The following is a 121,896-nucleotide window of genomic DNA, read 5'->3' on the forward strand; positions in this document are numbered from 1 at the left end:
TTAGAGAAGGGAATTTTACACTGGATTGTAAAGAGAAGAGCTCAACTGGGAGACCTGGAGACACGCTGCGATGTTTCCGAGGACTTGTCACTGACAATCATGAATGATGCGTTGTGTGGCCCCAGGACAGAGCCATTCCAATGAGTGAACACCACTGTGGAGATGGGGCCCTTCTGTCCTGGGAGAAATGGCCAGCTTTATTTTTACTTTTCTTATGTAAAAATAAAAATCTGCTTCATCGGGGATTATTCCACCCACGTCGAGCATGGTTGGGAAGTTGAATGGCATGGATAAAGTGATTCTTTTAAAATGCAAGCAACAGCTTCATCACTGCCCAGCTCAAATCGCTCCCCTGGAAAGGTAGACAGGAGGGAGGAGAGAGGAGAGAGTGTCGGGTTGAGGGCGGAACCAAGGGCAAGGTTTTATAGTCAGAGCTCCGGGGGAGGACCGAGAACACTTCTTGAGAAAGGTAAATATAAGGACATTTGTGTGAAATAAAAATCTAGTTAAAGAAAAAAACAAACAAAAACTGACCCACGTCACCGGCTATTTCATCTCAGAGAAAAAGCAGTTCTTGAGTAGGCCAACCAGGCGCCCATCGTCACTGAAGCTGCTCTCCGTTCCCCTTCTCCCTCCTGCTCCCCACGTGCAGACACGGGCTCCCGGCTGCTCCTCGAACCCAGCAGGCACATTCCCACAGCTCTCCTAGACGTGGGTGCCTGCTCCCCCGCCTCCTTCACACCTGTGCTCCACGTCACCCTCTCATGAGACCTACCTGAGCTCCCTATTTAAAATCCCACATACAGGCCCTATCCCCTTCCACACTTTATTTTTCTCTACAGCACTCAACATCTAACATACTACACATATTACTTATTTTGTTTATTTCCTGGCTCTCTTGATAAAATATAAGTGCAGAGGCATCGAATTCTGTCCATTATGTTCATTGCCATATTCTGGTGCCTAGAACAGTGCCTAGCACCTAGTAGGTCCCCAATACATATCCGTTAGGAAGGAAGGAAGGAAGGAAGGAAGGAAGGAAGGAGGAAGGAAGGAAGGAGGAAGGAAGGGAGGGAGGGAGGGAGGGAGGGAAGAAGGGAAGGAGGAAGGAGGGTAGGAGGAGGGAGGGACGGAGGGGAGGGGAGGAGAGTTTTTCATAGTTCTTTGCACTAAGCCTCCAGTAATTTTTTTTTTACTAGATATGAAAAATGAAGCCTAGAAATAATAAAATGCCTTGATCAAGGGCCACAGAAAGTTTTTGATAGGACCAGTGCTGGGCACCAATTCCCCTGCTTATAGTATGTAGTTAAAATAAATTTAACAAACTAAAAAGGAAGGAAAAAAAGTTTTGACTTCCTCTTATATACTTGGCACACTCACATTTAATCTGTGTATTCGTTCTTGAAGGTGAGGATATTATTTTTATTTTAATCCTCAGAACACTGATGCTCAGAGAAGTCAAGTGACTTCCCAAGGTCACACAACAGGAAAGTGTGTGAATCAGGATTCATACCCAGGACTCTAATTTGAATCTTTCTTTAATAATGCAGAAAAAGGGTGTGGCAAAAGGTGCCAACAGCTTGGAATGAAATCCATCACACACAGGCCCAAATTCAAACCTCCCCTCATTTAGCCCCGGGCAGGTTTTCATCTCTGCCTTGACCTTGAGAGAAGCCTGCTGACACTGGCGTCTGCCTTTGAAAGTCAGCTGCCTGTTTTTCAGACTCATAAATTGCCTGTAAGAAGTGTTTCATTATTCTATCCAGGCAACATCAAATATCTGGGCTGTATTTCATGAAAGTTTTCCTTCAGGCCCAGGCCACAGGGCAGGTAGCATTTCTGTCTCCAGGAAACCCCTGAAACCACCTTCTGGATTATTCCATTGGAGACAAATTAGAAGTGAAAGCGGCTGCCTGCGCTCTTTCATGTTCACGGGGAGACGGGTGGGTGAGGGCTACCAGACACCAAAGAATTCTTTCTTCTTCCATCACAGCGGAAATTGAGGAAAGAAAGTCAACACGGTGCCTTCCCCCGTACATCAGTCATGGGGCACTAGATGGGAGGGAGCCCAGAAGGTGTCACTCCAAGGCAGAAAGCCATCAGAAGGGCCAGGACTCTCTCACCCAGAGCCAGGCCTGGTCGAAAACAGCGATTTGATAGAGGCAAGTGGTGTGTTCCATGCTGGGACGGTCGGGAGGCCTCCGTTTAGAACCCTGCTCGGCCGCCACAGGCTGTATGTCCTCCCACGAGCCACTGCCCCCCTGCGCTGCAAGGTGATCCAGGAGCCCTCACTCATCCTGCCGTTCTGTGATTTGCGTATTGATCATTCTGTGATTTGCGTATTGATCGACACAGCTGAGTCTCCTGAACCAGTAACATGTTTACTATATAAATGAAAAATGAGTGAACGCACAACCAAGTTGATCAAGTCCATCAGCCAATTGTTCATTTTGACACCAAATCCTTCTTGATCCCTGCGACAGGTCAAGCGCACACCGTTCTCCCCACGGTTCCATGTTCTGGTTCCCTTCCCTGAGGAGGTGTGAAAGCCGACGGCCAGAGGACATGGGGGAAGCAGCTGGGTGCTGCCCAGCGGAGCTGGCAATGGCGAGGAGGGAGGGATGCTCACTTTCATTGGGCTCGTCGCTCTGCCAGGCACACGTGGTATCTCATGAACTCCTCGGACACCCCAGACAGGTGGGTATTATTACTCCTATCTAAAGTAAGGAAACTGGGCCCCGAGATCATCAGCCGTTAAATAAGGATGCTGGGATTCAAATTCAGTCCTGCGTTTCTCCAGCCTGACTTTGTTTCACGCTTTGCCAGGCCTCCTGGAATACCGGCTGGAAAGCCACAAGTACAAAAGAGTGTATTTACTCCCAGCTGAGGGACTCTGGGAAACCTTCCTGGAGGAGGAGGCATTTTCAAATTGAGCCTGAGGCCAGTCAGAATTTGGTCATTTTTTCTATCTCACAGTTATACTCAGTCATACTCATACTTCTCTCTCTCTCTCTCTCTCTCACTCTCTTTCTCCCCCCGCCCCACCCCCCCCACCCCACCCCCCGCATGAATCCAGGGTAGCCCTCAGCCACTGACCAGGCTGGAAGATGTGTGTACACACTAAAAAGAAAGTTGTTGATTTAGTGCTGGCGACCCTCCAGCCATGGAAGTGGGGGGTCCCAGCACAGTTATTATTTCTTTTTCCGCCAGCAGAAAACATCTGTCCCGTGAAAATTATATTCACTAAGAGACCACAGCATACCTGCTGAGAGCCCCCCAGCCCTCCCCTCCAACCCTTCCTGCAGGCAGAGGCTACAGCTTGTACTCTGGTGGGACTGACAGTGGACCCCCAAAGGCTCTCGGCACCCTGAGCTAACAGGAAGGAGAGAGAGTGTCCTCTGACAGGGGTGTCCCTAAGAACCTCTAAAATGGAATTCGTGACTTTTGTGGACAGAACTTTGATTCCACCTAAATTAACTGTCTCTAAATCTCTTAACTGGCATTTATAAGTCACCTAAACAGAATTCATTTAACAGAATCCAAAACGCGATATGAGGAAAGAAGGGTAAAGAAGACCCTAAGATGTCCCAAAGGCCCTAAGATGCCCCGGCACTGTGCAAGGCTCGCTCTCCCTCCTTCCCTCTCCCCAGCAGACTGTGACCTTCTTCATACCCTTCTACCATTTGGGGGAAACCATGGGAGATCGGAGAGGTGGCATGTTGTCCTGGAAACAGCTTAGGTTTTGGAGTAATGAGTCCAAGATCACACAGGTAAGCAGGTAAGACTGACATGGGATACAGGTGTGGGGGTAAGGTCTGTGTCCCTTATACCTCCCCCTGCTACTTCCTGCAGCGGGCAGTCTCGGTAGACTGTGATGTCAAGAACATTGATGTGTGCAGTGGAAAAATAAGCAGCACCTAGATTGTGAACGGTCTTGAAAGCCAAGAGGAGGGGTTTGAACTTAATTCAGAAGGCACTGGGGAGCCACTGAAGGTTCTTGAGAGGGAGGGGGAGTTTATTAGGCTTTCACTTTGGAGATCCAGGTATGACCCGTTACCAAAGATACTCACATGGACTCTACAATTCATACAATCATTTTCCCGCTCTGGATACCGCACGCATGCTAGCTTACAGAGGGGTCCGCAGAGACCACCCCGATCAGCAGACACTGTCAATCACCTTTGCGAGGGCTGTGAAGAAGCAGCATCCAGCCCGAGGTGCCGCTGAAGGAAGAGAAAGGACTGAGGCACATGAATTCGGGGCTCTGCCAATGCCGGGCCCATCTCAGAAGAAGGGTATATTTCTAGCCCCGGAATGTTTATCTCCAAGACAAGGGGAAATGTGCCCGGGCTCTAGAATGGCCATGTCACGTGACTTGGGATGCCTTGTTTCCCCTCTGGGACCTGCTTCGCTCCTGGGTGGCCCGGTGGTCTGAAGATCGTAACGGTTCATTTGTTCATTGTGTGAATAGTGGGTGCTGAGCCCCTTTGGAGCCAAGGAACGTGCTCTGCGCCTCTCTCGTTACTGCTGTCACAGACGGGGCTCTCGTGAGCAGGAGCTTCATGGCCTCGATACATCAGCCGTGGTCTCTGCAGCCGGACTCCGAGTCCACGTCCAAGCTCCACCACTCACCAGCCGTGTGACTCTGGCAAGTTATTTTGCATCATAGTCCCTCACATTTTTAATCTATAAAGTAGTATAATAATCACCCACCTTGGCAAGTGCATGTGAACCACAAAGTTAATCCTTAAAGCCCTAGGGTAGTGTGGGGACTGGCACATGGTCACAGCTGTTACCTGTCTGTAAGGTGATTTAGAGCTACGCGTCGGCAGAGCTGCACCAGAGGCCTGGAGGAGGGCCGTGCGGACCGGAGGAGGGAGAGAGGGAGAGAGGAAGGGTCAGGACTGTCCTACAGGAGATGTGGCCCTTGATCCAGCTCGGCGTGCAGGCTACACGGAGGCGAAGCCCAGGGAAGACTGACAGGACAATGGAGGGGTTCGTGGTGGACAGACGGCACCAGGTGTTAACCTCGGTTCTGCAACCTCAGTTCTTGAGTCCTGGCTAAGAGAAGAATTCAGAACCAAGACTCAAATTATAAGAGAACGTTTAACCCTGGCCGGTTTGGCTCAGAGATTAGAGTGCCAGCCTGTGGTCCAGAGAGACCCGGGTTCGGTTCCCGCTAAGGGCACGTACCTCTGTTGCAGTTTGTCCCCGGCCCTGGTTGGTCGTGCGGGTGGCAGCCACTCGATGTGTCCCTTCACATCGATGTTTCTCTCTCTCTCTCCCTTCCTCTCTCTCCCTCCCACTCTATCTGTACAAAACATGCGAAAATGTCCTCCGGTGAGGATTGAAAAAAAAGAGAGAGAGAGAATGTTTCTTTAGAAAGTCACGGAGGTAGAAGAAGTGAGCCATAGGTGAGCCATAGAAGAAACCGGCTCAGGAAACAAGAAGAGCCCTTGGGGCTTGGGGGTGGGGGCGGGGGGGAGATTCAGGTGTTTAGGGCCTGGGGGGTGCGCCCTGGGGAAAGAAGCTGGTGGGGAAAGGTGTGTTCTCCCTCCCGAGGGCTTTAATCTGGAGGTCCCAGGGAGGATCTCAGTAGAATAGTCCTCTGCCTTCCTTGGTGTATCTTCTCAGGGTCCTCGGCCAGTGTCAGCACAGGGTCATTAGTCATTGCAGCTGGTCCTGATGTCAGCCATGGTGTTACTCTGTCTGATTTTGCTGCTCCTCTGGGCCTGGAGCTGAAACACAGCTGAGGCCTAGATGTCATCTTCCAGAGGTTAATGCTCAGGGAGTCATGCGGCGGCCTACAGTTTGCCCATTGCTGGGCACCTGGAGCTCTCCACCCTGGTGACCCTCTGCCTGCCCTGTGCCCAACTCTGCTCAAGCCTAACTGCCTACTGCAGAGGCAGATGGGTGACAGGTGGCCAGTAAAGGTACATGGGTCCCAGATTGTGGATGAGGATCTAGACTTCACCCACAGATAGTGGGGATCCACCAAAGCATAGGGACTTGAAAGCACGGACTGGCCTGATGAGATGTAGAGGAGACTCTGACTGTCGGAAGAGAATGGGTTAGAGGGACAGCCTCAGAGAGGCCGGACCCCCAGGAGAAAGCAAGTGAGGCTGGATGGGGCAGTGGTGGAGAGAGGCAAGGAGTGGCCAGGAGCCTGCCAGAGGGCTTCACAAGGGTTCTTGCAGCCCCCTTCAGCTCCGACTTTCCAGGGCTGTGGGATGTCTCCCAGACCCTCCCTGGGACTACAGCTGGGCAGTGCACACTTCCGGGAGATGCTCAGTTCCTTGGGGCTCAGAAGGCAAGAAGCTCTGAGTGGGGAGGGGGAAGCTTTGCATCGGCTGTGCTGTCTCCTGCCATCCTGCTCCTAAGAGTCAGTGGGATTACGGAGCAGAGCTGGGCCCGGCCAGGGAGGCATAAGGGTCAGGGCCGTCCTTTAAATCTGCGGGGATCTGCTTATCCACAGGGACAGCTCTGTTCTCCCAGCTTCCATCAGTCACCCCAGTGCAGCTGTCTCTGCTGTGGACACTCTGCTACTCCAAGAGGTTTGTCATACTTGGAGAGGCTCTGCCACAGAGCGCGCTGGGACCTTGATGAGGGCGAACGGAGGGGAAGATGAGGGAGGAGGGACTATGCAGCCTGGGGCCTGGGCTTGGAGATGCTGTTCCTACTGGGGAAGGCAACCAAAGGAGTCAAGCAGAGGGAGCTCACATGTAATGAGAGCTTTCTCCCGGTCAAGTGCTTTGTCAGCGTGCTCTCAACTCATCACCCAAACAACACAGCAAGGGAGCTTCTGTCACCGTCTTGTTACCAAGGGTAACACTGAGAATTAGAATGTTTAATGACTGCCTGAATTTATACAGCTACTAAAAGGCAGGCATGGATTCAGACCCAAACTCATCAGCCTCTGGAACCTATTCATTCATGTATTTATTCATTGATTTATTTACTCAATGAAGATGTATTGAGGGCCTGCTCTGTGCCAGGCACGGTACCAGATAGCAGAGCTACAAGTCAGACACATTTCCTACCCTCTAGTGGGAGAGACCAACAATATCGAGTTCATAAATGCACAAGATAATTTCAGATGGTGATAAATAATGAAGCAAATAAAACAGGGTGATTGATGGTCTAGAGCAGAAGTTACTAAAATACAGCCAGAGGCTCATCTCACCCACAGTGTGTCTTGGCGTGGAACTGCAAGCTGAGAGCAGTTTATACATTCATAAAGGGTTATAAAGAACACAAAGGAGAATATGCAACAGAGATGGCTTGTGTCCCACAAAGCCTAATATATTTACAATGCAGCCTTGTGCAGACACAGTTTGCCCACCCCTGGTTGAGAGAGAGCCTGGAGGGGCATCATTGGTAGTGGTCAAAGAAAGCCTCTCTGTGGCAGTAACTTAGAACCGAGACCCCGTAATGGGAAAAAAACACCAGGTAAAGGGACCCAGGCAGAGCAAACAGCAAGTAAGTGCAAAGGCACTGGGGTAGAAATAAGCTTAGCAGGTTCAAGAAACAAAAAGAAGGCCAATGTATCTCAAGTGCAGGCACTGAGAGGGAAAGTGGTACTGGGTGAGCTCAGGGAGGCAAGCAGGGAGCAGATCATGGAGGCCTTTCTGGGCCAAAGCTAAGAGCGTGCTGTCCATTCCGCCCTGCCTGTGGTGTGGCAAGATCAAAACTGAATCTAGCAGGTGTCAGGATGGGCAGGGTCCCACCTAGAGGTCCAAGCACAGTAATAAGACTCCAGATACAAGGGACACTTGAGCTTGCCACCTGGTAGCAGCGACTCTCAGGTGAAGTCATCACCCCACAGACAGAGGGTCCCAGGGAGGTGACCCAGGATGGACAGGGCTGCAGAAGCTCGGCAGGCTGTGAGGACTCTTACCAAACAAGCTGGGACTCAAAGAAGCCTTGAGCGCCAACAGGAAACACAGGGATAAATACAAAGAACCAAGAATGAGTGATGATGTGCTGAGGGTGATGGTAAAATCAGTGACTTCTCGGAGCATTTGGCTCCCCAGGCCCCACTACTACACATTAAAAATTGGGATCATGGCCACATGACTTACACTGGCCCCCACCCACGCTTGTCCTCCCTAGCCTAGTCGGACAAGGTTCAAGAAATGGGCAGGGCCAACCCAGAATGAGGAGAGCAGCAGGGACTCCGTGTGGAAGGAGCTGGAGACGTGGATGCGGGCTGGGCCATGCAGAAGGTGCGTGTGCTCGCTTCCCGGCTGCTGAACGCGCGGTGGAGCCGTGCACGCATGCCGCGGGGCTTAACCACACTCGGGGAGGTTCCGGCCCTGGGAGCCACAGCAGGGAATTGGCGCCGTGGGTCGCCTCTAACACTTTGTACTTTGGCGACTGCTTAGTTTAAAATGACTGCACTCCTGAGCGTGTCCCCAGGCAACATGTGTTCTGTAATTTGATTTCTAAAAAACAACCTTACTGGAGGCTTTTTCTCACGATAAAAGTCATGTTCCTTTCAGAAATTACAGAGATACCAAAAAAAAGAAGAAGAAAAAATACTCACCATCCACTCAGAGACACTCACTGTTAATACCTCGATGGCTATTCTCCCAGGCTCTTCTGTGTGCAGGTATAGTTTCCTAAACAAGTATCCTCCAGTCTCACCCGGTGCGGGGCTCCACGGAGGTATGTTGAATGGTTATACCCTGACTTGATAGCTTCTCCCTGACTGTCACCAGGCTCCTAGCTCCCTTTTTAAGGTTCCTTCTCCCAATACCCCTGGACATCTTTGGGGGTGGAAGGTCCCACACACACTCCCAAGACAGTTCAAGTGTTTACCCGTGCCTCTGTCGCTGCTCACCAGCTGCTGCCTGGCTGCGCCTCGGCTCAGCTGCCAGCTGGCCCCCTCCTCCGGCTGCCTGTGGGCTCTGCCGGGACCACCCTGCTCCCCGAGGGCAATCCTGGTTTGTCACTCTGAGTCTCAACCACTGCCATTTCCCTGGGCCACATGGATGTTCCTGCCTCATAGGAGAAATACCTTCTCCATCTCTGCTCTTCCAGATGGGTCCCCCAGGATTGAAATGCACCGTCCTTCCCACCCCTGGGATAAAGAAATCCTCCAGTAGCTGGGTCAGCCACGAATAGGAGACCTATCCTGTATCTGGAACCATTAATCTGCTCCTAATCTGAGAATGACCCTCAGGTCCCCTCCCCCAGGATGGGGCATCTCCCAGGGACTTTAGAGCCTCCTCTGAATCTCCCACTCTTCCCATCCAAGCCCCACCCTTGGCTGACTGCTCCAGACATGCTCTGTGCATCAAGTCACCTGAAGGGGAGGAAGAGATGGAGTCGCCTACTTTTACCCACCACCAGGTTCCTCAACACTGTCGCACATCAAAAAGGATATAACATACTTGTAATTCTCATAACCTCCTTTTATACTTGTCAGTAGATAGTGGACATACTATTTAATCAATAAGTGTGTTTCAACACCATATTTAATGATTGCATAGTATTCCATGACATATGTTTAGTTTAATATATGTAAGCAAACCCTATTAGACAACTAGATTGTGGCCCACATTTTCTATTACAAATAAAATCAAGCAGTCTTATTTTTAAATGAAAAGTGTCCATTGGTAGCAACTCCTTATCAATCCTTGAACTCTGGAGGACATTTTCCTAGTCATCGATTGAATTCAGTTGGGATGAAGCACCGGCTTACCGTGACATGCATGACGGTGTGCTCTACACCGAACCGCCTTGAGGGGGACGCCAAGATTAAGTTTACGTTGTCTGTGTCCTGAAAGAGCTCACAGTCCAATGAGAGGCACGGAGGCAACGATCCTGGTGGGAGGCAGGTGTGCTCGCTGTCACAGGCTGGCCCCGGGGCGTGTGCTTGGGAACACCATGGCGGGGCCGTCCTTCTGCTTTGGCTTCAAGGAGGAGGCAGCATTCCACATGGGTCTGAAGGATGACTGGGATTTTATTCAGGAGGGAGGAGAAAGACAAACGGGCTGGGAGGGTGATCAGGGCCAAGGTGGGGGAGCAGGGAGGGGCCTGGCTGTAGAACCAAGAGCAGGGAAAGACAGAGTAACGGAGATCAGTCTAGAAAAATACCCTGGAACCAGGCCACAAAGCAATGCAGCGCCACTGACGATGTCAAGGTCAGATGTCAAGGGGCAAAATGAGAAACTAGAGAAGAAACGTCAATTTTGAGGGTATTGTTCTTAAATAATTGTTCCTGAAATAAGTTTTCTATTTCTTTATCCTTATGCCAAATATTATCATCATATGAGCATAGACTATTACACTAAATACATTTTTATGATTCTAAATCTGACTATGTTGATTTAAAGCTACTATGAGTACTAAAAACTGAAATTCTATACTTTCTACCTACCCGATATTTCAGTGATTGTTTTTTCTCATAGTAGAAAAGCCATGAATATTCCATGTCTATGTACACTGACCTTCCTTGTTACCCTTGCACCTCAGGGCCTTTGCACCTGCTATTCCCTAAATGTAGAATTGTTTTTCCTTTTCCCTTTCACCTATATAACCCCCATGCATTTTTCAGATTTTATTTCAAACTCATTTTCTCCAAGCCTCCATATCTGGGTTAGGTCTCCCTATTCTATGTTCTTAGGGTAGTCAGTCTTTCTGTTTACACTTATCATAATTAAAATTAAATAATTTAAGGGTGCACTCATGCACATGTGTTTAAACTCAGGAAGTCAAAGCCTACATCACCTACTTGAATGAGGGTAGGAACTGTGTCCAAAGTATCTTTGCACATGGAAGGTTATCATTAGGTATTTCTCAAGTAAATGAATATCACTCACAATCCAATTATAGTTCCAAAAATTTTTTGATAATTCCAAGATTTAAAAAAAAAAAAAAAAAGGAAAAGAAAAGTACTTTTTCAGAATAACTATCAGGTAAAATTTTATAACAACCATCTCTTTTATTTGTATTTGTTTTTTCATAGCCCACCTACTTGTACAAAGGATTTAAAGGAAATTTGCATAAAAGACCATACACTTGAGAAGATATTAAAACTTAAGTGGGCCCGTACTTGATTGACAAAGCCATTTAAATCAGCGGTCTCATCATTGTCTCAAAATCATGTGGGATATTTGTGGAGGAGGAATTATCCTCCCTAATCAGATGAGGAAACAGGCCCAGAAAAGTGAATGAACTTGCCCAACTCACAACACCAAGAAGTGGAACAAAATTGAGCTTTTCTGGCAAATGAAGACTAACCATCTGGTTTCCTGCTGTCTGCTGCCTCCTGTTGGTGTGGCGAGGACAGAGCGAGACTCTCTGGGTTGGCTGAGGCAAAGAGCGTGTCTTCCTGCAGTGGGTCAGGGTCACCCAGCAACCTGACAAGCCCCCCTTCCGCCCCCACCTGGCCACATTCTCAGGATGCCTGTTTCAGGTTACAAATGATTAACAGAATTCAGGAATCAGAGTGATGGCCTTCCGGGCCGCAGGTTCCAGACTGGCTGGCTGGTCTGCGTGGCCTCCTCTTTTCAGCGGGCGCCTGGTCATCTGTCCGCTGAAGCTTTAGGTGCAGCCTTGGGCGAGGACCGGAGACCAGCAGAGCTCTGGCATCTACCGGCTATGTACTTTCGCATTAGGGCTTCACTCCTTTGGCCTCGGTTCCCTTCTCTTCAGTAGAATTAGGATGTTTGTGGCTTTCCTAGGACATTGTGAATTGAAACAAGACTTGGAGTTAGGCACTTAAAAAAAATGTCCGCTTCCGCCCTGGCCAGTTTGGCTCAGCAGTTAGAGTGCCGGCCCAAGGACCTAAGGGTCTCGGGTTCAATTCCTGGTCAAGGGCACGTACCTGGATTGCAGGTTCAATCCCCCGCCCTGGTCGGGACGTGCGGGAGACAACCAACCAATGTGTCTTTCTCACATCGATATTTCTCTCTCTCTCTCCCTCCCTTCCTCCCACTCAATCTAAAAAATCAATGGAAAAATATCCTTGGGTGAGGATTAACAAAAAAAAGAAGAAGAAGAAGGAGAAAATGTCCACGTCGCTTGCTTCCCTTTCAGTTCCTGTTGGCAGCTGCAGCAAGGACTGGAATATTGATTGCTCTCCTGCACTGTGCTTTGGCCAGGGCCTCGGGGCTGATTTCCCAGTAGTGAAGTCATTGTGTGCTGAGCCAGGAGGATGAGTAACCACCTCCCTCTCCAGTTGAACTTTGTTTTATTCAGGTGTCTGGGGTGAGGTAGTCCAGGTTCCTCTGCCCAATCCCAAATCAGACCATTACACCCGGCACGTGCTATGAGCTAACAAAGCAACCACTGCCAATCATGGCTATAAATCCAGGGTGTTTATGTAGTCTTGGTGCACCTCAAACTCCAATAACCCCAAGTCCCATGAGAGTAGAGGAAACGAGCTGCAATTGTTGTTTACTCATCAAAAACGCATTCTGCAGAGGACTGAGGAGCCAGGGCACAGATGTCACTCAGTAAATCATCCAGCAGCAACTGGGGGACGATTGCAATGGTGGAAAAATCTGATCAAATGATGGGATAAAGGGAAAAGCAAGGCTTGACACGAAGAAATCGGCCTGGACCGGGCTGAAACCCAGAAGATTCCTTCCCCCTGTGCCATTTGCAAATGTGTTTCCTTGGGGTGGACATTCAGAGTGATTCACCTTAAAGTTTCATAGAGAGGAGGCCAGGGCTTCATTAACTCGGGTCTAGAAGGTTATTAAAGTATATTATCTGTTCAAATCTATGGGATGAATTTTTCTTTCTGTGAAGACAACTCAAAGATGGAGCCAACATGTCAAAGATAGAAGCGGGCTGGGGTTCAGAGAGCTCACCCCAGGCACCTGCTGGCCCGACAGCAAGGACAGGGCCTCCTCTGACTAGACGCAGGCAGTCCTATTGGCCCTGCCCAGGCTTCACTCAGGGCCAGAACGAGCGAAATTCTTGCTGGCTGGGATTGGGGTGTCAGAGGGGAAGGGCACTTTGAGAGGGCATCTGGTGACAAGATCAACCCCTTCACTTTAGGAAAGAATAAATCGAGGCCAAGAGCGGAGAAGAGTGTTGGTCAGTCTAGACATTCATTTGACTGCATTATTCGTGCTGAAAATACAAAGCATGGCCTCTTGAATTTCAGTGCGGTGCCATTTATCCTGAGCTACTTACTCATAAGAATAGAAGAGTTGTAAGGGCCCTATCTAAGCCTGCGGCAGAGAAAGGGTGGCCTGTCTGATGCCAATCTGCCCCCCTTGCATATAGCTGGTATTAGTATCTAGCTACAGGGTGTATTCCACCCAAATGGCTTTCCCAGCCCCTTCTGCTGAGAACTCCTTAGGTTTTTTTGTGGGTTTTTTTTTTTTGGTTTTTTGAAAGAAAGAATGCACATCCCCATTCTGAAAGGTCGAGGTGTCGCTGTTAATCACAGTGCTCCACCCCCTAGCACAAGACTGAGGGCAAGTGACACAGGACTAGCCAATCAAAACACCCCGTCTCCTGGCCACACTGACTGATTTGAATGTGGATGAACTACCCAAACCTAGCCAATCAGAAATCACCCAGGACCTGTCTACCAAAGTAAACCGAACAGATGGTCTGTTTCCCTGGAGCTGGGAGTCTGGGACTGCCAGTAATCATATTGCCCACCCAATAAAAAGGGCCTATATGGAAACTGAAGCCCACCAAAGTCAGACAGAGCCAAGGGATGGAGCAAGAAGACCCCCTAACAACATCATGTGTGCCCTTGGCTCTAGCTATACCTAAGGCAGTTCTTCCTGCAGGCACCCCTGCTAATGAGCCACTGCATTCTCTTTTTTTATATTTGTTCCATTTAGATTTCTGTCACTTCTGCTCTAACGTTGCTAATCACTCACAAAGCTCTTTATTGTTGAGCCCAGACAGTTTCATACTTCTCAACATGATGCTTCGTGTACTTGACATGTTTACGTGATGAAATCAATTGGCCTTCTCAGATTCTAATCCAATGCTTTCATTTGGCAAATGAGGAGACAGAGGTCCAGAGAAAGAAAAGGCTTTGCTCATGGTCATGTCCAGCTAATAATAGAACCTAGTTCACGCCCTAGCGGCCATTTGGTATTCCTTGATCAACCGTTCTGCAGCTGAATTCCTGCTGCCAACAGTTGAATGAGAGCTTATGGAAAGTTCTGCATCTTCTGTCAGGATTTAGAGTCCCCCCAACCACATATTTCCCTACCCCCTCAGCTATTGCCTACATAGCCTTGAAGCTGTCCAAGATTTCAGTGTGATGTTTCATGTGCCCTCTCAGAATGTAGTTCTGAAGCGGGCTCTGGAGAAGGCTGTCAGTGTTGGCACTGAAGGAGAAAAGAGAAACCATTTCACTTCCACTTCCTCTGGTCAACCGGACTGATCCTATGAAAGATCCTTTTCTAGTACACACTCATCTGGTTCCCTCACACCTCGTGGTCGCGGAGCGGAATCTGTGATTCCAGAGGTCCTCTGACCAGAGGAAAATCTGTTCCTTCTTTAATTCAGATACTGTACTTCTTTTAATACAATCTGAGCTCTCCTTAGCTTTTGGGGACAACCACATGATTGACTTCAAAAAAATCGAAAAGCAAAGAGAAAATAAGCAATTGAAAGAAGAATTTTTAGCTTGGAAATGAAACTATTCAGAGAAAGCACATTATTTTCATATTTTTAAAAGACTGTCATGGCTCAGAAAAATTAAATTTTTGTAAGATTACAAAGAGAAGAATGGGATGAATGGGTACAACCTATAAGAAGATAGATCTATAGATTCAGAAGCTGAGGGTAAGAGAGGTTAAGTTACTAACCTGCACCCACACAGCACACTGTTTTACCAAATAAGAATGTCAGCTAAGACTTCGAAATATCTAACAGCCTGAGACAATTGAGTGAGACAAATCCTGGTTCAAATCCAGTTTCCACCATTTCCTCTCTTGGACAAGGAGCCCCATAATATCTCTGAACTTCCTCATTTATAAGTAGGGGTTCAAACGGTTGATGTTCCAAGAATCAGATGATAGAATGTGGATGATGCAACTTACCATGGGACTCAGTCCATATTGGCACTCAACAAACCTTACTTTTCCCACCTGTCTTCTTTTACCTCACCACATCACCTCTTCTTTTCCTATAATTTGAAAATTGGGGGGTCCACTTTAATCCAATGTCCAGAGTGGAATTTTCTTGCTTTAATCAAAGGCCAGTTCCACTGGGGTCAACCATTTCCTGGTCCCACCAGAGAATAAAGTCACAATCATGTACATGAGAGAATTAGTGCCCAGAAAGAATCTGCCACAACTGTAGTATGTGAAAGATGGTGCTTCTGCTACACCTGCACCTTGCTGGCTCCTTCCCTGAGCCCCACATCCATCACCTCTCCAGCAGAAGCAACTGTCTGCTCCCCTTTGCTTGCCAAAGCTGGTGCTCCCTTTGGCCTTGGCCCAGTCAAACTGAGTTCCCAGAATCCACTTTGCCAGGTCCAACTTCCAAGTCTTTGCCTATGCTGTTCCCTCTGCCTGGAATTTTCTCTCTCTATTTTTTCTCATCTATTGTTCAAAATGTAGATGATTACACATCATCTTCTTCAGAAAGCCTTCCTTGGCCCCAGGGCTGTTTGTCTTAGTTTCACATTGCTGGGCACAAACGTGTCAATAAAATCTACATTTTATCATCATTGCCAGCAGCAGCATCACTGGCGAGGGTGTAGTCTGCCTTTGGGAATAACTGGAAAGGGGACTGAAGGAGTGAGCACAGCTTGGTTCTCTCACTCTTAAAGTGATCAAGTCACTGACAGGGAAGGAAGACTGACCAGCCCAGAAGGCCTCACATAGGGGTTTCCATCCCCTTGGTGAATGTTCCAATATGTGGGGGAAGACCTATGTTGACCAAGCCCATGAGACTGATGTAGAAATCCTAATAACCTTGAACTTGTTGCAATGGAGATGGAACTGCTGAGGAGTAGAGAGCCCTGTTCACTCGCTCTCATCTACTTCCAGAATAATGCCTGATGAAGAGAAAATCAGAACCCCAGAAACAGAAGCTGTATGATGCCATTGTTCCCTGTTATCAGTCTTCCCCTAGAGAAATAGTCCCCTCAAAGGTCAAACAGGCCATGCTCTTGAGCAGTTGATTACTACTGTCTTAGTCCAGTCAGGCTGCCATAAGAGAATATCATAGATTGTGTGGCTGAAACAACAGGAATTTATTGCCCACAGATCTGGAAGCTAGGAGATCCAAGATCAAGATGCTGGCTGATTCTTTCTCATGATAAGGACTCTCTTACTGGCTTGCAGACAGCCTCATTCTTATGTCCTCATGTGGTGGAGAGAGAGGGAGGGAACTCTCTGGTGTCTCTTCTTATAAGGATATTAAACCCATCATGAGGGCCCCATCCTCATGCTCATGACCTCATCCAAACCCTACTTATTTTCCAAAGGCCCATCTCCAAGTGTCATCACATTGTGGGTTAGGGCTTCAGCATATGTACTGCGGGAAACATAATTCAGTCTATAGCACCTATTATTCACCAAGAAGCCATCTGGTTCCATCTCCTTTAGAGACTGGGTATATTACATTCAGATATCTGTCTTCCTTTGCTCTGAATTTAGATTGAAACATTAAATAATATTAGCTCCTATAGTAGCAAATTAAAATAATACAAAGAGAAAAATTCATAAAAATTCAAATGTCTAACCCTGATGTAACCTTTTCCCCCAGAGTGCTGTGTTCCTAAAGCCCTTCCTCCTGTGCCATTCCCACTGCCAACTTAGCTTTTCAGCATGGCACACGATTGGGAGTTAGAGTTACCAAACAGATGGCGAAGGAGAACCATGGTGGACAGTGGGAACTGTGAGCCTGCCTACTTTAGAAGGCTGTTCCCACGCAATGGGAAACCAGACATTCTGGTGCACAGGTGAACATTCCAGCCTTGCGCTGTGGTTCTATTTTTGAGGTCAAAGTAAGTCATTTCTCAACTTCATCCCATCAGTGCTGTGGTCAGGGAGAATTCCTCCCAGAGACCTGCAAATTACTCATGGAAGTCATTCCTTCCAGCCTGTTGCAACGTTAAATCTTATTGTGTGTTTGGGAGTATTTCTACGGAAAAGACGGGTGGTTAAATCAGGCGCTGTTGGAAAGCCACTATCATAACCCCAAAACCCCTAATTCTTAACCATTAAAAATGCTACTGAGCCTTTCCTTGGTTTTAATCCAACATGGATGTGGCATGTTTCTGGTCAGCTTGATGTCAAAAGCTCTTACAGGAAGTCTTGTTTTTTATTTTGCCACCAACATTCTTCCAACCCAGATATATGAGGCGTGACTGGTGAGGCTTTTCCTGGTCATGAGACTTCTCCAGAGAAATCCATTCATTCAGCAAACCTCAGTGAAAACCTGCCATGTTGCAGGCCTTGGGCTGGCACTGTGATTCACAGACAATTAACTACAACCATACAACCATCCACATTTCTCCTGATGCCTTGGAAGCCTTATCTTGTTTATGGCCTGTCTTAGTCTGTCTTCTAATAATGAACACCTGGCCAGCATCATCTATGTGATAATTCATCATTCCTTTCTTTTTTGCACAAAAGTCTGTCTCTAGATGATCCTCAAGGACAGATCTACTGGGATTCAGTCCAATATCCACATGTGTGCATACATTTAGGAGGGTCACTGGACCTCTGGAACCAAACTTGCTTTAACTTGATTCAACTACAGAAACCTTTCTCAGGCCCTGCTGAAGTTTAATATTGCCTTCCTGGGCCTCGTCTGTTCTCCAGTGCCTCTTATCTTAGGTTCTTCCAAGCCACCTGCTGCAGCTGACTCTGTTTCACTACCACAGAACTAGAGAGTCATTTCCTGTTTCAAGTATTGAAAGAGATTTTAATAAGATGATACAGAGCAGCTGTTTTCTGAAGCCACAGAAGGTAGAACAAAAGGAAGAGTGCTGGCCTGGAATGAAGAGACTGGGTTCTCATCCACCCAGTCCTCCAACTGCTGAGTGGCAACTGGAAGTTTCTTCAGTCCGAACCCAGCTGGCTCTGTGATCTCCTTCTGAACCTCACTCTTGCCTTCCACCTACCTCACTCCTTCCCCTTTCCAAGAGCGTCTTTTCCAAGGTCTTAACCAAGTCTTACGAAGGCTCGTGGGAGCTCATTTGCACTGAAATGCTGCTTTCTGAGCTTGTGAGCCATTATTAGAAACCAGTGGCGCTGGGGCAGACTTGAACAGACACCCGTTCACACCTTCTTGCACCGACAGCACTTCCCCTTTCCGAAACCCTTATTCTGACACAGGCGCTTTGCAGGGGGTTGGGCAAAGACTATATAAAGTTATGACACATATCAGAGGGAGCCCTGGGAGTTCCCAGGCAAGCCTAACTCATCCTGAGGGGACACGGGAAGCTTCCTGAGTAAGAGCGTGGCCTTCACTGGCTCTGGAGGGAAGAGCATCGGTTAACCAGAGGGAAGGGGAGATAGACGCCCAAGCATGAGGAACCATGAGCAATTGCACTGAGGTGTGAAGTAGCACAGTGTAACTAGGCACCTACCAGAAGTGTGAAGTTACTAGAAGAAAAATCAAAGCTGGAACAGGCAGATGAGGGTGGAAAGGGGAGAAAGAAACAAGTCCCAAAAGTCCTCGCAAGCCAAGAATGAGATCACTCCTCAGTTTACAACCTTTCAGTGGCTTCCTCTGCACCCAAATTAAGATCCAAATCCCAACAAAGAATGCATGCACTGGACCGACTCTCCAAAAGGGCCACTGCCTACATTTGTTTCCTTTGTCAGATTTCTAGAGATTCTTTAAAGAAGTGCAACATGTTCTAACTGTGGAAAGAGAAGATTTATTTTTCTGGTTTGTTTTTTTTTTCATCCTCACCCAAGAATATTTTTCCATTGATTTTTTTTTTTTTTTCAGATAGAGTGGGAGGAAGGGAGGGAAAGAGAGAGAGAGAAACATCGATATGAGTAAGACACATCAATTGGTTGCCTTCCGCACTATGGATCGAACCTGCAACCAAGGCATGTGCCCTTGACCAGGAATCAAACCCGAGACTCTTTGGTCCTCAGGCCGTTGCTCTAACTGCTGAGCCCAACAGGCCTGGGCTATTTTTTCTGTTTTAAAGCATACGGAAATGACAGACAAGTACATCATCATCATTATTATTTTTATTTCAGGGATATAAAAAGTGTCAAAACAGTATAACAAACATCTGCACACTCCTCCCTTATATTGACAATTAAGACCACAGATACAGTTAATGTCACTCTCCTAGCCTCATTCTCTTCCCTGCACCCCAAAGGAAACCACTGTCCTGACATTTGTATGTTATTCCCTTTCAGACTTCAACACTTCTGTCGCATATATACCTATAAAACAATAATACTATTTTTGCATGTTTTAAAGCTTTGATAAGTTGCACTGATTCTTCTAAAACTTGCTTCTGTCACTCAACGTAGCTTTTTTTTTTTTTTTATCCTCACCCAAGGACATTTTTCCATTTTTTGTTCAGGTAGAGTATGAGGGAGAGAGAAGAACAGAGAGAGAGAGAGAGAGAGAGAGAGAGAAACATCGATGTGAAAGGAACACATCGAGTGGCTGCCACCCGCACAACCAACCAGGGTCGGGGACAAACTGCAACCAAGGTACATGCCCTTAGCGGGAACCGAACCCGGGTCTCTCAGGACCACAGGCCGACGCTCTAACCGCTGAGCCAAACCGGCCAGGGCTCAACGTAGTTTTTGAGATTTATCCATATTGACACATGTAATGCAATTTTATTCATTTAACACTATAGTATTCCATTGTATGAATATACAGAAATACCCCACAATTTATTTTTTCTGCCCTCCCGATGATGGGTATTTGTTTCCAGTGATTTGCTATTCCCAAAAAGGCTGCCATGACCACATTTCTACATGTCTCCTTTGCACCTGTGCAAGAGTTTCTCTGGAAAATAAACCTTAGAGTGCATTTTTGGTCATAGGGTATACACACCTTCAACTTTATGATCGATTGCCAAGTTTATCTCCAAATTGATTTCACCCATTTAAATTCACCTATGTATGAGAATTCCTGAGACTATATTCTCACAAATGCTTGGCTTTTACACTTTTACCAATTCTATCTGGTAGGCATAAAATATTTCATTGTGGTCTTAACTTGCATTTTTTTGATTACTAATGAAGTTGAGCAGCTTTTCATTTTTATTTAATATTTTGTGAACTGCATGTTTAACATTCTTTGCCCATTTTCCTTTCAGTTCTCTTAGTAATTTATTGAAGTTATATATATCTCATGGATAAAAACCCCTTTGCATTACACATGTTACAAAGAGTATCAGGAAATGGTGTCAAAGACTAGAAAGAGGTACACAAAAAAAAAGTCCTGGTGTCCTTTCGATTGAATTTTGAGCATTGTTCAAGGATGATCAGAATCTATATGCCTTTGATTGTTTTTGATTGACTAAGCTATTTTACAACTCCCTGGGGGATAAAACTTAACTTCACCAAAACTAACAGTAATGCACATGTTTCCTCTTCGTGACAATGCAAATAGTCCCTGCTCATAGGCATCAAAAGGGATTTTGTATGAAAGAAAATATAAATCTCTGTAAGTCAAATTGTCTTATAAACTCTTATTAGTTCCTTCATCAATTATAAAATTAAGTAGAAATCTTTACACCTATTTATATTTGTACGAGGGTAGAGATTTTACCAGGGTTAAAATTACATTGTAGCAAGTCAGAAGACTGAGGGCCTGAGGACATCCTACCGTGAGTGACTGGTTCTGAGGCCCAGAAAGCTGAGTCTGAATGAAAGTAGATGGAGATGAGCCCTAAGAGGCACCAGGAGGCTGTGTGGCTGGTTTGCAGCCCAGCCCCCCCCCCCCCATTTTTTTCTCTGGGTGATTTGGACAATGTATTTAACCTTTCTGCGCCTCAGCCTCCTCATCTGAACAACTGAAATAATAAAATTTTACCTCAAGGCCTCCCCTGAGAAGTAAATAAAATAATACACATGAACCACTTACTGTATGATATGAGAATATTGTTATAGCAGTAATAATAATAGCAGCTAACATTTACTGGAAATTTATCGGAGTAGGTAAAAAACTACCAGTGAGAAAACTGAGGCGTAGACATTCCAAAGCCCAGGCTTGTAACCAGGGAGCTAACTGGTGGCTACTGCGACTATCCTAGCGGAGCAAACAGTTGTTAGGCAGCCAGAGCCCAGTTCAAGAGCAGACTCCGCTTCCAGCAGCCTTGGGACCCCATGCACTTCACACCCTGCTCTGAGCCACAGCCATTCATTCACTCACTCACTCCTTTGATAAACCCCCTACCTCTGCCGAGCCCTATACTAAACTGTTGGTGTGGAGAAATGAGGGAGTTTAGGGGTTCCCATTTCTAGACATTTAAAACAGAGATGAAATAGCTACTCATTGAATACCTCATTCATGTCCTAGGGCTGCCATAACAAAGTACTTAGAACAACAGGAATTTATTGTCTCTCAGTTCTAGCAGTTAAAAGTCCAAAATCAAAGAATGTAAGCACCCTGCTCTCTCTGAGACCTGTGGGGGAGAACCCTTCCTTGCCTCTTCCTGGCTCGTTGCAGCACCCGTCTCTGCCTCTGTTGTCACCTAGTGTTCTCTTCACACTGTCCTTGTGTAAGGACACCAGTCACATTATATTAAGGGCCTACCCTAGTTAACCTCATCTTAACTAATTACATCTGCAAAGACCTTATTTCCAAATAAGATCATAGTCTGAGATGCTTGAGGTTAGGACTTCAACATATCTTTTTTTTTTTTTTTTTAATCCTCACCCAAGGACATTGTGTGTGTGTGTGTGTTTGTGTGTGGTACGTGACTCTGGCGGAAACCGAACCCAGGACTCTTTGGTCCACAGGCCGACGCTCAACCGCTGAGCCAAGCTGGCCAGGGCATCCCAAGGACATTTTTGCACTCATCTTCAGGTAGAGTGGGAGGGAGGAAGGGAGGAAGAGAGAGAGAGAGAAACATCAATGTGAGAGAGACACATCAACACAACCCGCTCCGGGGCCGGGGACAAACTACAACCGAGGTACTTGCCTTTAGCGGGAACCGAACCCGGGACTCTCTGGTCCGTGGGCCGACGCTCTAACCGCTGAGCCAAACCGGCCAGGGCAACATATCTTTTCTTAGAGGCACAATTCCAGCCATAACTGCCCTAGATGGGAACCCTGAGCAGCACAGGCCTCCGGGGCCAGGGCGAGCTGGCAGGATCTTCCATGGCAGCCCTGGGCTCCGGCCTTCCGGCTCCAGGGAAAACATGCCCAGACCCTCGGAGAGGGCAGTCACATTTCCCAGCCAGTTTCCTTTGTTGCAGCCTCATGAATTAAGTCCAGCTAGCAAGGGGGTGGCTTTGATCAAATGAAGGGGGAGGAAACCACTCCACTCTTTCATCCTGAAAGATTAGGTAATCAAAGTGTCAAGAGTGTTATGCTAAAAGAGTGCTCCCTATTCAGCAATACGGCCCAGTTCTAGAAAACATAATAAGCAATGATATTTCTCTTAAAAAAAAAAAAAAAAAGTTTTCTAGGTTACAGAAAGAGAAGTGAGCCAGCATTTTTATTTACAGCCCCTTCTGTGCCAAGCCATATGGGAAATGGTTTACAAACATTATCCCTTTCCATCCTCATAATGATTCTTTGATTATTACCTCCCTTGACAGATACGGAAGCAGGTTAAAGGAAGTTAACTGAGTTTTTTCCAAGTCCTACTGCGAAAAAGGTGATAGTGTTAGCGTTTAGACCAGGTTTGTCTGACAATCAAGAGTATAATCCCTCCACAGTGTTAAGTTGTCTCGTTATTTTATATCAGATAACATATGTGAAAGCTGAAGCATTATACCTGGCAGACAGAGAGCAGTCAATATGCACTTATAGCCTTCCTCCAGGGAATGTTTCTGGAGTGAACGAATGAATGACAATGGGTGAGAACACAGTACCCTCTGATTTCTTGTCTTCCTGTGAACTCTCCCTCCTTTTTTGCACACATGGATTTTTAAATAAATGTGTCCCAGAGAGAAAGGTAGGAAGAAATAAAAAAGAAGTGTATTTTCAAGATCACCCTCTGTTCTTTACACGCAAACAAAAGGGTTTAAAGTCCAATTATTAAAGCTTTTGTTAACTAGAGAACCCTGTTTATTAGGTTCCTAACATGTGCCAGGCCCAGTAGTTGATGTACTGTATATGGTCTCCCTGCTGACGCTGGCAGCAGCCCAGGCAGGACATTCACTCTCACCACCTTAGAAATGTGAAGACCAGAGAAGCCAAGTACCCTGCCCAAAGTCACACAGCGAATAAGTGGCTGATCAGTATCTGAACACAGATCTATCTGATTCCAAAGTCACACTCTTTGATTCCACAGTTCTGTTATGAAATACCTATAATGTTTCCAGTTAGGGCTACATCCATGGAGAATAGTAAGATAAACCAGATACAGACTTTCTGTTTGCTAGGTAATATCAAGTTTTTTTCTATGGAAAATAAAGGGATGGAAGGGTCTCAGACTTAGAGTCCGAACACAGGGGTTGCTCTTCCTCTAACCACCTCTGCATCCTTTTGCACAATTCTAAACCCCTCTGGGCTTCATTTTCCTTATCTATAAAATAGGAGCAGTACCCATTTCCCAGAGTCACGAGGAAGTTTGAGATCAGGTGTTAAGATGATGTGTAAACTCTGACGCACTGGACGAAAGTTAACATTGCTGTAGGACATGCTAGAAGTCTTGCTCGTGTTGTGTAAATGTTTCATTAATGTCCATGAAGACAGTGAGCCAAGCACCTTCGCTTCCCTGGAGATAAAGGGAAGTGAGCTGGCATCCCCTGATGAAATCCCAGAAGTTCATGTGCCTGAGCCCTGGACCTTCCTCCAAGCCAATGGCAAATGGCAGATGCTAACAGCTTCGTGGCTCTCTGCAAGCACACTGTTGGCAACGACAACCCTTTATGTGTGGGTGGCATTTGGGGTTTTACAGAGTAGTTTCACAGCCATAAATTCTTTGAGCCATCTTGGAACCAGCAAGGTGCGCAGGGCAATTTGCATATTAGGTAACTGAGGTGCTGAGGTCCCGGGACTTATAGTTATTAACAGGCAAGGTCCATACCACCCACATCTCAGGCCTGTATCTGGATCTAAAGTTCCTTCCATTTCTCTGTTGCACACCACCTGCAACAGAGTCAAATATACTCGTCTGGGGCCCAGGTTACAAAGCATAGTGCTGAGAGCTATTCATTCAGTCAGTAAACAGTCCCGGAGGATCTGCTCTGCCCAGTCCTGTGCTGGGCCCTGCAGAGGCCGAGGGACCAGATGCAGAGCCTGCTCTCCAGGACTCAGCCTGCTGCACCCAGGGCCACGCAGTGAGGCTCTGCTACATCGGGCCGTTTACCTAAGCAGTCTCTCATTCTGACGACAGCACGGCAAACTGTAAGTTCTCCCCCAAATTATATAATGGCAACGCAGGCTCAGAGACACTGAGTGATTTGTTCAACATCACTCAGCCAATAAGTGGCAGAGGTGGAACTAGATTGCAAATCTGCTGGGTGCCAAAGCTCAAGGCTCTTGTTCCAAAATACACAGGACTCCTCAAAGTCTCTTCCATATAGAAGGTCCAGGACAGAGTTCTAAGTGCCACTGCACGCTTTGGGTTTACTTACATGACATCAGGTGACATATTCAAATAATTTATTTCTTCTTTTGACTTCTAGGTCGGTAACTTTATACAGTCATAGACTGTGAGAGGGGAAAAGGACCGTCTAGTTAAACCTTCCCATTGTGCAGAGGAGGGAGCTGAAGACCAGAATGCCCGTCTTGCCCATGAATCACACAGAGATTCAATATCCGAGCCGGAATTCAAGCTTCCATGTGTCTGAATGTCAAGCCCAGTTACTTCCACCTCATCATGTCCGGGCCGCCAGCCAGGGCCCTGGCACTGCTTCTGCATTCTTCTTTACGTAGACAACGCCACCTGTTTGAGGCAGGGAGCCGTCATCGTTCAGCTTTGTGTCTCCAGTGCCTGGCACGTGGGACAGTGCCCTCCGTGAGCGTGTGTTGCTTGAATAATAAATGACACAACAATACTTATCCCCATTGTACGGATGAAGAAACTGAAGTTCAAAGAACGTAGAATATCTGTCCAAGGTTACGTGGTGGCCGAGTCGAGAGGCAAACCTGGTCTTTCTGGCTCTGGCAGCCATACCCGCTGCTGGCGGGGGGAGTGTGTGGACCCCAACCTCACAGCCCCTGGCACGAGGTGCAGCACCCGATCTCAAACCAGGCCCTGACCTGCTTCCTCTTAGTGTTGGAAAGAGCCCTGGGGGTCGGGGTCCTACAGGAGGACCAGGTCCGTGGCCTCAGCTGGAAGTCGTGACAAGTGTGCAGGGTGGAGAAAGACACATCCTCGCAAGGCCCCCTCGCAGAGGGGCCTCGGGCTCAGATGGCCAAAGCAATCGCACATGTTTGGAAGTCAGTGGAGAGCCTTGCTGGGGGCCAGGAGAATATCTGTTCTGGGGGTTCTGCCAGGCCTGGAGATGAGGCTGCCAGAGGGAGGTCAGGACAGGGGGAGGACAGATGTGTCTGAGGCCCTGCCAGAGGCCATGCTGGCCCCTGCATCAGCCCTCTAACCAGAGCCATAACTCGAGTCCAAGCTCGAAACGTTCCGGTTCCCAGATTAGACCATGGAAAAGTGATTCCATGTGGACGTTTCAGCTTGGTCTTTGCTCGGCCCCCACCCTACCCCACCTCCAGCCCCGAATCACAGGCGGCCACTTCCTGTCAACATGAGGATGCTGCTCTTCATTTTCTTCTCTCTCGAGCACATACAAATAACTCTGCCAGGCCCAGATAGCCATGTGAGCTCTCGAGAAGCCGGGCTGAAACATGTTTGCACGTCAGGTCCAAAGCAATCCCACATGTGGCTGCTGGGATAGAGTCCTCTACGTGGCGGTGGCTGCCTCCTCCAACCTCAGGGATGCTAATGGAAGGAGGAGAGAGCACGTACGCACCCCTCCCTGTGCTCTTTAAACGGGTCTGCTCGTTTAATTTATCATCGTAATTTTGCAGATGAAAAACGTAAGGCTCAGAGTAATGTGAATAGTTCAGTCATTCGTTCACTCAACAAACGTTTATCATGTCCACCAATGTTCTTAGTATGGATTATGCTAGAGAAAAGCCTTTTTTTTTCTGCCATATAAAAGGATTCACTAATGGATTCCCTTGTATTTTCCATGCAGAGTTTCCAAAGTGCATAAGGTAAAAGACTAAGTCTATTAGGGCATAATATGCATTTGGGGAAAATGAGTTATATACACAAATTAACCTGGAAATCACTGATTAGACAACAGTTACTTAGGAAACCACTGATTAAAGAAACTAAACAATGAAAGATTTTTCAAAGCTTTTAATTAGCCAAAGTATATTTGACTCCCCCAGCAGAGGATAGAGTAAGCAGGATTTTCCCAAACTTATGAGCTGAAGTGCTAAGAAAAAATGTTTTCAAGTGCTTCCCCAATATTGAATCATATAATATTGCCAGCATTCAACTCTTTTTCAATCTACGAAACAGCAATTCCACATGGTTCAATAGAATTTGTGCAATAGGGGTTTTCACAGGTTTCATGACTCCTTTATCATATTTCATAATGTGATGTGGCTAATAGGCCCTGAACTCCTGAAGGCAAACTTACTGTCTAGCCGTCTATGTGCTCGCTGTTGGGGCCGGAAATAGCCGTCGAGTGGGAGGGCGCAGATGGCTACTCTCTGCCAAAACCCGTGCTTGTCCTTCCATGCCATAGTGTGGGTTGTCCTGGGAAGCAGCTGCCTGACCAGAGCCTATGTTGTCCAGTCCCCTTACATCAGGTGGCTGTGGGGGGCCAGTGTCCGCTATGGAGTAAACTAGTGATACATGTCACGACTACGCAAGGGCAGGTAAGAATCACGTGTGTCTTCTCCACTGTCTCCTTTGCCCATCTTCCAGCTGAATACAGAGGACTTCATGGCCCCAGAGGTTGGAGGATCCACAGACTGAAAAGGAATCACTCCTGATTCACCACCTGGTGGGAAGCTACTCAAATCAGGAATGCCCACATTGAACTATTAGGTGAGGGAGAAAGAAACTGATTACCTCAAGCCACCAAAGTTTGGGTAGGGTGTCAGGGGAGGGTTGCTGTTGTCATCACGGGGGAAAGTATTATCCTAACTAACACAGTAAAGTTGGGAGCAGATGACAAGATTAGCCATCCAGCACCCTGAGGCGGTGGCAGAGCAGAGCAAAGGAATACCCACGTCAGCAGGGCCCACATAACAAAGGAATCGTTGGTCAGGATGGCTAGACCGGGCTCACATGCTTTGAAGCTGTCCTAGCCAAATCAAGACACTATAACAAAATGTCATAGACAGAGTGGCTTATACACAACAGAAATTTATTTCTCACAGTTCCAGGGGCTGGGAAGTTCAAGATTAAGGCACCAGGAAGATTTGGTGTCTAGTAAGAGCCCATCTTGATTCATGGATGGTTTTTCGCTGAGTCCTCACATGATAGAAGGGACGCGGGATCTCTCTGGGCTCTCTTTTTTGTTATCCTCACCCGAGGACATTTTTCCATTTTTTGTTCAGGTAGAGTGGGAGGGAGAGAGATAAAGAAACATTGATGTGAAAGAGACACATCGAGTGGCTGCCACCCACACGACCAACCAGGGCTGGGGACAAACTGCAACCAAGGTACGCGCCCTTAGCGGAACCGAACTTGGGTCTCTCTGGACCGCAGGCTGATGCTCTAACCGCTGAGCCAAACTGGCCAGGGCTCTGGGCTCTCTTTTATAAGGGCACTAAGTGCTTTCATGACCTAATTACCTCTCAAAGGCCCCATCTTCAAATACCATCACATTGAGGATTGGGTTTTAACATATGAATTGGGGGGTGGGGGTGGACTTGAACATTGGGTCTATAGCAAAAACCAATCCAATTTGTAGGAAGTACAATATGAATGAAGACCTGTGCTGATTATAAGGGCTAATCAGTTGGGTGAGGTGTCCTTGTGTCCTTTCTCCTAATCACACCTTCCATATGCAATCAGTTCTCACCAAATCCTGTTGATTCTGTATCCTCTGTCCCATGAACCTATCTCCTCAGCCAGAGAACTGGACCAGTGAATCCCCAACTTCTGAGCTGGGCTAACTGACTAGAGTGAGAAGAGCGTGAATTTTGAAGACAGACTACTCTGGGTTTGAGCCTTGACTTCACCACCTCCTACCTGCATGGCCATACACATGGACCTCATACATTTGATCTTCCATTCCTTCACCAACATAATGGAACAGCACTCGATGCCTTGCATCCAGAATGTGCTTGTGTTAATCACCTTTCATCTTTTCACATGAGTGAAAAGGTCAGAACCAAGGGCACTGGACGTGGAGGTAGGAAGCCTGACTCTTCTTCCAAGCTGACCACTAGCATGGTACTCAGCACAGAGTGGGTGCCCCATGCATGTATGCCTGCCAGATGGGGCAGTCCTAGCATCTGGCTCCCAGTCTTCCCAAGCAGCCTTCTGCTCTTATTGCCATACCTGGGTTCAGTTCCTGGCATGAGAATGTGGTTGTTCCCAGACAGTGTGCTACATTTTGCTCTCTCTGCCACATAGAATGAGGGCCAAGATCTAGAGAGCAAAAGAGACACTTCCCCTACCTTACCAGGTGTCCCCAAAAGAAACATCTGTACCTATCAGAGAAGGAGATGGGGTAGAAATGGGCATGCTACCCCTGGGGCCTGCCAGCAAATGAGCCTCTAAATCAAACAGGCAAGATTTTACATCCTTTCTGCTGATCTTTAAAAGTTAGGCAGGAGAAAAAAAAAACATTCATTTCCCACCTCCTTCAAAGCAAACATCTGCTTTTCAGTTTCTGAGGATGAGCCCACAGAGAGAGTTCTCCCTCCATGAAGGCTCCCAGGAGACACCAACCATGTATGGGACACTTTCCCATGAAGGAAAAGCCAAGTTCTCAGAAATGTCCCTAGGTCACTCCACCCTCAAGGATACTCCCAAGACCCTCTTTACCCACTTGCTCTTCCTTCTATGGGTCTGGGACAAATCCTGTCTTTAAGGTGGCTCATCTAATTGTTGCTCTCATTTTATGAAATGAGTATCATTTTATTCATTTCAGTCTCTGGGTTCTGAGAGTGTGTTATAGTCACCCCTTTATTCTACCTGGATTCTTAAGCTAAAATAAACTATATGACAAAGGCAAGAATTGGTTCTCATACTCGTACAAAACCCTCACAAGAATGGTGGTCGTTATATAAGAGCAGAACAAATCCTGATACACCATGTGTTGGCAAATTGCAGAATTATGACATTTCAAAATTCAAAGTAACCATATTTAGCTTGAGCTTCTCCCATGTAACTCAACAAACTTCCTAGGTCTTTGTGAGAATTAAACAAATGAGATATCTCAGATGACCCACTAGAGACCACATTAAAAGATAATTAGCCAACTAATAATTTATCATGTATAATAGAAACTATTGTTTGACTATCCAATAGACATTTCCTTCCCACATTTTTTATGGTGACATCAACAGATACACACTCACACACAGATTCGTGATTTCCTAGACTTCCTTACAACTAGGAGTGGCCACGTGACATAGTTCAGCTCAGTGATATATATGGAGGAATTTACGAGAGGCTTTCTGGGGAAGGATGTGTCTCCTGATGGAGGGATGCCACTCTGGCTTCCATTGGCTTCCTGCCTTTGAAAATAGCCGCTGGGGACTGATGCTAAGGTAGCTCTGTTTAACTCACAAAGCAACGAGCCTGAAGACAAAAACTAGTGTGCTGAGGAAAGAGGACCTAAGAGGTGGAAAGAGGCTGGTTTGGTTTGGTTTTTCTGAACCACTGAACCAGCCCAGAACTGCCTACTTCTTTCTTTTTGTTTTATTTTTTGCATCACCATTTATCCCCTCTGCACCCTCTTCCACCTCCCTCTTCCCCTCAATCACCACACTGTTATCCAGGATCATGAGTTCTCTCTTTTTTTTCTTTTTTTTTGCTCAATCCCTACACCCCTTCAACATCCCCACCACCAGCACCACCACCACCACCGAAGCTGTCTGCTGCTCTCTATCTCTAACTATGAGTACGTTTCTACTTGCCTGATTGGAACTGCCTGCTTCTTCAGCCATTGTTAGTCAGCTGTGCTATGACTTGCATTCAAAGTATCTTAACTGAGACGTCATACATTATCCACCTGTAGTATAACATCTTGGGACACGAAGGGGTCCCATGGAGAATAGATGGTTCTGGGGTTAAAAGTAGAAAATAATCCTTTAGAAAAACTGGAAAATATATACGTGAATATTTAATATGATCAATAGATCCCCATGGGAACGCCTTTGTTCGTAAAACAAGAATGATAATAATATACACCTCAAGGGAGTGTTCTGGGGATTAGATGAGTTAATACATGCCGAGTAAAGTTAGAAGTGCCGGGAACAGAACAAGTACTATCTAATTATAGCTATCATGTTCATCAGTGCAGCATAACTTTCTTTAATAAAGAATCCGAGTCTGGGCAGGACACAGGATTTGAAACTTTAAAAATCTGGCTTCTGGACAGATCCTTCCCTTTGGTCACATATCCGTGTTTGTGGCTGTTTTAGGACAATTAAATCTCCGTAGAATATAGTCCCTGTGTCAAAGGGTGTTGAAAGTTTGATGAATCAGATGAATTTTGAGTTATTGCATGTTGCCAATTGAGGGATGAAATAAATGTTTCACTGGAAGTCCAAAAACGCTTCAAAATATGCCTGTAAATAAATTGGAACGTTTGGTTGTGCAACTAAGGAAGAGCCTGAAGGTTTTTAAATAATTTCACATGAGATTTGTTTTTCTTTTCTAAAACAATAGCTGGACAGTAACAAGTATGAGCGGGAAGGTGAAGCAGAAGATGGACCGGGAGCTGGCGCGGGCGAGCCAGCTGTCTCCCAGGCTAACCGGCGGGCGGACCTTTGGGCACGTTTCTCCCATCTCGGGGGCTCCTTTTCCTCACTTGTGAGTGGAGGGAAAGATCCTGGAGCTAGAGTAGGCACCGCAGGCCTTACCCCCGCTTCACTTCTCACTGTGAGACCTGAAATAAGTCACTTTCTCTGAGCTCCTTCTCTAAAATGAGGATGCAAACAACAGCACCCCCACAGGGAAGCTATGAAGGTCAAATGTTGGAACATGTAAAAAAATTCCTGGCACAGGGAAGTCCCCTAACACATGCACGGTTGGAGCATAATGCATCCCAGTTCCCACATTCTACAATCTGTGCAAAGTGCGGCCTGAAAGATGCAGAGAAACCAAAGAGAGGGTGTGTTCTTTGTCGCACCAGACCATGCCCCAGAGGGGGTGGCTTGGGCCCCACCAGGAGGCCAGGGCTCCCTTGAAAACAATCAAAAGGCTCTTGGCCAACCTTTAGCAGGAGGGACATTTATTAGATTTATGATTCAAAGAGGGTTCATAAAGACACACACACACACACACACACACACACACACACCCGGGATTCTGGTGTAAGGAATGTTGGCAATAAATATGGGAAAACTGCAAGTACTTAGAAATAGACTTCTATAGGATGTCTTGGGTGCCTGAGTATTCGTTATCAGAATTCCCACAGTTATGAGGTCAATAATATTAGGGAAGCAAAGAGTGAACATGAAAACATTCAGTAATGATCCTCAAACAACAAGAGCTGGCGAGGGTGTGGAGAAAAGGGGACTCTAGTACACTGCTGGTGCAGCCACTGTGGAAAACAATTCGGTGCTTCCTCAAGAAGTTAAAAATGGAACTACCAATGGACCCACTTCTAGGAATATATTCTAAGAAGCCTGAAACACCAATCAGAAAGAATATATGTACCCCTATGTTCATAGCAGCACTATTTACAATAGCTAAGATCTGGAAACAGCCCAAGTGCCCACCAGTAGATGAGTGGAGAAAAATGCTGTGGTACACATACACAATGGAGTACTACGCAGCTGTAAGCAAGAAAGATCTCTCACCCTTTGAGACAACATGGAGGGACTTGGAGAGTGTTATGCTAAGCGAAATAAGCCAGTCAGAGAAAGACAAGTACCATATGATCTCACTTATTTGTGGAACATAGTGAACAGAATAAGCTGTTGACCAAAAGAGACCCAGAGTCATGGGAGTAGGGAGCAGACTGACAAACCTCAGAGGGATGGGGGTGGGAGGGGTGGGAAGGGATAAACCAAAAACAAAACAAAACAAACAAACAGAGATAAACCAAAGAACTTATATGCCTAACCAATCGACATGGACACGAGGCTGGGAAAGGCAGGAGGGCGGTGGGAGCAGAAAGGAGGGGGTCAATGAGGGAAAAAGGGAGACATCTGGAATAATTTCAACAATAAAAAAAAAAAACCTTCAGTCATGTACTCACCACCTATAAAAATAACCCTCATTCAGAGCGCCACCCCCCCCACACACACGGTTTGACACTAAAGAGTCACTTCGCAGAGAAGTGGCTGCAATAGGCAGCAGGCCCCTCCTTCGCGGCCACATCTCAGAATCCGAGGGATACACCCAGCACATGGCCTACAAAGTAACGCTGCAATTTACAAACGATGGCGGATGTCATGAATTTAATGAAAAAGATGTTTAAAAACTGCATGAATCACACAGCGGAGTCAGTAATAAATGATAATCTGGCAGGTAGGCAAGTTAGTCCTCCAGACAAAAAAATCAAAAAGGATGATAATACAATTGATGCTTTGAAGGAGAGCATCTCTAATATAAATGAAACTCAAGGGAAAATTAGTAAGACCTCTATTATATTTACACCAAATGCCCTGCTTTGATAATACTGCAGAAGTCACGAGTAAGCCCAGCTGGTGTGGCTCGGTGGATTGAGTGTCATTTCATGGACTGAGAGATACTGGTTCGATTCCCGGTCAGGGCACATGCCTGGGTTTTGGGTTTGATCCCCAGTAAGGGGTGTGCAGGAGGCAGCCTATCGATATATCTCTCTCACATCGATGTTTCTATCTCTCTCTCCCCTCCTCTCTCTCTAAAGAATCAATCAATAGAAAGATAAAATAAAAAGTCATGAGTAAACAATGTATCTTGTGCTAGCACACAACGCTATCGGAAAACTAGACCAAAGAAACCAACATTTGATTCATTCTTGGTTCACTGGAAGCCATTTGCAAGTAATTACAATAACAATCTAAATTTTCTTCAATATAAGACAAAATAAGCATGAAGATCATTTTTGTTCATTTCTCAGAATAATTTCCAACCAAATCTTTTCCCTTGTTTACTGTTCACTATGAAACTACAATCCTTATTTTAAGTTTACTCATGTTAAGTGACTAATTTAAAACATTAGGCCTCTCTTGTATGGCTGGACAACAATAAGTGGCCCTACCCTGAGTGCAGCCCCGGCAGGCTCTGGGCTCTGGGCACCTGGGGCTGAGCACAGCAGCGAGGAAACCGCTGTGATGAAGGCCCGGGCAGGAAAGGCTTCGATGCCCTGGAAGATGTGAGCAATGAGTCAGAGGAAGAGGGGACAGTGTGAGAGAGCAGGGGCGGCACAGACCACCTCAGGCCGGTCCGGGTCAGGGAGTTAGAATAAAAACTGAAAGTACACGGGGAAGTGGCAAGAGCTTCGAGCAGGTGTTCTGCCCTGAGCATCTGGTCACACAAGTACCACTCCAGGAGACAGGGAGGCAGGGCAGCAGATCTGAAAGGAGAGGGTGAGTCTGTTGTCGGAGGGGCAGTCGAGATGCCTGGAGACCTGCATGTGGGCAGCCCACAGGGCCCCAGATGGAGAGGTCCCACGCGGCCAGGGAGGCGTGGCCTGAAGACAAGGGCTGGGGCATCATTAGTCTGGAGGACACAGCTGAAGCCACGCTTCCAGATGCAATTCCCCAAAGAGAACGTGTAGATGAGAAGAGAAACCCACAAAGGGAAACCCTGAAGGATCCGAGAGAGACTGCGGCCCAGACGACTCCGCTGGGAAACCGTTACCAGATCCCGGAGCCGCAACGGGAAGAAACTGTAGATGGAAAGGAGGAGTCCAAAGGGGCACTTTTAGGGCCAGGGAATATTAGTTCTATGCCCTCTCCACATCAGAAAGTTAACGTCATTAATGAACTTGGCTCCTTACATGTTGCCAACTCAGTAATGGAATAAAAACACTAACTTGATCTTCAAGGGGAAACCTGAATTGGCCAAAATAACCTTTCTCCTTGTATACAAAAGAAAGTTATCTGCTTGTGCAACTGAGTACAAGGCCAGCCAATATTAAATAAATAATTTCATGTGGAACAACCCCACACCCACTTTGGCTCTAAATTAATATATCAAATGTGAGGTGGCAGAGTTGAGTAAGAAGGAAAATAAAAGAGGTGCCAGGAGGCCCGGGACCTCACTGTTGCTCTGTCACTGATAGGTGTTGAGACCGGAGATAAATTATTTCTCCCTGCCCCTCAGTTTTATCATCTCTGAAATTAGAGAAATGACGCCTTCCGTGTCTTTCAGTGTCACAGCCCTGAAATTCTATAGACAGATAGGCTCATAGGCAACTAACTTTCACTGAACTTCTGTGAGGTCCCAGACCCCAACATCCCTTGTCTCATTCAATACACACAGCATCTCTACGAGGACGGCGCTGTTGTTGCTACTTTAGAAACAGGAAAAAGAAAGAGTGAGGGCTTTGGTGTCACATAAACTTGGGTTACAATACTTACTGTGCCAATGATCACTGTACATTTTTCTGAGCTTTGTACTCACCCTTCTTTGCCCAGCCTTGTGATGCAGGAGTGGACCCTTTGCCAGCCTAATGCTAAGCTTTGTCAGTAGAGGGCACTAGAGGGCACCACAGGAAGGAGGGTCTCTTCTTCCCGGTTCCAGGAGCTCTCTTTCCTCTTGCTCCTGTGGTGAACAGCAAGCAGCACGTAAAGGACACCCCATCTCAGTGGTGCTCACACCTCAGCAAGTGTCACTGGCACCTCAGAAGGCAGCTCCCCAGCAAATGTCAGCAGCACTCTCCAGAGCAGCTCCCCAGGGGGGCTTCATCACATCCTCTCACATCCCTAGAGCATTTAGTGAGTACCCCAGGGGCTAGCTTCCCACTGGTGGCACCTGAGCGAACCTCTCTCCCATCCAGAGGACTGAAGTCACACCCTCTCCAATGAGGTTGGAATCTCTCAGCCTAGGAGTGGGGTCCCCTTTCAAATCCGTTCCTTCCTTGCATACGAAAAGCCAATTTCTTACTCTCCTCTATTCACAACACTTCTGACACCAATGGGGTGGGGACACACACCAACCAACTCTCCAGCTCTCAGACACCACCTGGGTGTCCAGCAGTTCAGTCACGACATTAACCACCTGGAGCTAGCGCAGACCCTCAGGTTCAGGGCTCACCCACATGAGACTGCTTATGACTTTGGATGCCAGTCACATGTCCCAGGTTGTCACCTAGACTTCTGACCAACCGGCTCTAACTTGGGGGTTCCCACAACCCTCTCCTTCGATTAGATAATATGCTCCAATAGCTCAGAGAAACACTGTTGCTGGTTTATTAAAAAAGATACACAATCACTCTGTTGTACACCTGAAACTAATACAATAGTTTGCGTCAACTATAATTGAAAAATAAATTTTAAAAATAAATTAAATTAAACAAAGGACACAATGAAGGATACAGATGAACAACCAGATGAAGAGGTTTGCAGCTTGCAATCTGGAAGGGTCCTGAGCACGGAATTGGGGGGCATCATCCTCTTGGTACGTGGATGTGTTCAGCAACCTAGACGTGCTTTGAGCCCCACAGTTTAGGAAATTTTAGAAGGTTCCATCACAGAGGCAACTCCTCTCCCCTCCCCAGAGGATAAGGGGTAAGGCTGAAAGTTCCAGACTTGTCATCATGTTTGGTCTTTCTGGTGGCCAGGCCCCATGCAGGAGCACACCAAGAGTTGCATCATTAGAACAAAAGACATCCATCACCTAAAAAGTTGCAAGAGCTTTAGGAACTGTGTGTTAGGCACTCCTATCTCCTCCATCACTCAGGAAACTACAGGGCTTTAGGGACTCTGTGTCAGGATTCAGGGCGGAAGACAATGTATATATTTCTTATCATTTCACAGGTACCCTGCCTCAGCCCTAAAGACAGAGACTGCAGCTCAATCCTCTATTCTGCATTCTTTATTGTTATCTTTAATATTCTCTGTAGCTAGTTTACAATTTTTTATATTAAACATTCTCTACTCAAATTACTGTATGGTTTCTATCTTCTAACTAGAGCCTGACTGGGGTGCTGAAGGAGAGTCACTTTGAGCTTCTATTGCTTCTTCGGTAAAATGGAAAAAATAATAATACGTCTCTTACCAAATTACACAAAAAAGAGTAGTAATAAGAGCCGCTGTCTTATACAGCACCGAGGAGAGCGCTGGTTACAGTGCTCAATAGTTGAAACTTTTTTGTTTCATCAATGTATACACTAGTCAGTGGTGAATCTGGACTTGCATCTGGATCTAAATTATTCCAAAAAGCACTTCCTTTCTACAACTACATGTTAAAACATCCATCTCTTAAGAAAATGAGCCCTTAGGAGGCAATCAGTGTAGTGGTTAAGAGCCTGGGTTTTGGAAGCCAGAAAGTCTGAATCTAGTGCCAACATGTATCAATTGTGTATCCTGAGCAAGTGACTTAACCTCTCCACGCCTCAGCTTCCTGGTCTGTACCAAGGGGACTGTGGCAGCACCTGCCTCGCAGGGCGGCTCAGGGATGGAGGGTTGTTCTGCAGGTGCTCAGCTGGTGCCTTGCCCGGAGGAAGAGTTCAACCGGCAACATCAGTCTTACTCCCCTTGCTCTCATCGTGGCTCCTGGAGTGTAACAAGCCCTCAGTAGATGTCGTCGGCATTGGTGCTGGTGCTGTATGTGTTCAGCAAGTGTTTTGAATGAATGAGTGCGTGTGGCAGAGCCAACTGATAGAGAAGTTTGCTTTCAAAATGTTGGGGGCCAGGAAACACGCCAAAGAACTCTCTAGAATGCCCTCCCCCTTGCATGAGGCCTGTGGGCCGAGGGCAGCAGCCCAAGAACCTGGACTTCTCTCCCAGAAGGCAAGAGGCCACCAAGGCAGCCCAAGCCAGGAACACACACACAGAGCGGCCCGACCTTGGGAGAGAGATCTATTCTGCTTAAGGATGTGTGAAGTGGTGCCTCGGGTGAGGGGGGGCATGAAGCGGGGCAGGTGGTCGGGAGGCTTTTGAGGATCAGCACCCCACACCTGGAGCCGACCTGGACTAAGAGTAACAGTAAGCACTGTGTGCCAAGCCCCAGCCTGTGCCACCCCTGTGCTAGGCCCTTTACCCACTTCGCTAACTTTTCACACTCCCTGAGAATTGGGTATTAACTCTGGTGGCTTCTGCCCAGACAGCTCCGGGCCATGACTGAGGCTCTGTGACCGTGGACAAGGTACTTCACCTCTCTGAGGTGTTCTGTAGAACAGAGATCGTAACAGTGCCCACGGAAGTGGAGGAGGAGAGACAACCTTCATAGTAACAGCCTCCCTTCATGGAGCATCCTAAATCTGAGCAAAAGCTGGGCCAGGAAGTGGGAGCTACCCAGCATGGCCTCGGAATGTAGCTCTGAGTTCAGGTTTCTTGAGGAAGAACATTTAGGTCTAAACACATTCAAGAATGCGCTCTGCATAAAATTGGCTTTGGACCAAATTATTGGGGGAGGGTTGCAGATATAGCAGCTAATTTTTATTGAGCACTTACTCGGTGCCTGGCTAAGCATGTCACATGAAATAACTTGTTTATTCATCATAATAACCCTAGTCTACCCCTACTAATAATATTTATATAATGCCACCCATCTGTGTGGTTTTTTCAGGTAAAAGTAAACTTTCGCATCCATGATTTTCTTTTGTCCTCCCAACAAGTCTGAGATGAAATTCTTATTACCCTCAATCTCAGATGTGCAAAGGAGCCCAAAGAAGTGAGGTGACTTGCTCATGACTACAAAGATAGTGGCAGAACCAGAGAACTCGGGTCTGCATTCCTGGGGACCAGTGCTTTTTCAACCACAGGACTCTTCTCGATTCTTTTTTTTTTTTTTTCAATTTTTATTAATTTATTTTTGTTACAGATGTTTCTCCTTTTCCCCCTAGACCTCCTCCTCCCCACCCCGCCCCCCACCAACCCCCTAGCATTGTTGTCTGTGTCCACAGGTTATTCATATGTGCATATACATTTTTTGGTTCATCTCATCCATCTCCCCTGCCCCCTCCTCTGAGGTTTGTCAGTCTGAACCATACTCCTCTCTTCTCTGTTCTTGACCCCCACCCTCTTCCCCCAGATCAGCTTTGCCCCACCCCTGTGCCCCTCTCTTGAGCAGTGCCCCTCCTTTGCCTCTGCTTCCTGCCATAACCCTCCTCAGACTGTGTTCTCAATGCCAGATCTTCGTTCGAGGCCAGGCTCTGCCACCCCTCCGGCTCAGTGGTCTCATCTGTGAAACAAGAAGAGGATGGCACTGACTCATTTCTAAGGGCCCTTCTAACAATAACTGGTCTGTGTAGAAAACTGCCACCAACTCATTTACACTAAGGTGTGGCTGATTGACAGGGGGACCTGCTGTGTCACCTCATCAAAGAGAAGTTGCTTTAAACAGGAATTACTAAAGGGGGCATTATTTAGCCAAAGGAATGACTATAATTACAGAATGGAAGTTAAGTGGGCTGCCTAGTTGCAGTGTTTTAGACAATTGGGGAGAGGGGGAGTCCTGCAAATGTTCAGGTCTGTCCTGCCCCTGTATTTCCATGAGACTTTGGGCCGCTGTCTTACTCCCAGCTACCACGTAAGCGTCCTTCAGGCGCTGCAGAAGTCACACCTCATCTATGCTTAAGAGCCTCTAAAACTCCCTCGAGGTTACAGCATAAAAACCCCTCCCATGCTCTCCCCCCCTTTTCCAGCTGTACCCACCACATTTGCCTTCATGTTTTCTCTCAAGCTGAAGTGAACCCCCAGTGTTGTTCAAACAAGACCTGGCATTTCCCAGTTCTTCATCTTTGCCCCATGCCACCCTCCTCCAGAGTCAATTTCCCTTCCCTTCCCTCTACTGTCCAACTCCACCTATGAAGACTGAATCATATCTCACCTTTCTCCTGAACTCTCTTCCAACCCACACCCCTCACTGGACATTTCTCCCTTCCTCTGAACCCTTGGTGTGCTAACCTTGACCTCTGATGACTTTATCACATCTAGCATACCGAATCACCTTCACTAGGGTTAAGATCCTTGAGGGCAATACCTGGCTTGTGTTTGAGTTTGTACAGAAAATGTATCTGCAGATCCTGAATAAGTGCCAGGTGAATGGGACTAACTTATTCCAAATACCAGTAAACATTTGGAAGAGGCAATATGAAGAGTCATGCACCCTTCAAGTGGCTTGGCGCTGCCTCCCCCAGCCTCTTTAGGCCATTTAGAGGCCATGGAAATGCACCACCAGATCTTCAGGAGGCCGGGTCAGAGGGAGCACAGGTGACTGCCCCAGCTGCTGCCCCTCTGGATCCACCACCGCCTGTGTGCTGAGGCCAGGCTTCCGGGGACAGCTCCCAGCCAATGACAGGGTGCAGAAGGGGGACTAGTGCCCGCCCACCCTGTCAGATACAGCCAATGACTGGGCGCAGCCCAGATGCAGGGCTCCTCCAATGGGCGACTTGGCTCAAGAACAATGATGTCAGCCTTGCCAAAACTTTCTTAGAAGTTAGCTGTGGCCTGAGGCCTTCTTGCCCACCCCTCCTTCCTTCCCTTTCCACTTTCCCAGGTGACAGACCTGTGTCACCTCTGCAGGTTCACCCTGCCTGCTACCCTTTCCTCCTTCACAAGCATTTCCCCAATAAACCTCTTGAACATTCAACCTTGTCTTGGCATCTGCCTCTCAGAGGACCGGAACTAACCTTCCTCTTAGCTGGTGATGTGTTCACAGATGATCAGCAAGTGAGACTCGTGTGCATCACGACCCACTGAAAAGAAGCAATCTGGGAGCGTTTGTAAACGGGATCCTCGGCTGCCCTGCTCTACGCTCAGACTTCGCTCGGCTCTCTACCGTCACGCTCACCTCCCCCAAGGCGATGCCCTGCCCCCAGTCATCTCCCTGTCAGCCTCCCACCCACCTCCGCTTCCTGCCACTGAACTCACCTTTCTCCCTCAGCTCCTACAGGAGACAGGCCGTGACTCCTCAGACCCATCTCTAGGGCCTCTCCCACAAGTGAACTGTTTGAGGGATAGCTCTCCCAACCCTGCAACCCCCATTTTTGTGCTGGAGATGGCTGGTGGCAGGACACAGCCTCCATCAGCTTTCTGTCCTCAAGACAGAGCCAGGGTGGCCCAACGAGGCACCGTCGGAGGGACCTTCACAGAAACCCACAGCAGTGACGGGGCCCAGGCGGAGAAGTCCATGGGTCTGAACAAACACCGATTCCAGGAGTGGTGGGGGGGTCCCACCTGCAGGAGGGAAATGGAAGAGACGCAGAGTAAGCAGCTGGGATCAAGTGGGAGAGAAGGGGCTTCTGAAAGATTGTCTCAGGCACAGCTACGACTGGGTAAGTTCTGGTGACTGTCCCGGGGCAACGCCAGCCTGCCTGACTTAGAGGGCAGCTGGATGGTTGATGGGTCATTGAGCCCCAGCACCCAAGCCTCAGCCCTCGGGTTACTCTGGAGAGCACTTTGCTGCTCAGTGTCCCAGCGAACGTAAGCTGGACCTTTCTCTGCCACATTCCCCCGCTTGCTGCCCTGGACTGCCACTTCACTTTCCTGTCGGCCCTCTGGTCCTTGCCATAAGCTTCTCTCTGACGCCTCCCAGAGGCTGCAGAGGGCAGGGCACTGCCCCCACAACGCTGTCACCAGGAGAAGTGCTGCTCCGTTCCTGCCAGCCCATTTAACGCCCACCCCCGTCCCACCAGATGGGTGACAGTGAAGCGGTACCGGGTCTACGCACTGAACCGCTGCCTCTTCGACTACCTGAATCCTCCCCGCTCGCACACTCGTTCAGTCCTCTCCAGCCATGGCTTTCTCCCTTTCCCCAGTCCAAGACCCTGAGTCCTCTCGGAGCTCAAGATCAAGTCCATGGGATCAGAGTAAAAGACCCCCCTCTGGATCTCGGGCCCCATTTTACATTGAGGAAACAGGTCCTCTAGATGACTCCGCAGGGCCTTCACAACTTGGGAATCCCATGGCCTCTTGGTGCCATGATCCACAGCCGCTTGGTTCCCAGTAGCTCTCGTGCAAACACTGCATCTGTTTTTCCTTTCTTGTTCTCACGGGGGAAAGGGGACATAAGGTCAGGCCACATCACCCATCTCCCGGCATCTGCTGCAACCCAATCTCTCTGTAAAGGGACTTTCTGTCCAGATATAAAGAGGACTTTCTCCAATCCCTACGCTATTCTGTTCTACATCCCAGCAGCTGGGACAGTGTGCCCCTCAGCCAGACGCACAGAGGGGAGATGAAAGAAAGCCCCCAGCCATCCCCACGCACACAGACCGCAGCACGCACTGACGGAGACATTTACTGCACAGCTGTTCGCTCACTCTGACCGACACACACTGACTCCCTCACGCACTCTCACACTCACTGCCTGACACATCTAATCACGTCCATCTTCAGACACATACAGATTCTTTTTTTTTTTTCAATATGTTTTTATTGAGTTTTTACTCAAAGAGAGAGGGAGAAAGAGAGAGAAGCATCGATGTAAGAGAGAAAACGTCAATCGGCTGCCTCCTGCACACACCCCACTGGGGACGGAGCCTGCGACCCCGGCATGTACCCTGACCAGGATCGAACCAGGACCTCTCAGTCCATGGGACACTCAGTCAGCTGAGCCACACCAGCTAGGCACATACAGATTCTTACACAAGCCTCTTGCTCATATTTCTTCTCTCTCTTCAAATAGTTGAGTCATATTATATTACACATAAATCTGTATATTGTTTCTTCAGTTAATATTATCACATAAGAAATATCCTATATGTAACTGGTATGATGAACAAATAGGACTTAGAGGATGTAGCACCTTCACTGTTGTCTCTTGTAGCCCCTAAAATTTATTCAATGGGGGAAACCCCTCCCCCACCCTCTAGAGGAAAACTATGGCAGTTCTCATGAATCTTCTGCTCACACTAATGTGATTTTTCTTATAAGTGTTCTACGGGGTTTTTTTAATCACAAATTTAGTCTCAATTTGATCATTAAAAGTTCCATGGAAGAATCAAAGCTCTAAACATGATTGGAAGGGTTATTCACTCCACTCCCCATAGCCTAAAGCCTGAATCAAGCAAGAAGCTTGCCGGGGGGGGGGGGGGGGGCAGATGGTCCTTCTTGTCCTCCTTCCACGTCCACATCTCCTCACCCCTCTCCCTAACTGTGTTGCCTGGCCCCGCCAGGATTAGAGAGAGGAAAGGGAGGTAAGACAAGAAAGCCAGGGACATTCTTAATGGACTGACACTGTCATAAGTTAGCTTACCACACTCACTCAGCTCAGCAGTATTCAAAGCTCACCCTTTAAACACAACTTCTTGTGTCTCAGAGACCTCACACCTGCAGTACCCTGGATAATAATTATGCATTCTCCTCCAGCTTGTCACTTACAGCTTCTGTAGCCCCTGGGGATCCAAAAATTACCCTCTTCTTTCTATGTAGTCTGTTCCCAACCCTAGGCAGTCACCCACACCAGCTCCCATTCACCCACACCAGCTCCCATTCACCCGTGGCCCACACTTTGTGAGAAATACTTGTATATCCTTTGCTCCAACAAACTCTAGGAATGTAGATATCTTTTATCTGAGGCATAAAGTCAGTAGATAGCAGCTATCGAAGTACATTGTAAGACAGGACACCCTAGAGGTATTCATATTTATAATTTTAATAACTAAGTGTATCTCCCAATACTTTTTCTCTTTTTCTTTCATAGTTACAAAACACAAATTTGTAGCTGGGAACATTGTTGTGATTAAGTTTTCACCACTGAGATATAATCATGGTGTTGTGTGAGGAAGTCTAAGATGTCTCCCTAAGGTGAGAGTGTACTTACTTCTTTGCTCCTTCTTCTATCGTGTTGCTTGAAATACAGATGTGATGGCTGGTGCTCCAGCACTCATTTTGAACCATGAAGATAGGAACTACACTTTAAGGGTGATGGAGCAAAAAGCTGGAAAGCAAAGGTACTTATTGAGCCATCAAATCAATTTTGGATTGCCTTCCCCCAGACTTCGTTTGTTGAGAGAAATCACTGTCAGCTTGACTCACATCACTGTGTTTTTTCCCCACATCATTATTTTAGGTGTTTCTTAACTGAACCTAGTCCTGACACACTGTATAATACTCCATCATATGGCTAAACCACAGATTATTTGATCATAATTCTAATGTCGTTAACATTGTTTCCAATGTTCTTTTGTCCATATTCCTGATTATTTTCCAGCGTAGAAAATAAACCTCTGATACAGATAAGTATAGGTCCATACTTTTCCAAGGCTGTACTCTGTCTTCTCACAAGCAGTGGGCCACATCATTCACATATTTCACCTGCATGTGGACTTCAGAACATAGCCCCTGTGTTTGTCAGCTCTTGTTACTATAATGCTGCATAACAAACACTCCAAAACTCAATAGCTTTCAACAATAAGCATTTATTCTCACAATGACAAGTCTGCAGATCACCTGTGGCTCAAGTGAGCCAGGCTAGACTGAGTTGGGAAGCTCTTCCTCATCCTACCAGATGGCTGAGTTTGACCAGACTGGTTGGGTCAGGTCTGCTCCACTGGTATGGATTCTGGATCACAGGCTGAAAGGACAGCAGCTGCCCCGAGGAACGCTTCCTCATAAGGTGACATGAATAATCCAGGGCATGAGAGTGATACTATTCAGGGAAGCCGCAGCAGGAAATGCCACCTTGCAAAGATAGGAAGCAAGTGGCCAAGTTCTTCTCTAGACATCTGCAAAGAATAATGGGTGTCAATGATCTGATTAAGCAAGATTTGAACTCAAGGAGCAACACTTACTGAAGACCTACTCTGGCTAAGCCTATGCTAGGTGTTTTCAGAAATATGTCAGTCTTTGCAACAAACAAATATGTCCATACACATTAAGGTTATAGAAGCTCAGTGGTAGAAACAAGATGAAATGCTTAAAATTCTCCACCTGTCCCCACCCCCATCAGTGCGAAGGATCTCACAGCTGCCACACAGACAGGAGGATCTGAGTGCCCAGATCTGGGCAGGCAGGCGGAGGTTAGGTAAAGAGCCCTCACACCTGACTTCTTGGGTTCAAATCCTGAGTCTACCATTTTCTAACTGTGAAACCTTATCAAGGTATTTAAACTATCTGTGGCTCAGTTTCTCCATCTGTAAAATAGAGTGATGAAAATCTATATTTTATAGAGTTATTGTGAAGGTTAAGTGAAGTAACACGCCTAAATTTCTTAAAACAGCACCAGGCACGTAGAAAGTGCATGATAAATGTTAGTGTTGCACCGGGGTACAATATTTAACTCCTGTCAAAACTCAACTTTGCCCTGGCCAGTTTGGCTCAGTGGTTAGAGCGTCAGCCCATGGACCAAAGGGTCTCGGGTTTGATTCCTGGTTAAGGGCATATGAGGATTAACAAAAAAAAACTCAGATTGACCAAGAACGTGTAGATCCTTTGTTTTATCTTTCCCCCTCCCCCTCCTAACTAGTAGAGTTTTTGTATTTTTTCCAATGTTTACTAATTTCAAAGAAGAAAGTATGGCATTGTTCTCCTAGTTTACATTTGGGTGGATAATTAATGAGGTTAACATTTCTCGTTATGTATTTATCAGTTAGAATTTTGTTTACTTCTTTTTGTTGCTGTTAATTCTCATCCAAGGATATTTTTCCATTGATTTTTATTTTTTAGAGAGAGTGGAAGGGAGGGAGAAAGAGAGGGGGAGAGAGAGAGAGAGAGAAACATCGATGCGAGAGAGACACATCGATCGGTTGCCTCCCACACGACCTCTACCAGAGGTGGCAATCAAACCTGCAACCCAGGTACATGCCCTTGACTGGGAGTTGAACCCAAGACCCCTTGGTCTGAGGACCAACACTCAAACCAGCCAGGGCAATCTGTTAGAATATTTTTAGAAGCCTTTCAATAATGGCTAAACTTTGTTCTCTGAGAGCAGTTTTGATATTTTGGAAACAGCCAAAAGCCATTCAAAAGGATGACCTGGCCCTGACCGGTTTTGCTCAGCGGTTAGAGCGTCAGCCCACAGACCAATGAGTCACAGGTTCGATTCCAGTCAAGGGCACATACCTTGGTTGTGGTTTGTCCCCTGCCCTGGTCAGGTCGTGCGGGAGGCAGCTGGTCGATGTGGCTCTATACATCGATGTTCCTCTCTGTCTCTCCCTCCCTCCCACTCTATCTGATGATAAATGAAAAAGTATCCTCAGGTGAGGAATAAAAAAGTAAAAAATAAAAGGATGACCTGATTATTGTGTCATTAGTATGACACAATAATGTATGCGATCCCTTCAAAGAACATTTATTCTCTACGGCAGTGATTTTCCACTTCTTTCATCTTATGGCACATAGAAACTAATTACTAAAATTCTGCAGCACACCAAAAAATATACAGTTTGCCAATCTGACAATAAAAATAGGTATTATTTTTATTTATTCACACCAGACAGTTATTGTTAGGTTGGCTACTGTCACTTCTTTATTTGACAGTCTAATGAAATGAGATCAGTGTCTGTAACTAGTCGGGTACTGCATGTTTTAAAAATTCTTATGGCACACTGATTGAAAATGCAGTTCTACAGGGAAATAAGGGCTTGGTTTCTCAGGCATGTCATTCTGGCTTCCCTCCTGACTCCTTTCTGCATATAAGGGGGTTAGGTGGGGCTTGAATGGCCTCGTGGAAGGTGAAGATTCATTCCCCTGGCTGCCCTGGCTCTTCTGACCCAGCTGTCCAGTCCCTGGTCCACCTGCTGGGGTTCACAGCCGCCGTTTGTGTCTGTACTAGAGTAACCTGTGGTCCAGGCTTTCCTCAGCCGGTCAGGGCCAGGGGACTACCTAATAGCTCTGCCTCTGTTAATTCGCGAATCCTTCCCTTTTGCTCTGACTCTAATTTGGCCTGGCCCAGGTGGTCCAGCATGTAGCCCTTGCTCCAGAGCACCTTGACCCTTTCCAAAAATGGTGACTCCCATTGGCAATGGTCTTCAGGCAAATTCCCACCATTCTCACTGGAGATAAGCACAGCTCAGGAACGCTGAGCCTTGAGGCCCCACTCTTCCTGGCCACACCACACTGCCATGTGGATGTGATCACACCCCAGGATGACAATCTACCCTTGGTGACAGCCCCACTTATCCATTGTGCCTCCCCACTTTCTGGGCCAACGCTAGGAGAACACCCAATCTAAATTGATCTCTAAACTCATTCCTCCTTTCTCTCTCTATCGCCTTCTCACTATCTCATGGGCCCCATAAGGTCAGCATCCCTCCCACCACTACATCATGCCCTCCATCTTTCTCTCCAGCTTCTTGGAGATGCCTTCATGAAGCACAGGGGTATTTTTGTACAGCTGGGGGAATCCCATAAACTGAGTCAATCTGTCTGCATTGTTGAAAAGCTAACAGAAGGTTAAAGAAATGTTGAAATAAATCCTCCTTCAAGATAACACCTGGCTTGCAATGTTATTTTCTTGATGAATACTTCTGTTTTACATTTCAGAGGAGGATATTAATTTTTTTCTTTCTTTTTGTTAAAAATCATGATCTTCCCCCAGGATGATGGATGCCTCAAGTCAGCTAGAGCAAAGGTCAAAAAAGGAAGGATACAAAATAGAAAAGCACATTAATTGTTTTCAAAACATTACCTCCATTAAGCCATTTTAGTTAGCTGTAATTATAATTATCCTTTTCTTTCTTCTTTTAATTTGGCTTAGTGCTTCTCAACTATGCATAAGAACTAGTGTGACTTATGGGCCTTATTGGAATTCTGATTCAAACAAACCAATTGTAAAAAGATACTTTTTAGAAAATAAAGGAAAGCTGGTATTAGATGATATCAATAAATTACTAGTTTTGTTGGGTGTGATAATGGCATTGGGCTTAAGTAAAAGAAAAACTTCACCACTTTTTTTTTTTCTTTTACTGAAGGAAAAAGAGGAAGGGAGAAGGAAAGAGAGATGGAAACATCAATGAGAGAGAACATTGATTAGCCATCTGCCTGCCCCCCACTGGGGATTTGGCCCACAACCTGGGCATATGCCCTGATCTAGAATCAAACCAGCGACCTCTTGGTGCATGGGTCGACACTCAACCACTGAGCCACACCGGCCGGGCAACCACTTTTTTAAATGTAGACAAATATTTAGGGCATAATGACATGGTGTCTATGATTTGCTTTAGCATTGCAACAAAATCAAAGGTGTAGAGGCCAGTTGACAGATGAGCCAAATACAGCAAGATGCTGGTAGTTACTGAAGCTAAGTGACAGCTATAGAGATTTCTTCACACACAGTCTATTTTTGTGAGGGACAGACATTTTCAAAACACAGTTTTTGAATTAATTAGTATGGGGAAGTATACATCACATGTATTTAAAGGTCATTTCAAGGGCGATGTGGATTACATGCAATTTCAACTTGACAGGCTCAGATGTAACTTAGTGCTATCTCACCATCCCATTGTCAGCACTGAGTTTTATCAGTTTCCCAACATGGAGCAATTTCAAAAAAATATATGTAGCCAAGTTGTATTATTTTACATTTGGGAGGTATTAATCAAGTTAAATTCTTTTCATATATTTAGTAACCAGCAAATTTTTAGTAGTTCTTTCAAAGTGCCTATTCTTTGTCCTCCCAGAGTCGGTCTGATTTTTAGAAGTTCTTCATAGCTTCATTTCAAAAGCTCTTCATAGCTACCTGGTGAACGAATCAACAGGGAGAATAGTCAGACCCCATTTCAACCCCCAAGTCTTAAACTGGATGCGCTCTGATTTTCTCCTAGGCCTTACAAGCACTTTGCGAGTACCTGCCACTGACAACGTCAGCTCTAGAGTACGAGGACGGCCTCTCCAGTGCAACAGGTCTAGCATGCCTGTGGGTGGCGCTAACAACGTTGATGCTGACAGCTATGCGGCCCTTTGCACCCGTCATGGGCTAGGTACTGTGCAGACACGGCGCCTCTCAAAGGTTTCCAGAGCAGTGCCCTTTGATGCACAGAGTGGATACGAGCCCAGCGGCTGTAAAAACAGTCCAAGGCGACTGCAGCAGGTGTAAAGGTTTGCTGCAGTCTCCCGTTGTACCTTTTACGTGAATGTGATCTTTGCATTCTCTTCCACATAACAGTACCAACTTTTCTTGAGCACTTAAAAGAGATGCTGTTTTAAGATTTTTACATACATCCATTCTTCTGTGTTTATGGTGTTTCTATGAAGCTGAACCTGTTATTATCTCCAGCCTATAGGTGAGAAAACCAAGATAGAAGGAGGTTAAGTAACTTACCTGAGTTTACACAGCCAGCAAGTGTCAGAGCCAGAGTTTGGACCCAGACAGGCTGGCTCTGGAGATAATGCCTTTAACTACCATGATACATTTCCTCCCTAGTGTGTTCACACTGTCTTTAAATTTAAAAATCAATTGTATCTTCCAATTCTCTGTGCATCTATAGTTTAGGACATCATGGCCATACTGTGCCTTCTCGAGGTCCTGACATGTGTGACTGTGCAATCAGAGTTATGACGACCTCGGTGGAGAAGTACAAACATGTCCTGTCATCTCCAGTCCTCACAATCACAGAGCAAAGTAAACGTCATTGTCCATCTTAGAGCTTTACCAAAATTAGGGCTGACTCCCTTCTCTGGAACAGGCCTTTGATTCTTCATAAAAAGTAATGAAAATAAAGGGGAGAGAGGTCAAGCAAAAGTGTATTCCACCATCCCCGTTGGTCTTTACCAGGGGCAAACCTACCATGTCACTGCTTCTCAGGTCTCTCTGACTCCAATGTCACACACACACATGCACATATACACGTGCAGACACACACACTAACCTTAGCTTAATTGGACCTAAGAACAAGCCCCAGCCATGGACCAGGGGAACCACTACAACTTCTACAGGTGACAATTGACAAACGGACATTGGACACATGAATGAGCTCTGAGGCCCCGTGAATAACTACCCAGATTTTCCCTTGAGTTTCTAACTATAGCTGTAAGCATTGCAAGCCCATTTCAGACCTTCTCAAGTCAAATTAGGATTTCACAGCAATATCCTCCCAGTGAGGCAGCAGGAAGCAGCAGGAAGTGTGGAGTCACTCTGACCTGACTTGACTCCAGCTCCTCCAGGCTTCAGTTCTTCGGCCGCGGCGGCTGTGCTCTTCCCTTGCCGGCCTTCTTTTCCGCATTTGTACCGTCCAAGCAGCAGACGCCACACGAGGTCCTTACCGGACTGAATGAGGGAACGCATATGACCATATTAGCATCGTGCTGGTAAAGCGTAGGAACTCAGCAAATACGAGCCAACGAAGTGAATCCGAGGGGCATACTAGTTTGAATAGTGTGCGCACACATATTCATACACATATGCAAGGTCTACTTCAAGAGACTGTCTACTAAGGAGAAGGACTCGAAATGCTCTGCAGTCGGATGAAAATATGGTGTTCACACTATACCTTTTATACTATGCAAATGTTTACAACAATATGCGTATATTCCTTTCTTGGTTAGAAATACCGGGTGTGGCCCTGGCCGATTTGGCTCAGCGGTTAGAGCGACGGCCTGCGGTCCGGAGAGACCCGGGTTCAGTTCCCGCTAAGGGCACGTACCTCGGTTGCAGTTTGTCCCCGGCCCTGGTTGGTTGTGTGGGTGGCGACCACTCGATGTGTCCCTTTCACATCGATGTTTCTCTCTTTCTCTGTTCCTCTCTCTCCCTCCCACTCTACCTGAACAAAAAATGTAAAAAGGTCCTCGGGTGAGGATGATAAAAAAAAAAAAGAAATACCGGGTGTGGCAAATGTAGGTTTGCAGTTGTTTGTATGGAAATAATACATACAATAATAAATAATAATACAAGAATAACCGGTTTTGCATACTCACAGCTGTAAACCTACTTTTGCCCCACCCGGCATTTTTAATGTTTGCTGTTGTTACTTGTTTGGTAGGGGCTTTCAGAAGACCAGGTTTTGTTATCTGCAGCCTGTTCCTTGAGCCTCTTCCCTCCATCTCCTCACGGGCCGATCCACTGAAGGCCCAGCTGCAGGATTAGATTATACCCTCCTTGAATGTATAACCACCGGCACGTAAGATAACAGACAACAATGAAAGCTGACGTCTATGCTATGCCTTCTTAACCCAGTGTCCGGCCAGACGAAGATTCCCTGGAGTTGCAGAGCGGGGAAGTGGCAGAGCTGAGATGTGAACCCTGACAGTCTGACTCCACTCCCTGCACTGAACCACTGGGCCACGGCGCTGACTCACAAAGATTAGTCTCAGCTCACAGTCTTCTGGAAGAGGGGTCCTCCCTGCTGCCATTCCTGTCAGTGAGCATGGCATTTCCCTCCCAGGACTCCCAAAGCTGCACAGCCTCAGTCCCCAGGGCCGCCCCGAGTGGCTCCACCTTCCATGCATCACTGGCGAAGGGCCCTTCTCCCACAAACCTGGGTCTCACTTTGCCTGCTGGGCCCCAAAAGAGCCCTGCTTGGAACCCAAACCTTGCAAAGGGCTTTGTAAAAACCACATCTTTAGGCTCTGCCTTGGAGCCCTCTGTTCAGAGGACGAGGACCTAAACCTCGGACTTGGATTAGGAAATAGAGACAACCGTGAGGTTTCATCAGCTCCTCCCTCCCACACTCTTCCGCCCTCTTCTCATCTCTGACTCCAGAGATCTGTGGAAAACCTCTGTCCCGCAGCCAGCGTGGTGAGAAGCATTGCTACACAGCATCTTCACAGTGTCCCCTCTCCCTCCATCCAATCCCCACTTTGCCCCCCAAAGAAAATTCTTCCTCATGGCCCCGGACACTGTCCAGTTTGGAGAGCCTGGAGAAATGTTTCCCCTTTGGCCACTTCCTATGCAAGTCCCCTTTCTAATCTGTGGGAGCAGCTGGTTCCCTAGCAGTGGTGTGGTGGTAAGGGCCTGAGTAGGGAAAGGGGTCAAAAAGAGGGTTCAAAGTGCCAGATAAAAGGGGGCGACAGGAGGCCATTTACTCGGCAGCCCGAGTGAAAACCTGCCCACGCTCACTAGCATCAGCAGATCGGGCGACTTCCTGTTCTTGCTCGCGGTTACAGGCACCTGAGAGGGCCTCTGTCTCTCTTCTCTTACCTCTGAGCCAGGTGTTCCGTTCCCTGCCTCACAGGCGGAGGCACCAAGTTCAAAGAAGGAAAATCACTCACCCCCAACCACATCAATAATGACAAACACAGTCATGGACTCAAAGCTGCCAACTCCTCATCCATGGTTCTCAGGATGTTGCCCTGATAACGCTACCACAAAATAATAATAATAACAATCATAGCAACAATATCACAGAACTGGCACAAATTAATAGCTCTTAAACTTAGCTAAGGGCTGATAATGATGGTGTTTACTTCTACAACAGCCCAGGGAGGAAAATACTCCTATCTCCATTTGTGGATAAGGAAACCGAGGCTCTGAGGGTCAGCAAACTGGCCCACAGCCTGTTTTGGTAAATAAAGTTTTATTGGAACACGGCCATGCTCATTCGTCTATGTGTTGTCGATGGCTGTTTTCATACTACCACAGCTGAGGTGAATGGTTGCAACATAGAATGTATGACCCATAATGCCTCAAAGATTTACTATCTGGCTCCTTACAGAAAAATATGTGCCAGACTCAGGTCTGTGACTTGGAAATTTTCCGCTGTTGTAGGACATAGAACCAGGACTCCAGCCCAGACTAACTCCAGAAGCTGCACTTTTAATTACCTTGCCTGACCGCACCCCATCATCCAGTCATCTAGTAACTCTACTCGTTACTGCTATGGGCTGACTTGTATCGCCCCCAAAATTTGTATATTGAAGTCCTAATCCCTGCAGCTCCGAATGTGACAGTATTTGGAGATCGGATCTTTACAGAGATAATAAGTTAAAACAAGGTCATTAGGTTAGGCCCTAATCTACTGTGACCGGTGTCCTTCTACAAAGCGGAAATCTGGACACAGAAACACACAGAGTGAAGACACCGAGAGAAGACAGCCATCTGTCAGCCAAGGAGAGAGGCCTCAGAAGAAACCAACCCTGCAGCACCTCATCTGCGAATCCTAGCCTCCATACCTGGGAGGAAATAAATGTCCGCTGTCTAAGCCGCCGAGTCTGTGGTTCTTGGTCCGGGCGTCTCTATCAAACTAATGACGTCACCCGTTCAGGGCCAGACACTCTTCCAGACGGTAGGGAAAGAGAGGTGGGCCTGGCACTGTGTACTCAATAAAAATTAGTGTTTTATATTATCATCTAAGCACTTTGCTTGTTTTGAGACTTTTTTTTTTTTTTTTTTTTTTTTATCCTCACCTGAGGATATTTTTCCATTTTTTTGTTCAGGTAGAGTGGGAGGGAGAGAGAGGAAGGGAGAGAGAGAGAGAAACATCGACGTGAAGGGACACATCGAGTGGCTGCCACCCGCACAACCAACCAGGGCCGGGGACAAACTGCAACCGAAGTACATGCCCTTAGCGGAAACCGAACCCGGGTCTCTCCGGACCGCAGGCCGACGCTCTAACCGCTGAGCCAAACTGGCCAGGGCATGTTTTGAGACTTTTAATCCTCACAGAATGCCTGTTCACTGAGTACTCTTCTATCCCTGTTTTGCAGATGAGGCATTTGAAGCCAAGAGAGGGTGTATACTTGCCCAAGAACATACAGCTAAAAGGAAAAAAATGAGACACAGCTCGGCTTCCGGCAGAGATGGGTATACTGGACAGTGAATGGTGTCCAGCGGGGGACTGTTAGAGGCCACTCGTGACGCCCCGCCCCCTGGCTGGTTCAATGAGCCTCACTGTGCAGCAGGCCAGCTGCTGGATGGGGCCCAGGAGATGTGCCCAGGGCTTGAGACCCTGCAATCAGTACATGAGGCCGACTGGGATGTGAATTATTCGCTGGGCTCGGGGTACCTCCAGTGTCCTTCTACCCCACTGTCCATTCATGACACTGCCTCCTGGCTTCTAAGAAAAAAAATTAAATTAAAAAACCTGTTTCCTGACCCTGTCTTCTTCTTCAGCCTCGCCCGGCACTTGGGCTGCTAGAAGGTCCAGTGAGGTTGTCTGTGACAGTCTCCCTGTTCAGTGCCCGGCACGCTGTTTTATAAGCGAGGAAACTGAGGCTCGGGACAAAAAGCAGCTCACCTCGGCCCCCCTGGTGAGAGGTAGCAGAGCCAGGTCTCAAACCGGCCTGACATTGCCGCCGGAGCAGCTGAGCTGGCCGCCCTCACCGTCCACGGAGCACCAGGCCCCGCCTCCACACCCCACGCCCGCTCTACCCAGTCCTGGCAGATGACTGATTTAGTGGGGCTCGTCGGGAACAGCGGGCGCCAGAGTGAATTTGTGATCCCACAACCAGGTGTTCCTGCTGCCTGTTGACAGCACCTGGATTACGTGTGGCAGGAAGAGGAACAGGCCTCAGCCTTTTGACACGGGACCGCAACTCCAACCTGCTTCAGCTCTCGGGGATCCTCCTGCTCTCAGAAGTTTGTGGTCCCCGACAGCCTTGCTCTGCAACGGTGGTCTGTAGACCGGTAGCCTCGCGCCACCTGGGAGCTCATTACAAATGCAGAACCTCGGGCCCCTCTGGACTTTCTGAAACAGAATCTGCACTTGAACAGGACCTACAGGAGACAGGAGAAAGCACAGGCCCACAGGACTGAGCAGCCCCTGAGAGGCTCTGTGCGCTGGGGCGAGTTTCTTCTCCTCCCTGAGCCTCAGTTTCCTCATCTGTAAAGTGAGGATACTTAGACCAGATACTCTGAGGGGACAACAGCCATTGGAGGAAACAGAGGCCTGGGAAGTCACTCAAGCTCCATAAATATTTTAACTAAGTAATTAACACCACAGGTTTGTACTGAGCACCTACTCTGTTCCAGGCCTTCTAGGCCCTGTTAATACCAGTGCTAAACAAGTCCTTGCTCTAAGGAAGCTTATATTAACTAATTCTCTAGTTAATGAAATGGGGTTAAAACCCCACCTCATCTCCCTAAAATCTGCTTGACTTTGGTAACACAATTTAACTTCACCAACATCTAGTTTTCTCACCTGTAAAATAATAAAAAGAGCAGCTAACATTTGTTAAGCACTTGTTATTTAATGTCAGGCACTATTCTAAACACAAGGATTCCTTGGGAGGCAGTATGGCGTGGGTTGCAATATCCTCTAAAGCTGTGTGACTTTGGGACGATCATCTGACCTCTCTACGCCTGGGTTCCCAATGCTGTGAGTGCCCCAGGTGCCCTTCGAGGAATGCCCTGAGTGCCCCGGTGACTGGGAGTGCCCCCTCAGACAGCCCCCGGCTCTCAGCCCTCTTTGGGGATGGCCTTGGCTGCCTCGCCTAAGTTCATGTCCACATTCCAGGTCCTATCAACACAGGGCTACAAAGCCCAGTCCTTGCACCCCAACCTGGACCAACTAAAGGACCACCCACACTCCAGAGCACCCCGTGGGGGCAACTGAGGTTTTTGGCTGAGGCTGTGTCTCAGGTTAATTTCTCCCGCCTCCCTTCCTCCCACAGGTGCACTCCTGCACCCCAGCTCCTCACAAAGTCAGCTACTGAGCAACCTAGCCCACTAGGTTCCCACCCGAAAACGGGGGTGAGAGCATCGCCTGCCTGGGAGGGTTCTGAGCTCCCACTCAACCTCATGCACTCAGGAAAGAGCCACTCCACAAGAATATCTGCCCTGGACCCACAATAAATGTCCGTGGAGCAAAGAAAGGCAGGCCGACCGGCCCAGGATGTTGAAATAGGTACGGCACGGAGGTGGAGAAAAGAGGGACTCTGAAGTCGCTGTCCTTCGGGCCTGGATCAGGAATAGTATTTGCACAGGCCGCCCTTTAGAATGCTGCAAACGCGTGTCCGTGGCACAGCAGCCGCGCTCCTGGAAATGCCTCCTGCCGTTAAACCAGACTTCTCACGAGGCTACTCACTATCACAGCGTTTGTAATAACAGCAGATTGGAAACAACCCAAAGGATAATCAGTGAGAAACTGAGTTTAAAAAAATGCTACATCCCTACCATAAAATAATGAAATATTATGATTAAATGAAAAAGAATAATTAAATCTACTATGTGCTGTTATGGGAAAATCTCAAGAGAGACTGCGTAGTGAAAAACTCAAGGGAACAATGGTGAACTGTGCTATTTAAGTTAAAAAACAAAAGGTGAGAAAATAGGACTGTACGTTAGTGTACCTCGTGGATGTATGTACATAAAACATCTCTGGGCAGAAAAACAAGAAACAAGCAATAGCGGCTGCTGGAGAGCTGTCTGAATGAGCAGATAGGAAATTTTCACCTGATGTCATTCTATACTGTTTTCCATTCTGTTAAAGTTTGTTTCTGGTAAATAAAAAGTAATAATTTATGTGACCAGATCAGTCTTATAAAGACATTATGATGGGGCAGAGTTTTACTTTCCTGTTGCTTCTGGAGTTTGCAGCTTGGTGCATAGGCAGCTATTCCCCAAGTGAGTGAACCCCAGCCTCCTGCTTCAGGGAACCTCGTTCTGTACTTTTTGATGTTTAAACCTATTACCTGGTCAAAATATATATATAATAAGGGAGGAAGGGGAGAGAAAGAGCAAGCCCTCTCTGGTGTTTTTATACCATCCAGTCCCCTAATGGGAGCTAATGCCAACCCCTTCTCCCATCTGTACAGCTCTGGCCTCAGTCCAAGGAAATTCACTTCTCTCACAAGATCACTGATGCACAGGTGTACAGAAAGGCCGGTGTTTCTCTCTACAGATACAGAAACTAAAGCTTAGCAAGAATAAGTGACTTGCCCAAGAACACCTAGGCAGTAAACGCCTTCAGGTAAAAGTAAGAAGATTTTATTTAAAATACAGTATCCGCCCTGGCCGGTTTGGCTCAGCGGTTAGAGCATCGGCCTGCGGTCTGGAGAGACCCGGGTTCGGTTCCCGCTAAGGGCACGTACCTCAGTTGCAGTTTGTCCCCGGCCCTGGTTGGTCGTGCGGGTGGCAGCCACTCGATGTGCCCCTTTCACATCGATGTCTCTCTCTCTCTCTCTCTCTCTCTCTCTCTCTCTCTCTCTCTCTCTTCCTCTCTCTCCCTCCCACTCTATCTGTACAAAAAATGGAAAAATGTCCTCGGGTGAGGATTAAAAAAATAAGAAATAATAAAAAAAAATAATAAAATACAGTATCCTAAACAATAAAGGGTTTACTAACCCACACAGCAGAAGTCAGGGAGTAAGGGGAAATTCAACATTTGGTTGATTCAGGGGCAGGAAGATGTTGTCAAGGCTCAGGTGCCTGGCGTCCTTGTGCTTTGCATTCTCAGCACACTGCTGATGTCTCTCCTCATGGTCACAAGTGGCTACAGCGAGGGTCGCTTAAGGACACAGTTTCCAAAAAAGAGGACATTTATTCCTGTGAATTTCTCCTGTAGCAAGGAAATCCTTTCCCAAAAGCCCCACACCGGTTTCCTCTCAGGCCCTATAGACCACGTGATTGGCCTATGTCCACACCCAAACCAATTACTGGCAAAGAATTTGAGACTGCCATGGATGGCTTAAACCAATCATGGTTTATCCTCCTGGTTGTGAGACTAGAGCTATCTCCCCTAAGCACCTGATACCCCAAAATTGGAGTGACCGTGGCAAGGGTGAAGTAAGGATCAACAAGTATGTGGGCACCCAACGATGTCTGTCCAGGTAGCAAATGATGTTATCTCAATACGAAGGTGGACATGACCTGGTTAACTTAGATCATTCCCAAAACTCATTACACAGTAAACCTTTGCCGAGTACCTACTCTGTGCACGGCAATATATACAAGGTACCAGGGATTCTGAAATAAAAAAGGCATGATCCTTTAAGACCCTTCTCGCACTTAGTAAGGAATATGGACAAGTGAAGAAACAAGACCAACTCAACATGGCCAGAACCACGAGGAAAAGAGGCTCAGGGGACTAAGGGGGAGGGAGAGGCAACTGGCCAGTCCAGAAGGTTAAGGGCAGATTTCAAGAGAAGGGACCCTTGAGCTTTGAACTAAAAGAACTAACGTAACCAGTACTGGTCAGGGAGGGTAGTCCCGACAACGTGAACAGCCCATGTGAAGTCTGGAGAAGGGAGAAGCAGAATAATTTTGGAAACTGTGTGCAGACAAGAAAGTGCCTATGGGGACCTGGCCGGTTTGGCTCCGGGGTTAGAGCGTTGACCTGTGGTCCAGAGAGACCCGGGTTCAGTTCCCGCTAAGGGCATGTACCTCGGTTGCAGTTTGTCTGGTTGGGTCGTGTGGGTGGCAACCACTTGATGTGTCCCTTTCACATCGATGTCTCTCTCTCTCTCTTACTCCCACTCTATCTGAACAAAAAATGGAAAAACGTCCTCGGGTGAGGATAAAAAAATGCCTATGGGGACAGGCAGAGTTGGGAAGAGGACAAGAAGCAGTCCTGAAGAGCCCTGAAAATCAAACCTTTATTCAAGAAGGTGGGAAAATCAGGCAATCTTTTGTGGGGCTGACATCATCAGGTTTGCCATTTAGAAAGAGAAACGGGGAAGACAAGACAGGAAGAAAAGGAGAAGAATCAAATGGAGAAGTGTCAATTAATTACAAACAGTGCCTGAGGGCCAGACTCTGTCCAGCTTGATAGATAGAAGAAGCCCGCCCTCATAGACAACACGCTCAGAAACTGCCGTCACTGGTACCCACGGTATGGGGCACTCCACGGAGGAAATGAGCTTTAGGCTGAGATCCAACGCTGAGATGAGCTGGAGTTAGCTCATAAGAAAAAAGAAAAGAAAATGTGTTCCCAGCAAATTCACAACCAGCCCCTGACATGTGAAAAGCTTGGCGTAGTCAAGGAACTGAGCCCCGGAGTAGCTGGAGCTGAGAGCGAGGGCCACAATGGCGACAAGGAGATCTGATGAGGGGCTTACATTTTATGGAGAGAAAGGAATAGAAGAAACACAAAAAGGAAGCTGGAAAAAATAATTGGAAGGTAAATATCCTGAGTGGGCCATCTGAGATCTTACTGGTACTTGAAAACCCCAGGATGAAATTTCACAGCATTAAGTGGCCTCGGGCCACCTTAGCCAGCCGAGGATAGTGAGCCTGTCTGCATCTCCCCAGCCAGCTTAGGGCCTTCCATAAGACAGGTTTCAAGCCTCAGTGGGGAGACCTTCAGAGGTGAGCTATTTGCCCCCAACGGGTCCAGGAGATCCCCTGCAGGTGGAGGTTATCAAAAAGAGATTAGCACGTGGCCTGGGACACCTTCGGGAGAGCCTTCCAGGTCCCCTTATTGGGAACTCCTCCAGCTGATGCTAAGGGGAAAAAACCTGAGCTCTCTTTGGCTGGAGTCAGAGGGGCCCTGGAAACACATTTTCCCTTCAGGGGCCTGTGATGGACTTGGGACTTGCAGAATTTATGATTTTCTAGACAAAATGGGTTTTCAGAACCTTTAAATCCAACCTCTTAACTTTAGAGAAGAGAAAACCAGAGTCAAAAAGGGAAATGACTTGCCCAAGGTCACAAAGCAAATCCTGGCAGAGGGAGAACAGTAGAAAAGTCTGGAGACTCTGTTCAGTGCTTTGACCAATAATGATAATAATAATAATAGCAGCTAACAAATATTGGGCATTTACCATGTACTAGACTCTAAGAGCTTCAAATGTTTTAACTCATTGAATAGGCACCACTACCCCATCAGATTGGTAATAGTATGATTCCCATTTTACAGATGAAGAAACAGATGAAGGAAGTTTAAGTGATGCTCCCCAGCTTGCACATCAGAACTGCAGACAGATGTCCAAGCCCTGTTCTAACCCCACGTCCTCCATACGGCACAATCTATTCACTAATGCAGACCCCACTGAAATTTGGTTTGTTCTGGACCTGAGTGGGTTCACCTCTCTTCTTCTACCCAGAGCCTCAGTAAGTCTGGAGTTGCCAGTGGTCTGCACTGACCATATACCAGGGAAGAGAACTAGCACATTTTTCCCTATGCTAAATAAACGCTCCTGTCTCCAACTACCTGGAGGCAGAAACAACAAGGTCACACGCCAGTACGTCAGCCAATGCCCACTCCACCACTCACCACCTTCCTGTGCTTGGCTCTCAGCCCCTGCTGTCTAACTTATATGGATTACATCACTGGGGGTGCTTGCCCTCTGGCCAATGGGAACAATGGAAATACGACCGGGACATTAGAGAAAGAGAAAAAGAGGTTGGGGTATTTGTTCCCCCAGTTCCTTCTCGTTCTGGTCACCACAGGCTGGCTGAATCCCTTTCCTACAGGTCCAGGAGTTATAAGGGGGCCCTTCCCTGCAGCCCTGTCTTCCTTGGCCCTGGTTACCACCCTCTCCCCTTCCTCCTTCCGGGCTGAGGCTGGAAAGGAAGCTTCTCTATTCCTTGCTCCAGGGTTCCACAGCATCCCTTGCGATTTCCCTACCTCCTGCCATAACACCATAAATGGTTCCTTTATTAACGTCTTGACATACCCTAATCTGAAAAAGCTATCTGTTTCCTGACGGATCACAGGTGAGTCCTTGAACTTCTCAATTGTCCACTGGCTGTAACCTGGGAGAGCTGGGATGCACGCTGACGGCGCCCCTGCGGAAAGCTGGCCAGGACCGCCCTGCTAACCAGCTGACTCACTTCAGGATACCAGCTGACTTGGATCCATCAGCTAACCTGAGGATTCGCCAGGAAACTCTGGGGTTCCTTTTAGGGATGATTCTAAAGTTTAAGGCCTAATCTCCAGAACCGTTAGCCTTGGTCACTGATGGTTTTCACAACCATGGCCTGAGTGTCCTCTTAGGCACCGAAACAGAGTGGTACACACATGTTCTAATCCTGACAGCCACCCTGCAAGGTTTGTAGTATTACCCCCATTTTACAGACCAGAAACTAGGGCCCAAAGAGCTGGAATCAGACATCTGGTTGGCGGGGCTCTTTCTCCTCCAACCCGCTCCTGTCTCGCACACCTGCGCTGGATGGGTGGGCTGAAAAGTGCCAAAAAGCCTGGAAAGACCGGCTTGAATGGGGGCAATTGGGGCACTTGTGCTGGTTTAGGGCAATGTCACCTACAGCTCTCAGGCAGAATGGGCTGGCAAGGGTTGCATAGGGTTTCAGGGCCCAGGCATTGGAGTGGTGACCTGGAGCAGGTATCAGAAATAACTGGCGTTTTCACCTGCCTGACATCCATTTCTCCTTCTTGTCCTTGCAGCATCCTCATTTCCCTTTGGGGAGCCTCCACCTCTAACTGCTCCCAGTCCAAATGGTTCAAATAGGGCTCGTCCTGACTCAGGGGCTCCGCCAATGAGATCCTGAGGAGGGATCGGTCCTCTCCCGTGATTGGTCCAGGATGAGCACATGACTGGAGTTGGCAGAAACAGACCCAGCATGAAGGCTTCTCTGCAAACCAGGGAGGGGAGCCCCAGCTGGCAGAACGTGAGCCAGGAGCCGCTGGCGCCGTGTTCCTCCCGTGGGAAGCGCCTGCCGGGAATGCAGCGAATACAAAGGCGCGCAGGGTTGAAAGGGAGAAAGAAGGAAAATTCTGACTCGAGCACATATTTCAGTCATGCTTTAATTCAGCACAGCCCCTGGACTTTTCCGTCAAGGAGGCCAATCCAGTTCCTTTTGTGCTTAAACCAATCTGAGTTTTTGACACATGCAACTAAGAGTCCTGTCTAATGTAGAAAATCTTAAACTCCATCAAATATTGGAGATACACATTGGGGAAAGTAAGGCAAAAGCCCAAGTGTGTGGGACAATGGAAAGAGAGCTGCAATTTCCAGCACACCTAATAGTCAAGTACATGGCCTCTGAAATCATGTTGCCTGGGTTCCTGGCTAGGATATTTCTTAGCTGTGGGAGGCACGGTCTCTGCCTCAGTTTCCTCATCTGTATGACACATATTCAGAGCAGTACCTTCCTACAAGGGTTGTTAGGAAGACTCAATAGACTATCACTTGTGAAGCCCTTACAACAATGTTGGGCAGACTGTAAAGTCTCAGTCAGCGTTGGGTGTTGCCATCATCCCAAGGCACATGGGCAACCCCAGCCTTATTCCAGGCAGCAAGAGTCCTTCCACACCCACAGAGGCCAGGGAGCTGGACTTGCAACCAATCAAAATGCCTCAGGGACTCTGGGGTGGAGCCTATAGGAGAATCCTCAGCACTGACCAGTTCCCATGAGGTCAGGACAATTGGGGCCCCAAGCTGGCACACTCAGGGCATCCTAGAACCGTCCAGTGCAAACCTCATATCTGGCTGCCATTGCAAAGCCAGTATACTGGGAGGCCCCACCCCTCCCCTGCTGTGACCATCACCCTGCTGCTGGGATGATCCTTTCATAACTGCTTGCAGCCCCCAAAACGCAGGCACGAGGCCAGGGCCCAGCCCCTATCCCAGCCTGGGAGAGCACGCGTCCAGGATGCCAATCAGTTTGTATTTGTGGTGCCATGCTCGAAGATAGAATGGGATGTCTTTGGTTAGGAAGGAAATTGTGAAAAAGAAAAAGAAAGAAAGGAAATAGTGGGGTTTGTTTTAATTGAATTAAAAGTAGCCCTGACCAAGAGAAAGAAAAACTGTATAGTGAGAAAAATGCCTGGAGCAGAAGTTAGGAGGCCCAGGCTCCGGTCCAGGTCTGTCACTGGCTCACTTGGCTGGTCCCATCTCCTCTCGACCCCGGTTCCCTCGACTGCACAGTCCAGCATGGGAAGCAGCTGGCGGAGAGAGAAAAGGCAGTTGGTGTCCTCCTTTCCATCTGCGGTTCAGAAAGTCCCTTTCACCACAGAGACAGGTAACTTCGCAGTTTGAGAAAATGCACTTCCTTAGACCCTGGCACTGGTTTGTCCTCCCCGTGCTTTCTCACTGTGTGTTTCCACCTTCTTGGGAGTCTCCTGTCAACCCACAGCTGTGCCCTTTCTCGGAATCTCCTCACCGATAAGATTAATAAATGACCAACACTTGTATTAGCCCTTGGCAACGTAAAGCTAACTGTGCGCTGACTGCTTTGTTTATCCTGGGTTGACGAAGGTCTGTCCTCTTTCCCTCTCTGTTGTAATGGCAGATTTCACTGTCTTCCTTGTGAAGGAAAATCTCCAGGGCTGTGGGGACTGCTTCTCCCTGGCTCACCACTGTGCCCCAGTGCTAACGTGTGATGCGGTTGTGTGGTAGACTCTTTATAAATAGGTGTTGAACAACTCAGCCAGGCCCGCAGCTAGTTGAATACGGAGCTCGAGAAAGAAGGAGGCAGCCTGGGTGCGTGGAGGATCCCTCACCACTGCCCCTGGTCCCTTCAGAAACAGCAGACTTAGAGATGGGAAAGGAATCACAGAAGTTAAAGGACCCAATCAGGGATCACTGTGGCTTCTCCAAACTTGACATGGAGATCGGTGCCCAACTACTGCTTTTGTGACGTCTGGGAGAAGTCCGTGGAGTGGCGTTTATTCAATCTGACCATTCTACAGCCTATAACAATGAATCAGATAGGCCTATGGCTTTTTTTTTTTTTTTTTTTGCCAGAAAATCATCTGTGACAACTTAGACAAGTTGGGGGGATATCTGGGCTCAGATCAAGCTGGGAAAAAAGTTCCATAAGTTTCAAGAAGAAAAAATGAGCTCCATCGAAGTAGTTTTCTGACCCAGATCAGACTCTGCAAATAAAATTGCATGAATGTTGGTCAATTCGCTTAAAGGAGCATTCACACACCTTCCAAATGCTTTCTCCTTCTGGGGGTGGGAGGACTTTAATTAAAAGGCCAGAGGAGGTCTGGCAGAGAGAATGACAAATGGGAAGGGATCACCTTAGAGAAGCCATTGGCACAGAAACAGAGAAATTGGGCTGGCTGGGATGTTCGGCATTTATTAAAATTCCCAAAGTGTGAACTCACGCCTGAGTCAGACTGTCAGTGGACTGCCTGGGGAGGCGAGTGGGGCCCATAATAAATTCTACAGCTAGAGGCCTCGCTACAAATTCCAATCCCAAGACTGAAGCTGAGGCAGAGGAGGCTGGAAACCAAGGCTTGCATATGAAGGTTTGGGACAGCAGAACCCTAGTGCACAACAGGACTTGCCTTGGTGGGTCATCCTAGCTTGGGTGGGCTCAGAAAGGGGGCGTGTCTGGGCCTCACCCAACAGCTAATCTAAGGGGAATAAAGAAAATCATCCATGTGTTGCATGGCTGTGTCCTAAGCAGGCAGGAAGCTTCATAAGCAGGGGGCACATGAAGGACTTTTGTAGGCCCTCCTTTGTCTGTCCATCCCATAAATGTCAGTGTTCCCCATCATTTGGTCTTGGCCCCCTTCTCACGATTACTCCTCGCCAGCTCCCACCTTACTCATGAGACCCAGACTAATATTGCAATCTACCTGCTAGACTTCCCTTCCTGGGTGCCTCAGAGACCCTGCAAACTCAAGATTCTCCAAACTAGATTCATTTTCCTACCTACCCAAACACTGCTCATCCCCAGAGTCTCCTCTGTGAATGAATGGCAATACCATCTACTCAGACATCTGAGCCCAAAAGCTGGATATTGGCCTCTTCCCATTACTCACCAAATCTAGGTCTGTCTCTTAAATGGGTTTCAAACCCATCATTTCACTCCACCTCCTACCTAGAATGCCTGAGATGTATGTAGGAGCTTCCCTGTACATCTTGGGGTAGGTCCAGCCAATGACAGTGACTCAGAGACCTTGAATGATTCTGTTTGCTTTACCTCTTATTGAACTGCAAATGCCCTTCCTTCCTCAGCCTTAAATCCTAAAACCAAGCAAACCAAGTCAGCTCATACAGGACTCAAGATCTTAACTCTTTGCCCTAGGGCTCCTTGTTTCTCCCAGCTAGGATTCCTGACTTGGCCTTGACTGGGAAACCCACCCCCTCCCACTTACTTCCCCCCAGATCCCTTGTGCACCTGCTTGCCTCTTACTCCTCATCGTCCTCCTCCCCCCCCCCACCTCACACTGAGTTGCTCTGCAGAACCTCTCTTCAGTCAGCCTCCAAGCCTAGGTTAGGAGCCTTCTCTATGTCCTCATAGCCCCCAGCATGACCCTATCCCCACATTCATCTCACTGTATTCAAGTTTCCTGGTCACTTGTATAATTTAGGTCTTTGGGAAGGGCCACTTAAAATAAGGTCAGTTTCTATTATATCTAGAAACGGAGGCAGCAAGTCACTTTAGAGAAAATCACATGAGTGCCTAAATCAATGGTTTAACACATTAAAAGTTTATTTTTCCTTAACGCCATAGCCCAGTGCAGGTTGGTGGAGGCAGGGGGTGCTCTATGCATTATTCAGGAACCCAGGCTCCTGCCATGTAGGTCGTAGGCGTCCTTCCCATACAGCTAGTGGGTGAAGAAAGAGAGAGCAAGAGTCATACGTGGGCCAAGCCACGCAATCACTGCCGCTCACGTTCCCCTGGCCAGAGTCATTCCCAGTCATATGACCACACCTCGCTTCCAGGAAATCTGGAAATAGAGTTGAAGACAGATCGTGAACTTGGTGAGCACTAGCATTTTCGGCCATGCCTGGCAATGTTTATCAAGCAAGATTTTGTCCATCTGGTTCATAAGCAAGTTTAACGTTGGGATATAGAATTATCCACCCTTGAAGGAAACTGATCAGTAGCAGCAAGAAAAATAAAGAGAAAGGCACCTTTGGACTCCTTCACTGCAGCTGCTGTACCAGCTCCCTCTGCAAGCACTGCAGCTACCAGACCATCTCAAAGCAAGCCACTTCCTGTGGAGGTGGGCACCTCCTGCCTCGGAGAGTAGGCTTTGAAGCCTGGCTTTGTGATGACCTAGGAGACAGCAGGACCAGGCCTCCCCACACACACAGTAGTGAGTATCTAGGGAATCCGATGGGATTGCTGGAGGAGAAAGAACGGGCTTCTCTTAATAAGAGCAGGAAGGGGTTAGAGAGCAGCTTGTTCTCCAGACACCACTGGGGGTAGGGGTACCTATCTGCAGCCCACACTGTGAAGTCAATCTCTTTAGTTTTATTAGTTGGTCTTTTCTGCTAAACTCTGAGCTACTCAGAGAAATAATTTCTTTTTTATTTATCCTGGGGCCCCTGGGCCTGAGGCAGAATCTGGCATGGAATGGTCACAAATCCAGCTCCTCCCTGGCCCACACCACCCCAGAATCTGCTCTGAGAAAACTGGCTCCAGTAAGCTAAGACAAGGCCTCAAGGACAGGGCAATAGATCACTAACTCAATACCTGGCTCCATTTTCCAGTTGAGTTACCAGAGGACACAACTCTAGAGTTCTTTTGATGATTGCCTGCTAAGGGTATATATAAACCAGAGTTATTGGCCAAAATACACGTTGAAACATGATTGGGGGTTAGATATTTCTAAATAAAGAAGAGAGGTATGAAACATACCCAATCTAAGGTAAGCCTTAGATTGGGTATGTTTCATTCATTAAGTCATTTAATCTCATAAGGACTATATTAAGTAGATATTTGGGTACCCACTTTGCAAGTAAGAAAACAGAGGCTCAGCAAGCATAAGTAATTTTCCAGAGTCCACCCAGCCAGTGAACGGTTGGATCCAGATTTAAACTCAGATCCTTCTCCTTCAGACCTGCTATCTTCATACATACTGTGATGCTGGCTTCCTCCCACCAACAAAAGTGAACCCCAACTGGGGGGTCAGCACTGCTGGGAAAAGCAAGGGAGTGGGGTATTGCTCAAGGAAAACCAATCTGTGAGGATGGCAGGAGGTGGAGATGAAAAGGAAAGAGCATTTGTTGAGGGCCAGCTGTGTGCCAGGCACGGGCCTAACACTGTTGTCCCAAGTATCTCACCTAATCCTCACAATGGCCTATAAAAGAGGGTCAATGACCTCCACTTTACAGAGGAGGACACTGGGCACGGAGAAGTGAAGTAACTGAGCCAAAGTTGCAAACTATAATGGAACTGAGATTGAGATGTTATCTGGCTAACTCGGGACACACAAAGACTCCACGCCCGGGCCACGTCTGCCTCCCCTTTCGGCTGCATTGAATAAAATCCAGGACACTGGCTGCTTACCCAGAAATAGCTATGAAGGCAAAAATTCAGTGTTTGGCTAGAGCCCAGTACTCCTCAGCAGCTCTGGATTCAAAGATGTGTCCCTGTGAACACTTGGAGCAATGGTACAGGGGGCCGAGAGCTTTGGGGCAAAGGCGGGGCAGATCCTGGCCCTTCTCCTGGTCCCAGGCCCAGCCTCTGGGGAGGCCACGTGGAAGTCCTTGTTCTGCCCCAGCGCCAACCCACAGTGTGTTGTATTTTGAGAGGGAAAAGCTGCAAAGATAAACAAGGGATAAAACTCAACAATACATAAAGCCCCAAGTGACAAGAACTGCTGTCATTAAGGAGACTGCCTGTCATCTAGGACACTGGCTTGCTAAAATCTTTTGTTGTTTCAAATGCTACCTCCTTTAGGATCCCTGGAAGGAATCTCTCTCTCTTTCTCTCTCACCTGCACTCTTGTATGGTTACTTTAGAATTTATCACATTTATTCCCAAAACTAATTCTACTTCTTCACTAAATTGTATTCATATTCAAAGCAATGCCCCTGCCTTCTTTGCAGTAATTAAAATAAACTAATGGCCATTATTTATTGAGTGCTCACTACACCCCACATGCAGTCCACCTCCTGGCCGGGCAGTGGGGAAGTCGGTCCTCGTCAGCATGACCGATGAGCTGGAAATGCATGAACGTCGTTTGACTTTTTGTTTCACAAACACTCTTCTCTCCAGAGAGGCCCTTTCGGAGCATCTAAATCCACACGGTTTATTTAGGGGCCTAGGAAGGAAGGTGAGGACCCACAGAGCGCGTTCCCCTATATTATCTCCTGTAATACTCATGATACTACTCTACATTTGTTTCACCAGTTTGGAAACTCATGCTCAGAAAGATCACCCACAGGGTGAGAATCTAAACCCAGATCTAGGGCCAGACTCTTTCCAATATATGACAATGCACAGAGTATTTATTGAATAAATATTTTGTTCCATATTTGTGAATTTGGGTGTTTCAACCCCATCCCCTGTTTGTCAACTAAAACTAAACATAATAGTGCATCAGTTTTCTATCGCTGCATAATAAACCCTCATAAATCTTAGTGGCATAAAATAACAATCATTTTCTTAGCTTCCAAGTCTGAGGACCAGGAATTCAGGCAGGGCTCGGTGGAGACCACTCCTCTCTGCTCCACATCGTGTCTGTTTCCTCCTCGTGGCCTCTCTCTCTCTCTGTGGATACTCTGGACTTCTTTGCACGGCAAATACGTTGCCCGCCAAATGAAAGCAAAAGCCATCTTAAAAGGTTTCTTAAAAGGCTTCTTAAACCTCAGGATGTCAATTCTGCTGCGTTCCGCAAGCCACAAGATCAACCTAGATTCCAGAGAGTGGAGAAATGGACCCCACCCCTCGCTGGAAGGAGCATGAGCGGTCCCATCGCAAAGGAACATGGACCTAGGAGAAATAAATCTCTAGGGGCCTTTTTTTTTTTTTTTAGCAATCTGCCAGATAACAAATGACAGATTCTGGTCAGAGCCTAGAGCCACAGGATTAACTGCCAGCTCCCTTAAAGAAAAGGAGATAACACCCATTCTGACCTGGGAGTCAGAGCAGCCCTGCATCAGCTCCAGGGCTTCCCACAGAGCTTCTCGTTTCTCTGTTCCGGCCAGGGTTTGCTATGATGGTCATCACAACCACTTTACAAAGGTATCCACGAACATTATCCCTTGTACGGAATCGAACAGGCTCTAAATTAAACCCTCCTGCTCACCAGGGGCTTTGTTGCGGCAGGAGCAAGCTGATGAGGGCACGGCTGCCACCACTTCTGGACCCTGGAAACCGTCACTGGCACCACCGTGGCCCCTGCTGGACCCAAGGCACAAAGCGGGCACCGCTGGCACCAGAATAAACTCAAACTTGCCCCTGAGTCACTCTCTCCAGCTTCAGAGTGCTTCGTGTGGATATTTCATTATCTGGAAAGTTTACTACGTGGAAAATTCCCAACTGGGCAGGAACTGGAGGAGAAAGAGGCTAACAGTGGGGATGATTCACACCCACCAGCTAGTGCCCGGAGAGACACAGCCCGTCCCCCTGGCAGACACTGACACCCAATACCCTCTTTAATGCGTGTGACACAACCTTTCAAGGCAGTTCACTACCTGTGTGGTGAGCCGTGAGTTTGGCAGACTCAGGTAGTGTACTCAATCTGCAAAGGGGGTAGGGAGAGAATAAGGGCTCTCAAAGGTGTGAGCAGAGTTTAAGGAACCATCAAGAGGACTGCAGTGCCCTGAGGTGACAGCAGCCCAGCTGCCTGGAACTTAGGCAACTCGTGATCTCTTGGCTGGGAGAACACCCCGCGATGTCACCTTCCTTCCACCCCAGTCTCCTGCCAGTATCGACCATTGGCTGAACCCAACCAGAAGCCAGAGGGCAATGCAACCCATAGAAGCAGTGTGTTAGGGTCACCTTCTCAGGGCACAGAGCACGGCAGACGAGAGGATGGAGCTGGAAGGACAAAAGAGAGAGAACCAGCATACAGCCCCTCTGCTGAGCAGCACACTCTGGGGGATCCTAAAGATTGCTCCCCCACAATCCGGACTTTATGGTCTTCGAAATCCAGTTTCACCTGATTACACATTTGTAGGGGGAAAAAGAGGATAGTACACTAAGATCTGTCCAATACACAGCCTCTAAGGCTCAGGGCTCTGCCCTATAAATTTCAGATAATAATTTTTATTTTCCGGGGTCGCTGTGTGAGAAGTCAATAAGTTCATGTAAGTATATGCTCCTGTAAAGTATAAAGCAATATACAGATATGATCCCCCATATCTTATGGGGGTAGGAGGGCCACATTTATGCAGTAAAGGACACATCCGGGCATATCTCAACGGGGCCACTCCAGTTCCATCACACACGTCATCTCGCGTCACTCCTCCACGAAAGGTCCGGGCGAGCTCCCAGATTCCCTCACAGCTCGTGTGAAGCCAGTGAGGAGTCCAGGCCAGGCCCCTGCAGCATTGCGGTGACCACCTGGCCGTGCAGTGGGGAAGCTGGCCCCTGTCAGCATGACGGACGAGCTGGAAATGCATGAACATCATGTGACTTTCTGTTCCACGAGCACTCTTCTCTCCAGAGAGGCCCCTTGGGAGCATTTAAATCCACACGGTGTGTTTAGGGGCATACAAAGGAAGGTGAGGATACTGCACAGCGCGTTCCCCAGGGAACGGCCTTACAGAGGCCACTGGCCAAGGAGCGATGCCAAAGTTGGCCAGGCCCAAGGCTGTCCATCCACGTCCTCACAGGACTCTCTCCAAGTGTTTGGCAAGAATGGCTCCAGAATTTATAAGGCCAAACGAGGCTCTTAAATGATTTTTATTTTATTTTTAAAAGAAATTGGGAGGGTGTAGTGGGAATGGTGTACCCTTTTCAGAGGGGATGAAGCAGCATGAGAGCCTCGGAAATGGCACCGAAGCAATTACCATACATGTGCCCACTTGGCTTACAAGGAAATTTCCACTTTACTCAGGAAGAAGGGCAGACTTCCGCTCTTCTTTCCCGTCCAGTGGCTCCCCGCTGCCCACAAGACAGTGCCCAGAGCTCCTTCATCTGGCGTCTCAGAGCCTCCCCAGCTGGCCCTAGACAACTGTTACAAGTGTTTCCCAATACTTACGTCTCCTGGACTCGTAGTTCTGGTGTCACGTGGTGGGCAGACGCGTGAGCCTCCGAGCTGACACATCAGATTTTTAATCTGGGCCCTGTCCTTTCTAAGCTGTGTGACTTTGGGCAAGGTGTTCAGCCTCCCTGACTCAGATTCCACATTTTAAAAATAATAGCGTTTGTCACAGGTTAAAGGAGGTTATGCACATAAAGCTCTTAACACATTGCCTAACCCAGAGTAAAAACTCAAAAAATAGCCTCGGATACCAGACCGATGTGCTGGCTGTGCTGTGTTCTTTGCTTCCAAAATCCTGCCTTCCCACCCCAAGTTCAACATTCCAGCTGCTCCAACCACACGTCTCTCCCCTGGCACTGACCTCCACTTCTCCCTCAGGGCCCCAAGAAACCACAGTTATCCTGCAAGGGCCGCCACCTGAGATAAAAATACTGCTGGGTTCAGCACCCAAAGACCCCAGATCAAGTCCTAGGTTCTCCAGCGACTCGCTGCCTGACCTCCCACTGGCCACTTGGCCTCTCTGGACTTCTGTTTCCTCTTCCCTATATTAAGGAAAACACCTCTGTCCATTTGTGGAAAGTCAACAGGATGATATATGTGAAAGGACTTTGTAAACTCTGAAACACTATGGAGTGTTAAAAAAAAAAAAAAAACTATTAACCTTGAGGGCAAAAGTAATACTAAACCATAAAAATGTACTTTTTTATGATCCGGTTCTGCATTTATGGTCTATTACGTTTCCGTTAGAAAACCCAGTGTACTGATTCAATTATCCAGGCCACTCCAGTTCCCTGTCCTGATAAGCAGAAATTCCATGGACTCCCTACTCTGCCCCCAGGCCCCTCTCTGAAAAGTATAGACATTTTTGTTATTGTTCAGACAACGGGAGTTCTACGACTCATCTGCAAGGTAATTTAGTTTACAAGCTGCTTACATATTCCAGGGCTTAAGGATACTACTGTTGACCTACAGAGCCAGGCAGAGGTCCTGCATCAGCCTGAGTCACTGTGCTCCCTCCAAAACTGAGAGCAACCCAGCCTCAGCGCAAAGGGCCAAATATCAATGCAAAATGGATTCTTTCAAATGCCCAGTCACTTGTATAAAAAAACAAGCAGAGTACTGGGACCTGACAGGTCCAAGGGTTGCTTCTTTTGTTTTATTTCTTACAAAGTGCAAATCTAGCCATTCTCCTTTCCCCTCCAGCATAAGCCTGAGACACACTATGAGCCCAGTTTACCAGCTCAAGCTGCCTGTCACACTCTCTACATAGTCCAGGCCACAGTGTTTCTTTCATTTTAACCTTCTTGGCTGACATTTCTTAGGCAACATCTAGTTCATAATGCTTGAACTGTACACCTGTGAGACAGGGGGAGATATCTAGGGGAAGCAGATTAATCCAAAAACACAAAAAGATTAGCCAATTTGTTTAATGCTACACAGCATCATAGCTGGGATTATACCCTCTGGTCCTTAATGTTCTAGAATTCCTCAATGATGTCCATTTAAACAATGTAAATCCCGCCAATGTTAAAAAAGAAAAAGTCTGATTGGTGGTCTTGGGAGCTGTATTGTAAGTGAGAAAAATCATTAGTCCCAGGTCTACCCCTAGTTCATTGTGAACCTTGAGTAAATCTAGACCTCTCTCTGAGGTTCATTTCTTGTTGGTTAAATGAGGAGGTTGGATTAGAAGAGGCAGAGCAAGTACTGCCACACCCATTCACCCAGCCAAAGCCCGTGCAGACATTACTAATCAATCACAGTACCCTTCCCCAGTAAGCAGGACACAACACAGTGCTTCAGGCAATTGCTATGAGTAGGCCAGAGCTGGCATGTGAACTAAATAAAACCTATTTGCCATCTCTGAGCTAGATGCTCTCTGAGGATTTTTATTAGTTTTAATATTGTGTGATCTATTGGGGGGGGGGGTCTGCCAAAGTAGAAACTGGGAAGCCTGGGGCCTAGTTCTCACCCTGCCATGAACTTTTGATACCACTAAGAAAGTAATACAAGATCTTAGTCTTTGTTTCCTCATCTGAAAATTAAGAGCAACAATTTTTGTCTTATTATTTTCAGGATCTTTGTGAATGTAAAGATTAAAATAGCCTGGCTGGTGTGGCTCAGTGGTTGAGCATCGACCCATGCACCAAGAGGTCACCAGTTGGATTCCCGGTCAGGGCACATGCCCAAGTTGTGGGCCAAATCCCCAATGGGGGGCATGTAAGAGGCGGCCAATCAATGTTTTTTCTCATCAATGTTTCTATCTCTCCCTCTCCCTTCCTCTCTCTCTCTAAAGATCAATAAAGAAAAAAAAAATCTTTTTGATAAAATAAAAAACATGTGAAAGAACTTTCTAAACTGAAAGTCTGTTAATAATTGTAGTAGACTAACACTTATAATAAGCACCATTCTAGGTAGCTCGGATTTATTTCTCATCTCATTTAATTCTCACAGGTGGGTTTCTGGCCCTTGCAACCAAAGAAGGTCTTGTTCATACACTGTGAACTCCTCCAGAACATGACTGCTGTACCACCTCTTTGTCCCAGGGCTCAGCCTGGAGACTTTGGTGACTATTTATTGATGTATACGTTTCTCTGGAGGAACCTGTGTGGCTACTGAAAGAGGAATTAGGGACATATCTTGGGAGGTGAAACATGACCGTTAGCATGCGTTGGGCTGAGCTAACAGTGGTCCCAAATCCTAAGGGCAGTTGAAGGTGTGACGCATGGATTTTTACCTCATGATCCCAAGGTGGCTGCTGCACCCTAAACATCGCATTCTTACATGTGTTTCCAAAGTAGGAGACCAAGGGGGTGGCCAGCAGTGAGAGAGAGCTCTCACTGAGTACTTACTCCTTTTATCAGGGAGAGAGCATCTCCTTGGCTGACTTTTCGTATGACTCACTGGGTCGCATGGTCATCCCTGAGTACAAGGAGGCTGGGAGTATAAGCACTTAGGGAAAAGGCAAGAGAGGAGGGTGTTAGGGACTCAGGTATTCTTCATGGATTAGTTTCTTTTTGCTGCTGCAACAAATTACCACAGACTAGTGGTTAAAACAACATGCGTTATTATCTTACTGATCTGGAATTCAGAATTTCAAAATAGGTAGAATCAAGGTGTCGATATGGCTGCGTTCCTTTTGGATGCTCTCGGGGAAAACCCACTTCCAGCTTCTGCGAGCAGCCTTCATCCCGCGACGCGTGGCCCCTTCCTCCGGCTGCAGTGCCGGCAGCGCAGCATCTGACTCTGGCTCCTGCTTCCATCCTTCCATCTTCTGTTCTGATCTGACCTTCTGCTCCCTCTTCCAGTGTTCAAGGACCTTTGTGATAACATGGGTCCACCAGGATCATCCAGTACGATCTCCCTATTTAACCACTTCTGCAAAGTCCCCTTTACCATGTAAGGTAACCTCTTCACAGGTTCTGGGGATCAGGATGTGGGCACCGTTGGGGACCCGTTGTTCAGCCTACCACACCCTCCGTGAATCCTTGCAAACCTGTTCTTCCTGAACACAGACGAACGGCTCCTGGAGGAAGGCTGCAGCAAAAGGAAACCGCACTCACCAGACACTTTACCCACCTTCCTACCTAAATCATGATGGTTGACGTTCAAAAGGGCACAGAAAGGCCACCTCGGGCCAGTGTCCATCTCAGTAGGTTTTCCACCAGTTCTTGAGAGGAGATCCACAAAACACATTTAGAAACAAAAAGAAATGTCATTCCTGGGTTGAGGAAAATACTACTTTTTAGACTATCCAACAGCACCCCCCAGAGCCTAGAAACAGAAAGAGGCAAGGAGGTGCTGGCAGTATGCCAGAGAAGCAGACTATTTAGCCCAACAGGTTCAGTTTCGCTGTGTTTCAGAATCAGGAGGCACAGGTGCCCAGGCCCCACCCTCAGAGATTCATCTGCAAATTATCTAAGGCTGGGCCCAGGCATGAGCAGCTAAATCCCTGAGTTCGGCATAGCAATAAATATGGTCTGAAAGGCTACGAGGCCCTGGGGTTTCAAAAATAAATATGATAGAGCTCCTCCTCTCAAATGGCTGCCAGTCTAGATAAAGAACAAGAGCTGGAAGAAACACTGGCCACACCTAAAGCAAATTACTTAACCTCTCTGTGCCAGATTCCTCATTTGTAAAATGAGGGTAATAAGAGTCCCTGCCTTATAACGTTGTTAAGAGAGTTAAGTGATATAATTTGCATAAATTACTTGGTAGGGTGTTGGGTACCACCTAAGCACACACATGTTCGGGGTTCCTGGCAAGTGCCAAGGACAGAAACCGCATAGCCCTCATGCTGTCACCATTAGTCGGGGCAGAAACCACTGATCTGAATGCTCTTTCCTACTGCATCTGGACAAAGCTTCTGCATTCTTCTCAATCTACTTCTCCGATGGGTGGGGACTTGGAGAGCCGATTCTCCATGCAAACTCCCTCTGCATTTTTCATTTAAGGAAACGAAGACCCAGGAGGGCCAGGTTCGTTGGATGAGTCTAAGCAGAGCTGAGAGGAGGGTCCAGATTTTCCAGGCCAGGTGCTCTGCATGTGGCTTTTCCACACTCACCAGCTTGCTGGGCTCCCTCTGCCTCAGCTACAGCATGCTGTCCTCACAGGCTCCTCTGGTCAGGGCTCCTGGCTAGTGTCCTCTCCACCTGCTGCCTCCCGGGTGTTGTGACCTCAGAGTCCCTTTGTGGGCCAGATACCCAATGTTAACATTGTAAGAGCTAACACCCTGGGATTAAAACCACTCCCATTAACAGAGCCCTGACACCAGCCTTTTACTAATTGCTTGATTGTATCTGATGTATCTCAGATAACTTCATGTTGATCCTGCCCTGCAGGGATTTTTTTTTTAATCCAAATTGTATAGATTTTAAAAACTGAGGCTTTAAGAAGTTTAGTGTTTAGCCCAAGCTAAAATTATTAAGAGGCAAAAGAGGATTCAAATCCAGAGCTGATACCAAAGAGCTTAACCATTGCAGCAGACCTTTTAGATTTACTTATCCATAACTTCATGAAGCAGATTCATTGAACTCTGTCATGCTCCTGAAGTCCAAGGCTTCCTCCTCCATCATCACATTTACTACATCACATTGAATCTGTCCTGTCCACTTAAGGGTCTTCCCCACAAAACTGTGATCCTGTAGCCACTGCTCCCTGGCACACACATGTGCATGGCATACACACTTTCTCTACCTATATCCTACTCATCTTTTATTTTTATGCTTATAAGTTACTCCTCCTCCAGGCAGTTTGCCTAGACTGTCAGGTATCTCTGCTATATACACCAGTATCAACCTGTATTTCCCCTGTCTCAACAATTGTCTAAATATATAGAAAATGTTCTCTGATTAGAGTATAATTAATGCAGCTATTATAAGTCATAATATGTGAACATTAAGAAATTGACAAATACTGCATGATCTCATATGTGGAATCTAAAATAGTCAAAGTCATAGTAACAAGGAATTGGATGGTGGTTACCAGGGGCTGGGCAGTAGGGAAAATGGGGAAATTCAAAGGGCACAAACTTTTAGTTAAAAGGTGAATACAGCCCTGGCCGGTTTGGCTCAGCGGTTAGAGCGTCAGCCTGCGGTTCACAGAGACCCGGGTTCAGTTCCCACTAAGGGCATGTACCTTGGCTGCAGTTTGTCCCCGGCCCTGGTTGGGTCGTGTGGGTGGCGGCCACTCGATGTGTCCCTTTCACATCGATGTTTCTCTCTCTTCCTCTCTCTCCTTCCCGCTCTATCTGAGTAAAGAATGGAAAAATGTCCTTGGGTGAGGATAAAAAAAAAGGTGAATACAGCCCTGGACAGTTTGGCTCAGCAGTTAGTGTTGACCGATGGACCAGAGGGTGGCAGACTTGATTCCCTGTCAAGGGCACGTACCTATGTTGCAGGTTCAATCTTTGACACCCCATCGATGTGTTTCTCTCTCTCTCTCTCTCTCTCTTTTCCCCGTTCCCTCCCTTCCACTCTATCTAAAAAAAAAAATCAATGAAAAAGTATCCTCAGGTGAGGACTAACAAAAATAAATGATGAATACATTCTGGAGACCTAATGTACAGTGTGGTGACTACAGTTAATAACACTGTATTAAATACTTGAAATTTACCAAGAAGGTAACTCTAAAGTGTTCTTACCACACACACAAAAAATAGTAGCTATGTGAGGTGACAGATATGCTAATTAGCTTAACTTAGTAATCATGTATATGGGTATCAAAACATCATGTTGTACACTTAAAATACATACAGTTTTTATTTTTCAATGATACCTCACTAAAGCTGAGAGACGGGGAAGAAACACTAAACTATACTTAGTAATAACAGCTGCCATTTAATGAGCACTGTGCCACTCCGTGTACTAACCACTATGTATGTAGACACACACATTACATGGAATCTCATTGCGTGATTACTCCAAGCCTTTTAAGTGATTCTTATTACCTCATTCTATGGGGGAAGCCAGCAGAGTATGAGCCTCAGACAGGCTCAAAGCGATCTGCCCAAAGCTGTGCAGATACATATGTGGCAAAACCAGAATCTGAACCAGGTCTGGAGTCTGTGGAGCCCAAGCTGTGGACCACCACCAGGCCACACAGCCTCGGTGTGGCCTGACTTACACTCACAGCTTTGTCCAAGAGCCTCGGCAAGCCTGGAAAGTGGCCTCCTTTCCTCCTCTTCTGACCGTGACTTCACCTACTAGAAGTTATCAGGCTGTGAATGGTTAACTGAACTCAGTCATCAGAAGTTGTTGATGAGTAACAGTATTCCCAGAAATTGATCCGAAAGAGATCACACGTTGGAGATAGTGGAAGACAAGGCGCTTGGGGGCTTGTTCCTAGTTCCAAACTCGAGAAGAAACTGTTGAAGCAAGTAAAGTAAGATCCAGCCCATCAGACTCTTCCTCTGCATGCCCCTCCCATTAGAATCTGGGCTTGATGAGAATGAGACAGTTTTGTTCCTCGCTGTCTCTCCAGAACCTGGAAGAGGGCCTGGCACAGAGTAGGTGCTCAAGAAAACCACTATGGAATGAGTGAATGGACTCCCTTTAACCCGGATCATAGCAGCACAGGAACGGTGGTAGAGACCACAGTCACCATTAAAAGTTGTCTGAATATGGCACAAAAAATTGTTTAATGTAAATTTAAAGGTCAAAATTACATCTACTTTTTAGGAACAACTTTATCCTTTTTTTTTTTTCATATCTTTTCTACCAAAATAATAAAAATTGTCCAGTATAAAAGACACTGGTAATTGCACAATACTCTCCCTCTCACATCATCCCTAACAATAATAAGGATATGAGATAAAGGATACATATAATCAATGCGCCGTGTATCACAGTAATGGAGGAAAGACTGCTAACACACTGCTACCATCTTTTAGTGGAGGGGCCGGTGAAAGTCTGCTGAGTGAAGGGGGACAGAGGAGCAGATGTGAGGTAGAAAAGAGGCCAAGGGGCTTCTCAGAGGAAGGAACTGAGAGTTGAGAGATGGGGGCAGGGAGAGGCCACAGGCAGAGGAGGGATGTCCAGCAGGTGGCAGTTTAGAAGAGGGGTCTCGGGGAGAGCTGCTGGAGCACTGTCATTAGCTCGGCTGGAGCAGAAACGGCACTCCCTCGTCCCCAGGACCTGGCCACTCTGCTCTGCTGGCTCTGCCTCCTAGGAGCTAATTTGTGGCTTTTTAATTTTTTTTCTCAATGCTCTGCCTTATTTTTAATTATAGTTATTCTGCAAAGCAATTAATCCACTCCTTCCCCTCATTATGTAAACAAATCAATGACCTCAAAATAAGAAAGCCCAGGCGCTCAGATGAAGTCTCTCCTGACGGACGTCAGGGAGAGGGAAATGGTCATGTCCTGAGAATGGTTGGTGCAGCCTGTCCTACACCTGATTAAATCGCCTCTTGAAGCCCCATTCAGTGCTGACAGTAGATGCCCAAGAACATGCTATAGGGGCCATGAAGTGCCACTTCAGCCATGCTCATAGCTGTGTTCATGTCCACAAGAGGGCAGTGGAGCATATGGCCAGAACCAAAGTCCTCAGTCAATCACCATTAGAGACAACAATGACAAGATCCAGAGTCAGGGAGTCAGGGGTCAACACACACACACACACACACACACACACACACACACACACACACATATACACATGCATACACACACATGCACGCACCTGTACACATACATGTATCTCCATATGCAAGCATACAAACACATATACATGTGTGTGCACATACATATACAAGCTACAGATGGGGCACTGAGCCCAGGGAGGACTCGCCTATGTTCTCACAGAAACAAATTGCAGAGCCAGACCTGCTGCCTTGCATCAGTGGTTCCCTGTGGGGTTTCTGGTAATGTAACGCCGGGTCCCACCCAGACCCAGTGATCAGATTCTCCACTTGGCGCTCAGACATTAGCTGTTTTTATTTATTTATTTTTTTAATCTTCCTCCGAGGATATTTTTCCATTTATTCTCAGATAGAGTGGGAGGAAGAGAGAGAGAAAAACATCAATGCTAGAGAGACATATCGACTGGTTGCCTCCCGCATGACCCCAACCAGGGCCGGGACCGAACCACAACTGAGGCATATGCCCCGACCAGAATCGAACCTGAGACTCCTCAGTCAGTGGGCCAACGCTCTAACCGCTGAGCCAAACTGGCCCGGGCTGTCAGCTGTTTTTAAAGCACCCCAGGATGAAAAAGCCCTGTTCATTTCTTCCTCTCAACCAAGGGATGCAAAAGAAAGAAAATTGTGAGTCTTCTGTACTTCGACAGGCAAAAAATAGGCAATATGGCAAGCAAATGTATATGAAACAGCATATAAGTCAGGGTCCCAGCAGAAAACAGATGTCTCACTCAAACCGGATAACTTGAGGGGAGCTAATAAAGGAATTATGAAAGTATGACCAGGGAATGGAGCAACCAGAAAGAACAGTAGATCAGTACCTATGGACATTCTCACCCAGGCCGAAGCCAGAGGACGGAGTGGTTATCAGAACTAGAGACAGAGCAGGTCACAGGGACGGCCCTGTGGCTGCAGCTGTGGCTCTCAGACGGAGGCCGCCAAGGGAGTAACTCTCCAGACCCACTCCCCTCCCCCCTCAGAGCTCCTGCCAGTCAAACTCTGGGCCAAACTCCAGCCGAATCAAAAGGCAAGGAGGCCACTGAGAGTCCTAGAAGTCCTCTTCCGGATGGGGAGTCTGCAGGCCCAGGCAGTCCCTCACCGTTCAAGCAGCTGACCATTCCACAGAAGCTGAAGGAGCAGTACTATATGGAGACATGATGGATGTAAAATGTCTTGACTTCAAATCTCTATGGATGAGGAACAGATATTCTTTGCTGGTTTGAATACAATCTAGGCAGTGTCACTTCTAGGAAACAATAATAGGGTTTTAGCTGGGTAAAAAGAGAAATTTCTAAACATGTCTTACTTCTCTCTCTCTCTCTTTCTCTCTCTTTTAATATAGCAATCAGCAACTTTTCTTAAACTTGGACAACAGGGAAAGTTTTATTAAATTCCAATACAATAGGGTTGAGAACTTCCTAGCTGGAATTATACGATCTCTTTTCTGAGGCTTAGAAACAAAGAAATAAGTTTCTTGTATTTATTATACAGTATCTGCCTTTTCAAAGAAGCATTATACATTATATCTATGTTAAGGTAGTATCCTTATTTACCATCTTATAGATGAGAAAGGGCAAATGTAGAGAAGTCAGGCCATTTTCAAAAGGTCAGCAACAGAGCAGGGGACAAGAGACAAGGCCAGGTGTTTTGATGCTGCACCCCAGCCCCCCTAGACTCCCTGCACTGGGATGTTTACTGACCCTGGAGGTGGGGTCAGGGGTTCACAGTTAAGAACTTAGCAAAACTGAGTTCCTGTTCTAACATGACCTCACTGGGTGACCTTGAGTCAGTCACTTCCTTCTTTGGACTTTAGTTTCCCTGATCATAAATGAGAGTTGGACTAGAATTGTAGTTTTCAAATATTTTCTAGCAGGAAATTTTTTTCCAAATAAATCTTACATGGCAACCAACAATGTAATCGATCTAGTCGCTCTGTTCCTTTAAAGCAGCACTTCCGCCACCCTGTCACTGAAACCCCTGAGGAAATCCTACAGGACTTTTCTTTACTTCTTTCCATCTTCACTGTTGAGCGTATTATAGAGGTCCCCATTTTCTCCCCATTGCCTCCCTCCTCCTGGTTCCCACCTGCCCCAGGCTTTCACCACCCTATAGTCTGTGTCCATGAGCAATGTGTATATGCATATAAGGTCTTTAGTTAGAGAACTTCTCAGAGTCTGTCCAGGTCAGTGTGCTAGGAAATGTTAGTTTCATGACATAGTACTATAAGCATTTGGGGGAACCCCTTTCCCCCAAATCCAACACATTTGACCAACGAAGTTCAGCAGGTCCCTTTACTGCAACAATTTTCAGGGCCTTCAGTGCGTGACATTTTGTCCCTTTCCAAGCTGGAGATTTAATATATAGTTGGAGAAATGGTAACCTAGACAAGTGTTTGTCAATCTGTGTTACCACAATCCACAGCCAGAAATGCAATTTATATCATGACCCAACACACACATAGGAGAGTGGGCACACACACAGAAACAAATGTTTCACAGAACAGTATTTATCTTTACTGCACTTGATACAGTGTAGCCCATTTGATTTCCTTTTCAAATGTGTAACTTATGTTTAAGAGCATACATGACTGTATCTATGTGTGTCACTGGATCATGAGGCAAAATGTATTTCTCACTATAGGCTATTGCCAAAAATGTTTGAAAACTGCTGTCTTGGCAGCTCTCGGCTCCACGACTCCAGCCGTGCAGGCTGCAGGCTGCTTGCTTTTAGGTCTCTGAGACACAAATTAACTGATCCTTTTTAGGGCTTAAAACATGGGGCCTCTGTGCCTCTCCTCACAGCTGAGTTGGGCCCGAGACTGCGGACGGGGTGGAATGAAGAAAGCTCGCACTGCCCTTGTCTGGGAAGTACAGCTCAGGGACAAAGAGGGAGTTTGTTTCAAGGACTGCCAATCCCGCCTCATTCACAGGCACTAAATTCATCCAGCCTCCACTGGCCTGCAGGCATCCCCTCGCACCCTGTGGTCCTGCCAGCCACTTCTACAAGGGGTTAGTGTCAGATCTGGGCAGCTCTCCCTGCCTGATGCGATGGGCATTCAGGTCGCCTGTGAGAATCGGAAACGAAGTCACTAGTGTCAGTTGAAAAACATCTCTCCCCCACATAACCCCATGTGCTCCCTGTTCCTATCCTCCCCTGAAGGGGACCCAGAAAAAAACATAGCATGAGATATACATCCGTCGTGAGAAAGGGCGGTGGCTAGCCTGGCCACTGTGTGCAGGTCACCAGGGCTCAGCACTCTCCACTGTCCCTTACCCCATCTCCTTCCTTCTTACTCGGAAAGGGCTGCCTTTCCCGGTGGCCACCCTAAGCAACAGGATCGAGAGAGGAGGGAGGACAAGGAAGAAATTCTACCTTGTACCAGGCAGCAGCCAGGGTACCTCACGTTGCAATCTTATGATATTCCCCTTTTTATATAGATGAGGAAAATGAGGCTTAGAGAGGATGTCACTCAAGTCTGTCTCGTTTCTAGGTTCAAGACCTACTAAGCCGTGGGGATGAGGGAGGTACCAGGGATAGCAGAGCAAACTTGAGTCAGTCCAGGGACATCTCAGGCACAGGCACATAACCAGCTGCCCACAAGATGAAGAAGGCCCAAGGAGTCTATGTGAGTTGTGAGCTTAACACTAGTGATGGGGACAATGGTGTTAGAACACTCATTTTGCAACTACATAGACTTAGGGTTGGGTTTTCATAAATTAATAGACAATTCTTTTAGAGCAGTTACAGCTTTACAGTAAAATTTAACATAAAGTACAGAGTTCCCATATACCCCTGCCCACCCCCAGCCCCAGAGTCTACCCCACCCCCCTCATCAAAATCCCCCACCATACTGGTACATATGTTACAACTGATGAACTTACATTGACCCATCATGATCACCTTAAATCCACAGTTTATATGAAGGTTCATTTTAGTGTTGTAATTCTGTGGGTTTTGACAAATGTATAATGACATGTATTCACCATTATAGTATCAGATAGAATAGTATCATTGCCCTAAAATCCCTCTGTGCTCTATCTATTTACCCCTCCCTTCCTGCTCCTGAACCTTTGATAACCACCAATATTTTTAGTCTCCATAATTTTTCCTACCAATGAAATGGAATTTATTTAAACTCTCCCAAAGCAAATATCCAGGCCCAGATGTTTTCACTGGACAATTCTACCAAATGTTTAAAAAAGAATTAATACTAGTTCTACACATTCTCTTCTGGAAAATGGAAGAGTAGGGAACACCTTTGAGTTAATTTTATGAAGCAAATATTACCAAATACCAAAACCAGACAAAGACAATACAAATAAGAAAGAAAACTACAGACCAATATTCATCATAAATACAGATGCAAATATTCTTAACAAATTATTAGCAAATATAATTTAGTAACATATGAAAGAGAATTATATGCCAAGACCAAGTAAAGTTCATTCCAGAAATGCAAGGTTGGTTCAATACTCAAAAATCTATTTTGTCCATTTGTCTACTGATGGACATTTGGGCTGTTTCCAGATCTTAGCTATTGTAAATAGTGCTGCTATGAACATAGGGTACATATATTCTTTCTGATTGGTGTTTCAGGCTTCTTAGGGTATATTCCTAGAAGTGGGATCACTGGGTCAAATGGCAGTTCAATTTTTAATTTTTTGAGGTAACACCATAGTGTTTTCCACAGTGGCTGCACCAGTCTGCATTCCCACCAGCAGTGTACTAGAATCCCCTTTTCTCCACACCCTCGCCAACACCTGTAGTTTGATGATTTGTTAATGGCGGCCATTCTGACAGGTGTGAGGCGGTACCTCATTGTTGTTTTAATTTGCATCTCTCTGATGATTAGTGATGTTGAACATTTCTTCATATGTCTCTTAGGTACATATACACTATGCAGCTATAAGAAAGAAAGATCTCTTATCCTTTGAGAGGACATGGAGGGACCTGGAGAGTATTATCCTAAGCGAAACAAGCCAAGCAGAGAAAGACAAATATCACATGATCTCATTTATTTGTGGAATATAATGAACATAACAGTCTGAGGAACGGGGTAGTCCCAGAAGCATGGAAGTGGGGTACAGACTGACAATCCCCAGAAGAGGGGGTGGGGGGGAAGAGATAAACCACAGAACTTATATGCATGTATGCATGAACAATGGACATGAACAACAAAGCTGGGGACAGGGCGGGGAGGGAGGGGGAGGAGGGTATAAGTGGGAAAAAAAGGAGAAACATCTGTAACAAAAATAAATTAATAATTAAAAGGAAAAAATCTACCTTTAACAGGCTAATGAAAAAAAATCACATGATCATATCAATCAATTAAAAAATCTTCTGATGCCCTGGCAGTTAAAGCATCGGCCTGCAGACCAAAGAGTCACGGGTCTGATTCCAGTCAAGGGACTTATCTCGGTTGCAGTTCTGTCCCCGGCCCTGGTCGGGCTTGCTTGGGAGGTAACCAATCAATGTGTCTCTCTCACATCGATGATTCTCTCTCTCTCTCTCTCTCTCTCTCTCTCTCTCAGGTAACCAATCAATGTGTCTCTCTCACATCGATGATTCTCTCTCTCTCTCTCTCTCTCTTTCTCTCTCTCTCTCTCTGCTTCCCTCCCTCCCTCCCACTCTGTCTGATGATAGATGAAAAAGTATCCTCAGGTGAGGATTTAAAAAAAAAATTCTACTGATAAAATTCAACACTCATTCATGATAAAAAACAGAAGATAACCTCTCAGAAAATTAAGAACAGAAGAAAACTCAACAAGAACAACTGAAAAAAAAAAAACCCTACAGCTAACATTATACTTAATAGTGAAAGGATGTACAGTCTTAACACTCTTATTCAACATTATGTTGGAAGTTCTAGCCAGTGCAATAGGGGAAATAAAAGCATATAGCTAGAAGAAGTAAATCTGTCCCCATGCACAGATGACATAGCTGTCTATGTAGAAAATTTCAACGAATCCACACACAAAAAAAACTTTAAACTCTTAGAACTAAAAAGCAAGTTCAGGAAGGTCATAAAACATAAGAAAACATACAGAAATCATGTATATTTGTATAAGCTAACAAGTTTAAAATACAATTCCATTTACAATCACTCAAAAGAATGAAACACTTGGGTGTAAATCTAATAAAACATGTAAGACTTGTATGCTGATAATTACAAAATGATGATGAAAGAAATCAAAGACGACAAATGAGAGACACACAGTGATCATGGATTGAAAGACATAAAGATGTTAGTTCTTCACAATTGATCTATAGGGTTAATGTGATTCTTATCTAAGACTTTTTTTAATCTAGAAAAGCTTAATTCTAAAATCTGTATGAAAAAGCAAAGGAACTAGAAAAGCTAAGACTATTTTTAAAACAATAATATGGGAGGAATTAGACTATCTGCTTTGCTACTTATTCTATAGCTACAATAATTAAGACTGTGTGGTATTGGCAGAGGGGCAGACACATAGATCAATGGAACAGAATAGAAAAGCTCCCCACCCCCACCTCCCACCAAAAAAATGCCAAAGTCATCCAATGGAGGAAAAATAGCCTTTTCAACAAACGGTGCTGGAGTAATTGAATATCCAAAGGAAGGGAAAAAATGAACCTCGACCCAAGTCTCACACCTTATACAAAAAATAACTAAAAAATTGACTACCTATTTTAATGTAAAATCTTAAGCTATAAAACTTGGGGATGAACATAGGAGAAAATCTTGAAGATCTATTTTAAAAATAAATATATACTTTATCAATATTAAAAACATTTGCTTTGTGAAAGACCCTGTGAAGTCCAGCCAGTGTGGCTCGGTGCTTGAGCATCGACTCATGCTCCAAGAGGTCGCCAGTTCGATTCCCGGTCAGGGCACATGCCCAGGTTGTGGGCCAGTCCCCACTGGGGGGCATGCAGGAGGCAGCCAATTGATGTTCTCTCATTGATGTTTCTGTCTCTCTTTCCCTCTCACTTCCTCTCTCTCTGAAATAAATAAAGGGGAAATTTTTTTTTAAAAGACCCTGTGAAGAAGATGAAAAGACCAACTACAGACTGAGAGAAAAATGTTTGAACCATGTGTCACAAAGGGCTAGAATATACAAACAGTGCTCAAAAAGTCAATAATTAAAATAAAAAATTCAATTAGAAAGTGGCAAAAAGATATGTAGAAATATTGCACTGAAGAGGATACACAGATGGTAAATAAGCACAGGAACAGATACTTAACATTGTTAGCCATTAGGGAGATGCAAATTAAAAGCAGAGTGAGCTATTCCTGCAAATCTATTTGAATGACTAAAATAAAAAAGAATGATAATACCAAATGCTGGTAAGGACTTGGAGAAGCTAGATCACTTCACACATTGTTGGTCAGAATGTAAAATAGTACATTCACTCTGGAAAACAGTTTAGCAGGTGTTTTTTAAATTAAACATGAAACTACCATATGAACCAGGAATAGCATGCCTGGGCATTCATTCCAGAAAAATAAAAATTTGTGTTCATGTAAAAACCTGCACACAAATGATTTTTTAGCAGCTTTACTTGTAATAGTCAAAAATTAGAAACCACCCAGATGTCATTCCAAATGTTTTACAAATGCCAACAATGCACAGTAATGACCCTTCTTGTGACATGTCTTCCTCTAGGTACGTGAGAGCTTGGCAGGCACTGCTAGACACCAGCCCATAATCCATTCTCACCTTCTAAGGTTATTTTAATGAATGAGACAGACATGATCCCTGCTATAATAGAATCACAATTTGGGGGAAGAGATAGACAAGTAAACAAATATATACAATTGATTGCTTCAGTAATGGGCTGTTGGTACAGAAAAGTTTGTAACTGCTATCCCAACTCAAAAGGTGCCAAACTCAGTCGCTGACTTCACCATATTGCACAGAGGATTGCATTAGGATTGTTTTATACTTTTATGTAAAACTCATCACAAAACTCTCCAAAGGATGAGGTGGTAGCCCAGGAACCCTAATTAAATGTCTGGCTTAATTAGAAATCCAAATGCTACTGAGGTTCTCTGATCAGTGGAGCAAGGAACAGTTTGCCAAGTTTAATTATTTTGCAAAAAGGCTAAAGTTTTACGTTCTTCTTGGACCCGTGTTTCAGTGAATCCATAGAATAAGTACAGTTATTAAGGGCCCACACACAAGAGTCAGATAATCCCAGTTTCCCCACTACTTAACTTCTTTAAGCCTCAGTTTCCCCTCGTTTAAAAAGAGACTTTATGAAAGTACCTACCTCATAAGGAAATTGTATAAATTAAATGAAATAAATCATATTCATGTACTCAGCACATAGCACATAGCAATTTCTCTATTCTTCATATTATACTCATGAAACATTTAAATTATTTCCTTAGGATAGTTCTTAGAAGTGCAAATCTCACAAAACATACTATAAAAGTATCTTGTAAGAACAAATCTACAATCCTGCCAGCTTTGTGTGTTCTTATTTTAAAGTCTTTGTGAGTTGATAGATGAAAATATGTATATTTTTTCCTTTGTGTTTGTCTGATGATCAACAAGGTTGAATGATTTTTTTAAATGTCTGTTAGCTGCTTATATTTCCCTCTCAGTGGTTTGTTGGTTAATATCCCCTACCTATCCAACTATTGGGGTCTTAGTTTTGATTGATTTGTAGGAGCTCTTTATATATTGAGGATGTTGATTTTTTGTCAGCAGTGTGAAGTTTAATCAGCATGTTTGAGAGGAGTAAGCTCTGCTGCTTTGTCACCGCAATGGTGAGTAATGTATGTGACCTTCAAGTCTTTTAATTCTTTATGAGGGGTAGAGCTACCACTTCTTTCTTGCCTTTTTTTAATTTTAAACTACCTATACATTATTTTCCATCCTTCCTAGACCTGAAGATACAACTTCTGCTCTTTATTTCTAGGGTGGCTGTAGTGGCTCCTGCTGGTACCTCTCTTCCTACCCAGTGAATGTGAGTAACTGCTAACAACATTCTGCCTCCCTCTTCTAGACAGAATTGTCCTGGACCAAACAAGAGCACCCTCGCCAGGGAGGTGACATCACTTCCTCCCCCACCCATCTGTTCACAGACCTCAGCCAATCACTGACGCATTTGGGTACAAAACACCCATCCCGTCCTCTAGACCAATGACCAACGACCAACCATGGCCCAGGTGTGCTCCAGCGCCTCCCCGGGGGCAGACTGAGGCCCACACTCCTGTTAGTCTCTCTTCCCTGCCCCATACTACTTCCCTTCCTCTTCTCCTTGACTCAGCTCTGCTTCCAGGGAGCCAACCTACCACTGGCTTTTTCAGGAATAAGCATTTCTGTTTGTATCTTGTTCCCCCAAACATTCTGAGTCACACTTTTTTGTGTGTGTGTGTGGTCACTCTGAGTAACTACTTGCTCTTCCTTGATGGTTGAGTAAACCAACTGGTGAGTGGTTTCAGGAGCTTGTCCAAGGTCATCCAGTCTGTTGGTTAATATTTACTGAGAATCCTGAGGCAAAGTCACTGGAATGTAGCTTGTTGGCCAATGGCAAAGCACACTGGCCCTTGGCCCTGAGGCACTGAAATCTCACATCTCATTGCCAACCCCACCGTGAGCTCCTTCTCAGCAGAAAATGATTCATACGAGCTCAGCAGCTCCAAAACAGAAGGTACTGAAAACGCCTCCCCCAGAGGCCCCAGAAGCTAGGACACACCTGTTTGCACAATCAGACACAGTTAGAACTGGAGAATAGCACAGTGATTATGTAACTGTGCAAATGGGAAAGCTGAGGCCCAGAAAGGAAAAATTACTTACGGCAGGAATGCCATGGCAGGCCATTCTGGTCCGGGGGAAAGGGAGCCTAACCGGAAGTTCTTTGCCGTTGATTCCCCATGATCTCCTAAGCTAGCAGTTCCCTTTCTGTTCCTTCCTTGATACCCAAGCTCAGCCCATGGTGGTTGGCCTGAAAGAAACTCTTCTCTACCTCCTCACCAACCTTGCGCCCCTCCCTCGCCTGCCTCAACTGGTCTTCTTGGTTCCCAGCTCCCTAGCTCTGCTGGAGAAATGGTTTGGCCATACTGGTCTGTGGGCTCCCCGGCAGCTGCTCTGGATGGAGTTCAACAACCTATGCTAATCTGTAGTTGGCTCTCCCTCTTATTCCCCTCACTGCCTACCCCCTAACACACACTCTGTACAACTTCTTTGAGAAAACAGAGGCAACAATGTGTGCACCCCCCGAGCTTTCTCCCCTGTTGCCAGAGAATTTACCTCTGCACCCAGATACTTCATCTTTCCTTGGCCCTTTTCCTTGTTACCCCATCAAATCCTGTTCTCTAGAGGCCCAACCCCTTAAAGTGTATATACCATATTCCCTCCAGCATTCAACCATGCTGTCTCATCTCTATTTTCAATAAGCCTATAAACTTGCTCAAGTTCCTCCCATCCAAAAAACAAACCTACCAACAAAATGCACCCTTGTTTAAAAACCCTTCCCTCAAGAGTTGGTGGCCAAGAGGCCTGACCAGGTCAGAGTGGTTCTGACCGTTCCGTCTCTTCCCCAGCCCATTGGCTCTCCCTCCCTAGCTCAGACTTGCTCTTCTGGTCCCACCGATTTGCTTGTAGTTCCCGTGCACACTAGACTATTTCTTGCCTTACTGTCTTTGTCAGTACATTCGTCTTTTGCTGGAACAATCTTCCTCTCCTGCCCTCTCTCTTGATTCAGCTTCCTTTTCCTTCAGGGAGCCCTGTTTGACAGTCTAAATCCCTCAACTGCCAAGCTCAGTGGAGTTCCTCCTGGCTTGAGCATCCTACTGTATAGACCGCCACCAATCCACTTACTGCATTTTAGCAAAACCTTATTTCTGTGCCTGCATCTTCCACTAAGCGAGAAGCTCCAGGCAGGCCAGGGCTTGATTTGTCCCTGATGGAATGGAGTTCCAGCACATGGTACATTGTTAGTTCTCAGTAACTGGTTATTCCCCTTGCCCTCCCTATTCTGGTGGTTTCTAGGACCTCTCTGCCTTGCTTCAATCACCCCCTGATGCTGTGACAATGCTGTGGCAATATACATGAAACCATCACCCCAACCCTGCTACAAGGACTGCCACTGTCATTGGCACGGAGCTCAGCCACCAGAAAGTGATTTCTAAAGAACTCAAGCCTTTTGTGTTTTCTAACACCATGAAGGGGATCCGTGCAATATGTCTTTAAAATAATTTCCCTTTGTCTCTCTTCTGATATGCCGCCACTGCTTCCTTACCAGTGTCTTCCCCACGCCCCCTCATCTTTGCGCCCACTTCCATGTCCTTCTGACATCACAGTGGCCTAAAAGAACAAAACTGGCAAAGCCGGAGCCTCCGCAGAGGGGAGAGAAAGAGAGAAGGTCGCATTCTTTTCCTAGGGACGGGAGCAGGGGACAAACTGAGCATACATTCAGTTTTATAAGTGTATCTTAACTTACCTACCTATGTGCGTCCTACTTCAGGTGTTTCTGATATTTTGCTTTTATAAAATATGTTGCAAAGAACATCTTTAGCTAGAGACGTTTGCCCTGGCACCTCCACTAACTAGCTTTCTGATTTTTGAAACTTGAACAGGATTTTTATCTTCTCTGTGCCTTATTTTCCTCAACTGTAAAATGGGGATAATAATTCCCACCTCCTAGGGTAGCTGTGAGGATCCAATGGGACCAAAGATACGACGTATTTAGAACAGTTTTTTTGTTAGGTGGTGGTTGTGATTGTTTTATTGTTATCAAGCCTTTCTTTCCCGCTTTGATGTTTCGTCTAACCACCAGGCTGTTATCTTGATTCAATATCCCACAGACATCTCAAATACATGATAGTCAAGATCCCATTATCACCAAACACTTCCTCCCCTTGCACTGTATCACCCACTAATCGCCTCCTGCTGTATCCTTCTCTCGATAACTGCAATACCAAACCCCTCCTCTCCCAAGTACCAAGCCCAGGAGATGCCAACAATCCCAAGTTCCTTGGGACTGAGGAGGTTCCCAGGGCATAGGACTGTGTTTTAAAGCTGGTAAAGTTCCAAGCAAACCAGGCCAAGTTGGTCACCTAATTCTTGACCTTCTCTCTGACTTCCCACATCTATCAGCCACTAACTTCTGAAAACTCCATTTCCTGAATCCATCTCCCCATTTCACTGCCAGCGATGCCTCAGAATAGAACTTCTTGTCGCCTGCCTGTGGTTTCCTTGCATCCACTTTTGCCTCCCTCCTGTCACTTCCCCTAGGGCTACTCGAGGGACCTTCCTGAAAGACACACGTCTAATGGCATAAACCTCCTACCACGACTCTTCAGTGGCTCCCCATCATCTTACCATTAGTTGCAGCTCTTTGCCAATACTGGGGTTCTAATCTGTCAAAACTCCACTGATAGATCACTGTTTATAAGCATCTTCATACTTTTTAGAATTACGTATCTTTATAAGCCCTCTTTTTGCATAAAATGGTACTCACACGTGCTGTTTTGGCCTAGTCCTCATAACTGTAATGCGAAGGAGAAAACATTTTGATCAGAATCCCTCTTAAGATGAGTAAACTTAATCTCAGCTGGCAAACTACAGTGATAAGTGCGAGGGTTGGGCTGGTTTGTCTCCCTCACGTGAGACGGAGAGGAATGTATATGTGTGCCGGAAGGAAGACAGGGAAAAACCAGAAAAATGGAGGAAATGAAACTGGGTGGAGGTAGATGGGTCTGTGTCTAGGATGTGAGTCTGAGCTGCATCATCTGCCCCACACCCCACACCCCACACCCCACACCATGACTGAGTCTATGAAAGGACTGGTGTGTGGTTTGTGTCTGGACCTTGGTGGAAGGGCTGGGCTTTGCCTCTGCGTTGACTTGCCCTAGCACAAAGCCGTAAGTAGAGGAAGCGGTCCGAGCCAGAGAGAAACCACATGGGGGTCTGGTGAAGTCGCAGGTGTGGAATTCAGGTTTAGGTCAAGGCTACCCAGACTTCCCGGGGATGGGGAGCCCCAGCTGGTATCTCAGTTACACAATTCCCTTCTGAAACACACGCTCACCTCTGCAGGTCCTGGTTTGGATTCTTGTGTCACAATCCGCAACCCAACGACAGTACGAATTGCAGAGGACAGCGAGCTATCTTCAGAAAGGGTCGGGCCTCAACGAACGCGACCTCTCTAACTGATTCCAGCGAGAGCCTGTGGCTGCTACAGCTTCCACCCCCGTGCTCTGCTCGGGCCTCCCCTTCGCTCGTGCTGGTCGGACGTATGTATCTTGTGTACTTACCCTCAGATTCCATCGCATGGATCGCTGTCACTCCTCCTACCCTCCCTCCCTCCTCTCACCCATAATTTGAAAGATTTTCCTGACCGAACTGCATTTACTCACAGTTCACCCATTTCCCCATATTTTGGCAATTAGAGGTTTGTACAAATGTCCATTGAGACTTCAGATTTGCTTGAGATCAAAAGTACTGCTGAACTGATACAACTTCAGGTCAAAGCAAAGAAGCTTGGGAGTCTAATAATAGCTAATGTTTACAGAAATCTCACTGTGTGCCTGGCGGTGACCCACTCAGGCAGGTGTTATGATGAAGCACATCTTACAGACCAGGAAGGAGAAGAAATTAGCCTGCCCAGCATCACTTAGCACAGTGGTTCTCAACCTTCCTAATGCTGTGACCCTTGAATACAATGCCAAGGTTGTGGGTTTGATCTCCAGGGGTCAGGGCACATACAAGAGACGACCAATTAAAGTATGTATGTTCTTTAAAACGTTTTTGAGATACTACTATTACATCACCAACTTCCCCAAACTTAGCCATGTGAGCAACAGCTGTTTTTTCATGCTTGGGGATTTCAGTGGACCTTGCACAGGGCTCGGCAGGGATAGTTACTCTCTGCCCCGTGGTGTCTGGGGACTCAGCTAGCGAGACTCCGATGGGGTGGTAGGGGGCTGGAATCTTATAGAGCAGTGGTTCTCAATCTTCCTAATGCCGTGACCCTTTAATACAGTTCCTCATGTTGTGGTGACCCCCCCCAAACATAAAATTATTTTTGTTGCTACTTCATAACTTTAATTTTGCTACTATTATGAATTGCCATTGGAAATATGTGTTTTCCGATAGTCTTAGGCGACCCCTGTGAAAGGGTCATTTGACCCCCAAAGGGGCTGCCACCCACAGGTTGAGAACCGCTGACTTAGTAGGTGGGTCACAAAGCTGGGATTCAAATTCAGTCATGTGATAACACAGCCCAAGCTCTTACATCCTTAATGATAGCCGATCAATACACACCCAGTTAAAATACACAATTTCTATCATGTTCTATAAATTGTTGCACAGATTTAGAGCCCCTGTGTCACTATCCCTATGAGTCCTCAAATTCTAGGTGAGGAAACACTGTAGTAAATAAATCTCTCTCTCTCAAGATAGTAATTATTTTTTATTTCAGCGTTTTCCAGAAGTTAGTTTTACCAATTAGCGGACATTTGCTCCTATCCAAATACCTTGGACGGGACATGTGGGAGTGGACCAAATGTCCTGCAGGGTTTTATCATTAAATGTAGTTTGTTTTTGCCCTGGCTGGTTTGGCTCAGCAGTTAGAGCGTCGGCCCTCGGACCAATGACTCACGGGTTCAATTCCAGCCAAGGACAGGTACCTCAGTTGCAATTTGTTCCCGGCCCTCATCGATGTTTCTCTCTCTCTCCCTCTCTCCATCTGTGTCCCTCCCACTCTATCTGAACAAAAATGGAGAAATGTCCTCGTGTGAGGGTTAAAAAAATAATAATAATATTAAAAATAAATCTAGTTTGTTTTCTTGTGTGTTTTTAAAACCTATCTCCTTGTGTTAAAAACGTGGTTCAATATTCTTTCTTTCTTTTTAAATGAATACAGTATTTAAACTGCTTTTCCCAAAAATACAAAGAAGATTTATATACTAATCATTTGCATAACTCTAAATACCTCTGGTCCTTATTGGCAGACATGTATCCATTTTCTCTAACGCTGAGACGTATGCATACACTCTTTGTGTACTATTTTGCATTCATTGCACCCTTTTTACTAAATATGGTTTAATTGTGTCTCCTGACCCAGTTCACCTATTCTCTTTTGAAGTCTGGTACATTGCTCGTGTGTGGCACCTCTGCCCCTTCCAATCTGGGGGCATATGGCTTTGTGATTAATATAAGCTGTCAATATTTCTTGTTTTCGACTTAACGATTGACCTTCTTTCTTTTATTTACTTGGGATATTTTCCCAAAAGCGGGACTGCCAGGCCCGAAGTGCAGCAAGGCCTAGTGGGGAACGTATAGCTATTGGAGTTGTGCTTGAAGCCTTTCCCCAACCACTTACTCTCAGGTGGCCTCTGACATGTTGCTTAATCTCTTCCTAAGCCTCATAAATCAAGTGATAATACCATCTCCACAGTGTAGTCACCAGCACTAACCACAGAATAAAAGATATCAAACCCATAATAGATCCTAACTAAATGGAGGCAGCTGTTGTTAACACTCCTAAGTTAAGGCTTTCTTTTTTAACAAGTTAACATCTTACTCTCCAACTCGCACAATAAATAGCTTAATTATTAATTAAGACTTAATAATTTAGACTGATGATAGTTTAATGTATTTTCCCTTTAAGGTATTTTCTGTTTAATTGGGCCTCCCAGAGACAGCACACCTTAGCGCAAATGTTACCAGTGGAATTTAACAGCTAATAATAAAATACGGGAGAGAGGCTAACAATCATATTTGGGGCTTCCCTTTACATCAGTGCTATATTAATAGCTACCATTTATTTGTCACTGTCTACATGCCAGGCACAAGAAGGTTTATTATGTTTTCTGACTTCATATTCACAACCTTATGAGTTATGAGTCACAACCACCACTTTAAGAATGAGAAAACCGAGTCCCAGTGAAGTTATATAAGCTGTATTGGCTGCACAGAAAGAAGGCTGAGTTCAGTTTCGAAACCAGGTCTGTGTGACTCCAAAGCTCCTGTTCTCTCTTACACCAGGCTGCATCCCAGTGAACTGGAATAGAAGTATCTGCAAAGTCATTATTGACATGTGGACACTTGGAGAACATCTGAGTTATGCATGGTTCTCTTTACATGCTGCTATTTTGATAATTACTCTTTCCTGGAACCCTGCATGGAAAACAAGTGTGATTTGCTATTGTCGTTGCCAAGGCACAAATTTCAGCAAGGGCTCCCCTATCTTCAGCTATAAGCCCATCTCTACTATTTCTAGACCTTGGGCAAGTTCTCAACCTCCTCAAGCCTCAACTTTCTCATCTGTAAAGTGGGAATAATAAATAAATCTAACTCAAAGTGCTATAATTAAGAAAATTAAATGAGCTAATATATGTACAATTTCTTCATACAGTACCTGGGACCTAGTGGATATTTAATAAATGTGACCTATTATAAAAATAACATGATTATAAAACGAGGAACTAACCCATTCCAGCAGAGGTGTCCTTATGCTGATCTTTTTCGTCCCCTGCCTGGTTTCCCCATCCTATCCCCCATGGAACAAAAGCTGTTTGGAGACTATTTCTGCCCGAGGATAGGAATTTGGGAAGAAAACATAATTAAATCAATCAGTCTGCAAAAACTCCTCTTTGCCAAGATGGCTCTGAGCCAGGCCCGCTGGCAGGCAGAATGCACGCGCCAAGGGGAGATGAAGGATACATTCCCTTCAGGAAACGCCACTGCAGGATCAATCTCTGGCCTGGAGTCAGAGTCGCCTCCTCCGTAACAGGGTGAGCTGGACTGAACAAGCATCCTTTGTTGCCCCAGAGACCCCTGCAGAGGTCAGGCCTAAATCCCCAAGTGTTAACAACCCTGGCTTTCCTACTGGGAGAGTAAGGGCAGAGCCAGGGCCACCAGGTGGGCTCCCACTCTCAGGGCTGGAAAGGCCTGGCCAGCACGTAACACATCCATTCCCAAGCAAGGCCAAGGGGTGCTCCCCCTTCGTACCCAGAGCAATGTTACAGGGCAGTGCATCAGAACCGTCATGACCAGAGCCGAGGTCAAGGTAGGGAACGGGAGCCAGCTCTCAGGTAGAGGGAAAGCAAAGGAAAGGTCCTGAGGGCATCAGGTGGACAGGAGAGCAGACAGAATCTCTATTAGCTGCACAGCAGAGAGCTCAGAGGAGCGTGGAGCCAGGTGAGGCTGGTGGGCTGAGGGGCTCATCACACAGGACCTCTGGCTGTGTTGAGGATTTCACTTTTTATTCCCAAGTAAATGGAACATTTTAAGCAGAGGAAAGTCGTGCTCAGATTTGCATTTTTAAACAATTCACTCGACAAATATTCTTTTTTTTTTTATCCTCACCCGAGGACATTTTTCCATTTTTTGTTCAGATAGAGCGGGAGGGAGAGAGAGGGCGAGAGAGAGAGAGAGAGAAACATCGATGTGAAGGGACACATCGAGTGGCTGCCACCCACACGACCAACCTGGGCCGGGGACAAACTGCAACCGAGGCACGTGCCCTTAGCGGGAACCAAACCGGGTCTCTCTGTACCGCAGGCCAACGCTCCAACTGCTGAGCCAAACCGGCCAGGGCTCGACAAATATTCTTAAGCACCTACAGAAATTATGCAAGATACTAAGAAGAGTAATATAGGAAAAAATGACACTTCTTGAGAGTTAAGTTTAACAAGGTAACACTACTAACTAAATGATCACAATATCCTGTGGAAAAATACTGTGTCATTAGAAAGCATGGAGCATATGGAATTCAAAGGCAGAAGAGAGTGTTTCTACGGGAGGGATCTGGAGCGCTTCATGAAGAAGGTGGAAGAAGCTTTTATACGTAGGTACAGCATAACCTAATGTGGTGGTGTAAACACTGTAGAGTGTAGACACTAGCGTCTGATGGTCGGGGCCCAAGTCTGGCTCTACCACTTACATGGGAGTTATGAGGCCTTGAGCAAATCGCCCGAACACTCTGCTCACTGGTGTTGTTTTCATGTGAGCTAGACCTTAAAAGGAAAAATAGGATCTAAACATACAGAGATGGAGGAAGGGCGAGTAAATCTGGGGAACAACAAGAGCAAGAACATCAATAAAGATGTCAAGGGCTGCCCGTCTGGTGTGGCTCAGTGGTTGAGCATTGACCCCTGCACCAAGAGGTCGCCACTTGTATTCCTGGTCAGAGCACATGCCCAGGTTGTGCGCCCGGTCCCTAGTGGGGGGCTTGCAAGAGGTGGCCAATCAATGTTCTCTCTCACCAATGTTTCTATCTCTATCTCCCTCTCCCTTCCTCTCTCTCTCTAAAAAAAATTTTTTTTATAGATGTCAAGGGCTTAAAAGGAAAAGAGCAAGGTAGCCTCCTTTGGGAGGACAGAGTGTGTTAGAACTGTGGAGTAGAGGAGGCATGAAAACTTACTGCATTGTTACCAGGGACCAGAACTCTGTACACGTTATATACATTTAATCTTTACCACAACCCTGAAGGGGAAGGTGGGGTTTCCTACATTTCCCACACAAAGAATGTGATGCTCTGAGACACTGAGCAGCTTGACCAAGCTTGGAAGTGGGAGAGAGGGGATCTGAGCGCAAATATCTTACTCCAAAACTCAGGTCAGCTCACTGTGGCCACGTTTCCTCCTCCCACAGCCCTGTCAGAGTTGGCCAGCACCTTCTCCTGAGCTAGTGCCCTCGCTCCCCAAGCACGTAGGGCTGCTGTCACGGAGGATGTTCCAGAGCCGGATCCACACCTGGGAAGAGAGCTCCGAGAAAAGTATTCCCAAAAATGCTTTGAGCAAAAAGATGTCAGATCAGCCCTGGCCGGTTTGGCTCAGCGGTTAGAGCGTTGGCCTGCGGTCCGGAGAGACCCGGGTTCGGTTCCCGCTAAGGGCACGTACCTTGGTTGCAGTTTGTCCCCGGCCCTGGTTGGGTCGTGTGGGTGGCAACCACTCGATGTGTCGCTTTCACGTCGATGTTTCTCTCTCTCTCTCTCTCCCTCTCACTCTATCTGAACAAAATATCGAAAAATGTCCTCGGGTGAGGATAAAAAAAAAAAGATGTCAGATCAAGCGCAATGCCTTCCAAAGGGGGCTCCTCGAGGAGTTGCCACCATCCGGATGTGTAAGATCGCTGGTGGTTTCCAACGCATCAGTCGTATCACTACGTTCACATCTCTGTTACCTTGGCGCAGTAGCAAATGCAGCCGGAATCAGCTATTCACACTGAATGATTTCATAAGACTCGCGTCGCTCCCACATTCTGGCTACGGTAAACGCGCCGCTTGCCTGTGGAAGCAGACTTGGTGGAAACTGCCCAGACAGAAGCGGCACAGATCATTCGAGATCCTGGACCCTTCACCTCCAGAACTCCTTTCCACCGGTTCTCTTAGCTCTCAATCAAAAAGAAAGAAGACAGTGTGGGCAAGAAAATCAATATTACTTCTGCCCCAAAAGACCCATTAAATGACTGAAGTGTGCCTTTTACTCTGCAGACTGAATTCTGCCAGGAACAAAATAAATAAATAAATAAATAAATAATAAATAAATAAGCACACCGGCATATTTTTGAGAGCGAGAATTGCAGTTGAGAGAGAGAATTGACATTTGGAAAGTTTAAAAATAGATATTCCAATAGAAAGAGCATCTGTTCGCTAAAAATATGAATCAACACAGGGGCCTGCTGTACTCTGAGGGTTCTGACCAGGTTATTGGGCCATTCAATAATGCCCTATTTTTAGGGCTGTGGAGCCAGAAAAAAACAGGCTGGCTTCAGTGGCTCAAATTAACATGTAACGCAAGGACATGCGGAGTGCATCTCCAAAGTACCTGGAAAGAAGGATTTGCAATGCGAAATAGAGCTCTGTGGCAAAGCAATGAGGTGGTAGCTTTTATAAGAAGCTGAGGTTCATAGAAAAAGGGTTGAAGTGATAACTGTACCCATTCTTGCTTTGCGGGTGGACATGTGAACTGTCAGCTTTAAAGGGACATTAGAGACTGCCTGGTACTGACAATGTGAAGTTGATTGGCTGCCCAGGATCTGAACCCTCTGATTCTTGCGGTGGAGAAACTCTCCATTTTAGGAGTGGTGACGGTCAACAGAACCTGTCTCCCTCTCTAGGAAGCTCTGTTCTTCCAAGTTCCCTGGCAGTCTAATGTATGACTGCACTGATGATGCAAAGAAGCAGGGAGGGTGGAGAGTTCTTTCCATGGGTAGCAGCAAAGGCAGCAGCAAAGGCAGCATGGCTAGTGCCCACTCCTGGCAGGGGTGGGAGCTGTGACACTCAGCAGTCAATGGCACAATGGCTGTGGTGGCCTCAAGGGAGTGTGGCCCCGCACTGAGGCTCTGGCCTGGGTTTTGCCTGTGCCATCTTCCTTGTTTTTGCCAGTTCTCTCTGGTTCTGCTGGCTCCCCAGTAATCCTGTGAGCCAGCCAATACCCTTTCAGGCAGTTCATTTTCTGTTGAAATTGCCCAGAGACAAGATTTGTTTTTTGCAACTAAGAACCCTGACTGCTATAATAATGCAACACTGTTATTTTACAGAGGAAATTATGATCGAGAGAGAAGAACACACAGCTCATTGACAGCATATCTAGTCCTCCGAAGCAGGTGCTCTGATGGTGTAGTGCACTCTCCCCCACATGGCGCCACCTGCAGAAGCATAGAGAGGGTGTCTATGACCTCTGCCCGGGATGTCCTTCCTGTTATCTCCTGCCCAGGAATCACCGCATCTTTCCCAAGTCATTCCAAATGTCATAACCTACCTACCCTCTGGGCCTGTCCAGGTTTCAAAGTCTCTTTGGTCTTCTTTCCTCCAAAAGCAATATATTTTTAGATGTCAGTTTTCTTTTTTTCTTTTTCAATTACAGTTGACATTCATATCATTTTATATCTGTTTCAGGTGTACAGCATAGCGGTTAGACAATGATATAACTTACAAAGTGATCCCCACCTGACACAAAACACAGTTATTACATTATTGACTTTAGTCCCTATGACTATTTTGTAGCTTCTTAACCCCCCCACCTTTTGCACCCATCCCCCCTCCTCGCATACCTACTGTGTGCCTGGCACTACACCAAGCACTAGGCATCTTATAGTGGGAGAAACAGAAATGGATTCATGTATCATGACTATTACAGTATCAAGGGGAAGACAGATATGAATCAAATAATGGAAGCATGTAGTTAGAAACTGATAATAGCTTTTAAAAAAAAAGAAAAGTATAGGCTGTTATGAAAGCATGTAACTGAGGGCAGGCCCTCTGCAGAGTTCAAGAACGACTCCCTGAGGAAGTGACATTTGAGCTGAGCTCTAAAAGTTGATTGAGCTAATTTGGTGAAAAGAGGGGATGGAGAAGTTTAGGTCCTGAAGCAGAAGTACAAAAGTGGGAACAGAACGAAAGCCAACGTGTTGAGCAAGGGCGAGAAGGAAAAGAGCTGGGCTAACGTGTGGCAGGCCGAGCCGGGTCCCTGAGGGCCCATCAGCCTCGTTAAGGATTTTGCTCAGGGCAGCAGGCAGCCACTGAATGATTTTAAGCAGAGTAGTGACGGGGTCAGCTGTGTTTTGCAAAGATGGCTGTGCTGCCCTATGGAGAATGAATGGAAGAAGAGGCGAGGGTGAACACAGGCAAACAAATCAGCAGCCATTGCCATAGTTCAGCGGGGAAGTGGTGGCCGCTTAGAGGCAGGATATTGCATTGCAGAAGGAGAGATGTGATCAGACTGGAGAGAGACTCCAGTGAAACCAATAGGACGTAGTGTTTGGAAGATTGAAGAGAAAATGTTGAGACTGATGCTACATTTCTGAATAGGCAGTGGAGTTATTCTCCAGAGTAGACAGAAAGGCCAGATTTGAGTTGGGACACCGTGTATTTGGTTTTCAATAAATTCAGTTTTAGATGCCTTTTAGACCTTCCAATGGAGAGTGTCAAAATATATGGATCTGACTCTCAGGAGAGAAGACTGGACTAAAGATATAGTGTGAGTGTTATTATTGTATAGATGATCACTGAGCCATGACTGCAGATGAGTTCACTTGGAGAAAGAGTACAGAGGGACAAGGGAAAGAGGCTTAGGGACAAGGAATTACGGCATTTAAAGATCAGATCCAGGAGGGTAATCCAGCAACAATATGAAGAAGGCGTAACTGAAGGAGGAGGAGGAAAACCAGGAGAATGTTTCACAAACGCTAAGTTAGGAAGGGAGCTGGTGTCCATAGGAGCAAACGTTGCTGAGAGGTTGAGTAAACTGAGGATTGGAATGTTGCCAAGTGGCTCAAGCAACATGGAAGCCATCATTAATTTTAGTGAGAATCATTTTGATTGTGTGATGGGAGTAGGGGCCAGGATGAAGTGAGCTGAGAGATGAGAAAATCTTGGTGGAGAGGAAAAAGGCAATTCTTTGGGGAATTTTTACTATGCAGGAAAAGGGGAGACATGGAGTGGGGGGGGAGGGTGAGCTCCAGAGCAATTTCCTTAGGATGTATGGGCTTGAGCTTAATTACATGCTGAAGAGAAGCACACATAGGAAGAAAGAGATGAACTATTTTCCATAAAAATTGACCTGAAAATTATGAACGGGTAAAGTTAACATCACTCACCTCCCAGGAAATACTGATGTTTTTATCTGAGTGTTTGATTATTTAATCCAAGTAATAGATGATGTGGGACGTCTTAGTGTTGTTACAGTTGACTGCTCTGTCCTCTGTCACCAACACTTGATTTGTGTCTGATGCAATCCTCCCAGTGTGGCAATGTGATTTATTATCTGCCTTTCCCACTCATTGTATATTCCTAATCTTGTACATTGTACATTGAATCTTCTGCATGTTATTCATCTGTATACCCTAGGCCAAGTATAAAGGCTAATAGGGCTATGACATTGCATAAATTGGGGTATGCTAGGATTGAGCAATGTGGTAGCCCTGCCTGACCACTGCTCTCAATAAGTATTGAATGAATGAATAGATGATAGATAGATAGATAGATAGATAGATAGATAGATAGATAGATAGATAGATAAATAGATAGATAACAAAAACAAGATAGAAATAGGGCCCTCTGAACGAGAACACTGGAGGTCAGAAGGTACTTTTTACCTTCTATGTAATCTCACCCACCCAGATTAACTCTAACTTCATCCATAGAGCTAGACCAAATGGCAAGATAATTCCTCTTCACTCTAAGCGGTATGACTGCTGGTCAGCACACAGTGACAGTAATGTGTGCCCGTCAGGCTCTGCAGGGGCAGCCCGGGGAAAGAATGCCACAAGGCTTGTCCTCAAAGATGGACAACCTGAGAGCTAAGTCAGCTCTTCTTTGGCCAAGACAATTTCTCAGAGAAACCAGGCCTCTTAAATCAAACTTTGCCTGAGTTCCTTGCAAAATTGAGCAATGTCTTGGCAGGAACAGGCCTGATCCAACTGCTTGCCATCTGGACTGCCTGTTGTCCTTGGAGATCGGTCTACAGTGTGTCATCTTCTCTTCCTCTTTCATTCCTCAAATAGCCCAGGTCTGGACAATGGCATTGCTCTTTACATGAAAAAAACAAACAAACAAAAAAAAACCCACAAAGTTTTTCATCTACTTTCTGAGGAGCACAAGTATTTAAAATAATTACTGAAAATTATTCTATTCTCATATATTAGTCATTTGCCTTTGTGGATATAATGTGGTGATCAGTACTTTATCAAAATGGGAGATTATGAAAATACTGGGAGTACCAGTCTGAAACTTAAAAGATTACCTTTTCTAAACGAAACTGGAAATTTTTTACTTTAAACAGGAAACATAACTGTTACAGAACTTCTTGTGAAATGTTACTTGATTTTCAATAACATATTATTTTATGCCATACAGAAAACATGATGTATTATCCTGTAACAATCTCTTTTACAAGTTTAAATCTTAATCCAAACTGTATTTAAAAAAAAAAGTTTTCTTTTAATAAATTCCAAAATCTTATTTTAAAAAGTACATATACCTCCTGAACGGTGCTCTCCAGAGGGAATCTGCGGAGTCAAATTTTCCTTTCACCTGGAATAGCGTGGGCACTGGTACTGATGGGCAAGCTTCGCTCATTTGGCCGCCCCAGGAACGCTCACCATCCTCCTGGCAGCTCTGTGTCCCAAGGAGCTGGCTGCTGGGGCCCATAGCCTTTGGGCTCCCTTGTCCTGGGCTACTGGGAGGCACTGGAGGAAGACAGAAAGCTGGAGAGTGTGAGGTCATCGCTCGGGGCTCCACCCGGGTTCTGGTGAGGGCTGTGTTCTTTGACAACCTCAGCCCCACCCAGGACTCCTCCTTCAGGACTCCAGCCCCCACGGGGCCGAGGGATGGCAGAGACTCCCTCCTGTGGCTAGTCCTGGGAGGCCACCACTGCCCTTGTGTTTTCCTTAACCTGCCCTTACCTCTGTGAAGCGTCCCTTTGTCCAGTCTCTTCCCAGGTCTGCCTGAGTGTGCTTCTGCTTCCGCCAGGCCCCTGACACACATTGTTTCCCTGCTGAAAAGGGGCAAAGGCTACACAGTTGAAAAGTTACATGGCAATATGAGTCCAACAATACAAAATACACAAGGAAAGAGCAAACACCTGTCAACCGGGTGTTCCATCTCCCTATCTTATGGAAGTGGATCCCCAAAATTTGTCTCAAAAATATTTTCTTATGGCTTATAGGGTATCACTTGTGTTTTTCACCAATGGGGGCACGTTTCTGACTAAAACACATTTTCAAATGTTGGTTGACTTCTTTTTATCTTTTTTTTTTTCTTTCTTTTTCTGCCACACTCAGCAGCATTGACTAACACGGAGTGGTCTGTGAATTTTCAATGAACTGGTTTCTATAAATAGGCAGTAAATAAAATTCTCAAGTAAGCAAAAATCTATGATTGCCTTTTTTCCCTTCCCTTCATGCTACTCTGGGGCTCTGGGGCTCTTCTTCCAGGGGAAAGAAGGAGAAAAAACAGTCTGGTGTTCCCATACAGCCACCTCTTGGTCCTTTACTCTCTCTCTGTCTCTGTCTCTGTCTCTGTCTCTCTCTGTCTCTCTGTCTCTCTGTCTCTCTCTCTCTCTCTCTCTCTCACACACACACACACACACACACACACACACACAGAACCTGTTGACAAAACAGGGCATACGGGTGGGCTTACCCTTGCCCAGTGGGCACAGGCCAAACCAGAGAGAGAGAAATAATAGAGAAATAGGCAAGAGAAAGCTGATGTTTGCATTCAGCAATATTGGGTCACTGTGATCATTTGGTTGTGGAGGTGGTTTGGAAGAGAGACATTATTTCTGCTTAAAGGTTTTCTCTTTAGAGGTTGCTAGAGTTCAGGGTGCTGTTTATCCCTCATACTTTTGTTTATCTCGTCCACCTAACCCATATTGCTTTCCTCTGATTCTGCTGACAACTCCCTTTCTTTGTCTTTTACTCATAGCTATAGCCAGACTGCTCCAGACAATATGTCTATTTGTCTCCCGAAAACTTTCATTTTTCCTTTAAAGGAAATGCTGTGGTGGTGGTTTGTAACTCATAGATTTCCTTCTGTTTTTCCAATTCCACTTCTGATTAACATGGCACCTTATGGTAGCTGACAAGTAGGCATGTTAGGTATGCTTTTATTAGTTTCGAAACAAGAAAGTTGTGGTAAAGACAACAACTCTATTAAGGTTGATGGACTGCTTAATACTGCACCTGTGTTGAGTACTGACGTGAGCTTAGTCATAGAATGCACAATCACACCTCTCCCAAATAATGAAAATAGCACCTAGGTGGATGAGCAGATGGAGTTCATCACAGCCTTTATTTCTTCCCTCTTTAATTCACAAAATATTTCGCATGCACCTATGTTCCAGGCCTTGGAGAAGGAGGGGCTGATCCAGTGCAGAGCTGACTTGGACCCAATGGGTAAGGCTGTTTCATTCCATAACCGGTTAGGGTTCCATTACCTGAACTACACTTCCAAATGAGCCCCTTTCAGTAATAAAGGTGATAGTTTCGCTCTGTCTTGGCCCTTTTATCAAATTTCTTAAAATTGTTCAGAACCTAAAGGAGGAAGAAAGGTGATACTTATTGTGAGTGTGTGGAAAGGTGGAGTTTCCCTTGCAGTGGTTCTCAACCTGTGGGTCGCAACCCCTTTGGGGGTCGAACAACCCTTTCACAGGGGTCACCTAAGACATAACAGTAGCAAAGTTACAGTTATGAAGTAGCAACAAAAATAATTTTATGGTTGGGGGTCACCACAACATGAGGAACTGTATTAAAGGGTTGCAGCATTAGGAAGGTTGAGAACCACTGCTAGAGTCAAGCACCAGGCGTGTTCTAAACCACTAGAGATGATGCTATAAATAAGACAGCATGGTGCCAGTGCTAATCGAGTTTACGTTCTCGTGAAGGAAGACTGCTGATGAACAAAGATGAAAGGTAAACTCAGATGTTGGCTGGTGCTAGGAAGAAAATGAACTGTGTGGTGACGTGGAGAGGAACAGAGTAGAGGAGGGTGCTTTAGACGGGGGTAAAGGGAAGCTTCTCTGCAGAGGTGGCATTGAGGTGGGGCTGCATGATGACAAGACACGAGGATGAGACATGTGAGGAGCTTTTCAGGAAGGAAACAGCAAGTGACACATCTCAGAGGTGAGAAAGAGCACAAAGAGCACTCTGTGTACAAGGGAAGATTTGTGTGGTTTCCACTTAATTAATAAGATAGAGAGATGAGTTCAGACAGATAGGCAAGGAGCAAAGGACATAAAGTAAAGGTCCTTGAATTTTCTTCTAATTGCAATGAGAAATCTAATCATTTTAAGCAAAAGATCTGATTTATGCATTTACAATTTTTTCATCTTGAAATGATTATACATTCACAGGAAGTTGCACAAAAATGTACAGACAGGTCTCATGAACACTTCACCTTTCCTCACTCAATGTTAGCATCTTACATTACTATCATACCATAGCAACACCATACCACTGACATTGCTACGATCCCGAGTTCATCCAGGGTTCGCCAGTTATACATGTACTCACTCGTGTTCACATGTGTGTATCTATAGCTCATGGCGATTTTATAACGTGAGACTTTGTATAACCACCACAGTGAACACGCAGAACGGTTCCATCATGTTACCTCTTCGCAGCCAAGCCTCCTCCCTCCCCCCAAACCCTAACCCCTGGCAACCACTAGTCTGTTTTCCATCTCTACAATGACAATATTTCAAGAATATTTTATAAACGGAATCATATAGTATGCGATCATTTGAAATTGTTTTTCTTTCACTCAGTACAATTTCCTTGAGATCCATCAGCCTGTTGCTTGTGTTGACGGCTTATCCCTTTTAATTGTGTAGTATTCCATAGTATGGAAGTACCCATTTGTTATCACTCATTGAAGAACATCTGGATTGTTTCCAGGGGTTTGGTTTTGGGTTTTTTGTGTGTGTGTGGCTATTACGAATATATGAACATTAGTGTGGAGGGCTTTACATAAATATGTTTTCATTTCTGTGGAATAAATACCCAGGAGTACAATTGCTGCATTTTATGGTAAGGGCCTTTTCAGTTTTAAAAGAAACTGCTATTTTCTAGAATGGATATAGTACATTCACACCAGCAATTATTATTGGTAATCCATACCTCATTTATGTTCTACCTGTTCTTCAAGATTCTACTCAAGTCCCAGCACCTCCTTAAAGCTTGTCCAACCATTGCAGTCATTGATCAGTCCTTCATCTCACCGCAGACAGCTCTTATTGCCCATTCTACTCCTTTCATTTCGCTCGTTCATCTGCGCATTCAACAGGCATTCGTTGAGTGCCTATCTTCCAGGCACTGTGGAGATACAGGAGCACAGCTGTGAACAAAAGAACTGCAGTTGCTTTCCCTAATGGAACTTACAGCCTAGCGAGGACACATCATTAAAGAAAGGTTCACACAAGTATATCCGTGTGTGTATGTGTATCTGTGTATATAAACATAATATATGGACATATTGCATATATACATTATATGTACATATATATCTCTATATATAGATAACTCAAGATTTAAGTGCATGAAGAGAATGTATGGAACATTCAGAAACAATGCTCTCTTATTTATTTTTTTTCTGTGAATATTCCAATTTAATCATAAGCTTGAAAATGGAAACTATATTTGATGTTACCTGGTGAAACTCAGAATCTAACCAATAGTAGGTGTGCAGTGGGTGTTTATTAATGACGACAGTGGCAATGAAAGAGAACAGTATTGTCTGAGGATGACTCAAGTACCAGGAACGGAGGAAATGATACTTTCTTTGCATCCTTGCACGTAGAAAGCAACCTAGAAAATGCATTTTTACTACATTGGTTTAAAACAGAAAAACATCTCTGTGTGTTCCATCTCTGGAAGGGCTCTGGACATTGTTTCTAAATGCCCACCTGCTTGACTCAGATATGCATGCATTTGCATCTCGCTCCATCCTCTCTGTGGCATGGTGTGCTGGTAAATATTTAACAACTGACTGGCTCTCAAAAAAAAAAAAAGTGTAGCATTTGTCAATACTCCCACCATAGCCAATTTAAAGCTACCAACATGCTGTTACTAAACACAGAGATGGGAAGAAATGCACAGTGGCACATTTTTTAAATACCATGGACAGATAAGTAAAAATAAACTCAAAAGATAGTTAGTAATAAAATGTAGTGAAATATTAGAAAGTAATGAGTTTTAACTATTTATTACCTTTTTCAATATAATTTATTTAACTATAAACTCATATAATTCAATTTTTAATGATGACAGTATTTATCAGCTAGCTGGCTCACAATATTCCTAAAAATTTAACACTTGGCTCTCAGGAGATGGAGGAGCCAGCTCCAGCACCCCATTGTCTATGTAGCTTAATAGACATATATGTGCCAGATGGGATCCAACCATGTTAATGGGTCTTCGGTTAGACAAAGGGGAGGAAACAAAGTGAATCTTGTTAACTGACACCTAATTCCCTTTCCAGCCCTGCAGAACAGCTGAGGGTCCTAATGAAAGCTTCAGTGTGGCAATACTTTAAGTTAGCTGACCAAAGACCCATTCATGACCACCTCATGCCACAGGGTGCCTGTCTCTACTATAAAGGCTAGAAATGCTAAGAACTCATTTTCTCAACTTCCCACGAGGGTGAGTACCCAGTGAGACATGAGAACTGCTGGGGATAGATAGTGGTCTGGAAAAGCTCTTGGCTTTCCTGACAAAGGGACCATTTCTTCCTGTCTCAGGTACGAATATGATGTCTGGAGCCGCAGCAGCCATTTTGGGCTCAATATGCATGAGGAAAAAGCCAAGAGAACTGAAGAGCTCTTGGCCGTGGGTTTCACAGGCACCCAGACTTAAACCAAACCAGCAGATTCTATTAGACTTAATGTTGTATGGGGGGAAAGGCTATTTCCTTAGCTCTTATGTTTAATTTTCTGTTATTTACAGCCAAAACTAGTCCTAGCCCATACACATAGGAATTTCATCTGTTCTGGCTTCCATTACCCTAACAGCTGGAAAGGGAATAAGAGGAAAGGCAACTGATATGTCAAGCATGGTGCTGGGTGGTTTCCACACTTCATTATCTTTAAGTTTCATAGCAACACTATGAGAGATGACGTTTATAAAAATGTATAATTTATTACAGCTAGTCATTCTTTGTTTTAAAGGAAGATTTGACAACTACAGCTATGTGGACCTTGAAATTTTAATTTCAGTGTAAATTTGCAAAGGTTTGAACACTTGTCCTTCTTTAGTAAATTAAAGGTACATTACATAGACATTTCCTTTGGGTAAATTAGACACTCTCGGTCGACTAACTATACCTACCAGATATAGCGTAGCACCCTTACCTACCTTCTGCCAAGGAATAAGAACACTTGGTTTGATTAACAAACACCAGGAATATTCCCTTTTATCAAAGTAGGCCTAAGTTTAAAGAGGTTGAGAAAAAGTTTATCTAGCTGGGGCCAGAGTGGTGGCGTCCACTGTGGAGGAAGGAAGTGGTGCTTTCTGGGCTGTGCTGGTCCTGAGGCAGGCCAGAAGCCTGTTTCCCAGGGGCCTAGAACTTTGCCAGTGGAGCCCAGAGGGAAATGGAGGAAAGAGCTGTACTTCCAGGGCCCAGTCAGCCAGTCAGCCGGGAGCTAGAAGTCCCCGGGCCTTCATCATGTATGGAAGGTGATTTCTTGGCATGAGTCAGGATGACTGGTAAGCTGGAGATGGTGCTAAGGGAGAAAATCAAGGGCAGGGTCTCTGAAGCCATATGCGAAAGTATTTAACAGCAAAAGGTGCATTCTATCTTTGAACAGGAATTCCTGCTGTTCAGTCATTCAGAGGAAGGAGGTGTTACTGAGTGTCTACTTTGAGCTAGGTCCTGGGGATGTACCAGTGAATTATTAAGCAGTCAGTGAGTTATTAAGTAGACACAGGCCCTGCTCTCGTGGAGTTTACAGTCTAGGGGAGAAAAAAGACAGTTAAAACAAGTTATAATAAAGTGAGATGAGTCTTACACAACATGAATGCTATTATTCATATTCACCCTCTTTCCTATTTATGGTGTGATTACGTGGTGATATGGAATGAAGAAAAGCACTGGACAAACGCATCAAGTGAGTCCTGGTTAGCTCAGTTACAGATATTCTTCAGGTAGCTGTATGTCCTTGGGTAAATCTCTTTATCCTTTCATGTTCCTTTTTTGTCAAACTTGATGGGTATAATTCTATTACTTATGCTAAAAATAGTAGTTACCTTCTAAGAATAGCTCCCACCCCTGCTTGTGAATACCCCACTTTAACTGGTACCATTTATTTGCTTATCAATGTGTCCCAGAGTTTGTTCCAAGGAGCACACTGCTTTCTGAGCCTTTTCTCTGTCTACGTGGTTCTGACTTGGGTTCCTGAGCCCTCCTTGCTAATACTGAAAGACCCAAATCTGAGGTTGGTAAATTTGCTGGTTCTTCTAGATAAGTACATTTCAAAGCAGTACTTCTTTTTTTAAAAATATGTTTTTATTCATTTTTAGAGAAAGGAAGGGAGAGGGAGAGAGAGATAGAAGCATCGATGAGAGAGACATTGATCAGTTGCTTCCTGCACATCCCCTACCAGGGACTGAGCCTGCAACCCTGGTATGTAGCGTGATTGGGAGTCGAATCAGTGACCTCTGGTGCATGGGTCAATGCTCAGCCACTGAGCCATACCCGCTCAAAGTAGTAATTCTTAACTCAAATTCTTAAGTACCTTGGAATTTATGAACACCTTTAAAACATATGCAAAAAAAAAAAAAAATGCATGCAAAATTTAACATGTTTAGGGCATAAAGAGTTCACAGGGTTCATAGCTCTTCAAAGGTGCCCATAATCCCAAAAGAATTAGGAGCCTGGCTCTGAAGATTATGCTATGATCATGATATGACCTCTCCAGCCTCTGAAGGGCCACTGTATGTGTACCTTCACTACTCTTACTACAGGGATGTGCATCTTTCCCACCAGATTATTTCTTCCTTAAGAGTGAAGTTTGTATTTTATTGAAACAACATGATATAGCCCTGGCCAGTTTTGCTCAGCGGTTAGAGCGTCGGCCTGCAGACCAGAGTCCCGGGTTCGGTTTCTGTTAAGGGCACCTATCTCAGTTGCAGTTTGTCCCCAGCCCTGGTTGGGGTCGTGCAGGTGGTGACCAGTCGATGTGTCTCTCTCACTGCAACGTTTCTCTCTCTTCCACTTTCTTTCCCTTCCGCTCTATCTGAAGATAGGTGCAAAAATGTCCTTGGGTGAGGATAAAAAAAAATTAACAAAAAAAAAACTTGATATAGAAGAAGAAATATATGTACTTTGGGGTCAGACAGACCTTGGTTCAAATCCAAGTTCTGCCACTTACTAGATCTGTGAGCTAAGGCAGGTTAACTTTCAGATTGACTTGTTTTGTCAGAGCCCCTTTCTGATCTTCTTCTGAAAACATATCTTCATTGTCCATAACAGAGGGCATGAGACTCTGTCTAAACCATTCACAGTACCCATTTTCCTAGCCAAAGAGATAGGCAGCAGAAAAGCACATGACCCTTGCTGGCCAACAGACTCCCTTTCCAGCATCTTGCTATGTCGTGCTGGCAGAGGGGAGAAATCCTTTCCTTTGGCTGCAGAGTGGTCGGGGCATGAACATAAGCCATGCACAGCCATGTCTCCATTCTTGCTAGGGCATCTGTGCATGGACTGACCAGACTTGGCAAACAGAGAGAAGCAGAAGTAAGAGAAAGAGAACCTTGCTGGTTTCAGTGTTCCAAGCTTTTCGTTATGTGAACCGATAAACACACCTTTACACTTAAGCAAGTTTGAATTCATTCTGTCCCATGAAACCAGAGTCTTAAGCTCATTTGTAAGTAAAGATAGTAGTACTTACTCCTAAGGTTTTGTGAAGATAAAATAACATGTACTGAAGAACCGAGTGGTAAGCTTTCATCCTGCTTGTGACTGCCCCATTTCAACAGGTACTTTTCATTTGTCCTTCAATATGTTCCAAGGAACACTAATTATATGGCTGTTACTAAATTTTCTTTGAGCTGAAAAAAAGATTAAATTGAGAAATGCTTGGTTAAACAAAATTCTTTTTTTATCCTCATCCGAGGACATTTTTCCTTTTTTTTTTTTTTGTACAGACAGAGTGGGAGGGAGAGAGAGGAAGAGAGAGAGAGGGAAACATCGATGTGAAAGGGACACATCGAGTGGCTGCCACCTGCACGACCAACCAGGGCCGGGGACAAACTGCAACCGAGGTACGTACCCTTAGCGGGAACCGAACCCGGGTCTCTCCGGACCGCAGGTGGACGCTCTAACCACTGAGCCAAACCGGCCAGGGCTAAACAAAATTCTTTCCCAAGGGACTTTGCACTCTCCAGTCTTCTAATCTGCCTCATGGATTTCTAACTGGACCAAGTAATATGACCACAGAACCCTGTTAAGAAGCATCTCAACACCTTTTGGGAACTGATCTCTGTGTGGCTAAGTCAGCAAATGTACTGTGGCTAACACTGCTTCAGTGAGAAGCTGACTATCATCATCCAGTTACCTTCCTACTGGAGCCAAATTCCAGCAGGTTTTCACGCCAGTTCTGGCAATTACTAGCTGTGGGACTTGGAAAATCACTTAAATTTTCTGAGTTGCCGCATCTTCATCCATAAGTTGATGTGAAGATTCCACGACCTTTAAAACCCACCCAGCAGGATCAGGAGGAGGGTATCTGGGAGGGTGGGGGGGAGAATCATCTGTAACAAAAATAAGTTAATTAATAAAAAATAAATAAAAACCCACCCAACTGTACAACTCTGTGCATATGGGACTATGAAAGGCTCTGGGAGGACTGAATGTAGGGCATGTGGACACTCTGGGCCTGTGAATCCAGGAAAGGGCCAGGCTGTTGAGTGGGGAAAAGTGAGTGGACATGGTATACTGCAAGGAACAGTAGTCACTAGAACTAGCTCTACTTTTTAAAGGTTTTATTCCAATATTTTAGCATAAGCAATCTCTGGATTATCTCAACTTTTTAATTGAGGTTTCTAATGCCACTAGATTCTATGAGTTCATACATTTTAGGTGTAAATGGAATATAACTAAAGCTTCATAAAACAAAAGGTTAATGAGACTGAACAGCTGCCCTGTGAAACCTCAAAGACCAAGAAAACGTAACAGAAAGAGGTGGAGAGTGAAGATCAAACAATTCAGACTCTATGACTCCTGAACTACTCTGGGTTCTTCACTTTCTTATTCGGGTTAAAATTTAAGCGAGCGAGACAGCGAGCAGCCACACCCTCTTCTCTTCTGTTATCCTCAACCAACCAACAGGGTTGCTGTAGGGTTGCTTAGTCAGTGTAAATAAAATGGCAAAGAAGATCCTTTGAAAACTGCAAAGCACTCCACAAATATATTACTTTTATTATGATTCACAATGTTTAAAGTGTAATTTTGGCTTTACCACAGGCATAACTCCAGGCAAGCAATTCATCGGCTCCTCCCTTCATATAAAACAAATGCAATAGTGGATGGGAAAGATTCACTAGAAAATGATGGTGGATGACTTTGAAAATTGAGGGTCCCTGTGATACTTACTGATTAATAGTCATCATACAATTGTGAAGTTATAAATAGCTCTGCACCCAGCAGAGCCCAGAGTGTTCTGCTCTTTTTTCACTTGTTGCCACTTTGATTGAGTCCATTAGCTCCACTGGCCTATAATTAGCACAACACACTGGAAAATTAATCCAGCCTAGTGAATCAACATCAGAAAATGAAACAGACTTCTAAATAATTTTGGGATGAAGCTGAGAGCTGGGTCCTCCTGGTTTCAGAGGGAATTAAAAGCCTCAAATCCGGATTTGTCAGCTAAAGATAGGGGTGTCTATCTTTCTATTTTCAACAACTGCCTTTCAACATTGCTATCAAGATAAACATATTCCTTATTAGAATTTTCAATTAACCAGAGGTTTACAAGCTGTTACATTATTACTATATATTCCTTATAAAATGTGGCTTTGAAGAAACTAAGCCTAAACCAGATAATATAATTAAATTAAATTGCCCAAATCTCTATCCCCTGGCAGAGACTGGAGTCAGACAGAGCAGGAGGGTTCTGGGTGTCTGGGCTGGCAGAGGAAGCCTTTTATTAGAAACTGTGAGATTGCCCAAATCTGAAATACCAGGGATAAACATATCCAACATGCAGCAAGGGAATGGCATGTTACTATAGTCAAGAGGTCACGAGCAGATTAAAAGCAATATGGAAAGCTTGAATATGGAACCAGCTAGCTACCCAGGAGCAAAGATTGAAAATGAGGAGCAGTGGGGTAAATATGGGAGTATGGGGGTTAGGGTCACTTCTTCCTCAATGAGCTTTGAATTCTCCATCTGGCATGTAGTGTCATGTAGTGTCATGAGTGTGGTGAGTTATAGGCCAGGTCATCAGAGAAATAAATGGGTCCTTTCATCTAGCTCTTTTTGTAAAATCTTTTCACTTTGTTAAATAGCTCCAGTGTCCTTTCCTTGTAAATGCTTATCAGCTTTAACTGTTTTATTTCCAAATGCATGCATGTGATATGATGAGGAAAGTCTGCAGACAAACTTTCATAGTTAAATGTCAACTCATCTCTAGGGCCAAAGTCGTCATCATCTTTTCAGGTCACACCCTGACTTCAGATCATCCAACCCTAAAAAATAGAAGTCCTTTTCCTTGATCATCAAATCCAATTGCCAAAATCTAAATATCTACCTTACTTCTGTACTCTCAACCCATACTTGCTTTTCACTCTTAACCCATACTTGCTTATTTGATCTCTTATGTGCAGTACACTAATGCCAGTTTAATCTTAAAGCATATCTTCAATCACGCCATTCCCTGACTCAAAAATCTTTAGTGGCTGCCCACTGCCTAACAAATTAAAGAAAACTCCAGTTTAGCAGTCAAAACCTTGGCCTTCCCTCCCATGTCCCTCTCTGTTTGACAATTCAATAGCACACATTTCTTTATGCTGTGGCCTGCTGGAGTCATAGTTCATCTAGTACAAGTGAAAGGCCTTCCAAAGCAGAGGCAGTGGAACCAATTTACGTACCCAAAGGATAACTATGTCCATTAGTCATGGGGGCTCAGGAAAACCTACTGCTGCTCCTGGAAAAAATGCCCAAAAGCTAATGTTGGATTGTCATAACGTCAGTTGCATCATTTTCCTAAGTGAAGGATAATACCACATTAACTTTAAATGACTCCTCATTTGGCAATATATTCTCTTTACTAAGGGGTGGGAGAAAATCTGTACTCAAAAATTATCTTTTCCTCTTCTTCTAGCTTTCTCCATTTTTTATTCTGATATTTTTGCAGTAAATAATTAGAAGCTAGATACCTCTAAAAGTAATTGCTCTCTTTCTCTAATATTATTACTGTGTTTTTAAATAAAATATTAGCAAACTGAAGCCAGTAACATATATACAGTATTATGACCAAGTGCAATTTATCCCAGAATGCAAATTGGTTTAACATCTGGAAATCAATTGAAATAATACACCATGTCAATAGAATAAAAAACAAAAACCACATGACCATCTCAATAGATGAAGAAAAATCACTTGACAAAATCCAATACCCTTTAATGATAAAACACTCAACAAACTAAAATCAAAAGGAAACTACCTCAATATAATAAAAGCCATACATGAAAAGTCCACAGAAAACATCATACGTAATGGTAAAGATCAGATAGATGCTTTCGTCCTAAGATCAAGACAAAGATGACTGCTATGGCCACCTCTATTCAACACGGTACTGGAGATTCTAGCCAGAGCAATTGGGCAAGAAAAATAAACAAAAGGCATCCAGATTGTAAAGAAAACAGTAAACCAATCTCTATTCACAGATAAAATGATCTTGTATATAGAAAATCCTAACATATCTACTAAAAAAATGTTAGATTTAAATAAACAAGTGTAGCAGGTTAGAGGTTACAAGATTAATGTATAAATTCAATTATATTGAAATAAAATTCATTTGCAAACAATTCAAATACGATCAGAAAAACTCCATTTACAGTAGCATCAAGAGAAAAATATTTAGAAATACATTTAGCAAAGTAAGTACAAGACTTGTACTTTGAAAAATACAAAACACTACCGAAAGAAGTTAAAGATCTAAATAAGAGGAAAGACATCCATGTTTATGGAGCAAAAGACTTGATATTGTTAAGATGGTTATACTCTCCAAATTCATCTACAGATTCAGTGCAAACCCAATCAGAAACTCAGATGACTTCCTTGTAGAAATTGACAAGCTGATTCTAAAGTACATATATAATTGCAAGGGACACAGAATGGCCAAAACAATCTTGAAAAAGAGGAGCAAAGTTGGAGGACTCACATTAGATTTTAAAACTTATTACAAAAAAACAGAATCAAAAGAGTGTGGTATAGGCATAAAAACAGACAAATAGGCCATTGGAATAGAACTGAAAGTCCAGAAGTAAACCCACATATTTATGTTTAATTAATTGATTGTTTGACATGGGTAAAAGACCATTCAATGAGGGAAAGAAGAGTCTTTTCAAAAAATAGCATTGGGACAACTGGATAGCCAAATGCAAAAGAATAAAATTACCTCACATTATACACAAAAATTAACTCAAAATGGATCAAAAACCTAAATGTAAGAACTAGAACAATAAAACTCTTAGAAGAAAACATAGGTGAAAAACTTCATGACACTGGATTTGGCAATATCTTTGATATAACACCAAAAACAAAAACCCACTAGCAACAAAAGAGAAAAAGATAAACTAAACTTCATCAAAAAAAAAAAAAAAAAAATTGTGCTTCAAAGTACACTACCAACAAGTGAAAATATAACCCACAGAATAGGAGAAAATATTTGCCAATTATGTATCTGGTAAAGGACTTGGACCTAGAATATAAAAGAACTCTTACAACTTAATAAAAACATAACCCAATTCAAAAAAAGGAAAAGGATGTGAACAGACATTTCTCTAAAGAAGATACACAACTGATCAATAAGCACATGAACAGATGCTTAACATTGGCAGGAAAATGCAAGTCAAAACCACAAGATACCATTTCACATCCACTAGGATGGTTATAATAGAAACATCAGCTTATAGTAAATATTAGAGAAGATGTGGAGAAATCAGAAACTCATACACTGCTCGTGGAAAATAAAATGGTTAGGCCACTTTGAAAACAATTTGGCAGTTCCTCAACATAGAGTTGATATTACACCCAATATATTCTTTTTTTTTTTTTTTATCCTCACCCGAGGACATTTTTCCATTTTTTGTTCAGATAGAGCGAGAGGGAGAGAGAGGAAGAGAGAGAGAGAGAAACATCGATGTGAAGGGACACATCGAGTGGCTGCCACCCGCACGACCAACCAGGGCCGGGGACAAACTGCAACCGAGGTACGTGCCCTTAGCGGGAACCGAACCCGGTCTCTCTGTACTGCAGGCCGATGCTCCAACCTCTGAGCCAAACCGGCCAGGGCCCAATATACTCTTAAGTATATACCCAAGAGAAATGAAAACGTATGTCCACACAAAAAAATTTACATAAATGGTTAGGGTAGCATTTTTCATAATACCCAAATGGTAGTACCAATTCAAATGTCCATTATAAATGGATAAACAAAACATGGTATGTCTACACAGTGAAATATTATTCAATCATAAAATGGAATGAAGTACTGATACATTCTATACAACATGGATGAAGCTTGAAAACAGTATACTAAGTAAGAGAAGCCAGACAAAAAAGACCACATATTATTAGATTCCACTTAGATGAAGTTTCTAGACTAGAAAAATCTACAGAGACAGAATGTAGATTCGTGGTAATTTGCTCAGCACTGTGGGGAATGAGGAGAAAGAAGAGGGATAATTAAAAGGTACGGGCATTCTTTCTTAAGTGATTAAGATGTTCTAAAAATGACTGTGGTGGCCCTGGCCGGTTTGGCTCAGCAGTTAGAGCATCGGCCTGCAGACCAAAGAGTCACCAGTTCGATTCCGGTCAAGGGTACGATTCCAGTCAAGGGTACGTCGCTGGTCCTGGTCGGGGTCATGTGGGAGGCAACCAATCGATGTCTCTCTTTTATCCATGTTTCTCTCTCTCTCTTCCTCCCTCCCGCACTCCCTACCACTCTATCCGAAGATAAATGGAAAAATATCCTCAGGTAAAGATTTTTAAAAATCAATAAAATAAAAATGATTGTGGTGATAGTTACATGTATTTATGAATATACTAAAAACCACTGTACAACCCTGGCCGGTTTGGCTCAGCGGTTAGAGCGTCGGCCTGTGGTCCGGAGAAACCTGGGTTCGGTTCCCGCTAAGGGCACGTACTTCGGTTGCAGTTTGTCCCCGGCCCTGGTTGGTCGTGCGGGTGGCAGCCACTCGATGTGTCCCTTTCACATCGATGTTTCTCTCTCTCTCTCTCTCTCTTCCTCTCTCTCCCTCCCACTCTATCTGTACAAAAAAAATGGAAAAATATCCTCGGGTGAGGATAAAAAAAAAACAAAAAAACACTGTACACTTTAAATGAGTGAACTGTATGGTATGTGAATTACATCTCAATAAAGCTGCCCCCCCGCCCCCCAAAAAATCAATGCCCAAGTAGAGTATTTAAGGTATGGCTGTTGATGCCAATTTTCTGGTGGTTTTTATTATTTTTTAGCATATATAATGGGTATGAATTTGCATCGATCAACATATGGTACATTAAATATCATTTTACTTTATATTTTTGAAACAAATTAAATCTCACCGCAACCCTCATTTTCCAAAGTATTGAGATGTTAATTTATAATGCTCATATGTGCAACTATCATCACAGTCAATTTTAGAACATTTTCATTATAATTAGGGTTCCCTTCCCTGAAGCAGGGAGGATTTATACAAGTTACAGGGGTCTTCTGCAGTCTAGGACATCAGGAAGGGCCCTCTGGTCCTTGGTCTATACAATTTAACATCGAAAAGAACACAAAATGAGCCTGCACAGGTTAAGGTCCTCTGAGTGAAGGTTGTTCTGCTGCTTCCCTGCCCTGCTAGAGATTGGGGGATTTTGTGAAAGCTGGAAATCTGGGGGCCATTTCTCTTTATGTTCTACTTCCTGAGGCACTGTGAGACAGCAAGGCATTCATGGACTCTGCAAAATACTAACTCTTCCTACTCTTGCCAAGTCTTCTCTGCCAGGGCCTGTTCCTTTTACCCTCTGTCTTGAAGTGCTCTCCATCTTCTTCCCTTCCATGGAATTTGATTCCAGCAAGGACAGATCTGTTTGTTTAAGACCACCCCTCTTACTGAAAACAACTAGACAAGCTGGGCAGAACAGAAGAAATATCTGTTTGAAGGCATCGGACAGGAAGAACATGAAGGGTCAAATCCCAAGGAGAACAAAAGTACAAAGAGGTTAGCCCATCATTCAGCACTGCTTTTCCCTTTGCTGTATTCACTGATTCTTAATCAGCAACCGAGAGGGCAAGAAGCTAAGGAGAGCTTTGGGCAGTCTTACGGATCTGAGATGACAAAAACTGGAGATCAAGAACCATAAAAGAATAGATACTGTGGTAAACACCCCAGGCCTTTATTTGGCATGGTAATCTATTACGTTGGTGGCCCCCAATGAATCATACATTTCAGTATTTATGACTTCCAGTGGTCATCCCTCATGTTGGCTTTCTTGGCCATGTGATTTGTTTTTAGCAATAGTACATTTAATAAGTGACACAAAGGGAGATTTGGTAGGCACTTACCATGAGGTTTTGTACTTTTGGAATTCTCCCTCTTAGAACCCAACCTTCACGCTTAAGGAAGTCCAGGTTATCCCGATGGAGATATAGGTCATATGGAGAAGCCCTGAAAGATGAGACATTATGTGGAGAGAGGGACCATGTGGAAGAGCACCAAAATGCCTCCGGCCAAGCTCTCAGGTGAATGCAGCTTTATGAGTGATCCCCAGCCAATACTAAATGAAGCCGAAGAACTGTCCAGTCAACCTAGAGAATTATGAAAAATAATATATCATTGTTTTAAGCCACATGTGTTGGAGTGGTTTGGGATATAGCCAAAAACAAAACAAACAAACAAAAACCCAGTTTGGAATCCAAAGAATGCTAGGAGTAAGGGTAACCCCAAAACAGACCAGCCTTTACAAAGATTGAGGTCTGATTTCAAAAGAAACTTAATCCTTTATTGGATTAATTTGCTATCATCCCTACTCCTAATTGCCTACCAGAGGTCAAATAAATACTCTTGTAAGAAAGATAACATCATCTAGAACCTCAGGTTGTCTATATAGTTTTTAAACAATATACAATATACAAAATACAATGCCCAGAAAAAATTTTAAAATTATGCTTACAAAAATATAAGAATTGACCGGTAGTCTGAAAAAAAAAATCAGACAATAGAAACATAACCACAAGAGCCCTGGCCGGTTTGGCTCAGCAGTTAGAGTGTCGGCCTGTGGTCCAGAGACCCAGGTTCGGTTCCCGCTCAGGTCACGTACTTCGGTTGCAATTTGTCCCTGGCCCTGGTTGGGTCGTGCGGGTGGCAGCCACTTGATTAGTCCCTTTCACGTTGATGTTTCTCTCTCTCTCTCTCTCTCTCTCTCTCTCTCTCTCTCTCTCCCTCCCACTCTATCTGAACAAAAAATGGAAAAAAAGAAACATAACCACAAGATATCCAGATATGAAACTTATCAGACACAGATTATAAAATAACTGATTAAGATGTTCAGTAAATTAAATGGCAAGTGTTTTGGCACACATGTGGAAGTTTTAGAATTACAGTGAAATTATGGAGCTTAAATATATAATAGCTGAAAGTGAGAAGTCAACAGATAGACTTAACAGCATATAAGACGTAGCTGAAAAGAGAATTTGTGAACTGTAAGAAAGAACAGAAAAAAAATCCTAACTGTGGCACAGAGACAAAAGAATAAAAAATACAGAAACAAACAGGAGTCAGATGTGACTCAGTGAAAACAGCCTCACATTCACATAACTAAAGTCCCAAATGGAGAGGAGAGAGAGAATAAAATACAATTACTACATAAAGAAATAAGGCCAAGAATTTTCCAAGCTAATGAGATTTCAAGCCACATATTCAAGAAACTTTACAAACTCCATTTAAGATAAATAAAAAGAAAACCAACCCTGGACATATTATAGTAAACCTGCCAAAAACTAAGGGGAAAAAAAGGCAAAGATTGTAGATTGGATAAGAAAACAAAACAATTCTTTTAGAAGGGGTGTATATTATTAATAATATTTTTTATTTATCTGAATTACTTTTTTAAAAAGTGCTTTAAACAAAGAAGCTTATTTCTTTTCTTTTCCTATCCCCTACTCCGCCTCTTTGGCAACCATCAGATTATTCTCTGTATCTATGGGTCTGTTTCTGTTTGGTTTTTTAGATTCTACATTAAGTGAACTCATATGGTATGCCTTTCTCTGTCTGATTTATTTTATTTATAAAATACTCATTACTTGTCTGGCCAGCATGGCTCAGTGGACTGAGCGTCAACCCATGGACTGAGAGTCCTGGTTCTATTTCTGGTCAGGGCACATGCCCCGGTTTCGGGCTTTATCCCCGGTAGAGGACATGCAGGAGGTAGCTGATCGATGTTTCTCTCACATTGATGTTTCTCTCTCTCTCCTTCCTCTTTCTCTAAAAAATCAATAAAAACATTTTTTAAAAATAGAAGAAAATACTCAACTCTCAATTCTTATTTCAAAGTGATTACTTAGGAAGGCTGATTGGTCTTCTCTCCTAACTGGATTCTCCACCTTAGCTCTTCCTCCCACCTAGAACATTGTCTAGTTAGGTTGACCTAAATTTTAAATAAGATCATCTCTCTTCTTTCTCTATATAAATGTTTCAGTGGCTGCCCATTCCCTTGGAATAAAGTTCAAACATATCACAGTTTAAATGGCCGTCTGAGATGTGGTGTCTACCTTTCTAGATTCCTTTCTTGCTACAGCCTCTCTAGGACTCTACACTCCAGCTACACGCCACTGGCTTTTAATTCCTCTAAACTGCTTTCCTCACACCCGCTCCAGGGCCTTCGTGCATGCTGTTCCTACTCTTTGGAACTCTCTCCCCTCATCTCATATTCCTTTTCCTGGCTTTCCTCCTTTCTGTCAGATTATAGTTTAAGTATCATTTCCTTTTGGAAACTTTCCAGAATTCTTAGGCAGGGTAATCTACACCAACGAGGGCAAGAAATCTGCCGCTTACATCCTGAAATTTCCCTATCAAAGTACCTATCTCACTTTATGATAACTGCTTGATTCTGTATCTCCACGTAAAGACTGTCAGTTCTAAAAGGGCAGAAACCACGTATGCCTTGTTCACAATTGTCTCCCTTGTCCTCAGTCTGGCTCAAAATAAACATTCATAAGTATTTTTTAAATTACTTATTAATATTAGAAAACCCTCATATCTTATCTTCAAGACAGTCCCTCATACCTCTCTTATAAACCTATATTTTTTTTTTCTTCTAGAAGCTTCTAGAGAAGAGCAAATGTCAATTGACTGTTAATTTTGTGCCCTGTTAACATTTTCAAGATTTTGCTGGAATAAAAATAAAAGCAAAACATAAACAAAAAATGTGAAGTGAAAGTATAAATATTCATACCACAGGCCCCTCCCCTGCTACCCCAATTCCAGAGTTCAAAGTGTTCACTTGCTTTCTTACATGTAAAAAAAAAAAAAAAAAAAAGTGTGATTATACTACTAGTATCCTCAAATGACACTCTGGCTTTTCAGTCACTCCAGGATCCAGTTCAAAATGGCCTTCCTTGTTTTTTGTAGCCTTGTGGCTCCTTTCCAATTTTTATCACGCAGTTTGTTTTTCTCTGCTTCCTTCTCTGCTTCCTCTTCTCAGCTCAGCACAGCTTCCTCTGTCATGTTCTATAAACTTGCCACTGTTGATGATTCTTTTTATGTGACATCTGAATTGGTCAGCTCTGTCCCATTTACTGGTGGGTTCTATTTTGAATTTTAGTGGCAATTTTTTCTTTACTTGTTACTTTCTCTCCCCCTTGCAACTCATTTCTTCATTAGGTCACTTACTAACTTTTCATTTGACAAAATTGAATGCCATCACTTAGCCATCATCACATTTTGTCTTTGTTTTCTGTTGCATCACTACTGCCAAGAACATTACCTGGCACCTGATCCATACTCAGCACCTATTTGTTGAGTACATTAAATACCCTGGCATGTACTCTATGACAGGCTGCTTGGGTTGATTTAGATTACCTTTGTTCTTCACATGCCACAGGTAAATATTTAAAACATCATTAAGTACCTGAAACTTGATAACACAATAAAGTTTCACATCAATATATTATGCTGTGACCTGACCC

At 45.3% G+C, this 121,896-nt stretch overlaps 1 long non-coding RNA gene across 8 annotated transcripts; it reads right to left on the reverse strand.

The window, feature by feature from the left end:
* Positions 1-49,455: 49,455 nt before the first annotated feature.
* LOC118626575 lies at positions 49,456-118,593 on the reverse strand. 8 transcript variants are annotated; one of them, XR_004958919.1, is made up of 9 exons: positions 118,276-118,593; positions 111,052-111,247; positions 110,386-110,545; positions 105,620-105,814; positions 103,939-104,035; positions 102,404-102,495; positions 101,980-102,187; positions 101,117-101,528; positions 98,774-98,888 (listed from the first exon to the last, which is right to left on the reverse strand). It is a non-coding gene; the product is annotated as an uncharacterized LOC118626575 (long non-coding RNA). The 8 variants fall into 8 exon arrangements; XR_004958922.1 differs by lacking the exons at positions 98,774-98,888; positions 101,117-101,528 and adding an exon at positions 49,456-49,516 and having other exon boundaries at positions 118,276-118,572; XR_004958921.1 differs by lacking the exon at positions 98,774-98,888 and having other exon boundaries at positions 100,610-101,528; positions 105,620-105,836; positions 118,276-118,577.
* Between the last annotated feature and the right edge of the window lie 3,303 nt (positions 118,594-121,896).

This window comes from Molossus molossus, unplaced genomic scaffold (genome assembly GCF_014108415.1).
Source record: "Molossus molossus isolate mMolMol1 unplaced genomic scaffold, mMolMol1.p scaffold_m16_p_12, whole genome shotgun sequence".
Taxonomy (NCBI): Eukaryota; Metazoa; Chordata; class Mammalia; order Chiroptera; family Molossidae; genus Molossus; species Molossus molossus.